The sequence below is a fragment of the Python bivittatus genome, unplaced genomic scaffold, assembly GCF_059951505.1.
Source record: "Python bivittatus isolate LINGU-HERP-01145 unplaced genomic scaffold, Pbiv_v1 ctg000610_np1212, whole genome shotgun sequence".
In the NCBI taxonomy this organism is placed as follows: domain Eukaryota; kingdom Metazoa; phylum Chordata; class Lepidosauria; order Squamata; family Pythonidae; genus Python; species Python bivittatus.
Genome location: NW_028277088.1, coordinates 41,176,845 through 41,321,023, shown reverse-complemented (window position 1 = coordinate 41,321,023; position 144,179 = coordinate 41,176,845). Strand labels below are relative to the sequence as shown.

Below are 144,179 nucleotides of genomic sequence, written 5' to 3'. Positions count from 1 at the left end.
AACTTAGATCTTTCTGCTCATTATGTTCTGATTCCCAGGTTTAATAAAAACAAAAAACATAAATGTCCAGCCTTTATGAATTTTGAATTGACCAAATGAAAAGAGCCTAAATTTGATTGTAAATTGATAAAACCTGTAATTGTCCATTTTCCTGGTTTTCTGGTTCACCATTCCTTTGCTGTTTTAATTTTTGGAGTGGAGATTTAAATTATTCAGTTTATAGTTCTCAGGGGAGCATATGTGTATATATTTGTATATGGACATTTATACAGTTTTGGTGGGACAGAGATATTCAGCCTTAAGGGCATTATTTTAAGTGCAAGTCAAGTATTCATACATGCATGAGAGATTAGATTCTCCCTGCTAGAAAGTGCTAATAGAAATATAATAGCAGGTAAGTTTTAGAACAGTATCAATATAAAATGCGGTATTATAAAGGAAAGCATGTGGTAAAAGGATGGTGGTAATTATGGAACAGGTCTGCCAAATTATTTTTTTTAATAGTCTTTACAGGGCTGTGTTGTAAGGAGTCTAGTTATGGATAGGTGAATTTGGGAAGTGGGACAGTTACCACAACAAATATAAGGAGAACGCATTGCATAAAACCTGCATATAGTACTATCAAAAGAATAGAGCAGAAGATGAATAAAAGAAATGCACTCCTTCCAGCATCCTTGCCGCCCTGCACTCCACCATCCCCAGATGACCTTCGCTATCTTCTTTCTCCCACTGCTGGTGAGGCACGCCCGGCCTGGCCCTTTGTGAGGCAGCTGCTGCCTGTGCGTGGCCTTCCTGAGGCCTCAAGCGGCCTTCATGCAGCCTTGTGATGGCACAGTCCTGGCCTAATGACCGCAACCAGGACTATTGAAACTGCTGTTGCTAAGCAGTGCAGTTATGTAATTTTTCGCCTAACAACCGCATCGCTTAGCGACAGAAATTCTGGTCCCAATTAGGGTTGTCAAGCAAGGACTACCTATAAGGTAGCTTAGGCTAAAAGATGATGAATGGCTTTTCATGACAGATCAAACATTTGAAGCTGAGCATTGTTGATCCTGCTTAGTTCTTGGGTAGATGAGTATCTGGGAAGGGCTGTTGGCTAAACTAAGAACATCCCAGAAGAAGACCCTGAAAAACCACTTCTGTTGTCAATAGAACTGGGTGGATGGATTTGTCAAAAATTGAACCTGACTCACGGTGCCTTCACTGTTCCTAGTTCTGCTGTGATCCTTTAACTAATGTGTTACTCTGGCTTTCAGCAGTGATGGTTAATATCAGTTTTACCCATCATCCCTTGTCAGCATGATGTGCATAGGATTTTATCCATGCAGATGGTTATAGGAAATGTCATGCATTGCCTTCAGAAAAATGGTAATACAATAATGTAAATTTCTCAAGTTTGTCTTAAAAATCCACTGTATGACAATATCATTACATACTTTGGGCAAATATTTCTCTTTATCTTCAATTATGGTTAAATGAATAAAGCTGTAGCACTTTACTGTGAGAATGGTATGATGGCCCGTAATATTTTGATTTTAGTTTTAGTATTTAAATTCCACACATTTCTGAAAGCTTCAACCTCCAGGGATGGCTGTATAATTTGATCTCCAAAATTGGTCTTGTGGATCAGATATTTTTAAGAAACAGAAGCAGGGAATGTTTGATCTGAAAGGAGGACACTTCTTTCTATATCTGTAATTAGGTGAAAATAATCTATGTGAAATTTGGATGATGAATGTCCTTATAATCATGGAGTTAGTTTGGAAAAATTATTCTTGGCACAGACCACTATTCAGAGAATTAATTGCCCATGAATTATTTATATAAGACCTTCAAAAGTCTCTTACATTTTGAAATATTGCAGCAGCCTCAGATAAATAGCCCTGTAGAGGTATATAAATATAACATCCACAAAGAAGAATGAATTAGTTTTCACTCTGTCTAGTAAAGATTTAAGTTCTGTACAGACTTTAGGATAACATATCTATTCACACACATAATGTTGTGATGCTTTAGACAGTTTATTGAAAAAGGGCAGTAGATTTGTATATGTTTAGGTTTGTTCAACATAGCAGACTATGCTTCCTCAAATTAACTCTGATGATGCATCAATGACACAACTTATAGTACTTCGATAAAAGCATACTAATTGATTTATCACCATGATTCTGTTCTGTAATCAGTACACAACCCCAGCCACCCATCATTCACTGTTTTTGAACTTTAAACGGAGTTCCAGTTGGACATCAAAGCAGTAGGAAGAAGTACTGACTAAAGAAACCCAGCGTGTGATGGAGTAAGGGATGAGCAAATTGAGATGGAAGCCTTTATTCATAACATATGGAGGACATCTAGGGAGAAACCCTTTTCACATATACATTAAATTTTGCTTTATAATGGGTTCTTAAAGTGAAGATATTTCTATTGTAATTTGTGTGTAATTTAAACAGCTTAAATACTATGTGCTGTAATTCACTGAGTAGCCACAATCAGCTTAAAGCTGAGACGATAGGAAATGGTCTTGTCATCTTTTTTAAAAGTGACTATGATGAAGAGTGTGTGAGGAAGAGAAATGGGGAGTAAGGATGTTTGTGAAGAGCATGAGAGAATTTAGCATAGAATTATTTATTATGTTTATCATTAAAATAAAAAGTTAGAGAATTCCTTACTGATCCTAACTGAACCAGACAGTTCCGATTGCAGATTGTTTATTTCCAACACACCATTGTTTCTGGCAGTGATTTTGCTGGACATCTGTCTATTGTCTCCTATTTTTATTTCCGTAATTACTTTTTGTAATTAATTTGAGTCAAGCAAAGCACTCATTCCAGTGCAAAACTCCATCTACCTATAATGACTTTTATAAAGAAGCAGCCAGTGGTCAAGCTGTATGTCTATGCATTGGAATTGTCCCTTAATGTAAATATGCTCAGACAACCCACAGTGGAAGTTATAAATTCTCAGACAAGGCAACAGATGTACTCATGAAGAAGCCCACTTCATAGAAATAGGCATATTGGCACTCCTGGATTACAAAAGGGTGTTGGGAGCAAGAAGTGGGCATAAATGTTTCCACTTCCTTGAATTCCCTCTCATGCTACTTGCTTTGCATTCACTTCAAAACAAAGGTAAATAATATGTCAAGGGCTGTGTTAGTTCCCCAGTTGTGATGTTCACTAATTCTGATTTATTCAGCTTTATTGGGACAGTCAACTATGTAATAAATGACAGTGTTGAAACTTCCTGGTACTGTTCTAAAGTTTAAACCGTTTTCATTTGTTGAAAGTTTTTGTTATTTCCAGTTGGGTTCACAGCAGCACAAAGTCATCATGTGGTTTGCTTGGCTTTGGATTAGGGTACTGTATTAACCCAGCTATTATGGTTTGTAAACCATGATTTATGGCTTATCATGATAGGAACCTAACCAGTTATGACATAGTAAGCCATGTCTAAGGACATCATGGCTTAGGTATGAATCCAATCTTGGTTAGATTGCAAATTGAAGCTACACAAAGCAAAATCTTTCATATGTACTTGGGTGAATAGAACCTCAGTCTCAATAAAAAAGGTATCATAACCTTGGGTGTATTTCGAGAGCAGTACCAGATTCCTTTGCAACAGATAAGGAAGCATGAAGGATGCTGCTTTTGATAGCTTTGTGCTTTTGGCTTTGCCCTCAGACAGCATCTACAAATTTCCACAGAGGCATTCCAAAAGAAATTACCGCTAGACTTTGGAGTGAAATGGTAGTAGGGCCAAATCCTGCATTAAAAATAACAGGGGGGCGGCGGGGGGTAGGATAAAAACTTAAGCGTACAAATAAATAACAATCTATGTCTAATCAAGTCTACTGGAGCTATTGTATGTATGCCATTATTTAATTTTCACTGTTAATTTATATTTTGTTACATTACCACTTTTTGTGCTTTTTAACTTATATTGAATGCTGCCTTGGGAGGGTTTATCCAAGAAGGTGATCATCATATGGAGGGAGGGAGGACAGACTGTTAAAAGTCTTTAAGACCAAGTCATGGAGAAGTAATACTCTAAGGCTGGCTACCCATCCTAATGCCTGTCATGAGGAAGAGATATTGAAATCAGTAATGGAAGTAAGGTGGCACATTTCAGCCTTCCTCATTTTGCCACCTTCCAGATATTTATTTATTTATTTATTTATTCCATCATACTTATATAGCCACCCACTCACAAAATGTGACTCTGGGAGGCATACAATAAAAACAAACTACAATAAATAATATTTAAAAGAATTCTACAATTAAAAACATTGGTCGGTGTTACTGTTAACAAACTAAAAGAAGATTTGATGTTATAGACAATGCAGCCACCCCACTAATTTACAGGGCCCATTATCTCTACTTATCAAGGCAGTTGGCATTGCTGGCTATGAGTGATAGTTGAAGTCCAGTGTGTCTGAAGGACAACAGGTTGGGAAAGGCTTAAATAGTAAGTGGAGGCTTACAGGAGGGTGAGGCTAGAGAAAAAGAATTACTCTTATTTTCGTCACTGAAATGAAGAAGAATACAGGGACTAAACAGTTTGGAGCCAGGCTGCCTTCTCCCTTATGATGTATCCTTTTTGGATGTTGAGATCTTCAAGAAGGGCCATTCTGTCTTTCTCATATCTGGTAGATGATTAGGACCTTGTTAGTGGCTGTGCCCAGATTTCAAGAGTCTCTGTTGTGAGCTAGCTAGCTTATTTATTTATTTATTTTATTTATTTATTTATTTATTTAGCTCTTTTGTTTTGGGACTTCTGTCAACGAGCAAAAACCTTATTTAGACAGGTATTTGGCTTACTGAACAGATACGTTCTTGATTACTGCTCAGTGTATGGATATTTTATTTTTATTTTCTATAAACTATCATTTATGTTTAAGTATACGTTCTTAAGTATATACTCTTGCTTGATTTGTATACCTTTGTTATGCTATTGCATATTAAATTATCTCACTCTTTTGTGTTACAGATTTTATTACCATAAAGTCATTTTAGTTGTTTATTATAGAAGGGAGTTATAGGAACATAACAAGTTAATGACTGTATATCCTTCATAAGTTGGCTCTGTTTTCATACTACCTTTTCTTGGTGTTATGTGTGGTCTCTGGATGTATCATTTGGAAATTAAACTGATCATTGTCTTTTATGGAGGGTACTGTTTTGGAAAATTATCATTCCCTTTTCAGAGCACAGACAACATCTCTTAAATTGCAAACCGAATGGCGCCAAGTGTTTTCTTTCTAAGTAAGGACAGCTGGTAACATAGTTTGTAAGCAGTTGGTGTCCAAAAGGCAGCCATTTGTGCTGTCTTTTTTTCTTCTTGGACAATTTGCCCAAATATACTGATTATGTGAAATATAGTATAGCCATTAACCAATAGAAGAAAATTCTTCCGTTGCCTAGTAACCTAACTCAATTGAAAAAAAGAAAATAGAAATAGAAAAACATGCATGCCTATTCTAACTTGCAGCAGTTTAGAGGCTGGAATTGGAAAGTTATTTTTAATAATATAGCTTGTAGAATGGAACAGGGAGGCAAACAGCAGTGCTCGCTTCCTTTATTTGGTTTAAATATACATTCAGAGCATGTAGCCTTAGTTCTGTCCTGCTGGGCACATAGATATTCATACCACCACACAGTAAGTTAGTGTGTGTATAACTAGCAAGCAAATAAATGGCTTAATGGAGAGCTAATTATTTTCAGAATTAATTTGGTTTTGGGTTGCCAGAGGGGCCTGTATAACTTTAACCACATTACTGTCAGTGAGAGTAATGCAAGCATCTGCTTAACTCACATTATACACACACACACACCCCACAAACACTTGAGTTTTTTTTAAAGCTTTGCACAAATTATTTATAAAGTGTAATTTCTATACTTTACCCATTTCTTTTCTACTGTATGGGCAAAGAAACATTTGAGTTCAGTCTCAAGAATTATTTATTTATTTACTTACTTACTTACTTGATATGACTAAACTACAGACCTGCCTCTTGTTACCTCACCCTTGGCTGCCTGGCTGCCTTCCATCTTGAACTCTGTGACTGAGCCCATGGTTTGTTTAACTATAATTTATTGAATAAGCAACAGTTGACTGGACTCACACACCACCATTAAACTATAAGGTATGATTTGTAAACCACAAAGACATGGTTCACGTATATTCTAAACCAAAACCAAGCAAGCCAAGTTATAATTTGTGAGTCCAGCTGTTGAGCTCTAGAACAGCAGTGGGCCAACTTTTGTATCTTAAATCCTACTAATCACTGTCAAAAAACCACCATGGTAGAAAGCAAAAGCCCACTTTCTCCAAGAAGGTTTATCTTTACACATTCTGTAATGATATTTTTCATTTAGAGTAAGTTTTTGAACTTTACTAACATTTCTGAGACTTATCTTGTGTCTCACCTAGATTAGTTATAAGTCCCACATAAAAAGTACAGTTCTTAGAAGTATCAGTGCTCATATATGAGAGAGTTCCTTCATATTCTTGGAGAGGACACCTCCATAGGCTAATGCTTTTATATCAGAAGTGGAGGACCTGCAACCCACACACACACACACACACACACACCCAACATACCATAGTCATGTTGAGTGGAGCTGTTGGAAGTTGGAGTCCAATAGGGAGAACTTCATTTTCTCCACCGTTCCGTAGGAGAACTGATCTTCCCCAAGAAGCAGAAATTCTGAGGAGGCCACTCATCAGCTTTGTGGGCTATCAAAAAGCTGGGATAGCCTTACAAAGCTTTCCCTTGGATTATACTTCTGTGGAGGTTTTCTATAGTGCCTAATGTGTGCTTTGCATTACTTGCTATTTCTCTAGATAAACTCACTGATATGCACCTATTTCCTGAGGGGCTTTAGATTTTTTCCCCCTTACATGCAAAAGAAGAAAAAAAAATGAGGGGAGGGAGTCCGCATAAACATAAATATCTTAAGTACTGTTTTGTTCTTGTAGGAGAGGAAGGGGGGCAGATGTGCAAGGAGAACAGTTTTATAGGGATTAGAAAATATACTTACATTTCTAGCTCATTTTTCCCACTGCATTCAAGGTGGCTAACTCTGTAACAAAAAGTTACAGTTCAGCAGTGTTTGGAGAGCCACTGGTTCCCTGCAACTGCTATAATTGGAAATCTGTTAGGAAGCACCATAATGTTTAAGGTGTATGCCTGTATTTATAGTGATCCATGTTCTACAGAACACCAAGTAACATTCAGTTCAAATGAGTTCCAATAGTAAGAAGGAAATGCAATAAAGTTCAGCAAGTAGTGATAGACATTTAAAATTTTGACATTAGAGATGAGGCCTGTCAAAGGTTCCAGCAGCTAAAGATCCATCTCATCATTCAAAAAAAAGAAAGGGACCAATTCCTTTTGCTCTCATTTGTAATAAAAGTATGACTAACAAAAGGAAAACAATAAAACTGTTTCAGAATTTCCTCCCTTAAAAATAATGAGGAATGAAGTTTCCTGCAATACACTTTCCATCCTCACATACAACTTAAAAAGCTGATGCATTTCTGATGGCATTCTTAATGCCACTTGTACTGAATTTGGGAGGATTCAATAATTGAGTTTCAGATAAGCACCATAAAGAGAGAGTGTTTAGCAGGGATTTCAAGTTTGAATTAAATGCTGCAAAAATACTGCAAACCTAAAATGATTTTCTGTTCTGGAAAAAGTGCTAAGGGCAAAACAGATTGCAATCATTATCTGGTTGATCTCCACTGGAGCCTTACCATATACAAAACCAACTATAGGGAGAGATGGGGTCTCCATAGGTGAAATGGTTAAAAAAAGTGAAAGTGGCAGCTGCAGTCAAGCGATTGAAGCCCCGCCCCTTTTATATGAGCATTCCTTCTCCACCCCCATGTGGACATCCCTGATCAGAGAAGTACTGTTCCATCTTGCATCCTAGACCATCAGCCAGAATATTTGGCCAGCACTACATTCAGGAAGGCTGATACAGCATTATGGACTCTGCCTCCACCATATTAATCAGTTTCTAAATTCAACTTCAATTCTTAAGTTACATGCACTCTTTGGAACTGTTGAATCAATTATTGTTTTGTGGTCTTTTCAGCACTACTGTTACAAATAAAGTTGTTCCATTGTCCAGGAAGGTATATACTTGCACGTGAAGCTAAAGGAAAAAAGGATACCTTCTAACACAAATGACACAATCTAATTGGCTTGTGCAACTATAAAAAAAGATAAAAACAGTCATATATCTCTTCAGAATATAGCTGTTTTGAAAGCACGTGATGCAGTCATAGCTCTCAATAGAGCAAATGTACCGTGATGAAGAATGAATTCATACTTATAGTTGATTTTGTATATAATTGATTTAAATTCACACTATACAATTTTGGCATTGTATTTTCTATTTAGTCTTGAATGCTATTTATATGATGCAAGCATGCCAGACATTCAGATCTGCTTTTGTAGGATGCCTTGGAGCCCAGTCTTTTAAAGTACCTGCATTGTTTTAGCATTTGTTTTTGCAGACTAATTCACATTTGCAGCCAAATGTGATACAGTACTGTCAGGACCAGCTTGTGGAACACAGAATTCCGTTAGAGATGATTGTGGTAGCTCACTGTAATTTGAGCAGTCTTAGTAACCAGCACCATCTCTCTTTCTACCCCTTGTAGGTCAGCATTCAGGAGAGCTTATTGCTTCTTGATTTCTTTCTGTATTCACTGAAAGCCTTGCACCATTCTTTTAATGCTACAGGAACCTGATGCTGCAATTTATGCACTCTTTCTAGGGAGCATGTGACTCTGAGATGAATAGGACTCATTTCCAAATAAAGGTCTAGGTTTATGCTGCAAATCTCTCCTATTCCAGTTTATTTGATTAGACTTGCTAATAAGATGAGCAAAGACATTTGATTTTACCAGTCTGTCTGATACAGTTTTCTCCACATTGGTTTCCCTTCGCTATGTATTCCCCCCAAAACCCTAAAAGCATAGTTACGCTCATTTTAGTTCACTATTTGGAGATCTTTCATTTCAAGCAAAAGGACCCATCTTTCTCATCTCCCTGTGCATAGAGGAAGGCATAAACAATGGCCTTTAATGAGCCTATAGTACTATGAAGAAGTAAAGCACCACTCAGTACCATCTGATCATGCATCTGTTCTTCAACTGGGAAAGAAATGTCAGTGCAGAAAAATATATTGTCACAGCCACAGATGACAATGACAGCATGAAGTAAAGATTGTAGGGATAGGAGGATGTTGCAGCAATTAACCTACACAAAAAGAATTTATACACAGAGTCCTCTATTCCAAAGCCCATTGGATGCAACATTCTCATTCATTCCCTCCCTCCCTCTTTCTCTCTCTCACACACAAACACTCTCAAACACACAGAGATGCACACACACATGCACAGATGCTTTGGTGATTTCTTACAGGAACTCTAATGCATTATATATACAGTTCTGCCCGTGACCCTGTTCACAGAGCCTACATCTTGGTATATGTGGCTCTGTGTCTTCCTTTAAATGAATGCAAGACCTCTGGACATGCAGACTGAAGGGCAAACACAGTCACGTACATCCAGATGGAAATTCAACTACCTGATTATAGTCACTTCTTCATTGCCTTCTTTTAATCTATTTGAGGGTGGTAGGTATAATGTTGGTATTCATGAGCTGTCAGACCGTAGATGTGAAGCCTGACAGTACAGCCAGATTCCCAGAATCTCTTCAAAGCTGCCATTCCCAAACATCTTTTTTTTTTTTCTTCAGGAAAAGCTTTCTAAACAGGGGTGTCCTAAATTAAATATGGCAACCATGTCTGTGTGATTGAAGCCTATCCCTCCCTTTTTTTACATGCCTTGCATGTATAACACAAATAAGAAATGGGACTTTGATCTCACAACAATGACAGCATCTTGACTCCCCATCCCTGTCAACATCCCTGTTTCTGTAATAGTGTTCATAAAATTGACATTTTAAAATTACAATAAATAACAAGAGGCAATCTTGGTATCAAAAATGTGGGGAAGTAATCAAGCTCCACTTCAGAACTAGATGTTTGAGGTTGCATCAAACATTTCTTCCTCCAGTCCCCAGTTCTTTTAGGACATGAAATTCAGAGAAGCAGCCTAGGCCAAGAGAGTGATTTGGACCATTCCCAGTCGCCCAAGATGGAACCAGCAAGAAAAGGTTAACCCCAGCTTTTCTAGCTAGAAGGCAGGGTTCAGGGTTTCTTCCTGACCTGTGGAAGAAGCCCTCCCTTTCAGTCTTGGGGAAAAACTGTTTCCCTTCTAGGAAGAAGCAATAGCTTCCCTCAGTTCTTGACTCAAGAACCCCCAAGAAAAAGAAAAGAAGGAATTAGAGCTGCAGCCAAGGACTAAGAGGCAACATGAGCCACAGGCATTTGACCACCAACTCTACCATTGAAGGCAACTCCAGCATAGCAGATAGACATGCTGAAGATGATCAGGAGCCAAGAGGGCACCAGGAAGCTGAGATCAGAGCCTGGGTGTATCAGAACCAGAACGGTCACCCAGCCTTACAGACCAGACCAAAAGAGGCAGAGAAAAGAGAATCAGACACACGAGTGGATTATGTGTTAGGTTGTACCAACTGTGGTGGCCATCCCGTAGCCTTTGTTCCTTCCAATAGACTGGATACTGGGCAACACCTGCTGCAGATACTCTTTGGCAGCTTAAATAAAAGCTGGATGGTGCCAGTTACAGCAACATGCTGGCACCTGGGCAAGGACTAGGCAGTATATGGTGTGGCAAACCACTGACTGCCAAGATCCTTGCTGAACCTCACCCATGCATCCGCCTTTTCCTGGCTCTGAGGCAGCCCAAGTACTAATTGTTGAGGAAATACCTCACACAATACCTCTATCACAGTGCTACTACTCAGGCAGGCTGAAGCAGGAGCAGGAAAGTGATGTTTTCTATGGGAAGAGAGCAGAAAACCTATGCAGACATTTCAGATATCATGGGGGAAGAGATTTCAGAGGATCAGTGACTGCTTGGGTGAATTGGCATGCTGCAGAGCTATCCCCTCCCATCCAACTCTTGGGCTCTAGGCCTCCAGAACTAATTCTGTTGCAGCTGCCTGAGAGATAAGATACCTCTCTTGCACAGTGCTCTGTTTCTCTCTGTTCTCCCTCCCTCCCTCTCTCTCTCATGTTCTTTGATCAGGGGAATATTGAGAACAGTCTTCTTCTCTGTGGGGAAAATAACTTGCTTGCCCAGGCCAGGTTGGTAGAGGAGTTAGGATCTGCCCTATACCACTCCTGATGGTTCCTCCTGAGCAGCTCACTCCTAGTTAACCAGCTGGACATTTTGCCAGGCAAGCTCCTTTGGAGTGGCACAAGGCAGTGATATTGGTGTTCAAGGGCACCCAAGGCTGGAGCAGCAGGTAGCTAAATAGAAGAGCGGACAGGTCTCACTGCAAATCAGCAACCAGACCACACAGTGACAGCCCAGTGGAGAAAGGAAGCTGACGGGAGCCGCTTAACTAGTCACTGCCCCAAAAGGAATCCATGCTACTACCTGTGCTGAAGGCAATATTACCAGCCTCATTCCAGAGCTGTAAAAAAAGGACTAGTATGGGGGCAGTGGTTGTCAAACTGGCATGCGTTCATCTCAGGGAAAAAAGTAAATTGATGAGGTGGTGTGTATAAAGACAGACAGCACCCAAACTTTAGGGGCCACAGTGAGGACACGTGTTAGATCTCGCTTCTTCTCATTACAGTGGTGACAGATGAACTGTGGAACAGCAGATTGAGAAGTATGGCAGAAGGGTGATTGAGGCCTGATAAAATGGGGAGATGTGAAACAACCTGGATGGTGACCCAGAATCCTTGTTGAGCCTACTCATGGGAGCCCCAACCCTGCCACTTCCACACGTGAGACAATTTCCAGAATTGAGTCATATGCAAGAGTAAAACAGCTCATGGAGAACAGAAGTTGTCCCAGATTATGTGTGAAAGTCAGTTTTCAGAGGATGACTTCACACAAGCCACACCTTCACTTCAGAGACTCTTTCATGCTGTCTTATTTCCAGTGATACTTCCTGGGTCAGCTAAGATGCAGACCCCAGCAATCTACAATCAGGTATTCCAAGGGATTGTGAAGCAATGATGAAGGGGTTTTTTAGGTCTCTAACATGGACCTTAAGAATACCATTTCCATGGCAATAGTAGCTCCAGAAATTAGTACCATATCCTTCCCATTTAATGCCCATTACTGGACTATGCTGTTTTCCTGAGATTGCTATCATAACCTCTCTCTGTCTCTCTCTGTCTCTCTCTCCCCCTCTCCCTCTCCCTCTCCCTTTTGTTTATGGAAAAGTTTCAAGGACCATATCTAGGGATTGTTGCAATGGATATGGTATCATTAGAAATACACCAGACATTTTGGAGGGATTGAGCAAAAACCTAATAGTTTTGTACATTAGCTTTCAGAGTGGTAAATAAGATATGTGCATCATTTGTTCTAGCAATACCAAAATTGTCTTTTGTACTGAAAAGATGAAAGTATTAAAAATAAAAGCATGATTAGATTTATATTTGTGGCAGCAAGAATATTTGTAGCCTGGCAATGGGCTTTAGACCTTTAGTACTAATTATTAGCTGTGCACCGTTGCTAAGAATAGATCTCAAATGTACCTGAGAGGGTAGAGGGTGAATCATCTATGTTTCCTACATCACAGGAGATCTAAGGGGATGAGTTACTTGATCCACCAGCAGCAGGTGGTTCAGGGAATGCATTGCTTTGGTGTACTTTGGTGTACTTAGTGAGGAAGAAACAGCTCAGCTCACTTCATTAGCCTCAACAGCTTTAACAGCAGAGTCCCGCTCCTAGACATTTGTGGGCTGTTGACTTTGGCAGACCATCTATGTTCATTAAGCATTATAAATTGGGCAAATTTGCATCCACAGATGCAGCCTTCAGATGCAAGCTGGTAAGAGGGTGCTTTAAGTTTTATTCACCCACCTTGGAAACACTGCTGTACTTTATCCCTTTCCTGTAGCTTTAACAGCAGAATCCAATTTATAATTGTAGCATTGATTATTGGTGTCATGTTGCTTGGTATATGTAGGGTGAGGTTTTTTCCCCCCTTTCTTTTTTTGAATTAGGATAGAGAGAAAATTACTACTGAACACAAATTCACACATTTCCTAGTTAGTCATGGGGCTAGTTTGATGAGTTGCTGTAAATTTGCCAGGAGTCAAAAGTCCAAAATATGCATGAGATTCAACAGGCATTACTGTACAATTAATACAATTTTGAGGGTCTGCCTCTATAATCTTGGTTATTCCTTTAAAATTAACATGATATTTTGGTAGCAGGTTGTGCTGGAAATAAACTAAATGGAATTCTTGGGAATAAAAATAACATTCCTTTGTCAAATCATTTGAAAATATGTTACCTACAACTAGCCTACTTGACCAAAATAATTTAAGCAAATCAGTTGAATAGCAAATACTTACGCCTTTGTACATCTGCCTTCTAAACCACCCAAAAGACACAAATTAAGTTGTCATCTTTTAAAATCCCTGCTAACTACTGTTTGTATCTAGAATTTGGATTTGCTGGTTTCATGTAAACAATCGGACATTTTGTTTGTGTGAGTGTATATAAATCAAAGATTGTAAATCACTCAGTTTGACACCTTCCAGATGTATGCATGGGGACTGGAATTCCAAGGATCTCAGCCAAAACTGGAAATCCTGGAAGTGGCAGTTCCAACATTTTGGAAGGGTACCAGGTTGGGGAAGGGAGCTTGCTGTAAAACAATGTGTACAAAAAAATCACTGTGCAATGCATGCAGTGTTAAATTGTTCTGGAGAATACTGGATTTAGAGATTCTTGAGTCATAATAGCTCCCTCAAACAAATCACTGCCTCTCAGTGTGGTTAACATCACTTATAAACATAAAATGGAATAACAAGTAACCTGTGATTAATTCATCTTTGTTCACATTTGTGTGTGTGTGTAATCACTCACCACAGAGCCCGTAAGTAAGGACCATGGTCTAGGACCATCTTGAGAAAATGATGTATATCTAAATCATAGTTTCTTCCAGGTATATTCAGCAATGTGGTTCTGAATTGGAAAGTGGGCAAGCAAAGGGATCACAGGAAAACCGGAACAGGGACTTAGCTTGACACTCAGTGTTTTTTCCCCCACTGTGCCTCTGGTTGTGATCCTGTTTGGCCATTTGAACTAGGCATTTTGCCAGGCAACCTGTTTCCTGTTTTCATCTGCCATAAAGTGAAAGTAGACTTTCTGAACTGGTGACATTGTGCATTTTCTGTTTGTGTATGCATTCCATCTTGTTGCACCAGTGCTGTTGGCACAGCTGTTTCACTTCTGAGTTGCTCAGCACGTATTCAGGATTTAAGGCTACCCTTTGCAGTAGCATCATTTTTACCCTCTTTATCCATTCATTTTTATTGCTGTTAAATAGTGCTAAAATATATTCCTTATTGAAAACCATTTTGGCATTGATAACACTTAATTTGAATGCAGGCCATACCCTTATTAAAACAGTAATGAATGGCTTAAACATTGCCAGTTTTTTATCCTTCTCTCTATCTCTTTTTTTTATCCTCTAAGTTTTCCTTTTCTCTTATCTCTTCCCTTTAATTTGCTCACTACCTCTTAGTCCCTTTCTAGGTTACATGATGTTACTTATCCCAAAAGGGAATAGTGTGGTAAGTATGCATGTACATATGCATAATTCAGACTTCTGGAGAATTTAAAAGATTATTTTGTGACACCAAGCCAGTCACATAAAGTTTTGGCTGTAATATAGATTTTTTTCCCCCTATAATCACCATGGCTGCCTTTGATTTTTTATTACTTAACATGAGTTCATTATAGTAGCATCCCTATATAATGCTGTAATGCAATCTTTCTGAATCTATTTGGATGGATGGAAGACAAATATGTGTGTGTGTGAGAGAGAGAGATAGAAAAGCTTTTCCCTATAACTGGCATTTTAGCAAGTTTGTTAATGGAAGAGATATTTTTTAGCAAGTTTGTTAATGGAGGAGATATTTTTAATGCTTTCTGGGGAATTAATATTAAGGTATAACATTAACATTATACTTTCTTTTCAAAAGTGTTACCATATTATAAGAATGTAATGTTTAAACTTGGATGATACTATTTAAAAAAAATACTTTGACGATAGTTTGTGACCACAAACCACCTTCCTAAAACTGTGGTAACTGTAAATATTTTTTAAAAATCATTTTTTAAAAAACCCTAGATATTGCATTACTTTATAATGGTATGATCCTTTATAAATGTTATATAACATTATTCAACATTTATTTTGCTATTCTTTTTTAAATTATCACTGGAAAAGTACTTTAGAACTACAGGTGATTTTAAAAAATAGCCATTGAAAAGCTAAGATTGGATGTATATTGAGCATTGATAGGTTTACTTGCCTGATAGATCAATGACACATCAAAACCACTTTAAAAAAGATTGAAAAATGACAGTACAGGGTGTTCTTAGCAATGGGACTATTCTGTTACTCTTTCATCTCCTCCAAAAAAGGTTGACTTTTCTCAAATAAATTAATGTATGTGTATATGTATGTATTGATTGATTAGATTTCTATCCCTCATTTTCTCCAGGAGCTCAAGGTTGTTTACAGTGGAATCTCCTTTAATTTTAATTCATCAGCAGCAACGCAGGCAGGTTGACTGACCCACAGTCATCCAGTGAATTTCCATGGCTGAGGGTGGACTAGAACTTGGGTCTTCCGATTTCCAATCCAACTTCATAACTGCTACACCACAGAAATGAAATATGGAAAATGATACTGGCTGGATATGGAAAGATTACAAATGGTAAGGATATTGGACCCTCTGTAAAATATGAGCAAATAAGCTATGGTTGTCTCAACAATTCTTGCCTAGCAGCGCAGTCAGCATTAAAAAAAAAAAAAAAGATTTATTTGCCACCTTCAAAAGAACACTTTTTGTAGGACAGCTTACAGAGCAGGTTAAAATCAATGTCTAAATAATTTGAACTAAAAAAATAACACCTTAAAGGGCAAAGATGTAAACAATAAAAATAAAACAGCAGAAATATAATTAATTAATTAATTATTACAAAAGGTCCACAGAGTTGATAAAATCTCAACATATTACAAGATGTGGGAGAATCCAAGAATTTTTGCCTGGAAGTTCTAGTCCCCTTTAGTAAGTGCCAGCATGTCTCATAGCAGAGCTCCTGTGCCATCAAAAAGCTGGAGAACAAGAAGTGATTGCTGACATTACAGCATTGTTGTTTCTTCTGTGTGCAGTCAAGCCTCACCTGTTTAAGTTTCCATTTGCCACTCAATTCTTAAATAAACAGGCTTTTTGCATCTAAATCCCATTGGTTATATACTGTAGTTATTTTAATATGTTCCCTCTCTTGATTTTGATATGCATTGAACAAGATTCCTGATTATGTCATTGGTTGTATGGTGATTTAAGCTCATATTTCTCTGCATTCCCAAGATTTAGATTTCTGAATACATGAGAGACATTGATTGATTGATTGATTATGTGCCATCAAGTCATTGTTGAGTCTTAGCAATCACATAGATTTTATCCATGATGATCTGTCCCTAACCTGATCCGTCAGCTCTTCCAATGGCACTCTCATTGCCACTGTAGCTGAGTCCATCCACCTTGCTGCTGGTCATCCTCATGTATTTTCTTGCACCTTTCCCAATGTTAGAATGTTCTCCAGAGAGCTAGGTCTTTGCATAATATGTCTGAAGTAGGATATTTTGTGCCTGGTCATTTGTGCCTCAAGTGAGAACTCTGGATTGATTTGTTCAATGATCCATTTGTTTGGGGTTTTTTGGCTGTCCACAGTATTCTCAGGAGTCTTCTCCCACACCGAAGTTCAAAAGCATCAGTACTCTTCCTATGTTGTTTCTTCAGAGTTCCACTTTCACTTCCATAGAGGGTCACAGGGAATACCGTGGCTTGCACAGTTCTGATCTTTGTAGGTATAGACACATCACAGCATTTGAATACCTTTTCCAAGGCCTTCATGGCTGCTTTACCAAGTGATGGTCTGCAGCAAGTTTCTTGACCACTTATTCCTTTACTGTTGATGGTTGATCTTAAAAGGCAGAAGCTATCCACCACTTTGATATCTTCATTGTCAGTTCTAAGGCTGGTTGTTCTACTTGTTGTCGTTAATTTGGTCTTCTTTATATTTAATTTTAGTTCCACTTTTTTTCACCATGCTCATTGACTTTTATTACTAGGACTTGCAGTTCCTTTGCTTTTTCAGCTATCAGAGTAATGTCATCAGCATAGCGCAGGTTATCGATGTTTCCTCCTCCACATGAGAGAGATAGATGCCAGTATTTCTTTAGGATTGTCTCTCATCATGTTTTAACATTAAATTCATTTCCAAGGCTGGGTCTTGTGAAAGTGTGGCTCAATCAAGTTTAGTAAGTGTGACCTGTTTGGATCAAAGCTAAATATAGTGCCTAGCTTAGTTAACCTAGTTTCTTGGTAGCTATGGTCAAATTTCCTAGCCTTGCTTTTGAAAGCCAATATAATATATTTATGCTGAGCTTCTCAGAGCACCAGAGAGCGCTGCAACAAGTTGGTTTCCTAATGTACAGTCACATATTGCAGGGCTCCAGATTAGGGAACCCTAATATAAATACCAATACATTTGCATTACTTGAATCCAGTCCCCCACATAGGCTTCACTTCCAGTTGTGTCCTGAATATTTTCCCTCCCCCTTTGCTGCAGATATTTTTTACACTGATAAGCATGTCACAAGTTGAATAAACAAGCCAAAATCTGTCTTAGGGCAATGCATTTCTTAGGCCTATCAAACTGCTACATAATCTTCTGCAAAATGTTAAGTTATCCAGAACTTTCTCATGGGAAACAAAAGCAGGGCAAGGGGAATTAACTGAAGTTCAGTTTACACTTGGAACTGTTGAGTTAAAGAAACTTCATTTCTGGAAATATATAATTCAGGTGTTACCTAGATTTTTCTCCATCCTGTGGTCCCTTAAAGAGTAAAAGATTATCGCAGGCATCTGATAAAACTCTCTGTGATTCACAAAAGCCTTTGTCATTTTGTCTTCTTACTACAGAAGAGTAACACCGTCCCATTCTAAAAACTGTTAAAATTTTCTCAGCAGTGGAAAAACAAAAAGAGAGAAATTAACTTGCTTTTATATTAATACAAATGTAAAAAGCAATTACTTTGGCTTGTATAATAGATTGGAAAAACATCAGTACAAATCAAATTTAGTAGCTTTAGTTAGCAGGGGATTGTTAAAGAAGATAGTTCCACATTTGGGGTTATAAAATCTCTTCCAGTGTAGAAACTCTTTGTTGAATAACTTAATATTCCTCAGATTACATACAAAAGCAAATGAAAGATGGGTGAATGGTGGCTTAATACAAAGGAAAGGACTATAATCGTTTCTGATATAAAACGGAAAGAAAATTAGCCATTTAGCCTTAGAACACCATGTGGGCCTTTGAAATACGTTCCAGTCTCTTTAGAGAAATCCTCACCGGTCGGTTTCTCCCAGCATCTTTCCTGCTCTGTGCAAAAATAAATGGGCATTTAACATGCCAGTCTCTGTTTCATTGCCCTAATATCTTTCTATAACTTCCTCCCCTCTCCTCCCTCCACAGGCCATAAAAGGTTTTCCCCTTGTTCTCTTTAGCACCCATACAGTTCATTCTCTTTCTCTCTCTCTCTTTTTCTGCTGGTAGTTGGAACAAAAAGAAAATATCCCTGCTTGCTCTTATGCAAGAGACTTCTCTGAAAAAATGAAACAAAGATGCCTGCTTGAGATCTTGAAATAGTGGGAAGCTCTTTTCTTTTCTTTTCTTTTCTTTTCTTTTCTTTTCTTTTCTTTTCTTTTCTTTTTGTTTTTAATTAGAGTTGATATTGTGAAGGATTCCAAGAAATGTAACATGGGGGTTGAACACATTACCATCCAGATGCCATTTAAAACTGGCTGTCAAAATTCCTCATCAAGGGATATAGTACCTGGTAATTATGTGCATTTATTATGCGCACCCATTTGCCTTTGAGAATGCTTTTGCAACTCCCATTTTTCGAAGGAAGCATATGTCTTATCTTAGTGATTGCTAGAGGACTGTAAACACACTTCCTCAAAGCAGATTCCCTTGGACAACTTTTATTTAAAAAGGCAGTGAGTACTTGTAAACCTTTATTTTCTTTTTATTATCACCAGGATTATATCATTGTCTATATTATATTATGCCAGTGACTTCGTTTTTAATTTGTATAGAGCAATTGCTGCTGAAATCCACTGAAACTCTATGTGTAAGAAGATTGATTTATAAAAAGCTTCCAAAACTATGTAGCTGAAAAGGGTAGTTGCCTTACAGTTTAAAAGGTACATTGTTTTTTAGCATCTGGAGTAATTTTCAGTCATTGGAGAGGACTTCGCTTCAAAGTCACCTCCATCTGAACTTATGGTTCTCTACTATGCAGACCAGAGTATTGCTGGACTTCTGTCACTGTTAATTCAAAATTGCTTATATAAATACACAGCTATAGAATCTGGAGTCTTGAGTACTCATATTTGCCTAAACTGCCTTAATGAGGTGGGAGGTGTGACATATTGTGAAGTTATTTACTTACTATTTATTTGTTAGATTTATATCCTGCCTTTTATCCAGGACCTCAGGGTGGTATATATAGTGATCTCTCCTCCTATTTTTCTATACAACATTCCTTTGAGGTAGTTTGGGCTGAGAGTGACTGGCTTCAAAGCTCACTGAATGAGCTTCTGATAGTGGACTAGAACTTAGGTCTCCCTAATGACAGTCCAACATTTTAACCAGTAGACCACAGGGCAGAAACTCCTCTAATTGCTCTCTTGCTCTCTGTATTTGAAGACCATTGATATGATTTAGGCCACTCAGTTTTGTCCTAAGCTGGCACTAACTCAGTTTTACCCTGTAACTTTAGATTAACATATTTATCATTTGTGGAATAGAGCAAGACATTAAACTTTATAAAAGTCTTATTATTTGTGTTCATATGGATTTTAGTATAGCCATACTTACAACCCTGATTGTTCTGCTGTATTCATGGAAAAGACTCAAGATGTCTCATACTTTGCATTATTCCACTAGTGTCGGCAAGGGGGAGCAGAATGGCAAAAATGGCATCGCAGTATTGTAATGCAAGCCTGTCTCTTTTGTACATGGTCCATGATGATACATACATTTGAAAGGGGTAGAGCTTGTGGCACAACAATGTGACACTGCTTTTGGCATTCTGACAAAAGTAGCAAACTTCTGCAGATGTTCATGCATTGTCCCTGGATTGTATGGCTCATCCCTAATCTTAAAATAATGCATCACAGAATGTAGATATTTCCCAGTCTCCAGATCTTTAGATATATTGGTCTTCAGCTACCATCCATTCCAGCCAGTGCGGACAAATTGAGACGTGATCTGATAGACAACCTTAATTATCTTACCTTTATTTGATGCAAATATTAAATATACAATGTAGTCCTCTATATTTATATGTTCAAAAATAAGTTCCACTCATTTTGGTGTTTTTTATTCCCAAATATGTAAGAAACAGGACTGCAGGTGCCTTTCCCAAGCTGGTGCCTTTCAGGTGTGTTGGGACTATAGCTCGCAGAATTCCCCGCCAGGGAATTGGAGCCAAGTAGAAAATGGCTGAATTATAGGCTTTTGTTGATCACCATATAGGTCACATATTGTAACCTGTTTAAAATCAAGAGAAATGATTCTACAGAAACACTGATTTATTCAGGATTATATTTAATTATTTCATCAGTAACCAAACAATGCTTATCTAAATTAAGGAGGAAAAATACTATGAATTGTAGCTATTATACATGGTTGATAGATCCAGTTTCCTAGTAAGTGCAGGCTTGTGTTTGGAGAGAACACATGTAACAGCCAGCAGATAAATTTTCATAGGAAGGTAAAGAGAAAACTCTGAAATGTGTGCACTCAGTTTCTTAAAGGACAACCCACACACCCCATTTGAATTATCTAAGTTCTGTGCATGATGGTATTTATTAGCTCAAAATGACCATCTCACTATGTTGTTAAACAGGGGAGAGTGCAGTCCATCTCTCACTCCAATTTATCTGCCTACATGAGAGAGAGCATCACTTTTTTCTGATTGGGAACCCACTTGAACAAAAAAAAAAATGGTGAATAGATGCAGAAATGTTCAGTCCAGTGATTTGACACTAGATACACCAATAAATTTCTCTAGGCAATGAAGAGGCAAACTTGCAAGTATTTTTTCCTAACCAGTCCTGGATTTTGATGATTTCAAATCCATTGTACTAGAATAACATCTTACTCTACACATATTCTGAAGAACAAAAAGCACTGCTTAAAAGGAAACTAATGTGTACTTCTGTAGAGCATTGATAATACAAAATGAATGTGTATGTTTTTGTGGAAGTCATTGCTGAAAAATCTTTTGTTGTTCCGTTTTAAAAAAAACGAACAAAAATGGAATAAGGGGGGAAATGACATGTACATTTATGTTCTGAATATTTCTATTTTATATCCTTTTCCAAATGTACAATAGCTGAGTGATTTGTTAGCATTGTTGAATGAAAAATCTTTTTTAATAAAAATAGTAAACCTAATTTATTTGTTGAAATCTTTGAATATAGGCATGCTTTAAAATAAGCAACCTATATTTATATACACAACTTAACATACTCAGACCGAAAGCTGTTTCAATTTTGCTGTTGTCAAAATACTGGTTACATAACCAAAAGAAAACCAATGCATTTGTGGCCCATACATTAGAGCTCTGAAATGGATAAAAGTACAGAAATCCAATTATTTGTGTCTGAATACTGCTAATTTGCTAGGTTAAATTGATTATATGAAAAACATTTGGTGAAATAGTCTTTTCAGGATGCAACACATAACTAATTCCGATAACATCCGATAGTCCAATAGTCCAATCAAGGCTCAGCTTTGCACCTTATTCCCCTGAAAATTAAATTGTGATGGCTGTTGGATTATAGGAACTGAAGTCCCACACAGTAGCGTCTGTAGGAGTTGTTCAAAAGTGGCAAGTTGGTAGATAGGGCTTGCCACTTTTGAACACCCTCTATGGACACCACTGGTCCCACATGCTTTGGGGAAGACTAACCTATAGGGTAATGTATTACAATTTTTAATGCTTTCTTGTAGCTTCTTCTGGTGAAGGACTGAATTTATTTAAACAGCAGAAGGATTTTTTTTTCCCCTCCCCAAAATCTGTTGTGGTCAAAAAAACACTGTTAAGTTGTTCATCACTCCACAAGTTTCAAAATATTCTGTTGATATTTCATGAAGGTTTTTGCCCATTGTTTAACTTTTAAACCATCACCAAGTATCAGCAGGATACAAGCTGGTGCCTCCCTAATGCACTGGGCTACAGTGCCCGTTATCCACAACCAGAAGGGCCAAAGGTTAGGGATGGCTGCCTTAAAAAAAATTAAAGCAAGCAGCTCAGATCTGCAGTGTTTACATGCTCTTTAGCTTGCTTTGTCTCATTTTATGCATTTCTTCCCCCAGATGGCAAATCTCATGAACAAAAAGCAAAAGTTTATCAAAAAGCTGTCATATTAGTGAAGGTTTATCAATCAGTTGAGATTACTGTATTTGGTTAGAAGATCGGTAAGAACAAATCAAGATCTTTCCTGATGAAATCACAAGCACGCATACTTTTGTAGAATAGAACAAGCTAAGGTTAATCTTTCTCTCTCAGCTGAAGAATGTACCTCTCTTGAGAAGATTCTGTAACAATCTCAACTTCCCACTCAAGTCATTTAAAAAATGAAATGACACCAAAAGAAATAGTATCTTGTTGTTTCGTACATACGGAGATTTTCTGTATTTATACATGCCGAGATTTTCTACATGTTCATTATTGTACAAGCTAAAATGATTTTATAAATTATTCTACATATTTTTTCCCTCTCTTGACTCTCTTTTTCTCCCAAACCCAGCTGACAGATATTGATCAAGAAATGTTCTGCCGTTAAGAGATTAATTACAACACAGGGATACTGTGTCTAACCCACATATATAATTGATCTTGTAGGAGAAAATGCAGTTGGAAACTAATGCTTCATTTTATCCAGTAAACAAAGTTCAAAGATGTTTACATTCTGCCAGGTAAGCACAGTTGTCTAAAGTCGTGAAGATGAATGACTGTCCTGTTAGCACAAATCGACACCACAGTAGCATGGCAAGCTCTCTCCATGGACCTCTATCCAGATGCAAGACTAAACGGCAAGAATTGCTAATTTAGCCAGAGTTTAATTGTCCCACACGTTATAATTAGTATGGAATCCATGCAAAGCCAATAGGTTGGCCTGCAAAGAAATGTATTTTCTTCCGTTATGGCCATGTAAACCCAGGGAAGAGGAGAAGATACGACAATTGAAGGCAGCCCTATTGGTCTCTACAGCACCTCTTTAGAATAGGCTTAATCAATGAACGATACGTTGATCTGTTGCCTAAAACTAGTAAATGTGATTGAGAAGAAGCAGTTGAAGTCCACACCTCCTTTTCTCTTCTGTATCAGATAAAGATGCCAGTTCTTAGCGTGCTTGCATTTGGTTTGGCCAGTTCATGCCAATCTCTTTCAATATTTTTTCTCAGATTGCTTGAGAAACTCTTTCACGTTTTCTTGACTTTTTTTTAGCTAACTGTATTGCTGGAAATAGTGAAGTCAGCCCATGTGGCTCTTGTTTTCTCCCAGACATCTTTCCAATCCTTTGACACCTCTCTGATTGTCTACTTTCCAGTCTGAAAAATCCTCCAAACAGGAGTGCTTTCGTGACGTTTTCCCTTAGGATTTAATTGAATAGGAAGCTGAAAAGGTCGAAACCACCGGAAAGATGATTGTTTCTGATTTTGGGGCCAGTGCATGTTCATCACTATATACTGCAGCAGAAAAGTTGCTAAATAAATTCTGCCATTTGTCCTCACAATTAGCGTTCCTCAGATAACAATATGATTTTTTTAAAAAGGGTCAGGAGAGCAAATCAGCATTCTAAAAGCTTAAACTCAATAAGTATCCCTCTTCTGTTAATATTAAAGCAGTGTTAAACCATAATATATAACTCAAACAATGTACAGGTAGTCCCCAGTTTAAGAACAAGTTCTGTTCCCAAGGTCTGTCCTTAAGTTGAATTTGTATGTAGGCCGGAACAGTATTATTGTATAACACTGTATAAGTAGTATTGTGTAATGAATTCAAACCCTTGTGTATTTAACTTGAATCATTGTGTATTTAACTCAAATTTTGCTATAGTAGGCTCCGTTCTTAACTATGGGTCATCTGTAACCTGAGTGTTCTTAACTCAGGGACTACCTGAATATTAGGGTAGAGCATAAAATATCTGCTGTTAATCATACTATCTTAGTTGCATCAAATTAAATTATTGACTGAAACCAAACAAATCAAACGTAAGGGTGTTTAAAGGAAAATATATTTTTCACCAAAGAAAATATACATATTGAATATCTTGAAATATTCATTTTGAAAAGGCAGTGCTGAGCTGTCCTAAAAGAGAGAGATTTAACTACTACACGTTTCTGTGCATGAAGAAGCTGGCAGCTATTTTTTCTTAATAAAATAATTGTTAATACATTATACCAAATCTTTCTAGGGAAGAGAAAAAGAAATAGATCTTGATTAAATCAGCGCTTCTTATCCAAAAACAGGGTGCTGCTACTCTGACCAGGGCCTTGCTATTTCTCCATTTTTATTTTATTTTATTTTATTTTTATTTTATTTTATTTTATTTTATTTTATTTTATTTTATTTTTACTCTTTGTTTTTAAAGAGCATGAGAATTTGCTTGTTTAGGGAACTAGAAAAAATATGGCACAAGAGTGGAATATTTTGGATGTTTGTTCCATTTCTTTAAACGTTTTAAATCCTGCCTGGAAAACATTAACAATCCCAGTGGCTGTCAGCATTCCTATTTATCAGCCTTGGCAAAGCACTGATGTGCTCCTTGTCTAATAATTAATGTTAATGAGTGCACTAAATGGTAAGCAAGACAACAAAAGAATTGTTAATGAGATCCATCCGTATGTGTTTGTTTAATCCTTTTCTAAAATAATGGGCAATGAATGTGCTGTGACTTGACCAACCTCAAGTTCTTATTATGTGGAGAATGCTCCATGAGAGATTTGAACTGTTGTTTTTTTTTTAAACTCTCACTTAGTACGTTTAAGATGATTGGTTAGGATGGGACATTTGAAAAAGTTTGGAGGTTTGTTTAATTAAGTATCTTGACGTCCTGTGCCTGAAGAGCATTGGCAAATGTCCAATCGTAATGTTTAGCTGCTAAGCCACTTAATTGGAAGTATGTAAGTAAAGAAGAGATCTTGGCAAAAACCTTCTGTGTGATTTTTAACAACTATTAGATTGACCAGACGGAGCAACGAAGCTCATAAAATGGGATTAGCACAATTGCATTGTTGGATAATATTCGCTGTGTGACATGTACTTTAGCAAAGAAATTTGGCAGGATTAGCTCAGAGAGGATAAAGATATCAAAGACAAGAGGTTGAATTATTAGATGGCTGTAGCAAAGAAAGTCTATTTTCATGTTTATTAATAGTTGTAGTAAAATGTTCTGATAAATGGCTACTCTATTTTGATTGATAATTGCAGAAATAAACTAGTTTTCTTACAAGCAACTGATCAAATAGTAAGAATAAAGCTATTCCTGCATTAGTACCCATGACTGCACTTCATAACATTTTAGTTTAGTTAGATCCAGGAGGCTGCAATCCTCACATATTTAATTGAGCGTAGTAATCTTAAAATTTGTATTTTCTATTTTCAGTTTTTTGAATAGCATATATTAAGGACTTTGTCAGGATTAGCTATCTATTTAGCATAACAAATCAAATAGATAAGCCCCACTAAATTCAGTGGGCTTAATTCTGTTGTACCATATATGTATAAGATTGCAGTGTGAGTATCTTTCAGAAGACTGCCCTAGTTCTTTAGAGAAGAGCAGTATTCCAATATATATATATTGGGATTATAACTCCTGGAATTCCCAGCTAGCATAAACTGGGCATTGTAAATTCTCCCTCAAATGAGTTCAGATTCCAGCTGCTTCATGAATATATGCCTGTAGTTTTCTTGGGAACAGTAAAAAAAAAATTCAAAAATATTTTTACTACTGTATCCAGTCTAGTGAACAGCTCTGAGATTTTCTGGTGACCTGTTCAAGTAGTATTTAGATCAGCCCTGCATGGCTCTTTCAAGAACAAGCAGTATCAGGTAGGTGCTGCCATCTGCTGTGACATTTGAGAATTCTAAGAGTTGACATCCCAACATGGCTCTGGGATGGAATCAGATAAATACAGTTAATTGAGTTTAGAATTAATCATACTTAAAAATGAGTAGGACTTAATTTTTATTTATTTATGAGAGTTATAAACAGCTTAAATCTCAAAGGACTTAAACAAGCCATGACAAATTTAAGTGTCATTGTTTTCATTGGGTCTACTATAGTTACAGTAAGTTGAAAACCAGCCCAATATTTTCCTAAGTGTTAATTGTGTTATACAGTTTCATGGAATCAAGATAGTTATGTCTAGGTCATACCTATGGCAGATTTACTGAAATCAGTAGTTTTGTTACAGAAAGACTGAACTCTATGGTGGAAAGTGAAGGTTTCATATCTCCTCTCCTAGAAGCCCTCAGGGTCTTCACAATATGTGTCCACCTCTTGCTTTGTGGCAGGAGCTTGACAGTTCTCAGTGTCACTACCTCTGTTCCAGGGGGTACCTCACCTAGCATTCTCCCTTAACCCCAGGCTTAAAAGAGGAAGGACGCACAAACTAGGCTGCTTTTCAGGTGATTAAAAGATTAAGAAATGCAAGAATTGAAATCATTTCTGTATTGCAACCTCCTGACCATGTAGATTGGACACGTGACTAGAGGTTTCAGCCTTTCTTTCCTCTCTCAGGAGATAAGCAATCTCACAGAGATAAACAAAATCAAACTTTATTTTTTTTGTATTTACACACACACACACATACACACACGCCCTTTTTTAAATATTCAAAATGCCAATATTCAATAATGAAGAGGTTCAGTTACAAAGTTGTTCAGATTAAGGGAAGAAGCAGCTTGATTTAAAAAGATAAGATGTGGTGCTCCCCGAAGACCACAAAATGCCATTAGTCTGTTTCAAATGAATGTTCTGCCTGAATCTTTAGGAAGGTGATGGAGAAAGCTTCAAAGCATCATTATAGATCAGAAAAGACTCTAAAGAGAAATTATTTCTTCACGTACAATCTGAAGTACATACAATTACTGAACTTAGGCAGATAAATTTTTAAAAGAGAGACTTTAGCAAGCACAGTAAAACAGATAAGAAATTTAACACATCATTCCTAGCTAAATATTTTTTTCCTGTCTTTTCAGAGGTAGTCATTTCCCAAAGCACGTATTCTTATGTTTTGATTATTTCTGGACTTCCTGCTTCCTGGGGATTTTAGTAAATTAATTCTGAGGCTATTAAGGAGACAATCTTCACCCCAGTCCTTTTCCCAGCCTCAGTCCACAGCTTCTTCCTCAGTTTCCTTCTCCAGTCCTGCTCTTGTGTTTTATAATGACTCTTAGAATAGGGAGAGGGACTATCGTATCTCTCGATGTCAGTATGACAAAAAGCTATCATCTTGTGGATACTAAATCTGCAATCTGCACAAAGGGATATTTACTGGGAACATGTGAATTTTTTTGGCTGGCAAGGGAATGACATTCACAAGGACATAGCACTCTAAGTATTATTAGTTAATCAGATCAATTTTGACAAAGTCTGGATCTAGCCCAACATTCTCAGAGCATTCCAGGAGACGAGCGGCCAAAGTTATATATGCCTGGGTAACACCATCATTCATTGATTGATTGATTGCTATCAAGTTGGTGTTGACTTAGCGACCACATAGATAGTTTTCTCCATGATGATCTGTCCCTAACCTGGACTTTCAGATCTTCCAATGGTGCACTCATCACAGCTGTAACTGAGTCCATCCACCTTGATGCCGGTCGTCCTCTTCTCTTTCCTTCCACCTTTCCCAGCATTAGAGCCTTCTCTAGAGAGCTAGGTCTGTGCATAATGAGTCTGAAGTAGAATAATTTGAGCCTGGTCATGTGTGCCTCAAGTGAGAACTTGGGTTGATTTGTGCAATGATCCATTTGTTTGTTTTCTTGGTTGTCCACTGTATTCTAGGGAACACCATCATGCCTTACATTCATCCTTAGGGTCATTTTATATATAGCAGTAAACCTGGGTTTGTCATGAGTACAGGAAGTCAGTGCAATATCAGGTCTCTAAAAATAGATCTATATAATTCAAATATTTGGACATTTGTGCTTGTTGTGTTCATATTATATGTATACTTCCCCAAAATCAGTGTCTCCCCTAAGCATGGAAAGAGATGAAGACCTCAAAGTTAGCGTATGCTTACTTAAATAATATATTTAATGGGTCTAACCATTCAGGTTCAAGTGAAGTAATTCCCAGTCCAAATAATTATAACATCTCCTGGTTTGAAGTGTGAAGTATGTATTAGCTGAAGCTTACCCAAGCTCTTTTTGCCCACAGAAATCCTTTGAGAGAGATAGACCCAAATGATTTATAAATTTCCCATGCTCCAACCATCCAACAATTAGATCCTACAACACAACCAACACAAACTATGAAAAGGATCACACTGCCATACATCAGAAATGTCTCAGAAACCACCAACAGACTATTACAACCACACGGCATCACTGTAGCACACAAGCCAACTAAAGCCCTCCAAAACATCTTAAGTAAACCGAAAGACCCAGTAGCCCAAGAAGAAAAAACAGGAGTCATCTACAACATACACTGTAAGGACTGTAACAACCACTATGTAGAACAGACAGACAGGCGGAAGGCTAGCAGAGCGCATCCATGAACACCAAGTAGCAGTCAGAAGACACGATGAAAACTCCTTAATCTCACAACACATGGATAGACTCAACCATAGTTTCAACTGGGAAACTGTCAGCATCTTAGACCAAGCTAAATCCAAAAATGAGGGGGAATTCCTGGAAGCTTGGCATTCAGACAAGTCAGCCATCAACAGGCACATAGAGATAAACAACATCTACACACTATTCAGAAGAGACAATAAAAAGGAAACAAAAAGACCAGAACATCTCCTGGCCAGCGATCATCACCCCAGATAAGCAGAAATTAACACCAAGATTAACACCAGACAAACAATAAAGCAGTAAACAATATCCTAATCAAGGAACTACCAGGAAAAAACACACGCACAAACAAAAACCCACACTCCCACCAATACTGGCAGGGAAGCCACTGTATATAAACAGAGAGCAAACCCCACTCCATTCTAGCACTGAAGATGTTACCTGGCTGGGTAGTGAAACATTTGCAAGAAAACAACCAAGCTCAGAGAACCCCAAGGACTCTACATCCAACAATTTCATTGTAATTTTTACTAGTACAAGTTACTGTGCCCCTCTTCTGCAATTTTCATTTTCTGAGATGAAGATGGCTACAAATGTCATCCATATGCCATGAAATTCATCTGCCAGACTTTTATTAGTGCTATTAATAATTCATGCAAATAGATTTTCCTTCTTTGGCAATTGCCTATTAATTCAGTTCTTTCTCCCGTCCACAGATTAGTCCTGCCTTCCTCCTTTGTGCAGTTTGTAGAAGAGGTTCTGCAGTATAAAACAGCCAACAGTTAAATCCACTTAGAGGAACCTTTTCAGTAATCAGCAAATAACATGGAAATAGGAATAAATTTTCCAAAGCATTTCTTTGCCTTGATAAAAAACAAAATAACTGGGATTTACTAATATACATACAGTTGTTGGCTTTTTGTTATGTTTCTTTTCTTTCCAGCAAAATGTCTTGATTTTCCAGGAAACATTTATTCAAATGTGACTTCTGCTTAGAGCAAAACAAAAGATACAGTTTCTTTCCTTCACAGGTATAGCAATTTATATTTCTAAACTGGCATAATAATAGACACAAATATGGTAGTCCTTCGGGTTCAGAGAAGACATGCTGTGGTGCAGTTCATCTGTGGACATGGAGGTGGCTCTGCAGTCCCAGTCTGGAAGCACAGAGTCCAGCACAATGGGGGCACTGGAAGTCCATTGTTGTAGTAACTGTGGGTGTTATTCTGTGATGCCACTCACAGTTTTCTATCAGTTTTTGGCAGCGCCTGTCTTCAAACCCGGTGGAGGCTTTACAGCACAGGGCTTGCCAGCGGATTCTGTCAGCAGCCACAGCTTCTAGTTTTCTTGGCTAGATGTCACAGTGGCATAGGGTTTCTTTCACAGCATCTTTGTGGCACTTGCGTGGTCAACCTCGAAGTCTTTTCCCAGACTAGAGCAACTGGTGAGGCATACGGTGGGCATCCATTCTGATGACGTGTCCCACCCACCGCATCTGGGCTCTGATAATCAGGGATTCAATGCTGGTGGACTCTGCATGATTCAAGACCTGCAGGTTGGAGACACAGTCTTGCCAACAAATGCTGAGGATGGAGCAGAGAGCGTGCATGTGAAATTTCTCCAGTTTGATGTGCCTTTGGTACAGAGTCCAGAACTCACATCCATATAGGAGAGAAGGGATAACCACAGCTCTGTAGACTTTCACCTTTATGAGATAAAGATGCTGTGTTGATTAAGCACTCCAGTACACAGCTGCCCCAGTGCTTGGCTGCCCTTGCTGATCCTGGAGTCAATTTCTTTGTCCAAAGACCCATCACTTAAGATGATGCTTCCCAAGTATTTGCAGCTGTTTACATTTGTCAGCTGGGTGTCATCAACAGTGATTTTTGGTTCTATAAGGTTGCTATTTGGCACGGGCTGGTAAATTACTTCAGTGTTCAAGCTGATAGTCTGAAGAGCATAGCAGTTTCTGAGAATTTGTTTAGCATCAACTGTAAATCACTGTCTTTGTATGCCAGGAGCATACAGTCATCAGAAAAGGGGTTTCTTGGATGACTGTATGGAGGCACTTCGTCCATGCATTCAAGCAACGAAGGTCAAAGAGAGAGCCATCCAATTGGTACACTCCCTTCTTCAGACCCTGGACAACATGTGACAACATGCAAGTGAAGAATAGATTGAACAGGACTGGGGCTAGCACAGAACCCTGTTTTATCCCATTAGAAATGGCAAATGCAGCTGATGTATCACCATTGTAAAGAACCTGTCCTGTCATTTCGTCGTTGAGTAGCTGAATCAACTTCACAGATTTCCTTGGGCTTCCATAACGTCTCAGGATGATCCAAAGAGCCTCCCTGTTTACAGTGTCAAATGCCTGCATCAGGTCAATGAAGACAGAGTAAAGAGACTTGTTCTGTTCAATGTACTTCTCCTGGACGTGCCTCACAGCAGATACCATATCTGCTATACTGTACTCTGTTCTGGCCAAAAGCCACACTCTGCCTCTGGGAGGTTCCTTTCTGAGATGGTGACAGATCTTTCAGGAGAATGCAGACAAAGATCTTGCCTGCGATGGGCAGCAGTGAGATATCCCTGTAGTTTCTGCAGCTTGATTTGCTTCCTTATTCTTGTAGAGAGCCACAATGAGGGCATCATGGAAGACGTCAGGCATCTCCGTGGACCAAATATTTTCCAAAATGTCTTGGAACGCCTGTAAGGCGTTTAGGTCTAGCACTTTGTAGATCTCAGCAGGAATGCCATCCTGTCCGTTGCTTTATTTGAGTTCATCTGTGAGATTCTTTCTTGATCTCATCAGTAGAGGGAAGCAGGTCTACGGCATCCAAGATTGGCAGCTGAGGAATCTGCTGTAAGATATGATCAACTGTAGACAGCCTATTGAGTAGGTTGGAAAAGTGTTCAGCCCAGTGGTTTTTGAGTCCTTCCTGGTCTTTGATCAGGCTCGACCAATCAGATGACAGCAGGGGGGAGCATCCTGATTTAGAAGGGCCATAAACTGACTTTATGGCACCGAAGAACTCTTTGGTGGCATGCATGTTTGCAGAGCGTTCCACCTGTTCCACCTTTCTCTGCCACCACTCGTCCTGATTTCTCGCAGTTCCATCTGTACTTTGGACTGCAGGTGCTTAAACTTGTCTTTCTTTGAGACAGATGATGGATTGTTCTGCCAGCCTGCACAGGTCTTGTTCTTGGCCTGCTGAAATGGTCTTGTGGTTTTCATCAAACCAGTCTTGATGCACCTAGGTTTTCAGTTCAAGTACAGTTGTTGCAGTCTGCATGATGACTTCTTTAAACTGCGTCCACTTTTCAGAACAGGTTCCTACAAATAGGAAATTGCCAGAGAGTTTTTCATTAAGTACATCTTGAAAATATTGGACTTGGCCTGGATCTTGCAGTCTGCTGATGGTGAATGACTTTCTGACAGTCCTTGGTTGCTTACAATGTAAAGGAGCTATGTGCAGGTTGAGGACCAACTGGACCAGCCTGTGATCTGTCCAGCACTCAGCACCTTGCATGGCTCGGGTGATGGTGATGTCTTTAAGGTCACACTGACATACTGTGACATAGTCAAGTAGGCGCCAGTGTTTGGACATGGGATGCATCCAGGTAGTTTTGTACTTGTTTGGAAGTCTGAACATCGTGTTAGTGATGCCAAGGTTGTGCTCAGCACATTTGCTCAGAAGCAGCAGGCCATTCCTATTTAGTTTTCCCACCCCATGTCTCCCGAGGACTCCATCACTGTCTGTCCCCACCCTAGCACTGAAGTCGCCCAGAATGATGAGTTTGTCTTTGTCAGGGGTTGTTTGAATAATCTGGTACAGGTTCTCGTAGAAACCTTCCTTGTCTTTGTCTGGACTCATGAGAGTTGGTGCTTAGGCGCTAACAGCGGCAATATACCGGGATTTGCTAGAGGAAAGCAATTTCAAACACATTCATTTATTCCAGTCAGTAGAGTATGTTTTGATGTTCTTCAGCAGAGCAGTTTTGATTGCAAAAACCTATTTTGTAAGTCCTGTTGTCAGTCTGTGGTTTCCCTATCCAAAAGAACATATATTCATTCACTGCTTCCTGTAATGAACTCTTGTCTGCCAGCCTGATCTCACTGAGTGCAGCAGTGTCAGTGCTATAACTCCAAAGTTTGGCTGCTATGAGTGCTGTTCATCTTTCAGGCCTTGACACCTTGTCTTTATCCAGCAAGGTGTGGACATTCCAGGCTCCAAAAATGAGTTTTGATTAGTTTTTCTTGATGCTCAACCACTAAGGAGATGATCTGCCAGCCACGGTTAGCTAGCCAGATGTTGTGGGGCAGGCGGTGTTTAGAGTACCTTTTCTAACCCCCTCCCATATGCAAGAGTGGGTAGTGCTATCCTAGAAAGACTGCCCAGTCACCCTGAATGCTGCCAGACATCTCTGCTGCTCCGGGTACTGAAATGAACAACCACTGGTCCAAGGGCCACCCATGTGCAGGTTTGTGACTACAACTGCCAGTGGTCATCTCCACATGTTGCTTCGCCACCCCCCATTGCTGCAGGGTTCAACAAATTAGATTTGGACTGAGATGATTTGCAGATGAGTTGTAGATGAAGATGAATTGCACAATAGAAACCTGTGCGTGATGGAGTTTTAAGTGGAACAGCCATTGCACAGAAGCAATCCCACTCTCTCACCATAAGAGACCTTAATCCAGTGGCACAGAGAACTGTTACAGCTGGAGACATCTCCTGCTGCAGTGGATGACCAGGATGTCTAAGTGTCTTGTGCTCTTAGCACCCCACAGTGTCTCTTGTGCCTGCCTTCTTGACCATTGGACCATAGATCAGTCTCTTCCACTCAATCTGCCAAGACCAGACTTCACACGCTGGCATAGACAAATCCCGTCTCACTGAGAGACAGCCCATCAGCTACCCTCACCTGGTTTGGCTCATCTGCCAAGACAGTTTACCTGGGTGTGGCCACTGCACATGTTACAGCTATTTGGAGCCACGGGTGAGAGCTGACACAAGGTAGGGACCAAAGGTGAATGAGCAGCCCTTGAAAGAGCCTGGCAGGCCCCTCCACCAGAGGTGCTACCCTCCCTGGACACCCCATACACCCCAACAGTAGACAAAATAAATTGCCTTTTCACAATTCAAATTGCACTTTCTGTTGTTTTATTTAAGTAAAGAAAGTAGTGTGATTATGTTCATGTGTGTACTATGACTTCAACTATAATGCAAAAGAGGAAGGAGAAACTTATAACCTCAAGCACACTTTTGTGCTCCTCAAATCATCTCTGATCATGTACTGAAAACAGTATTACAAATATCATGGGATAGTATTCTACTCTTTTGAGGGAGAAAACCCCCTGAAACAATTGTATTTGTCTTGTAACAGGCTTGGATAAAGATGTTGTTGTTTAGTCGTTAAGTCGTGTCCGACTCTTCGTGACCCCATGAACCATATTGCGCCAGGCCTTCCTGTCCTTCACTGCCTCCCTGAGTTTGCTCAGTTTCATGCTCATTGCTTCAGTGATGCTATCTAACCATCTCATCCTCTGCCGTCCTCTTCTCCTTTTGCCTTCAATCTTTCCCAGCATCAGGGTCTTCTCCAAAGAGATCTCTCTTCACATTAGGTGACCAAAATATCTGAGCTTGAGCTTCATTATCGATCCTTCCAATGAGCAATCAGGGTTGATTTCCTTTAAGATTGACTGGTTTGACCTCCTAGCAGTCCAGGGGACTCTCAAGAGTCTTCTCCAGCACCACAGTTCAAAGGCATCAATTCTTCTGGATAAAGATAAAAGATGTCTTTGAGTCAAACTCAGTTCTTAAGGAGAGGACCATACAGTTTTCTTAACAACAAAATAGAAATGGTTTGTCATTGCCATTTGCCATTGTCATTTCAACTTTCTAGTTAGTTTTATACTCTTTGGAATTTCTGGCGGTCTCCTATATAAGTATAACCAAACCAGATCTTGCTTACCTTTGATGTCCAGATAAGGTTAGCCATGTGTCCCACGTGCTGAAATTATCGTACAGTTTAACAAACAACCCACCCAATCTCTTACTCCCAAATAGAATGAAAAATCATTCCCCTGCTGACATGCAGGATCTGGCCATGTCTGTCTGTCTATTATTGGATTTATATCCTGCCTTTATTTGCATCATTGTCCTCATGCCCATGGTTCTTGGCCCTCCCACGAAAGTCAAATGTTGTAAGAGGTCTAAATATTGGAAATCTTGTCTTGCTGTTTTGTAAAAATGAGCTGAAAGCTCACTTAATTTTAACTAATTCATTGTAGCCTAGTATGTTCATACAATAGACAGCCACATTTTTCAGATTAACTCCTGAGGTAAATATATATTTAAAAGCTAATCATTGCCTTTATAAGGCTGTTAGATAACTCTCATCTGCCCCAGTTGGCATCGCCAGTGTTCCAGCAGCATTTGCAAAGCTGCATATTTCCACATACTGTTCTAGATGGCCTGGAGACATGTTATCTAAGGACTTAATATGTTCATATGAACCTTTGTCAGCCTTTTCTGCTGAGGTTCCGTCCTTATAGCTCTTTCCCTGACTGGTTTCAAGCATTTCTTAAAGTGGGAAGACTTAGCCTATTTTTAATGGATGTAAAATGTGGAATGTTTACATTTTGTGGTTTAATTTTAGGCTAGGGAAGAGAATTTATTTTTAATTCTTCAGAATCACAAATTTGATGCCATAAAAATGTCTGGTTTTGGTCCACGGCACTTTGGAAATGTCCATTTTCATTCTCAGAGCCAGAGAATTTAATGACATCATCAACTGCAGTTGCAAACTGCAACAGAGCTTTGTTGGTGTAAACCTTGGGTTCCTTTTTATGCCTTAGCATGTTGTGTGAACTCATCTTGGTTAGTTCATAATTCAGTGCTAACCTAAAAAATAGTAGTTCTCGTGTGAATACGATCAGAATGCAGTCACACTTTTCATTAATGCTGGTTAGAAAGCATGTATCTTAGAAATATATACAGCTAATGGGAACAATAGGTAAAAAATAACAGAAAGGACTTCTATTTGTCTTTAACAAGAGACGTGCCTTGAAAACAAAAAGAAACTCACTTTAAGTCTTCCATTCAGGGTAGTGATTAGAGAAGAGGATGAGAAGCAGCAGACTCAAAGCAAATCATAGGATTCCTGATTGGTTGTGCTGCTCCCGCCCAGCATGAGTCAGAAACCTCAAAAAAAGATATAATGCAAACAATCATTCTAGTGTAGTTAGAGACTCAGAATGCAGCCAATACTTATAACACTAGTATTTGCATCAGATCAGAGCCATTTCAAGACAGTGAGCTTTGAGAACATAGGACAGCATAGAATAGATGATCCTGGGCTTCAGTGTTCTCTCATATCAAAAGCTGCAGTCCCTGCAAATGGCTGCAGGCAACAGATGCTTTAACAGCATTCTCCAAGGTTCTGACCTGCAATAGCATTGCCCCTCTTGATGCACAATATAAAGGCCCATGACCATCAGTGGACAACTCTTTCACATAAGGGTCAGAGTTAGTAGGATGAAACCACTGTTGAAATGAAAGAATCTCCCTTCTTAAGAAAGGAGGGAAGCAATGACGCTTCCCCCTCCTCTTGCGGACATGCGTATATGAATGCATGTAAGGAAGCTGAAGTGGGAGTGTTTGAAATTTCAGCTCAATTAATTCCAGAGGGCACCACCACCAGGAATAATTGCCAGTGGAAGCAATTACTGAAATTTTCAATAAGGAATCCTTTGCCTTAATACATGCGATAAAAACAAATCTATGAAGCATTTACTACTTCACGGACTTTAACATTTTCTGTCTCTAAGATAACACTCTGACTAGATTCACTCAATATTTTATATTTGTGGCTTAGTGTGTTGTGTGAAGGTTTTTAAGATGCCATCGTTCAACAAACTATAGCTTAGCAACCACTTTATCCAAAAGAAGGCAGAGTAAAAAGTCAAAGGATCAGCATGAGATAGTTAAAGTAGATTGCATCAACACATTTCATTTAATTTGTTTACTGTAAAACGTCACTGAAATTCCAAGTACATTTCTTACGTCAAAAAATCTTATTTTAGGTATAGGATGACCAATAATTGCTGTTGTGAATGAGTCACTCTGTTCTTATGTACTGCATATATTTGAGTTTTGCCTAGAAATGTTTGACTTAATTATTGTCTTTTCCATTTAATGGCCTGCTTAAGTCATTATTCAGTACATGTGCAGTGTTACATAATCTGTCTCTGCTACTTCACCAGCTAAGTGTAATATATCAGGCTCTCATGGTGGACTTCACTCCATAAAGAGTAATGCAATTTTCAGCGTGCCTTAATATTCTTTGCTTTTGCTACAAAAGACTGGCACAAATATCCCTTTGAAAAATGAGGGAGGCTGTTTCTGATTTTCAGGGTAGCGGGAAATTAGATAGGCAATGAGAAGTTCAGTTCCAAGGATTAGTTTAACCTCACTATGTTTATTTAGACTTGACGAAATGTTAGCACGGCATCAGCTGTTTTTATTTGAGAAGTGTTCTTACTTTACTTTATAATGCCTGAAAGCGCAATATCACAAAAAACGAATCCATTCTTAACTATTTAAGTGTTGTTGTTGATTTTGTAGGTATGGATGCAGCACGTGATAGTTCAAGAGCACTCAGTACGTTCTCCAAAACATCTGGCTCAGTGTAGCAGCTGGTGTTGTGAATCAGGCCGTCACCTATTAGAGAACGGCTACTTCACAACACCAGGGTTACCCTGTACCACAGACTACTGCCCATGGAATTCCTCAGAAAAGAAAATGTTACGTGCAAAGCAAAACAGTAAAGCTGCATGGACCCCATTTAATGAGGAAATCTTCTTCACCTATGATTAACTTACGGCTAACTGCAACAGGTCTTTGTGACGCATGCTTTATCCTCTGTAGCAGCATTTCAGATTCAAAGGCAGAGAGAGTTGGTAACTCCTTAAACCAAAGACATATTTTCCTAAGGTTGCCCAGCAGCTGTGGATCCCGAAAAAGGCTGGGGCTGTTTTAAGGTATCGCAAAGAGATGCGATGTTCATGGGCTTGCATGAACCTTTGAATCCAAATTACCACATAATCTGCACAGATCTTTTTTGTTGCAGGTGGTTCATCATATTGCCATGCAATGTAACAGTCATGGTCATGAATGTAAGCTTTTTCTGATATGATTCATTCTCCACCAACATGCGTGCTATTGTTCCAGTGGCTGATATGCCAGTTTACTGGAAGGATTCCACTGCCTAGTGTCAGTGCAATGGGGCAGAGAGGACCTTATGTTTGTAGCAAGAGAAGGTTGAGTGATAGTAGTGGAGGCATGGAGAATAGCTGTCTCAGCTAGTGCTGGATATTCCTCGCCACTCAGCAGCCTTTTATTGTACTTTTATTGAGGTAGCAATTCTCATGCTTTTGCCTCCATCTTGCAGGTTCCTTGGGTAAGCCTGCTGATCCTCAAGTATTCCATAAAATAGCATGCACTGGCAGTCCTTTAATGTAATAATGAGGTAGATAAGAGCAAGACTCTTCCCCACGGTCTGCCTTACCTTCCTGCATGCCATTGCTGTAGGCCCTTCTCCTTACATCTGGTATTGGATATGAACTGGGGGAAAGAACATGAAATGATAGCTTATGTTAAAGTCACTCTGCAGTGAGATGGGCGGTGACAAATTTCAAATATAAATAAAAATTATGTGGGGAAGGGGAAAGTGGAGCACAAATATGTTAAAATATTAGACTCCCTCATACACGCATATACATTCACTCAATCTTGGCTGCCCCTATCACATCTAACCTAGTACTTCAAAATAGAAAGTTTGAAATGGATTTTGGTCATTTCTTCCATATACATATTGCCTTTTTAGGACAAGGGTGAAATTTTTGCTAAACATTAAGTCTTCTCTTGTAACATCTGAACATCATCAACATCTGAAATTAGAGCCAATTATGATATTTAAGAAACAGTTTTATTGTATTCTTTATTTGTCTATTGTCTATTTCACTTGTGACTTGTTTTAGGCATGTTATCCTATATGCTATACATATATTTTTATAGTCATGTAATTCTCAATTATGTTGTGCCAAATGAAGAACCTAAGAAATAAAATAATTAGAAATTCATTGTGCAAGCTTGGCTAATTTTGCCCTATACCGTTCAGGATTTAGAAATTCATATTGGCCTTTTCCAGCCTGATGCTTTCTGTTTGTATTGGATGACACCTCTCATTTCCATCCGCCACTTGATGCCAAATTCAGTTCCTGGCCCCTCCAGTTAAAAGACGTCAGGAGATAGATCTAGGAAGACATCACTCAAAAAGCCCTACTGGAAAGATGAGACAAAGCAAGATGGCAGACAAGTGGTTTGGCTGATATGCAGCAGCTTTTAGGGTCTAAAATAAAAGGAAATTCTTTTTGCAGGCAAAACCAAATATTAAATTGTAAGCAATTTTGGTCTGAGGGGACCTTCTGTAATCCATATTTGAAAGTAGGCATGGCCTTCGTGCTTGAAATCCTTTTACCTAACCTGCTCCAGCCTGCTGGCCACCAGCTGTGTTAGGACAGCAGCCTCTAGAATTCCCAACCAGCATGGCCCAAGACTGGAATCGGATTCCATTCAAGAACATCTGACATGCGCTCCATTGAGTTAGACTGCTTTTCTCCTGGTACTCTGCTCCCTTGGGCAGAAAGCTGAAGAACCATACATGAATGTAAAAAACCAAAGTCTATTCATGCTCCCGGTGACTTCAATAACTAGCTGCAAATCCTGTGAGTTGTTTGGATCCGATAGCTGAAAACAAAGGAAGCCAAACAAAACCCCGAATCCATTCCTCCTCCTCTGATATCAGAAGACAGGTGTGTTACATGATAGCAAGTGCGCTGTATCTGGCGGGCAAGGAAGAAGAGGAATGCGTAATTGAGGTCACCCCAAGACAGAGGCAGCACATTATTGCCGTTTCTCTATACGGGCCTTCAGCTGGCAGAGATAATGTCATCCAAATGCACAATGGTGCTTTCAGCGGCATGGCAGCGATAAAACCCGGAGATGCCATTGAAAATATCATAAATAAATGGGGCAGACTCTTTATTTCCCAGGAGAAGAAGCGTGATTAAGGTGTCTGCCTTTTGCTTTAACAATAAAAACATGCACATTTTTTCCCTTTTTCTCAAGTTGTTGACGGCTTTGCCTATTTGACACGTCTGTGCTAGCAGCTGTAATACCTGCCTTTTTTATTTGTTTGCTGCAATAGAAGAATCATGGAGATGATTTTAGAGGTGAAGGCTTCCTTGAAGATTCAGTTCAATAGCAAGGCAGGTAACAAATCTCATAATTAACTAGCTACCTATGAAGAGAACTGAACTATTAAAAGCTCTCACAATACAGGCCTGACTCCCTATATTCAGTGGAGCTAACACACAGCTAAATGTGTTCAGGACTACAGCCTCAATCTAGCTTTTTACTCTAATATTCCTTTCCATGCCTATTCATGTTGATGGCTGCATAATAAAAGTTGCACAATTAGCCAAGAAAATCATTTCTCAGTATTAAAAAAAAAAAAATTGAGGGAAGGCATATATCACATTTTTGTTAGCTGCTTTTTAAATAAATATATCCATCTTCCCTCCAGGAATTATCCCAGCAGTTCAAAATATATTCTTTGGGCCTGGTTAATTAGGGGCAAAGAGAGTTGGGTAGGGGCAACCACTGAGAGAGGGTCAAAAAAAAAAAGTCAAGATGGTAGCTTATAATAATACAGGCTTTGGCTGAATGGTTGAGGCTGCCATCTTGACTTTTTTGACATGCATCCCCCTGACAGGCATCCCTGGGGTTGGATAGCAGAAGCAATTTGTTCTTATTCCAGCCCAAGGAATCCATGTTGATGTGAACATTGCACCATTATAATACTAGTTTCCTGATGCAAAGCATGCCAATATTTGGTTAAGACATTTTTAAAGTTGGGATATCATTAGATCTGATGAATTTACTATCTCTTCTTAACCCCCTACATCTGTAGTCTAGGAAAGAGATTTGTGTGATCATTTCAGGGTATGATCTACAGTATTATCCCCTAAAACATGTAAAGATGAAAATCAGCCTTTGAATTTGGTTATACTATAGCTGTACAGCCTACACCTGTTATCTTTTCCCCATTAACTAGGAAGTTATGGTAGAGTGAAAGAGAGCAGCAGATGTATAATCGTTTTGAAAGTGGCTTCTACAATTCTTGGTTCAAATCTTAGTACAAATATGAACTTGCTGGGTAAACGGGAGTAAAAGAATGCTTAGCTTCTGTTTACAAATATACACACAAATATACACACAAAGGGAACAATTGTATTTGTGCTGTGGAAGCAAAAATTTATCAGAATCAGGTTCAAGGTGCCCTTAGTGAAGTGACTCCTATGCAGGGCACATTGTGACAGGACTGTAGGCAGTGCAAAACAGCTGCCATTTTAATTTCCCACAATGCCTTAATTTCCCACAGGAGGATTGTGGGAAATATAAGTAGCAACTGCTTGATGCTCACTCAGCAGGGGGTCAGTTTTCGAACAGGATCCAGGCAAGCATCAATAGTGAATCCAGCGATGCCCCCCTACCAGCTGCCTTCAGATGCTACATGTTCTTGAGAGATTGAATCAATGTTGTAAGTTGTTTTTAAAATGTTGCATATGCAAAGTGATAAAATGATAGTGTTTGAGCATGTGGATGTCATAAAAATTCAGTGTATTGTCACAGCTTACTAGTGGACTCACAATACCTGAGAGTCCTAACAGGCTCCCAAGAATGTTTGTGTAGTATACATAATATGCTTGACTAGGCTCCAAGGCACTTAAAGTGTGTGGTAAGAAAACCATTAATGTGTGAACTAAAACATCATGATACGTTGCACAGTGAAACTTAGATTTTTATGGACTAATTGGTGCAAAAGGGTTCTGGTATTCCCCAAAGCCTCCATAAATCAGTGAATATGTCTTTGCTGATATGCTAATGACACAAATGGCATCATTTGCATAATGACATCACTATGCAAATAATGTAAGTCACAGCAAAGCATAGTACAATAGATCAAAGTTTTCCAGCAATATGGCTTATTTGGGTATCTTATGTAGATACAACAATTGTGATTTGTTTTGTTTTTTTCACAGATTTAAGGTTAAGTATATTGTTTGAACCCAGCTAATCAAGTTCAGGTTCAGGGAGGTTAATGGAGAGGTTAATTGCCAGATGTTTGCAGCTTGGCTTATATATAATGTGTACAAATGACAAGAGACACACTTGCTGCATTGTGGTGTCCCTCTTTGTTATGCTAACCTTCAGATGAGGAGGAAGTGGCACTATTGCCAGATCAAGGTCAGAAGAAAGACAGATTCACCATTGTCAGGGGTGACATTGAGCCAAACAATAGTCCCCAAAATATGGTGCCGTATGATGAATTGTAAATGTGAACTTTGTTGCTTTTTCTGAATCTCTAGGTCCTAGAAAAGATCAGCAAATACATCTGCAAAAAGGAAGACAGAGCAAGTGCCTAAGGCATTTGCAGGATGAGGAACTCCCCCACTGTCTAACAAGATTGGGCCTGCAAGGAGATGGCCTTATGGCAGGTTTCACACCTGCACATTATGACTTCTCTTACTAACATCTGCATTCTCTTGCTCAGTTCCACGTAACCGTGACCAATTCTGTCTCATATGTGACAGATGTGCTTGTGATCCTGGACTATGTATTGGAACTTCTGCGTTCAACCCCATGGTATGACAAATTGGCTTTCTTGTTTCATTGGGCTCCAACCTAGTTTTTGCTTGACTAACATTTTGATTCTTCACAGTGTTCCCAGCCTTCAAGAGAATTACTGCAATTCCACCATAAAATGGGATACTTTGCAGGTTGTTATTGCTTCCTTGTATCACTTATTGCTTCCGAAAATAAAGAAAACATTACATTGCTTTTTGTATGGGGGGGAATTTTTGTCATCCATGATTTTCATTGTTTAACTCAATACTTCGCATCCTTCCATTCTGAAGTATAACCACCCCTCCATAATTTTATGTACTTGATCACTTGTACAGTCCATCAACAAATTGTTGGGACATTTGTGGATACAATGGAGTTGTGGTGTCAATTCTCTCCCTGTTTCTTTCTGCCAGTTCAAGGTCATCTGATAGTCTAGAGGTGGGAGAAGGTGTTAAAGCCGCGGAATATATCTCTGGTACCAGTATGTATCACTTAAACATCATATTTTGGTTTTGAAAAACCAAGAAGATTCACAATTAGAAAGCAAGATGCTGCTGTCCACAGCCCAGAGCCCTTGGGAGCTATTCTGGCATAGAATTCTTGGAATTACAATCCAAAAGTCATGATGGCTAATAATTCTGGGAGTTGAAATCTCAACACATCTGGGATTATGGATGGTTGCCATATGGAGGGAAAGGGGAGTGGCTTAATGGCTAACCCAAGGACCAGCTAAGTACCATTATGCATAGCCATCTGGGGTGGAATGTGGCTTTACGATTAATTCAGTGACCAAATCAGTACCATTTCATGCTTTCAGCTCTGTATAACATCAGCCTCAGAAGCCTTTGTTTCAAACTGAAATGCAAGATATTAATATTCTGATTAAAATTAACAATTAGCATAGCTGGCTTCTTCAGCATCCAGAAAGAGCCAGCTGCTATTGCATTCTGCTCTGCAAAATAAAGTCTAGAATCTCAATTTTAAAAAATAGATCCTTGCAAAGTCTGCTCAAATTGTATGTATTTATATCAATTCGATGTCTCCTGTTTGGGCCAGGGGACAGATCTGGAATTTTGAGAACACGGCATGGGCGCTCTCATTAAGTGGCTGCCATGGAGGATGTGGTAAGTCAAACAGCAGTCATTTCTTAGGAGCCCAACTGCTAAATTTGCTCAGCTGGTAAGTTGTTCCTCCAAAACTCTTTGTCATCACAACTTCTTTCTATCTTTGTTGACTGGACAGATAGATAAAGTTCTGAACAAATCACTGGGCTGCAGCCAACCAGCCACTATTTTATACTCTTAAGAAAACCTCTGGTGTCTACACTGGACCAGAAGCATTCTTAGAAATAAAAGTGCTCTTTGGAGCTGGAGCTTTACCTTACATCATGCTAACTTGCATTTTGTTTTGTTTTTTAAATAACAGAATTAATAATAAATAAAATCCAAAGGCACGCGAGCCAGTAGGACCTTGATTGCCTTTCAATGGTACATGAAACATGGTGGGCACTAATGGGCAACTCACTGGGCACTTCTTCACAGTAGGGACTCAAGGAATAAATACGAAGAAATATCTTCTGGCACTTCTGAGGAGGAAAGTTCAACCTGTAAAACATCAATACTGCACCACAAAGAAAAGCTCTTGCTGCAAAGTGTCTGGTCATAAATCATGTCCCCAGATTGCATCCCCACCTACCAACATATGCCATAAAGCACTGGCAAGAATACCAAAACCACAGAGATGGGTCAACATAATTGCTCTGCTATATCTACCCCTCCTGCCCCTGCCTAATTATGATAAACCTTAATGACAGTTAAAAACACATCACATGCATGAAAAGAGTTTTGCATACTCTTGTTTTAAATTGCATGGTAATCAGTACTTTCTTTGCCTCATCTCTTAATCTAGGATGTTCTACTGTTCTCACATTCAATATCCATTTCCTTCATTTTCCTTTTTGGGAATGTAATAATTACCAAACCTTGTTTTGTCATACAAAGCCAGCAACTGACATAAAACATGACGGTTGTCTCAGATGAGACAAAGCTGTTAAACTCATCTGGAGGACTACCTGGAGTCAAGCCCAAAGCTTGGAATAACTTAAAAAGGAAACTTTTCATAAATCTGGCAAAATTGCCAAAAACCTCATTATCCAATTGTGATGTGCATGGCTGAAAAATCAAAACTGAAAGAATGGATTCTGGAAACTGAAGAAGGCAAGACCATTTGTAGAGCATTTAAAAAGAGAGAGGGAGAGGAGCAGCAGAAAATTATGGTATTAAAAGAGCCACCCATAAAGATGCTAAGTATTTAAACGGCATGGGATCTCAATAACACTCTACATGTAGTTTTATAAATTAAAAAAAAGTATCGTGGCATCTTTAAAACTTATTACATAAAAGACTGTAATAAATCTATAGTCAATCAAATATACAAGTTATTTTCCACTGCAATTTCAAATGGCAGTTTACATATTGGTATTTTAATTTCAAGATAGACCTAGTTAGGCTCAAAACCACAAAACACTTTTGGGGGATAGGCTATCTATCGCTTTTGTCAGCAAGTGTCTCCCACTGAGAAATGCAAGGATGGTCTATTTAATCCTACTGTTTTCCTTTATACTGTTCCTTCCACACTACTTCAGACAGCTTAAATTGTCCCTTTGCAAAGGTCTGCCTCCTGCTCTCATCCCCTTTTTTGGAAAAAAAAAAAAATTATCTTCAGCCCATCAGGAATGTTTATTTCTCTGCATTAGGCTGAATTGGCATCCAATCCAATAAATGTGACCTAGAACTTTGCATGATCTTGCAGGCACCAGTCAGCATTCGAGAGACAAGCAATCAGGGATGTCTGCAGGTGGATGTCAAGAACATCAGAATAATAGCCATGACTGCATGATCAAGCCTTGCCTTTTTTGATACCCCCTGTCCTCAATCTTAAGTATTGTAGCAATCACCTTGCTAAGGCAGTTGTTGAATATCAGAATGGAAACATGGACATTTGATTCCACATTGTTGGGCTGTGATGGCAGGAGAACATTGTGAGTGATGTGATCAGTGTGGGGCCCTGACGCAATAAAGTTTCTAGCATTGCAACACCACTGTTCCTCCTGCTTCTCTGTTCCACTATCCACTATGAAAGGTCCCCTTACTGGAAATGTAGAATGTTGACTGGTAGGTCAGGAATGAGTGGGGTTGAAATTTTTGTGGGGGAGGGTTGCAAGGGCAGAATGGGGTCCTCACATCCTGCAGGAGCTCCACAATAGCCTTCACACTATTTCCCATCTCTAGGTGACTTTCTGAAGTGGCATAATTGCTTCCACAGTTTTTACAAGCTACCCTTTGTCCAGTTTGTCCTCTGCATTCTGCCACCACATACTCACAGAATGCAAACATAACTGTCTTTTTGGCTCTCTGTTGTAATCAGTATCACAGAATCTGCATAATGGCCTCTCATCCCAGGAATATTAAGACAGAGTACTTAATATTATTGGAAGAGAGGCAAAATAGATGTTTCACTGGTGTCAAGCATGAACAATTTCTTATTAAAAGATTGGTCAGGCACCATTTCAAGCAGGAAAATCCACCATTCAGGGTCTGTGATGGTCTGGGGGAAAAAGAATCCCACCAACCCCTTTCCCAAAATGAATTGGATTGAATTAGGACAGCAACTTCTTAAGTTGGCTTCATGTCCACGTAGTTTTAGCATGGGAGACAAGCAGTTAAGGCTGCTTTGTGGAACAACCTAAAGAAATGGAGAGCATAAGTGCTATTGTGCAAATGTGAAATAGAGGATACAACAGAGTGAAATTATATGGAGTTGTCTGCTTTTTAGATTTTCGGTTGTTTGGCCATTCAGCCAGCCAGCCAGTCAGTCAGTCAGGGTCAATGATGAGTTGGATGGCCTTAAAGGTCTAATTAATTAAATAATCCTATCTGAAGTCCAGGATCACAGAGCAAATCAGACAAAGGAAGGAAGGAAGTTAGTTGTGCAGGTAATAAATAACCTGCACATAAGAAATCTGAGCCACTGCATTAGCCAAAGCAAGAGCAATAGCTCCTGGAAGCTCTGCCTACGTCACAGATTCCTCATCCATAATTGTGGTTGCCTTTCATATCATCCTTCATCTCATGGACTATTGATTGACTATTCTAATGGTCTTTCAGTAGAGGTTATGGATGATAGGATGATTTATTGAGCAATGCCATCAGCAACGTTTCATATATTTGCAACATAGTGAGTGGCAAAGAAATTCCTTCATGCTGTCTGCTGCCATATTTGCACTCACTTCCATGGCTAACCTGGTGGCAGGTTTACCTAGCATGCACTTCTAGACAACATGAATTTGTGCTACGGGGGTCAGATGAACCATGAGTGGCATACCATTAAATGACCAAGGCAAGTTTATTCAAGATGGCTAGTCTCCTGCATTCAGCTCAGCCTAATGCATTATATTCACTGGTCATGATGGCTGGCCACCCTTGCAATGTAAGATGAAGTTGTTCATTGATTTAGCATAGGGAGTCCATGGCAGGAGACATCATTGTGGAAGTATACATGATAACTGAACTTCTCTTTCTGAAGAGCATATTTTGTGCTCAGACTACAGGACAACACATAGAGTATATTTTTTAGGAACACAGTAAAGCTTTTCTGGGATCCTCTGCACAGTACTTCAAAACAACTAAGATCCAAAACACAGGCTTACAAGAATGGATATACAGCCAGCACCTCATAACACTGCAAGCATGCCTGGTTTTTATGTTCTTTTGATCAGCACCACATTCATAATATACAATCCATCAGAACACAGTTTAGATAGATAAGAGGATGTTAAGCATTCTTGATTTCTCCAGCTCAGTTTTTGTTCTATGAGTTAGATTTTATTCCATCCTCTTCGGCAGCTCAGTCTACATTATCAGGAGCCGATTTTCGTCCATTAACCTCCCGCTCACAAGGAGGTGATTTTACTTCCAGATGGAATCTGCTTCAGAGTCATCTAATCTAGGAATCCCTTTCAAGGAACTTCCAGTTCTATATTCAAGGGATATAAATATACTGGGCTTGAAATCTACTGAACTGCCTTAGCCTAATGGACAAAGTGTAGTGGTTTCTCAGTATCCTGTTTCAATAACAGTATCCAATTTCAACACTCAGTATCCGATTTCAGTACCAGTATCCAGTATTCCCCTGATTACGATAGTAGTTTTTAAACCATTCTACAGATCACTGATCCTTATGACTAATTCTTGGTCTTCAGGAATCCATAATTCTTTAACCTGTATTCAAAGGAAGGAATGGTACAGATATTATGGACGCTGATGGGGGTGGGGTGGAGTGGGGTGCATATATTACAGGAAGATTAGAATTTTGATAAACATATTGGTATTGTCATTTCCCTAAATCGTTTATCTAGGCTGAGAGACTGGCAAGGTATCATATCGCTGGCTGTGTTTTTTTGTACCTGAATCTTTTCTGTGTCTTTTAAGGAAACTTCTAAAATTCTTGCAGAATTACAGCTCCCACTATTTGTTTTCTACTTACAGGACTGAAATGAGATAGAAGTGTCAAAGAAAGAAAGAAAAAAACATTTTAAATGGGGAAAATGACAGGAAAATAAGTAGCCTTTCTTGTAGCTATAACATCAGCTAGCTTGGATTCAGCTGGCAATTTTATGTCAGGGTGAAATTCTGTATGACCTTCCCAGATCACATGTTCATACCTAGGGTTGGTGGGGTTTAGTTGGGAGTCTCTGGGCTTAGGAAGATCAGTACCAAAGGAGAGATTTTTTTTCCCCAGGTATTTCACCTCACATTCCAGCAAGGCTTCTTCAGCACAACTGTTCAGAAGTCAAGATCATCTTGCAGCATTTGTACTCTGTGTGGAATCTGAATTCTGTTGGTGATTGGAGGTTTCTGGGAAGCATCAGCTGACTGAAGGTTGGGAATGGTGCCAGCTTTATTTTGATTTGTCCACTTCATCAGTCCATTGGGGATGGTTTGAATCAAGCACTTGACTGGGTGATAGATCAAATCCAGTTCCATATTGGTTCATTTATTTGAGTGCCAGGCTTGCAGGAACTCTGGCTCTTCTGCTGCTCATGTGGTCTGTTTTCCCAGTCAAATGTATAGTTTGTTCTGAGGGTATGGGTGCCAGTTAGGTACTTCTGGTTTTGGGTCTTCCTTCTATGTGTTCTTTGATTCTTTGGTGTAGTTGACATCCTCTATGTCCTGTGTAGTGCTGGCTGTAACCCAGGCAGTTGATATGTTGGTTCTTTCTTGGTGGGCGTGTAGTCTTTTGGTTTACACAGAATTTTGTTGTGTTTTTGTGGGTCTGTACACCACAGTGATGAATAGTGGCTGGAGTAACCTACTAGTAAGTACTGATATAATTCTTATGTATGGGAATGTTATTGTGGTATCTTTCACTTCTTTGTTTTCCTGGTGCATTTTTTGAGGAAAGTCGGGTGGGGGAGATAGTTGTTCTTACTGAATGTGTGTGGAGGTAATTGAGTTTTGCTTTTTTGAGTGCTGGAGCTACGCTGTGTTTTTGCTCAGTTGATGAGGGTTCTTATGCAACTCATCTTATGTGTTGTTGGGTGGTCAATGTGGAAGTTTAAGATTTGGTCCATGCAGGTGGGTTTCAGTGTGTAGCCTGCCACTGTTCAGTTTAATGATGAGGATGTCTAGGAATAGAACTTTGTTCTCTTTTTCCATCTGTATGGTGAATTTGATCGCTAGGCATTTAAAGAGCACTTTCAATTTAGCCTTCTTTTAGGATGACAAATGTGTCATTGACATATCTGATCCATTTTTGGGTTTGATCTTAGAAAAGGTGATGCTTTCTAGCTGTTGCATAACTGTTTCTACTATTGTCAATCCTTTGAGGTACACCAGGTCAGAAAATACTAGAACATTACTCTGTTGACATAGGCTCTAATAACAGAATCTTGAGAAGGAGAGTATTTCTCCTTCCGTCCCTTTTATACCAAAGAAAGTCAAGGTGGAGGAGCTTCTTTCTCATGCCTTCCTGTTTTCCTAGTCTGAGTTCATGTTTTCCTAATGGTTGCTGCATATTTTCTTCAAGGCCATCTTGGTATTTTTTGACAGCTATGTATCCTGAAATCAGGGGCCCCATGAATGTTCCTGTGATTTGTCTATAAATGCAGTTGTTGAACTAAAAGTAGGTGGCGAGACTAAGATCAAATCATTCCATGATGTTGGGAGTCGAGATTTGATATGTTGTTTCCATGTTTTGTTTTTGTGTAGCAGTTTGTGGATGGTTTTCTTTACCAAGTCAGGCTCTATTGATGTGAATAGCACAGTAACATCAAAGGATAACATGGTTTCATCTTTCTCCACACTAATACCTTTGATCTTGTTCAAAGAACTGGATGGGTGTTATGAATTGTTCTGATCTCTGTATTGTGTGCTGAAGTATCTTGTGGAATTCTTCAGCAATTCCTTAAGTTGGGGTGTTGGGCAGTGCAACAATAAGATGCAGGGGATTGCCTCTCTTATGGATTTTAGAACTTAGCTATATTGGGGTTTATGGATCTCATTCTTTGTAGTTCCTGGGAAGTAATTAATTGTTCTCTGAGGTGGCTACAGAAGCAGTCATTAATTTTTTTGGTGTAGTTTGAAGATGGTGTTGCTCTGGATTTCTTGGTATGTGTTAGGGTATTAAGTACAGTTTCTGCTCTGTGAATGGAGTCAGTTTGTTCATGATGACTGTAGTTCATCCTTTGTCTCCTGGAAGGATGACAATATTATGATCTGATTTTAGTTTCTTTGTGACTTTCTTTTTTTGCTGTCCGGCTTGGGGGTGGATGAATTGTGTTGTTTTACCTACCTGTGCCCACCTTCCTTTTGCCAATACCAGCCACCCCACTCAAGAGGTAGTGATACAAGATGGATGTCTGGACGCCATCAAACTTTACCTAAAATAAACCAAATTCTGCCATTAGTCATGCTCACTGTTTTGTCTCATTTTAGCAACTTCTTTTGACAATCTCCAGATGGATCAATGTCTGTACAGGCCATAACTATGAAGCTCAGTGGAGATAGGAACCCTTATGGGGATATTATTCAGAGCACACGTCAGCAGCCTTCTCCCTTAAGCAACAGGCTTAATTCACAGGTCTCTGCTGAGGCTTCCTTCACTGGGCAAGTTCTCCAATAAACAGTGCTATGGCCATAAATTCGGTCACTGAGTAGTTCCAATCCTATCGCTCTAGCAAATCTCAGTTAACATTCCCTCTAGCCACCATATGAAAATGGTACAATGGAACCCTGCCTTAGTGAGACAAGTTATTTTCACTGAGTGTGGTGGTGGTGAAGTGTCATTAAATTAGTATTGTTCTTTCAATTTACCTTTCCTCTACCTACATTATGGAGCTTTTAGTAACATTGCTTCTCAGTCAATTAACTGGCCAGGAGGTTGCTCTCTACTGTCACCTGGGGTGGCTACAAAACAAAATTCTTTAGTTCTGCCTATTCAAGCAGTGTAAAAAATATACAACTAAGCATACTCTTCATCCACAGTGGAAAAGGAATTTTAATGTAAGGCCAATGTTCAGTTTTAAACTTGTATATATTGTCAGTTTATTACTATCATTAAAGTAATATTCCTTGGTTGAGTTCTGAGATGGATGGGGAATTTGGTGTTACATATACCTTGTTTAAATTAGATATTTCCCAGCAGGCCATGAACACCTAGGATCATGATATATGTACTATGTAGCATGCATCCTGGTATACTGGGGATATTTAATTACAAGTAGCCCTTGCTTACTGACTGACTCGTTTAGCAACCATTTAAAGTTATAATGGTGTAAAAAAAAGAACTTTGTGACCATTCCTTGCATTTACGACCATCGTAGCATCCCACAATCACATGATCGCCATTCAGGCGCTCCACAACTGGCTTGCAACAAGCAGTAATGGAGATTGCGGAAGTAAAATCATAAGTCATGTCCTGTGGTTTCACTTAATCACCATGGTGACTCCCTTAATAACTGGGAAGTGGCATCGTAAGTCCATCATGGTCACATGCTTTTCTGCTTAGTGGTCGTGGCACTTAGTGATGGAGTTGCTGGTCCCAATTGTGGTCGTTAAGGTCCTGTATTTTAATTTCAGGAAACTGGCAACTATATAATCTCACAATATTGTTACCTAAACTATGAGTTGATTTAAGGAAAATGAATCTATCTATCTATCTATCTATCTATCTATCTATCTATCTATCTGTAAAACGTCTGGCAGATTACTTGAATCTAGAACACAGGTTAAGACATATGCCTTTATTCTGCATCAGAATATCAAACTTCTATTTAGATGAAATCAAAATTGCATTAATGAACATCAGAACCCTAAGTATATTTAAAATCTTAACCATCAAAATGTTAGCATGGCATATTTTATTGAAATTTATGTTATTTAAAAAATCTATCCAAGTCCCTCAGTTCCTTGATACTAATTATTCCAAACATAATTGTCTACATAAGAAAAGGATATGACTCCAGAGTTATTCCTTTCTTAGCTCGATGATATGTGTTTTATTTTAGCAGTGCAAACAATACTTCAGACACCAGGAAGATCTTTTCCATTGACTGGAATGTAGCCAGTTAGTGAATTGTCAGTCAAATGCAGGAAGCTTGTGGGAGACAGAAAGATGGATTACATATGCCGAGAATTCTGAGTAACTCTATGGGGAGCATTTCTCACCATACAGCGAATATAAATGCCTTTTATGCCTATTTTCACTAATGCCTTCTGGAAGATTCTATGTTCCACAAAAGAGTACTCTAACACTTAAGCAGAGACTGAATTGTCAGGGGAAAAATAGATTAAAAACCAAGCCCTGAATTCTGAGACTTGAGGGCTCTTTATTATGGCTGAATTAATATACTACTCACTGGTCTTTCAGCAGGCACAAAACTACACTAGCATTAACATTTGCTATTCCAAATGGTGATGCCTATGACTGAGGCACTATGCAGCACACAGTACTGTCCTCATTTATGGTATACAAGGTACATTAAAGTCAAGGATTGGTGGACTCCTCTAGCTTTCTTTCTCTCTTCTCCCACCAAACATCACCAGTTACTTGGAAAATATCTAACAACTGGTCTCATTAATTTGGGACTGGGATACAGCTGAGGGAGAGGCAAGTTTTGACAGATGGCTAGACTAGCAGGTTTAGCCATCTAAGAAACTTATTCTGGTTTTGCATGCAATGGGAACCCAACTCTCAAGCAATATCAGATGACAATGGCTCCTTCTGGAGACAGATGTAGCATTATAGCAGAATAATGCTAAATCCGCATTCAAAAGCCACTTGAGCAACAGCTGATAAGTGCAGAATTGCACCATGAACCAGCACAGCATGTTCTTTCTCTCCTGTTTCATGATATAATCCTCCATCATGACAGCCAGATAAAAAATAATTGGATTTACCCTCTGCCCAAATAATAGACATGGAACATATTGTCCTAAGACTGGAGTGGGTGGTGGGGGGGGGACATTTCCACATCAACCTAAAATGGCTAATAGGTGCAGAGCTGATCCCATTCAGGAGGAAGTCATCTGACTTTGCACCAACAGAATGATCAGTTAAGCATGTCAAATTATATCCATGGCAAAGTATAATTTTAATATCAATATGTCTAATGCCAAGTAAGGATTAGGAAAGGGTGTGAAACACATCAGTTTCACAAGGCATTTCTCATATGACATTGGGGAGAAACCATTATACTCACCCTAGGAGCTTTCCTTAAGCAATTGTCCTATTTCATTTATAGAATTTCAGAAAGAAATCCCTCACGATATCATCTTCTGTTTTGAAATCTCTCTTGCCTTCCCATCATTTTTTCATTTTTTTTTTCAGAGTAAATCCATTGAGAGAGTGCAAAATAACTACAGTATGTCTTCTGATTGATTGCGATAGGAGCTCTTTGTTTCGGACCTATACATAACACATCTTCAAATAGATGTGATTTGGGTGACAACTAAAGGCTGTATAAATGATTTATATTCAAAATAAGTTTTGTCTTATTGCAATAAATAGATAAAAAAGGAAAGCAAACTAAAGTAAATGTGACATCAGAAAAAGACTGAAAAATTCTAGTTCAGAATCTTAAAACAAATGAAATGTATTGTGTTAAGTGATGACAAAATAGGTTTAAAAAGATTGTGCCAAACATTATGCGGTATTTTGTTTAAGACAAAGCAACATCCTGGAGGATGTTTCTAACCTTATACCATCCCATTAAACTCCACATGAATGGCCATACAAAAAAAGGGAAGTTTTAGTAGCAGGTGAGAGCAAAATGGTTTTTTGTTCAAGAATTCACCATGTTCCTACAGCTCAGACAAGAAGTTTTAAAGTCATATAGTTTTTTAAACTTCTTGCTGTTTAATATATTTATTCAGTAATCTGTAACAACATTTTGATGCTTTCTGGTGTATGAATGGATTTTAAAGGAAAATGAATTACAATTATAATAAAATCTACATTTATCTCCTATTAACTTCAGTGGGGCCCTCTCCCATATAAATAGCCAAGTTTCATGTTTATTTTAGTCAAAATATATTGATTTGAATTGCCCCAAGAATTTTTTAAAGGATGATATATATGTTATCAATAAATAATTCACAAGATGTTAACATATAAATGCCTAAGGATTATTTGTTTAACAGCGGTAAAACAGGTTGAAATTATGCTATTTTTTACTATGTTTTAAATCCATCAAATTAGAAGACCAGACTCTTAGCTTATTATGATAAACTGTTATTTATAAGGAGAAAGAGGGTCCCATCATTTCTGTAAGAGATGCCTCCTACAGAAATAACGCAGAGAGATAACTTGTATTAAATAAACCTCATTTTCCAAGTTTATAACCTAGAGGGTAATAGTCTGTCACTTCTGGTGCCATCTGCATTAGAACTTGGTTGGATAGCATTATGTTGGATCTTACAGAGTATGTCCAAGGGTTTGCATTCTTGCACAAATGAAATGCATTAATGGCAGCCTTCCGGCAGAGCAAATGCTTATTCTGTGCCCTTCAAAGGGTTTGTGAGTGATCCTTACCCTGCTGCCTTCAACCTTAATTGGCCTCCACTGTGGGGAGCAATTAAAAATAAATGGAAGCTTGCTGAGTTGCTGGGAGGGATGTTCCGCAGCTCTGAGCATGAACATCCCAGGCCTGTGCCAGTCTCCGTGCCAGAGATGAGCAGGGTGGAAATAAAACCAGACTGAAGTACTGCAAATACACTTTGTAGAGAAAGCTACCCACAAATCAGGACAGCAATTTAAAATGGAAGTGAGATGAACTTTAAAAGTGAAATATGGAATCATTGTCTAATTATCTGCAACTAGGGCTGTAACTAAATATGTCACTGAAATAATCGGTTCCTGTCTCTCCTCTTTTTCCTCCATTTCAAATTTTTGACTTTAAATTGCTAAAAGCAGGAACCCATCCTCTTATTTCAGAGAGAGCACCAATACAAACAGATGGTACTATTGTTTTTTAAAAAGTACTAGAGAGCAATTTAAATAAGAAGAAATAGGGTGTGTGTATCGTCTTGCTCGGGTTTTGCAGTGGTACTGTAATATGATCATTAAAAAAATGATATGAAACATAGAAAGACTCCCTCCCTTTCCAAATGATAGCCACTATATACTCTCCCTCACCACTTGCCATATGTGTCATATGGGGATAATTTTAGCTTATTTCACAAGGCTTTAAATAGGGCTATTTAGAAATTTGGATTGGTTAACGTTACTATGCCCAGCTATGTGGTAACATCTAGCCAAATCTGGCTCATTTTCAAAACCTAAGCAAGCTCAGAACTGGTTAGTACTTGGAAGGAACCCCAAGCGGTAACTAGAGTGGGACGTCAAACTAGATCCCACAAGAAGAGCACAGCTAACCATTTCTGCTATTGCCAAGAAAACTGAAGGGACATGCCGTAAAGTCCTCAAGAGTCAAGCTTGATTTGAAGGAGACTCGCCTTTTACTATTCTGTATTTTTAACCTTCCATTTGTTCTGCTTCTTTTAAAGTTAAATAAAGTGACATAAATGAAAATAGATTGATTGTATAATATGATATGAATATAGCTCTGTGGCTAATTGAACAGACTATGATGATGAATATTCATATACATTCTTTTTCTCTCTTCTTTTTGCAAACAATAAAATTACAAAAATTATAAATGAAGTCTCTGAACATTTAGCATTCATACCTTTTTAAAATATTCTTTTTTCAAAAGTTAGATATGTTTAAATAAGTAATTTGATATGGAAATGAATTTTTTTTAGAAGTTAGAGGGACATAAGAATGGGAGCACATGAAGCTTCTTTCCGTTATTACTGGGTTTGATATTTATGAAATGGTTGTTCATAAATAGTGATTTTTAAAAGACCCACTGGCCCATATTAATTTCACATTTCTAAGCACAACTATAGATTCAAGCAACAGTTGTGAGGAATTATCTAGCCATTATGCCATAAAACCTTTGTTCAAATGAAAATTATTTCAGACTACTAAGATTGCTAGGTGACATCTCAGAGTGCTCCCCACACCCATTCCAAAGAGTTTCCATATTATGTAAGGCTACCATATGAAGACTGCAAAAATCTGGACGACCACTAATAGCAGCAAAGGATTACGTTTTCTGGTTCTTTTTTTTTTTTTTTGCCATCTAGTGGTAGTCCAAACTGCTGCAACCTTACAAGATGCACCACAAGGTTGGCCATTACAGTATGATAGTTCCATTTCTTCCCCTCAGGGACTACCACCCAACCCTGAACTGGCATAAAACTATACCAGTATGAAATTTTTGCCCCACTGGCAATCTACCGTGCCTCTATTGCCTCTGCTCTGACTCACTGCTGCATGATTTCCAGATTATTGGTTCTCTCTCCCATCCAGCTGTATGCAGCACAAAAACGCCTTGCTAACTACTTATAGAGGATATATCCTCACAATGTTGCCTTTACCCCTAATCCACCATGAAGGCAGCCTATGTTAGTTTTCAGCTATTCCAGCTTTAAAGTACTGTAATGTTCTTTCCTTTTCTTAAGAGAAATCATGCTGTACAAATAATCTTCAACACTTCACTTACGAAGTAGGAGCTGATGCAAGCAGGGACTCAGATCTGCCCAGCTCCTATTTGCCACTTCAGGCTGCTGCAGACATGCATTCTCTCCGCTGGTACCTCGGCACTGCCCACCGTGGCCATTTTGACTTGGATTGCCTAGGGTACCAGGTTTCTGCAAAGGCATCGGCCTGCATAACGCCTGACCTCGTACTCTGGGTAACCCAAGTCACAAAGCACTATTTAAGCATTACCAAGATTTTGTGAATACACAGATATGTGCTCTTATAGGATAGCAGTAGATCTGTTCTTAAAAGTGTGTTTTGTGGTCTGTCTATAAAAATTTAAAAAAAAAAAAGCTGGTCAATTTAACCCAGGAAAGAGCCCAATTTGGCCACTATGAGTCACTAGTTGTGCCCCAAATATACACATTACATTATAAATCCTGACATGGAGTTTGTTGTCAGAAAGGCACCATCATTTTGGCTATTCCAGCACCATTCCCTTGCAACACTTACTATTTTCCAGAAGACCACTTAACATGTTTTAATTTTATTTATTTGTCAAATTAATATGGCTACCCATCTTACCCAAAGTGACTCTGGGAGGCGTACAGTAAAACCAAGAATTAAAACATTGTTATTTAACTTCTGGACATGTGTCCAAAAAAAAAAAGGGGGGGGAAAGCTCATCCTTCATGCAGGTAGAGCAGAGAAAAAACGTGGGGAAAAGCAGGTAGGAATCAAATCAAATCTTTGTTACGGTCATAGACCAGCATAATAGGTGGGAACACCCCTGATGCACCCTCCCAATATATCCTGCACCTTTCCTATGCTCCACTGATCTATTGGGTAGAGTATTCTTGGACATGTGGTAATAGTCTGTCATAGTACCATTAGTCACTTGTTTCAAGCAATCAGTATAACAGGCCATCTCTGTGGAGCAGCACCCTGCTCGACCCATGTCATCCAGGGTACTTAAAAACTGGATAAAATCACATCAAAGGCATCTGCCACACCTCATCACAGCACATCTTAAGGAGCACAAGGGTGGTGGCATTTCCCACTGGCTGCTGATGCTGTGAGAAGGGAAACACAGCCGTGGGAGTCCACCAGTCATTGCCTTTACATAAGCCTGCATTAAAGCTGTAAGGAAAACATCACTTACAAACCTTGTTACTGAGGCAGACTGGAGCTCAGCTGTGGGACAATAAAATTATGCCAGCATACTTTTCTGTTGGCTTAAGCACTGGAGAAATGCACATTAATGCAGCTGTAAGGAATAGTCCTTAGTGTGTGGAGCACGTGATAGGCAAAGTAATTGGCTGATTCCTCTGGCTTTGTTGTCGCCCTCCTGTTTCAGCACATTACCAGCCTGAGGGAAAATATGTCCACCAATCCCAACGCTGTAGCAGGAATGGGGTGGGTCTGACTGCAGAAATGTGTCCATCATCTCTAAATTCCTTCTGTGCTACTTTTCCAACAATTCCATTATGTTGTAATCTAAGTTGAATACAGTTAGGTCTCAGTTAGTGCCGATAATGAATCCCATGAATGGCCGCATTATTTGAATTTGCACTATTCAAAGGGATTATTTCTATGGAAAATAGGGTAATTGGTTCAAGCTCAATAGAAATAGGCAATAAAACCTTTAAACATAAATTTTTATATGTTTATTAATGAAATATAACAGTAAAAGATTAAAATATATTTGCAACTTACATTTATCTTTAACAAAGAGTAGTTATAGAAAGCAAAATAAAAACAAAAACAAAAATCTAAATATCATTCCTAAAGGTAAGCTTACACTGACAAAAACATCCTGCACAGGTCTACCCTTGAAGACTGCTCAGAAGCTATAGGTAATGCAGTAAGTGGTAGCAAGATTGTTAACTAGACCACCCTTCAGTTGTTATGTGGTTTTAGTGCTTTTTATTGTTTTCTAATGGACCTGCCATGAGCTCTTCTAGATAGATTTTGTAAATATTTAAAATAAATAAAGCTGGAGGATAAACCCATATCCAAAGCATGCCTGCTGACTTCTGTATTCTGCTGTACAGGTAGTCCTCAGGTTATGACAGCAATTGGGACCAGGAATTCTGTCACTAAGTGACATGGTTGTAAAACGCTATGTCATATGACCACATTGCTTAGTGACAACAATTCTGTCAGTCCTGGTTGCCATCATTAAATGAGGACTGTGTGGGTCATTAAGCAAGGATCTCACATGATTGCGACTTCTGACTTCCTGCCAGCTTCCCCCTTGACTTTAGTTGTGGGAAGCTCGCAGGGAATATCAGAAATCACAATCATGTGACCACGGCTTGCTGCGACGTTGTAATTGTGAGCCAGGTGCCGAGCATGGACCTCAGGGACAATGCGATGACTGGAACTCCAAGGACCCGGCGTAAGTCCCTCTCGTTCAGCACCGTCATAACTTTGAACAGTTGCTGAATGAATGTTTGTAACCCAAGGACTATCTGTAGTTCTTCAAAATGAGCCTCTTCTTTTTTGAGCTTTCCTCAAATGGAACCTTTCTTTTTTCCACTTTGTACACGATTAGCATCTAAAACCCCATGGCAACTGTTCATGTGCTAACCTCAACTGCATGCATGCTAGCCTCACATTAACTGAATTTTGGCTTGCATTAAATGCAACCTGATATCAATGTATAATTCACACTAATTTGAATATTGCACTCTTTGAACTCACATTAACCATGACCTATCTGTACAGCATTTTTTAAAATACAGGTGACAAAGAGAAAAACACAATTTTACACAAGTGCAGCTAAGGGTGACGTAAGGCTGTCTCATTCATAGGCTGGGGATGAAATGAAGACAGTATTACCAGGCAGGGCAGAGAAAAAATGTTGCAGAGCACATTTGTGCCATGGTTAGAGAGTCTTACTTTCAACCATTCTATACTTGTTTCCCTGATGGATGGAATGAGGTGTTGGACTATTGCATACTTACTGGAGTTGCATGTTTTGAAAAGAGATGAGGTCTACCTTGCTCATAGAGAGCTAGATTGTTTGAGTCAGTAAGGAGCTGGCAGGTGCCTTTTAATAAGAGGATACTATTTCATCATGTCTAAAGTAAACATCAATGAAATGAATGTTTTATCACATTGGATAATTTCCAGTCAGTCTTCAATATTTTATTCTTGGACAAGGTGGTGAAATTGCACCTTCAAATCAGCAAGATCTGGTTTCAGTTTTGCTTATGGGATAGTTTAATAGAGACAAGACAAATGTGAAGTCAAAATGAAGATTATGGAACATAAGTTACTCTTCTCTTGAAGACTCAGTTTTGCTATATTTTTGGTTTCAGTCCAGGACCTGAAAATTTAGGTTTTGTTGCTGATTAGGAATTACTATCTCCAGCTAAAGCTAGTGTACTATTTGCACCCATTTTTACAGATATCTAGGGGGATCTAGCTGCAAAGACATGTGTTAGTTATGTTCTGTTTGAACTACTTAATTTGCTCTGCATGGGCTGGTTTGAAGTGTGTGGAATCTTCAAGTAATTGAGAACACAAGAGCCAAACCACATGGAGCACTGTTACAACAGCTCCACTGGTTATCCTCCATTTCAGGGAATAATTGGAATTATTTTATTAGGTTATCTGAAATTCCCCCATAAGCCTGCATGCTTGTTTGTCCAACATCATGAGAGGCACGTTTGTCAGGAATGTGGGGCGGGGGGGAAACCTTCTAAGGTGGGCTCAGGTTCTAGAAACCATTCACCTAGTAAAACCAAGCTAATTTAAATTTTATTGTCTTTACTTCGGCAGGCAAAGACATATTTATTTAATCAAATTTATAGCTTACAACGAAAGATACTCTCTGAAGTACACTTTATACTTTGGGTATTATTAATTTTTAAGTGATTTGTTATTAGGATTAGGGTTTGTAGTGATGTGTGTTGTTAGCCACTTTGAACATTATCATTTTAATGGAAAGATAGGATATAAATTTAATAAAAATACAAATAATAGAGAAGACTTTATATATATTTTCAATAGTCATATCAATAACAAATATAAATAAGCAAAAGCTATATATGAATACGTAACCATCAGATTGCCTTCAGGACTGCCTCGGCATTTTATTAAGGTTCATTAGTTTCCACAGCTCATTCTTATTTCCTTCAAATTTTGTAGTAATTACAATGAAGTTCGTTAACTTTATTTCTAAATGACACACCTATGCAGCACCATCTAGTGGCAGACCCAGGGAAATAATGAAATCCCTCAAAGAAAGCTAACTTAACGCAGACAAGATCCTTGAAGGATTACAGGATCACTGAGTACTTTGCATTTATGTATAGTTCCTTCTGCTATTCCTGTCCCTGGAATAAAAACAAAATATATTTAGGAAAGTATCAGGAAACAAATATCTGCCTCATAAATTGGAAATACAATGTATGTTGGTTACAGCTATATTGTGCTTATCTTAATGTCCATTGACACTACAAATCCTTGCCTAAGTTTTTACTTATTTAAAAGCAGTTACATCCTTACTGTACACTAACCACTCAACTCTGAAGGCATTAAAAAAGGTTTATTGATGGATGGATGGATGGGTAGATATACTGTATACATACACATACATACATAACACGCACATGCACACAGAGACAAAGACACATCTGCTGCTTTATCTGCTCAGATAACCATGCTTTGTTACGGAAATACAGGATATAATTTTAACAGATGTTGTGCCATTTGTCTTTTTTTTTTTTTTTAATAAAGTAGGAGGCTGCTTTACAGCTCAGGGATGGGGGTAAACAGTTAATTATGCATAACATGGACAAAAGGGATAGTTCTCCTCTCCCTTCCTCATAAATACCAGGAGTACTCAAGAGCCTTCAGTGATACATACAGATATTTGATTCATCATAGACAAAGGCCATCATCCAGGACAATGAACTGAATATAGTTCAGTTAACCTTATTTATTAGAATTATATTCCACCTTTCATCCAGGAGCTCAATGTAGCATTTGTTATGAAAAATGTATATGGCCATCTATCTCATAGCAATGAGTCTGGGTGGCATATAGAGCATGCCATTCTACATATTTTTCCCAGAACAACCCTGTGAGGTCCACTGGGGTGAAAATGGCCCAAAATCACTCCGAGAACTCCTACGGCAATAAAATTGTATGCTGAATGCATTATTAACGTCCAAGCTGGGAAGTAGTGATGCATTTACATTAATCCAGAACTTCAGGCTCCGTGAGGGGCTCTAGCATTGAAAACTAGCCACATGGGTGGCTACCTGGGTGATTTGTACTGTACCCTCCAGCTCTGAACTTCAGCTCCCATGATCCCTTGCAATGAGCAATTATCTTGGGGGATGATGGGAGTCGAAATTGTCAGTACTCTAGCATGGACTACGGTAGGTGAGTTGAGTTCTGTTCTTAAGGTCTGTCCTTAAGTTGAATTTGTACGCCTGTAGGCCTAAACGGTATTATTGTATAATACTGTATAAGTAGAATTATGCAATGAACTCGAACCATTATGTCTTTAAGTCAAATCATTGTGTATTTAATTCGAGTTTTGCCATAATAGGCTCCATTCTTAACTATGGGACATATAACCGGGCATTCTTAACCCCGGGACTACACTGTACTGCTGAACCTGAGCTCAGGCCTTGTTCCCTCACTCGCGAGGTCTAAAAACACGCACAGGCTTCTCGCCCCACTGAATAAACCCCGCCCCCTAAGAGACCAGGGCCGCCCTAGTCCTTCAAAAAGAAACGGGCAGCAAAACAAAGAAGGGGCTTATTGACAGACACCCCCCTCCTTTTTTCTTTGTAGGCACAGCTCGACGCCAGGACCAGAGCGGCGCGGAGACGAGGAAGGAAGCTGAACGCGCCGAAATCCCCGCGCGCCATTTTACGTGCGAGGCCGCTCCTCACGCAAATCCCGCGTCCCTCTGTTCGTGGCTGCTGTCAGAGAACCAAAGTCCCATCTTTGCTAAAAGAGCGGGAGAAGGCGGCGAAACGTTTTCTGTTCGCTCTCTTGAATGTCACAGTAGGCAAAGCAAAGTTTTCAACATTCAACAAACCCTCCAAGGAAGGGTAGCCTAACTAACGCCCCCCCCCTCGCGCTCTCTTTCCCTGGCACCCAAACCCCCGTGTGACTGAAACAACTACTCATTCTCCTCCCCGCTTTACTCCTTCCCTCCTGAAGCGCCTGCGTGCAACCTCCTCCCGCCGCGTCTCGCCGCTTATTTACTCCCTGCGAGAAGCCGGGTCCGCCCCTTTCCGAGAGAGAGCGTGCGAAGGCAGGCGTGGAGGTGGCGGCTGCGGCGTCCTTGGGTGGGCCTGGAGCGGGAGGGAGGTATAGTTAGGGCTGCCTGGCCGGGTTTGTACGAGGTAACGGAGTTTTAGGGAGGAAGAAGGCTGCCTGTGGTTGGGGGTCTTCCCAGTACAGCTTTTGCATTTTCGTTGTTCGGTTTAATTCGAATAATGCTCCTCGGATTTATTGCCGGTGCGGTGCAGCAAAAGTTGCGAAATGAAGAATCTGCGTAGGTGGTAGAGAGGTGGCGTCTCCGCTTTCTTTTGAAGAAGAATCTGTGCAAACGCGGGCTAGTTTTCAACATCTGGACGGTCTTCCTCCCAGTTGCATTAAAGCCTTCAGTATTTCAAAACTTAGAGGATAGAAGCAGGCAGCCTCTTAAGGACAAGCTTTATTTATCTCTTCCTACCCTCATTTTCCCATTTCAGTTATAGCATCCGTGGAGAAGAAAAATCTGGAATTAATGTACAGTAGCTTTACTTGAATGGCTTGCTAACACTAAGTCTTTCAGTGGTTCTTCCCTTTTTTTACAAAAATGATTTAAAACAATTAAGGTTGAGCTTGTTTGGAAACAAGACCGGTAGGAATTTTTATATTGTAATTATGTTGAGCAAGGAGGAGTTTATGTCTGTAGATCTGGTGAGCCATAGTTGAATGTGAGTTTCTAGGAAGCTCACAGTTGGCTTCCTGACCCACACCTGCAGGAAAAGCTCATTTGTTTGGGAGGTTTTACCAACACACATTTTGCCCGTTCTCTTGCCTAAAACTAATTTAGAAAGGTTAGAAAATTAAGCAACCACACGTTTAATTTTGTTTGTTACTAGAAGTAGAATGGAAACCCAAATTGGACAGACAGTATCTGTTGTAGATGACTCTAAAAAAGATGAGATTAGGGACAGCGAGCAATCATTTTCTTTACTGCTTCCAGTAAAACCTGGTACCTTAAGTAAGCAATACACTCCTACTTCTGAAACAGTCATAAAAGATAAGGACCAGAGGAGCAAAAATTTTGTCTCTGACCGAAGGGAGAAGAGAAGTTGCAGGGAAACAGACATAATGCCAGTGGGCTATAACTACATTGTAGACATTAAATTGGAAGAGGAGGTTTTGATAAAAGGAGGATCAAAGAAAGAGGTACAGAGTATGAGGAAAAGGGAGCATGATGTTGCTTTGCAAAATACATTGCAACCAGAGCGTAGGAAGAGAAGGCGTGAGAGTTCTTCATTAGAAGTGGGATCTCAAAGAGACATTGTCACAGAAAAAAAATGTGCTAGTTCCTTATTAGAATCTGAACAAAAAATCCAAAGTTTCACGAAGAACACAAAAAAATTGAAGAAAAACTGCCAGCATTCCTTGATAATGAGAGGATTGCACAAGGAAATGAAAACTTTAACTGAGAAGGATGGGGCTTCAGTAATAAGAGGTTTAGGCTCTGACAAAGTATCAGGGAACCTGCAGAAAAGTCATAGCTGTTCAGCATCAGAATCAAGACCACAGCAGAAAATGTGGAATTTTAGGGAGAGGATTAAACCAGTTTGGCCAGAACAAAATCAGGACAAAAGTCAAAGAGTAAAGAGAAGCATACCTAAGTTAGAATCTACCATACAGAACTTAAGCCTATTAAAACATAGAGAAAGAAAAAGAGTAATTACTTCCCCTAAAACACAGGTAGATGTAAAGTACCCAGTCAGAGTGAGGTCAGCTGCTGTGGCACATCTTTCAAGTAAATGTACAGAAGGAACAGAAAATCTAATGAAAAATGCCAGGGTGAGTTTGGTAAAACCTCAGGAACAAAAAAGAAAAAAAGAAAACTCTTTTATGAAACTGACTGTCTCAAAATCGCAGAAGGGTGTAAAAACTTCAAATCAAAATAGCAAACATTTATTGGAGTCTGTAGTAAACTTTGAGGAAAATAAAAAATGCAGAAGTACTGTAATAGGAATAAATAGGATGGTTACACGAGCGTTTTCAAAATCAAAAATGTGTACAAGTGATGGTGAAAAGCAAAGCTGGAAGTCAGAAAAGAGTGTTACAGAGATTCTGGGATGTAGACAGTGGATCTTGGAGAAGAAAATGACTAGAGAACAAATGGATTGTGTACCTACAGAGGAGCTGTTGGTTACCAAAACAGAGGGAACTAGTAAGGAAGAGACAGATGGAAAGGATGAAATTGTGACTTCAACTGTTCTTAAAAAAGAAATCAAAACATCTAGTAAGGATGCTTATTCCCGTTTCATCTGAATATTTGTTCTATGATTTTAGAGTTGAATTTCTGTTTTTCCCCGTACTACTATCTACTTGAATCTAATTTTAAAAACTGTTTAAAATGCCTTTTTAAAATTGGGATAGTAGAAACTAGAAAAAAAAATAAAGTTAGGTATCTTTGCAGTTGTGGCTAAAACGTTTTACAGTTTTGAAATTTCTCCAAGAGATGCTGGCCAAAGCTCCATGTTTGAAAGCAAGCATTTGAAACTAAGTTTCCTTCAAGTTGAGCTGATCCCTTGTAATTTAATAGACATGTCCATGCTGTTTCTTCACAAGTTGGGAATAATTTGCTATTTTGGAAGGATTTTTTTTTTTTTTTTAATTCTCAGTTTAGCCAGCAGCTCTGGTATTTCATGATGGTCTCCCCTCCAACTACTACTGTAATTAGGTCTGATGTTGTTTAGCTATTCAAGATCAGGTAGGGGCTTCTGTCTAGCTGGACACTAATCCTTTATACAGAATGAAAAATCAAGTATGAGCACGCTGTTGTGCTTGCAGTTTGCATGGAGCCATTAAGCTGTTTCTTTTATATTTTGGCTGGGAAAATATAAACACTTTTCTGAAAATTAAAGTAGTGAAATGGCTTAATATGCATTGTTTCCAGATTTTTAAATATTTACAACGGGATTTTTAGGAGTTGCAACAGTACCACTTTATTTAAGAAAGCTATTTGATTGAAAAAGTTACCCCTGAAAGGAGTGTGGTTAGAACTGAAACTCAGTATTTATTTTTATTATCACAAGTGCTCTTAAATGTATCAATTTTTTTTTTGCATTCTGCTTTATTTTACAGGTAGTCTTCAACTTACAACCATTCATTTAGTGACTGTTCAAAGTTACAATGGCGCTGAAAAATGACTTATGACTGGTCCTCATGCTTAAACTGTTGCAGAGTCCCCATGCTTGTGTGATCGCAATTCAGTTGCTTGGCAACCCTTGCGCATTTACAATGGTTGCCCCATCCTGCGGTCACTTGATCACTATTTGTGACCTTCCCAGCCAGCTTCCAACAAGCAAAGTCAATGGGGAAGCTGGCAGGGAAGGTTGCAAATCTCACTTAAAGACGGCACTGCTTAACGACAAATTTTTCCAGTCCCTGTTGTGGTTGTAAGTCAAGGACTACCTGTATGTGAAATTAATGCTACATTAGAATTGAAATTTCTTCATGTAGCATTCCATTATCAAGACGCCTTGCCATTTTGTGCATGCTTGCAAAATTGTTTGTTTATTTTAGTTTTTAAATTATTTTATTAGATAAACATATATGATAATAACCATAATGGTATACTAATTAGAATGGGTCCTAGAATAAACTTAGACGATGCAAGATAAGTTCCTGTTTCTAATGGTGTTTTCTAGAATACATATTTGTAAATGTATCTTTTTTATGGTAAAGTATTACTTTGTACTCTAGAATACACTAAATATATTAATGATTATTTGTTTTTTTTAATCAGGAGAGGATACCCTTGACATTTTAAGTATACGGTATGGAAAGCTGACAGATACTATTGTGAATACTTTAAAGGACTGTAATATAGAGACACCATTAAAACAGTCTGCATGTCTTCCAATAACCGAGTCAGATGAGATCAAAAGCAACAATTCTATTAGCCCTTATTTTTGGAGGGAGACAAAAATATATTGTGATGCTAATTTTTCTGTCACAAATAATAAGTGTCCAGAACATTTTGACATAAAAGTAGCTGAAAAGAAAATTGAAAAAAACACATTGGTGGAGTATCAAGGTGAAAGATTTGGATGGCTTCCTATGCATAATGTTCTGCCCTGCAACATAAAAAAGATTCCAGTAGTAAAATTGTTTGATTGCTATTACGTTAAGGCATTGTTAGAATCTACAGGTATCAAGTCTACTCAAAGCTATAAGGTTCATTGTGGATCTCTGCATGTTACACTTGATCAAGGAAAGTCCCTGTCTTCTAGGGGTATGGGACCGAATGATGTGAATAGTAGCCCTAATGTTATACATGCTGTAAAGTTACTCCCACAAAAAGACATTTTGGTTTCAAAAAAAATGTGCCAATATAGTAAAAAATGTCAAAATGGGAAGCAATTCAGGGAAAATAAATTGTCCACAGATTTTAAAAAGCCAAGCAAAAGACTAAAAATGCCAGAGGACCTAGAAGAATCAGCAGTCATGAAAGTTCTCATAAATGTGGATATTTCTAGTGAACATGGAATACCAATAGAGGATAATACTGTTGCCATAGATTCTTCAGTTATTTCGGAAAAACTAAACTATAGTGAAACAAGTGACTTATCTTTACTTGATTACACACCTGAATTAAGTCTGCAGCAGCCTTCTCAAAATCAGGTTGCCAACTTGTCTAGCAATGAAACAGCAAACCAAGAGCACTTCATTACATACAGTTCCAGTATTTTTGAGAAATCGGCAGGTCTCAAAAAAGAGAAGAATGAATTAAAGCAAATAGAGACATTTACTGACCTCAGTAAAATGGACGAAAATAAATCCATAGTGGAGGCATTGGATGGTGAAAAAAATATGTTCTGTAATAGTAATACTGCTGCCTGCAAGAAAAGAAAAAGGACATGTGAAATAAAAGTAAATAAAGCTGGTAGCAAACAGCAACTATATAGCTGTCAAAGGGCAGTCCCAATTAATGGTAAAAATATTTGGCCCCGTGAATCATGTGCAAGAACATCTTTGTGGGTCCATAAAAATCATGCATTAGATTCAGAAAGAGAATCTTTAAGAGGTACTGATTCAGTAACTAAATGCAGGGAATTGGAGGTCCACAAACTATTGGCAGATAGTAGTAAAATATCTGCAGATAAGATAGTGCATCATAAAATAGAATGTACTGTTGAAAGCCCACTTTCAGACTGCATGTTGCATGTAGGCAAGACACTCTCAGCTATTACTGGTACTGAGAATAGATTTTCTGATCATATGGAAAAATCTAAACAGAGCACATATGCTACTACTAAACTTGTAAAATCAAAAGTGATTTTGAATTCATTAGGGAGAGAAGTCAAAGGAAAGAAAAATATAAATATTCAGAATGGCATATTTGCAGACACTAGGAAAAAGAAGACAGATAATCCAAAAATATCAGATACGAAACAAGAACCAGTGTTGAAAACCTTAATGACAGGAACTCTGTCAAACTTCAAAATTCCTTTACTTAAGGATAAAAGTGATTTTAGAAAACCAGAAATTGCAAGATCATCAGAAAAAGATACTTGCAATCTTTCAAGTATTTTAGAAAATTCTGTAAAAAAAGCTAGAATTAAAGAGACTTCATCTGAAGAAAATCCTAGCCCTCATGTCCAAACTGAACAGATGAATTCTGTTCCTGTACAGAAAAAATATACAAATCAATTCAGTGATATTCCTGAAAACTTTAAAAAGAGAAGTATTCGAAATACATTTGAGAGAACTTCCCATGAGAGTAAACTAGAATTACCAGCTTTGAAAGCTACTCCTTTCTCTTTGAGTACTGGAAATATAGAGAAGCAAATGCTAAAGTCTACTTTGGCCTCAGAAACTATTGATAAAGTTAATTTCAACAATAAGTTGGCACAGGACAAAGGTAACATTTGTGCAGATATTCTTAAGGCTTATGAAGATGATGTTCTTGTGATTGATGTTATTCAGGATGATCCTGATCTGTTCGGAGACACTGACGAGCAAGAAGGTGTCTGTACAAAGATTCATAATGCTAAAAATATTTCTACCAGTGGTTTTTCAGGAAATCTGGAATTGAAATCAGAATCTTCTCAGCTTCCAAAAAGCAGGCATTTGAAATGTGTTAGGTAGGCTTGTTACTTTGAATTTTTGTATAGAGTGTGTGTGTGTGTGTGTGTGTGTATATATATATATATATATATATATATATATATATATATATATATATATATATATATATATGCACTATATATACAGGCAGTCCCCAGGTTAAGAATGCCCGGGTTACAGACCCATAGTTAAAAATGGAGCCTATTGTAGCAAAATTCGAGTTAAATACACAATAGTTCAAGTTCATTACACAATACTACTTATACAGTATTATACAATAATACTGTTCTGGCTTACATACAGATTCGACTTAAAGACAGACCTTGGGAACAGAACTCATTCTTAAACTGGGGACTACCTGTATTTATGGTGTGATTTTCCTTAAAGCACAGTTAATTTCAAAGACCTTTAAGAAGACAAAATCTTAGAAATGGAGAATTTGAAGTGATCTGGTATAGTGGTGTGTCCAGTGAAAATGTGTGTGTTGGAGCCGGGGTGGTGGTGGTAATCAAGGATAATCCTTAGTCTAACACTATTAGTAAAATTGTTCACAGAGAAATTTGAAGCATGTCAAAGTTGACTCTGTGAAGCAAAAATGTCTTTTAAAATTAGGATTTTTTATGATTGTTTTGTTTTAAATATGCTATAGCATTTAAATGTAAAGCATCCAGCTGTTTATGTCCAGACTTGTTCAGGTTCAGATTCTTTTCAGTATACATTACAGATAGGTATAGAAGATAGACAATGTTCTCAAATGTTAAGGATTGTATTTACATTATTTTGTATTTTTTTTCACTTAAACATGTAGATAAATCTACATGCTTAAAGGGGTATGGCGGATGGTGCAGTAACATCCATTTTAAATGGTGGAAACAATAAACAGTGAACTATCAGTATGGTTTAAATCAAGGTTTGACCCTTGTGAGATAAGGTCAATACAATAAAAGAGCTTAATTTTAGAAAGCAATATTTAATGTTTGTGATTGGAACAATTCTCCAGAACTATCTTGTATATTTTCATATATATATATATATAATTTTTCTTGAAATATTAAAATGTTTAATGAAAAGCAAGCATAAGAAAAGAGCCACAAAATTTAGAAAACGTTAATTTTGTCTTGAAAGTATTATTGTGATAGCATGAATCACATCAATAGTTCAGATTCAGATATTGCTGCTTTAGCTGTATGAACTATGGTAGAACAGTCTCTTTCTTGCCCACAGCAAGATCATTTTTCATTTCCAATCTCTTCCCTTCAGGCTCTTAAAAGGCTTCTCTCATTTATTTATTCTCGATGATATATCATCTAGATGATAATTCTTTACCTAATTTGCTTTTTCTGAACAAATTAGTTGAAAAGTCAATGGCAGTTTATCCCTCAGTCCTATAAATACCAATGCTTGCATCTGATTCAGATCTCTCTTTCATGTTAACGCTGAACCAAGTTATAGGCATTTGTTATAATAGTTGAAGTTGGTGAAACTGCCATATGGTATAGCTACTACATATTAGCCAGTTTGGTGTAGCAGTTAAGGCACCAGGCTAGAAACTGGGAGCCATGAATTCTAGTCCCACTTTAGCCACAAAGCTAGCTGGATGACCTTGTGCCACGTTCTCTCTCAGCTCTAAGGAGAAGGCAATGGCAAACCACTTCTGAAAATCTTGCCAAGAAAAACTAGTCCAGGTAGTCACCAGGAGTCAGCACTGACTTAAAGGCACAGAAAATAAATTTTAAAAAGCTACTACAGCCTAAAGAGGATGAAATACAAGAAGAAACAAACTATGAGTCAAGCTGTGTTAGTTGTACTGTTTTAGTAGGATGATGGGGGTTTGACATAAAATTTCTTTTAAATTTTATGAAATCTGTTTGTTTACAGAGATAGCCTTATTCAAGATTATGGAACACTGAAATCAGATGTAAATGCTGATGGTTTGCTGATAAAAGGTAAAGAGTCTTTAAAATGCAGAAATGGAGAAAAAACAAAATACAAAAGAAAACCTAGTGAAATTTGACAATTCAGGAGAGAGAGAGTCAATGATATCTAATCATTTGTTAAATCCGAGTTCTTACCATTTGTATAATTTGTGTCAACATACATCATTTGCATAATTGTATAATAATATAAATTGATGCAGATGATATAGATTATATGTGCAAAATGCACAGACCTAGCAATTGTCCAGACAGATTTTGGAAACAATGGATTACCCATTATTTCATAGGTAAAGTCCAAAGAGAAATTTGGTCATTACATCCAGTCTGTTAATTCAGTGTTTCTCTGTATTCTAAATTGATGTTCGCACATTGTTTGGCCAACAGTATATATTTTATGGCCCTCTGTCTAGTTTTCTCTTAAGTTCTGCTTTAATTTCCACTATCAAATGATGACAATATTTCACCTTACCCCAGAAATAGCAAAGAACAATTGTGAAATTTTGTGGGTTTTTTGTAAAATTCACTTCCGGGGATAGAGCATTTCAGTGTTTTTTAGAATTTTGTTTTTCTTTTGGAATGTGTTACTTTGGAATTTTCTGAAATTAAATATAGAATAGCTCTGACCTTGCAATTGTGAGTTCTTCATATACCTTAAATTCAGTACTCTCATGCTTTTCTGTTAACAAAAATATTTTAATCCCTAGTTATGGGTAATGTTTCTTTTCCCATAACATTCTGGAATTTATAATAGCTTTAAAGCACATCAGAAGATTTGAAGAGATTCAGGGGTAATAGAATAATGGGATACCTTAGACACTGCCTACCAGAACTGTTTTTACTCTGCCTGTTCAGCCTCCTTATAGAATCCCTGCCTAAGCTACTTTACTCATCTTTAATATCAGCTTCTTTTAGTATGCTTTTCCAGCACCTCATTCACTTTTGTCTTCTAATGCATCTTACTCAGGTAGTCTTTAATTTAAATAAGAACTATTAGGAATCTCGTATCTTGTCTTGAAGCCAATGTCAGTTGAGAACTAATAATATTCAGCAATCTGGGAGGCAGTTAACCCTATTCAGAGGTATACTGTTCTTCTGTATGTTCCAAATTTGAGTTCTGTTTCTAAAACAGGTGATAACAAAGTTGCTATCAAAGTCAACTGGTAATCAATTGCAGCCAGTGTTTATTGCTTTTAAGTCCAATAATTAATTAATAATGAGTAATTAGCAGAAAAAATATATTGTAAGAAGTAGAGTTTTTGACATCTGAATGCTGGAAATTGAGGCTCTAGGGTTTGAATTAAAATGGAATTAGAAGTAAAATAGGAAGAAAAGCAAAAACATAGAATTCATTTCTAAAGAATGTTCAGAAAATTTATTCAAAATTGAAACATGTTAGTACAACCATAACTATAAATTGTCCTCTAGATGTTCTGGTTATATTTAAAAATATAGATTGACTATGTTCCTAGTAAAAACATTTTAAATCTCTTAATTCAAGGCTCTTAAACCCTTTAAGCTTGATTTAGGTACAGTATATGTGCCCCAATCCAAAATATATACTTACCAGTTACCCAGCTCTGCAAAGAAAAGTAATTATATTTATTTATTTTTATATTAGGATTCCACAGGAATTTGATGGGGTTCCAGGAGAGACTAAGGGCAAAAAAAAAAAAAAATCACTTGAATGTAGCCAATTATCTATCACTAGAGCTTTGCCTTCTGGGATTTTTTTTTTTAAACTAAGGTTCCACAGCCTGAAAAAGTTAGGAAACCCCTGTTTTAGAGAAATGTTAACTCTGCTTTTGTTTTGAAAATTATGGTCCACCTAACAACCAAACCAAAGATAAATTTTATGTATAATGTTCCCCTTCCCCATGATTTGCCTTCTATTTGTATGAAGTACTGTATTGTGTCCTAATATAAAAGGAAAAGAAACATGTAGATTAGCATCATTCTTCTCCTATTGATTTGTTGCTAGATACTCTGCCTAGAGTTAGGTTTGTCATGCTGTGAACCAGGATACGTAAGTCTTAAGATCAGAGGATGGAAGCAGATATAATTAATGATTCTGTGGAGCTTAATTGAAACAGGAGACTGTTGTATACTTTGTTTTTCTTAGAGAACTAAGAATCCTTTCGTTTATTTGTAGTTTTTGAGAATTCAGCGTATCTTAATTATGTGTATGAATCCTTTTAAAATATCAAATCATAGCAATTCCTAAGAACATTAGATTGCATTCCAGTTAATTTTATTCTTTAGCCAAATATTTCCCCTTCTTTAGTGTGTGTGTATGTACATGTGTGAAATTTAAAAGTTAGCCTGGATTTTTAAAACATATAAATCTCTTTTTTAAAAAGAGCTTGGACATATTATTAATCTTCATTTGTACTTTTTAGGGCTCAGTATCAAATTTCTACAGTGGCATATTCTTATGATAATTACAGTTTCATGTCTTGGAACATATAAAGTGGCCACCATTGATAAAATTATTAATAATGTAGCATTATCTGGAACCACCAGTATCTGTTCAACATAAGAACATCATTTTAAATGTAGAGTTACTACTTTAGGAATATTGGAAAATGCACTATTTTTCAGTTAAGCATTCCATTTTTAATTTTGATATGTTTTAGTAGTACCCATGACATTCTTTTTCCCAGTTGATGAAATTAAGTCAGAGTCTCTAAGTGGAAACAGTTCTATAGGAATAATAACAGAATCATCTCTTGAAGATGGACAACTGACAGAATTGGATGAACTTACTGAGGTTTTCGATACAAATGAAAAGGTACAGAAGTATGTTGATTTTGTCGCATAATAAAAATATTACAGTATGTAATCTATATACTACTAAAACTCTCATGTCTGCAACCTTCAACTGGGCGAAACAGTGCATCATAGGGCAATAATTTTTGAACCAAGGTACCTCAAATGGGCTAACGTAGAGAATACGTCCAAAATCCAGGACCCGTTACTCCTATGGGATTGAAATTTGGGGAATTAGTGGCTGTTTCTGCGCTGTTGTGCCACCATGGTCAGCCCAGGTCATGTAATTGTCACGCGATGGTCATGGGCATATCCCTGATGCGCCTAGTCGGCTGTCAGGAAGGCCTGATGGGCAAGTGGCAATTAGCTGCTTTGGAAATGAGGTAGAAATTTGAAATCTCTTAACAGCAGTGGGCGTTGAGAGAAGGATAAGGAAGCAACTTGAATACCTGCTGGCGAGGTAGGGCTGGCTGGGGCTACTGGTGAGTCGATGGGTGAGCCCTCTTTCCTCACAGTCCACAGCTCCCTTTGTTTCACCTCCCCCCAGCAAAGTGGTAGGCAGTTCTGTGGGTCAGCCAAGGAGGAGGGGGAGAAGCTTCACTAGGGCTCTGCTGAGGGTTGTGAAGGGAGGCAAATGATGGAAGCCTATATTATATGTGGAAATGAATGAATGGAGGGAGGGAGGGAAGGAGGAAGGAAGGAAGGAAGGAAGATTTCTGATGCTCCCTGCTAGCTTCCCACAAGCAAAGTCAATGGGGAAGCTGGCAGTAAGTCATAAATTGCTCCTACTCCCACTGCTTTTTTGCCCTTGATCATTCCGTTTAGGTAAGGAAATATCTCTGAAATGATGACCCAACAGTCACGAGTTGTCTAGTGAATACTATAGTGGAGGAATTTTACCTTTTACAAGTAGTATGTTGCGCTTTTTTACATATGCACGTATGTGTATATTTTTTTCAAATATAAATCTCACTGGGATCAGTAGTTTTAACTCCCAGGTAAATGCACATAGATTTGTAAGGTAAGGTTGCTATCCTAGCATACTAACTTGGGAGAAAGTTATCTTAAAAGTAATGGGGTTTACTTGGAGTTAACTTGTATAGTTTCACCGTTAGATACTGAGATTCATTAGGTAGCCAAATATAAATCTTTTTCAAAACATTGTTCAGTGTCTTATTTGTGGAATCTGCTGGTGTTATTATGACAGATTTTGTCATATATTAAGTATAGCAAGGAAATGAGGAAAACAAATCTAATTTTTACTGTAACATGACTTCAGTAATAAGATGAGCTGCATAAGGGAGTTTTTGATGATGATGATGATGATTATCATTATCATTACAATTTTATGCTGCCCATCTCCCCCAGAGGGTGATGTTGAATTACCTTCCAGGGAACTCCAAGGGATGTGTTGTACTGCTTTATAAAAAAAAAAAAAAGTTCATTAGGGAATTATTGTAGAAGAATATAATCGATAGGAATTATTCCTCTTGTTCTTTTTAATTTTTTTTAATATGAATTGCTTTTAAACAGAGAAGGGAATTCTAAATTTATTTTACATAACTTCATTTTAATCTTCATTTTACAGCATAAATTTTCAGAGAAATTGCTTGCTATGCAAGAACAGAAAACAAGTGTTCAAGATTTTGTAAAAATGTATGTATTCAGATAGTAATATTCGAAGAGTCCTAATTATGTGAAGGAAGAAAGAACAAATTTTAAAAATCTTTCTCAGTTTTATTTTCCTCTGATTTTAAGATGAACATTAGATGTAGGTTCCAAATATTAAATAACTGCTCAGAAACTCTAAATGTTGAAAAGCACATTCCTAGATTGAGAGCCACCAATAAATTCTTATGTGCTTTGGTGGGGTGGATTGAGGGGACAGTCAGAAAAAGACTTCTGAAACTTTACCATAAAAACTACTCATCTTCACATCTGAAAAACTTTCATTTAGAAACATGGATCTAGAATTTTTTTTATTTTGTTAAATTTGTCATTGTATCTAATATTTCTTAAAAATGGATCATAAATTATATTGATATGTTCCAGTTGATCATTTCCAGTATGTAATCTATATAGCTGTAATTTGAACCATTTGAAATGGAATTAATTTTTAAAGGCAATCTCCATGTTCAAAGCATTGCAATTATTAAATATGGATAAAACCAGACAATGGATAACCGTGCAACTACCACTTTACTTTGATTGCACTTAGCATATCAATCTCAGCTGCTTAATGATAGTTCATATCATAGATGCTACTTGAGGAATTAAGATACAGAACTAGCCAGTAAAACCACCTTGGAAACATAAGAATAAATAAAGCTGTAAGATTGATTGATTGATTGATTGATGCAATTTATAGGTTGCCAGGCTCCCTTCGACTCTGCGTAGTTGACAGTGAAAAGGTTTTTTAAAAAATACAAAACACAAAAATAACAAGAGATAATAAGGAACCCAAAGACAACATAAGGAGAAAAAAATGCTTTGTAGCATGCTGGAGTGAGAATATAGCAGCTTTCTGAAATTCTTTAAAACAGCTGTGTCTTTTCTTAGCATCACAAAACTGCCTTCTGTAACTACTATGTGATCCTGGAAAAGACAAGGCTGCTTTAAAAATATCACTGCTGTGTTTGTTCCATAATGCATTGTAAAGCATATTTTTGGATTCAGATCCAAAGTATTCCACTGACTACAGCCTTATTTACTACCATCAATCTTTCAGTTACGTATAAAAATGTGAGTACAAGTAGGAACATCCAGTGAATAGTAGACAATTACAGTGTATCAATTTACTCAAGAACTAAAATCTTCTTAGATATGTAAGTAGGCAAAGAAGTGTAATTTTATATTCCTTAATATATGTATATTTCTGTCCCCAAGTCTAAACCATTAAAGGGTTCATTGGAACATTGGTCATAGCCAGTCAGTGTCCATGTGTCAAAGGTTCATTTAATATCCAAGGGTGGATTACCCAGACTCCCCTAGATATTCCCAATGAGACACTACACACACAGACTTTTCTCTCCCCTTTTTATATTAGGGTTCCTTTACTTGTAAAACCAATATTCACAGTACAGAAGTATTCTTTTTTTCTACCCAGGTGTCCCACTGATACAGTTGTCACCCAATCTATATTTCTATCACTCAACTTACTATTATACTACTCTAACTATTAAGCACTACTGCTATGCCTAGAATATCTATTACTATTCCCAGGTACCAATGCTCCTGGCCTTTCCACAAACCTTGACTACTGCTCTCTCTCGCTTCCTTCTGCCTCTCCTCTACACACCCAGCAGACTACCACACCCAGCTGTTTGAAACGGGTTTTTAAACAGTCTCTCCCCCATCTGGACGCTGAGGTGCTTTAGAAATAAAGGGGAAGGTATGCAATTTCCAGTTGCCTGCACTCTTTTTACAACCCATCCTTCCACATACCTCCCTCCTTTATTTATTTATTTATATTTATTTATTTACATATATATATATATATTTAAAAAAACAAATATATGGGCTGTTTTTTTCCCCTTCTTTTGTCTTTGCTCTCTTTTTTTCCTTCACTTCTTAGGAGGTGAGGGCAAGTTCAGTATCTTCCCCGAATCTTAAGAGGAAGTCCGCAGTTTTGTTCTGCTGTCCTGCTTTATGGGTAATGCTGAATTTATAAGGCTGTAATGAAAGATACCACCATGTCAGTCTTGGATTTATATCCTTCATCTGTTGGAGCCACTTCAGAGGCTGGTGGTCTGTGATTACTGTAAACTCTCTACCCCATAAGTAGATTTGAAAGGTTTCAATAGCCAATTTGATGGCATACGCTTCCTTCTTGATGGTACTATATTTTTTCTCTCAAGGGAGTAACTTTTTCAAGATATAACTGATAGGATGGGCCACTCCATCATAATTTTGTACGAGTACCCCACCCAATCCTACATTAGAAGCATCCACTTGTAATTCAAATGGCTGATTAAAGTCTGGACTGTGTAATATTGGTTTATCACATAAGGCTTGTTTTATTTTTTTGAAGGCCTCCTGACATTTTTCTGTCCACCTTATTTTGGCAGATTCTGTCTTTTTTGTAAGGTCTGTTAGAGGTTGTGCTATTGTGGAAAAATGTGGTATGAATCGTTGGTAATATCCAGCTAATCCCAGGAGTGATCTAACCTCCTTCTTAGTTTTTGGAGGTTCTACTTTCTATAAAGTTTCCACTTTTCCTTGTTCCAGTTTAACTTCTTTTTTTCCAACAATAAATCCCAAATCACAGAGTTCCCAAAAACCCAAATGACACTTTTCGGGATTTTTATGTAGACCAGCCTTTTTTAGACTATCCAACACTAATCCTATATGCTCAAGATGTTCTTTCCAGGATTTACTGTATATGAGGATGTTGTCTAAGTAAGCTGCACACCACTTGTCCCTTCCTGGTAATATTTGATCCATTAGCCTCTGAAAGGTTGCAGATGTTCCATGCAAACCAAATGGCATATGGTTGAGTTGGAACAGTCCATGCGGTGTGGCAAATGCTGTTTCCTCCTTGGATTGGCCGTCCAGTGGAATCTGCCAATATCCCTTTGTTAGATCCAACGAGGATAAATATTCGGCACCATCTAGTCCATCCAGGAGATCATCTACTCAAGGCATTGGATAGCCATCAAATCTGGCTTCCCTATTTAGTTGTCTCTAGTCTACACAGAATCTTATCTCCCCATTTGGCTTTGGCACTAAGACCACCGGCGAAGACCAGTTACTTTCAGAAGGTTCAGTGATATCCAACTGAAGCATCTTGTCTACTTCCATTTTCAACATCTCTTTCAACCTTTCTGGTACTCTATAGGGCTGTTGCCGAATAGGCCAAGTGTTACCAGTGTCTATTTGGTGTTTCACTTTGTCAATCTCAGTTTTGTGGTGAACATTTCCTCATAGTCCAACAGTAATTTGTTCAACTCTTCCTTTTGGCCTTTGGTTAGGTCCACGTTTAGGTCAACCTTTCCACAGAATGGATATAAGATAACATCCCATGCTTGGTCCACAAATTCAGGAGTCCGTTCCTTCAAAGCTAGTAACGCTAAGTCAGTGTCTGTCCTTTCATACCATTTGCGCAACAGGTTAGCATGATATATCTTTTTCTTCCTATTTTCCATGATGATTTCATAGTTGATTGGTCCAGTGCACCTTGTCATGGTATAGGGACCCTGCCATTTCGCCAGCAACTTGTTCTCCTTGCTTGGTAGTAATAGTAGTACCTGCTCTCCTACCCTAAACTCTTTTCCTTTCAAACCCTTATCATAGAGGGTTTTTTTGTTTTTATTTGGCCCTTACCATATGTTCCTGAACTAGCTTTCCTAACATTTTCAACTTTTTCCGTTGCACTAGGAGATACTCTGTGACATTCTTAGACCCTTCAGTCTTTTCACACCATCCCTCCCTGATCACATCCAAAATTCCTCTAGGCTGCCTTCCATACAATAATTCAAATGGACTAAAACCTGTGGATGCTTGTGGTACTTCTCTGTACGCAAACAAAAGAAACGGTAACTGAACATCCCAGTGCCTGGGGTCTTGGCCTGCGTATTTTTTTTAACATATCTTTCAGCGTTCGATTCATCCATCCTGTCAGCCCATCAGCTTGTGAATGATAAGGACTAGTATGAATTCCCTCAGCATATAGATAAAAAGTAATGCTGATTGGAAGTTGGTTCCTTGATCTGTAAGAATCTCTCTAGGTATACCCACTCTACTGAAAATCTTTATCAGTTCCTCAGCTATTCATTTGGCAGTTATACTTTTTAATAGGATTGCCTCTGGGTATCTGGTGGCATAATCACATATGACTAGAATATACTCATTTCCTTTACTTGATCTAGGCAACAGTCCTACAATATCCATAGCAATTTTGGTAAATGATATTGGGATGAGAGGAACTGTCTCTAATGGTACTTTATCCTGCTCCCTTTTTGGTTTTTCCAGTTGACAGGCAGAGCAAGATTTACAGAACTGTTCTACATCCTTGCTGACCCCTGGGCAATAAAATCAATCCAGGATTCTGAATGTAGTCCTATCCCTTCCCATGTATCCTGACCACTGGTTCTCATGAGCTAACGCCATGATTGGCTTACGGTACTCTTGGGGAACTACAACCCGTTCAATTATGTCTTTTGTCACTGGATGAAGTCTGATTCTAAATAGTAACCCTTCCTTTTCCTGAAACTTAGGTGTACTTTCTTTGTCCCCTTCCTCTTTTGCCATCTGCCAACAGTGATTCAAAGTAGGATCTTTTTTCTGTAACCACCCTAAATTAATATCCCATTTAGGGGCCTTTAACCCTATAGGTTCCCCTCCGGCTTTATCTGCCTTTTTTAATGCTTTATCTCTTCTTGCATAGCCTACTTTCCCCAATAAATCCGAATGGCTAGGAAGAAGTACAGGTTCACTCTTTTGAACCTCTGCCTGTTTCTCTGCCTCCTTTGCCTGAGCCCTAGTAGTTATCCCCACCGCTTGAGCCTTTTCCCTACACCTTTTTGAGTTGAACCATCCCTCCAAGATAGGAAAATCCATTCCAAGGACCAATTCACAGGGCAACTTAGGGACAACCCCGACTACCATTTTCTTCTCTCTTCCTTTTGGCTGCAACCCTAGCCTTCACTAACTCCACCATCTCAGTTTGTCCAAAAACACTTGTGAGCAGCTCTTTACCAATACAAACCATCTTTCTTACTAAATGAGGCTGTACTAGGGTTCTTCTGCTTCCAGTGTCCACCAAACCCTTAACAGTCACTCTATTAACCTTAGCTGGAACCCTTAACCTGGTTCCCAGTGGTATATGAACAACTGCAGACACTCCTTTCTTTTTCTGAATCCAAGACTCCCTAACCAAATGACCTTCCTTTCCACAATTATAACAAGCGCTGATCTTACTACCCTTTTCCTTCAAGTTAGTAGGAGTCAAGCTTGTTTAACATGTTCCTGTCTGATCCCTTTGTGCACCATTACATTCCTACTCTCCAGTACAGGCTTCCTTTCTTTTTCCTTACTCCTTTCAATTCCTCCTCTGCCTTGCTAGCTGTCAAAAAGTCCTCTGCTAATTCAACTGCCTTGATATCTGTTTTAGGATGATGTTCTTTTACCCACAACCTTACTTGGGAAGGGAGTACATGAAGAAATTGCTCAAGAATGACTTCCTCCACCACTTCCTCTTTACTCTTTTCATCTGGTTTTAACCATTTCCTTCCTAAGTCTTCCAGATGAGCCATAACTCCCAAACAGCCTCCTGGGAGTTGAATACATAACCTCTAAATATTTTTTTATACATATATGGAGTCACACCATATCTATACAAAATTGTTTCCTTCACATATTGATAATCCAATATATCTTTAGCTGGGAGACTACTGTATGCTCTCAAAGCTTTCCCTGACAGACTAGGAGACAGCCTGGCTACCCACTCATCTTTTAGCCATTTATAGGACATAGCCACCCTCTCAAACATAGTAAAGTAAGCCTCAATGTCTTCCTCATCAGTCAATTTGCAAATTTTCATATCCTTGGATCCTCCACTCCCCCTCTCCACATGTGTAGAGGTATGTGCCCCACCTGGGGACTGTATCTCTTTAAAGAGATCTAGGAGCCCTTCAAATTCCTCCCCCCATGCCTCTGGTTCACCTTTTTCCTACTCCAGCTGATCCCTTCATTCTGCCTCCCTGAAGAGCCTGTCTTCCTGTTGCTGTTCCAACATTTCAGCCACCAGATTTGCCCAGGCTTCTGTTCCTAGCCCTTTTTCTGGCTTTTCCATTTTATCCTCTGGTTTAACTCCTAGCTTACCCTGTATCTGTGGTGATAGCCTCCTCTGTGGGTGTAGGAGTTCCAGCCCCTTCTGCCTTCTCTATTCTGATTTGTTTTTTAAAGGCTCTAGTAAGGGGTCTGGTTTCAGCAGCTAGTATACTGGCTAAGGTTTGTACAGGCTGTGATTTGCAAGGCCCAAACTCTCTTCCTTTGATAACCAAAACTTTCCTTTTCATCTACAGTGTCCAAGGAATCCTGTGAGTCTGAACAAACTCTTTTAAACCTGGATTGGAAATCCTAGTTAGTTGGATATCCCAGTTAATTTGGATATCCCACCACTTTTGCACAGGTTCATTTAATATCCAAGGGTGGATTACCCAGACTCCCCAAGATATTCCCAATGAGACACTACACACACAGACTTTTCTCTCCCCTTTTTATATTAGGGTTCCTTTACTTGTAAAACCAATATTCACAGTACAGAAGTATTCTTTTTTTCTACCCAGGTGTCCCACTGATACAGTTGTCACCCAATCTATATTTCTATCACTCAACTTACTATTATACTACTCTAACTATTAAGCACTACTGCTATGCCTAGAATATCTATTACTATTCCCAGGTACCAATGCTCCTGGCCTTTCCACAAACCTTGACTACTGCTCTCTCTCGCTTCCTTCTGCCTCTCCTCTACACACCCAGCAGACTACCACACCCAGCTGTTTGAAACGGGTTTTTAAACAGTCTCTCCCCCATCTGGACGCTGAAGTGCTTTAGAAATAAAGGGGAAGGTATGCAATTTCCAGTTGCCTGCACTCTTTTTACAACCCATCCTTCCATACCATGATTTGCAACATCTTGGATATCTCAAGGGTAAATCTAGGAAAAACTCTCACTTCAAGCATGTGTAGTACTAGATTTAGTAGATGGTGTTCATAAGGAGGAACAAAGAGCCCTTTGTATCAGCTTCTTCCTTGACTGAGGTATTAGTTTATTTGCTACATTACCATTGTTTCTTGCTAATCAAGGAATGTATGGTCTCAAAGAGGAGCTTTTTTGCTTCTTTGGAAGGGGGGGATACAGTTTTATAGAAAATAATAGTGCTAATTTAATAATGTATAACTTAATAATGTAGCATTTTATTTTCTACATTAATGGTCATATGAGTATCTATTTCCCCATTTGGAATTTAGTGAGAATACAGTAACTATTGAACCTCTGAGCTGTGATCAACTGGAGTTGCCATTTCCTACTGTGAAAGCCATTGTTCCCGAACGGCAAGACACAGCATTGAAATCATGGATGAATGGTATAAATTCAAAATGCCTAAGCATTGTATTATTTCTCTGTTGCATTACTTTTCCATCTACACATAAAGGCCCTATTCCAATTCAGACAAAGTATGATTTGAAGGTTTCTGAATTGTTCCATAAATAATTTAAAATCTGTATCACTTGGTTGTGGATACAGACATCAGTAGATTCTAAGCCATACTTTCTATGATTCCTCAATGACAGCCCTTTCTAAGCTAATATTCTCCAGGTGTGTTAGACTTTAACTTTTACAGTCACAAGCAAGAACAGACATGAATGAAATAAGGATGAAGAAGGCTTCTCAATTTTATAGCTCTACGTAGAAATTCAGAATCCTAAGTTTACAAGCCTTGAAGTTAGAGTACAGTATAGATAATATTACTAAATCTGTTACTGATATCAATAATCTAAAGACTGAAAAAATTAAAAGTGAAAGCTAATATGGTATAATGGTTAAGATGCTGGATTATAACTGGGGAGACCCAGGATACAAGTACACCATCAATCATGGGTGACTTTGAGTCAGTTGCTCTCTCTCAGCCCAGTGCATCTCACTGAGTTGTGGGGAAAAAAACAGGATAGGGTAATACTAGATAGGCTGCTGTTTTGCTCGTGGGGGAGGAAAAGGAATAGGATTCATGTGGAATGTTCATTCAGCTTGCTGATACAGAGTTATTATGTAAACATGTTGAAGTTGATGTTAAAATGCATAGTCAAACAGCAAATAGATTGTGCTTTGTTTATACAGATTATCATTGCTGTAGTCAAGGTTTTGTTGAAATCAAAGTTTAAGGAACTAGTAAGGTGATGTAATTATTTGATCTGTTTATGAATTATGCTTTAGAATTTTGTAGAGCTATTTAGAGAAGACAGAAAAACAGTTCTATCCCATTATAACATATACTTTGTGTATACTATAATGCCTTCCAAAATGTCTGTATAATGAAAAGTGTGTGTGAATAATTGCACACTCATCTGCATAATAATTATAAAAATGGTGTCCTTTATTCTCTACAGTTAGTCATTCTTAAAATAGCAGAATTTGTTTTCCATACAGTAGTAACAATGGATTGATAATGTACATTTTTTATTATTAACATTTGTTTCTGTCATAGTGCTTGAAAAAAGTTAAAATGTGATCACAATAGAAATGAGAACTTCAGATAAATGAATTTAAATAAAGTAATTTAAGTATTATTTAAGTATAGTTAGACATAAGCAATATTCTTATCTTCAACATTAGATTTCAGATTCCCAAGGAAATGTCCTCCTTGTCCCTCATCAACTACTAATAGTTACGAAACTTGGAAATTAGAAAAAAATTCAGCGGTAAGTTTTAGAACTATATATGCTGTTATAACTAAGCTTAAACTAAGTCATGGTTATCAGTTTAAATATTCAGTTTGTTGATACCTTTAAAACAAATATAAATAATTTATGTTTATACAACAATTTATTACCACAACTTCTGAAAATTTTGCCTACAAAGTTCTCATACTAATTGCCATTCCAAATATAAAATATGTGATTTCTTTAATGGCCAAGAAGGATTTTCTTGTCTTAAGATACTTGGGAAGACAGGAGAGTAGGATCACAAGGGATCCTGTTTTGTATGGTTTAAGATCTTTGTAGTGTCTCTGAACTTGCTGCAAAAAAAAAAAAAATAGCATATAACAGATTATCTAGATATGGGTAGAAGTTGTTACTGTTGTTACTATTGTTGTTATTGTAATGTGCTATCATGTTGGATTTCGACTGTTAGCAACCACGTAAATAGATTTTCTCCATGATGATCTGTCCAGTTCAGACAGAGTGTGATTTGAATGTTTCTGAATTATTCCATAAAGAATTTAAAATCTTAATCATTTGGTTGTGGATACAGACATTAGTAGACGTTAAACCAGTGATAGTGAACCTATGACACACATGTCAAAGGTGACACGCCATGAAGTTTTCGGTGACACGCCAGCGTTCACCAACACCCAACAACTATTCTCCCTGTTATGTTATGAAAGAAACTGAATTTGTTTTACTCATATTTCATTTTTGTAATTATTTGATGTTTCTTTATATAATACATAGCACCACATATGATTGGACTGTATTTTTTTTTAATAAATTAATATATAAAGAATTGTTTCTGTTGTTTGGGGAGGGGTGACACGCCAGCATAGTCAAGTTAGGCATTTTCCGAATTTTTTACACACCAAGCCCAAAAGGTTTGCCATCACTGTTCTAAACCATATTTTCTATGATTCCTTGATAACAGCCCTTTCTAAGCTAATATTCTCTAGGTGTGTTAGACTTTAACTTTCACAGTGACAAGCAAGAACAGATATGAATAATATAAGGTTGAAGAAGGCTTCTCAATTTTATAGCTCTATATAGAAATTCAGACCTGTCTCTTTCAGGTTTTTGTGCATGGAAGTTTATCTTTTGAAATCTCAATGGTCGTGTTGGTTCAGGAAGTTTTGATTTAGTGAAAATATCAGCTTGAATGTATAGAACCTGAGAACTTAATTATGCTGGGGATTCTTAAGAAAAGAGTAAAAAATTTAAAATGCCAACATTGTAATATTTCTATATAAATCTATAGTGTGTTCACAGTAAGAATTCTGTGTAAGTCCTAGTTGTCATATTTCAAGAAAGATGTAGAAGAGAGCAACCAGTATTATTGGGTGAGAGCCTCTCCCCTATCTAATAAGAGTATGATATTTTGGCCTCTGGGACTTCTATCATTCAAAAAAAATGTTGATTTGAAGGATATGGCAGGAACTGGTAAATTTATGAATACTGAGAATAAATTGGATGGAGAAAGGTTTTCTCCCTCTTGTTCTAGATTGATTGATTGCATGCCATCAAATTAGCAACCGCATAGATGGATATTCCCCAGGATGATTTGTCTCCAATCTGGTGGTGCACCCGTCCCCACTGTAATTGAGTCCATCCACTTTCCTGCCGGTTATTCTCTTCTTCTCTTTCCTTCTACCTTTCTCAGCATTATAGACTTCTCTAGAGAGCTAGGTGTTCACATAATGTGTCCAAAGTATGATAATTTGAGCTTGGTCATTTATGTCTCAAGTGAGAACTCTGGGTTGACTTGTTCAATATTCTGTTTGTTGGTTTCCTTAATTATGCAAGGTATTCTTCAGGATCTTCTCCAACACTAGAGTTCAATTCTTTCTATCTTCTTCAATGTCCAACTTTTGTTTCCGTGGGGTATCACAGGAAGACCATTTATCTGTATGATTCTGATCTTTGTAGGTATAAACACATCACATCTGAATATCTTTTCCAAGGCCTTTATGGCTGCCTTACCAAGTACTAGTCTGCAGTGTATTTTTTTTATTTCTGATTCCTTTATTTGTTTATTGTTGATACAGTAGTTGATCCTAAAATGCAGAAGCTATCCACTACTTCAGTATCAATTCTAAAGCTAATTGCTGTATGTATTGTCATTAGTTTGGCCTTCTTTATATTCGATCTTTTTTTTTTTTTTTTTTTATCTGCGCTCGATCTTAGTCCCATTTTTTTCACTCAACTTTTATTACTAGAGCTTATAGATCATTTGCATTTTCAGCTACCAAAATAGTATCATCAGCCTAGCATAGGTTATTGGTGTATCTTACTCAAATTTTAACACCACACTTCTTTTGATCCGCCTCCCTCAATACATATTCCACCTATAGGTTGAATCAATGAGAGAGTAGGCAACCTCTTTCATCAAGCTGGAGGTAGTGTGTTTCCATGTTCCATTCAGACTGTGGCTTCCTGATCTATGTGTAGTTTTCGCATGAGAACAATGAGAGGTTTTGAGATTGCCATTTTTCTAAGGACATTCCACAGCCTGACATGATCTACACAATCAAAGGTCTTTTTATAATCAATGAAATACATAGTGACTTTCTGGGTATTCTTTGGCTATCTCAGTTACCCAGCATACATCAGCAATAATATCTTTTGTTCTTTGGCCTATTCTGAAGCCAGCCTGAACATCTGGCATCTCCCTTTCCATGTAGACCAACACTAGTCTGTGTTGGATGATCCTAAGTATTATTTTGATACCATGTCAAATTAAGGATATTGTACAATAGTTTGCACTCTGTTAAGTCTCCTTTCTTTGGTATTGCTATGTAGGCTGACCTCTTCCAATCTGTTGGCCACTGTGTTGTTCTCCAGATTTGCTGGCATAGTTTGGTTAGAGCCTTTACAGATTCTTCTGTTATTGGCATATTTCTGTTGGTATTCCATCAATTCCTCTAGCCTTCTGACCAGGTAAGGACCAGAATGCTGATCTAACTTCATCTTCTAGTAATAGAGGCTCTTATAAGTAGGGAATATCTTCTAAAGCAGCAGTTCAAAAATGTGGTCCATGGACCCCTGAGGGTGCCCGAGACCCTTTCAGGGAGTCCACAAGGTCAAAACTATTTTCATAATAATTTGCTTTTCTCACTCTCATTCTCAAATGTTGACAATAATTGTTGCCAATGATAAAATTTGAGCTTTCAAGCAAAAATTAGAATTTTGAAAAACTTGAGGCACTGTGAGCTTGACGGTTTCCCAATACTTAAATACTTTTTTGATGAGATTGGTGGTAATATTAACAAATGTGATTTTTTGATATTGTATAACATGGGTCAACATTTAGAAAAGCTACATGACTGAGTGAACCAATATTTTCCAAATGATCAATGCATGATGTTACAAAATTATGCATATGTAAATTATCTATTCAAAGTGCAAGACAGACCTATGAATTTTATACAACACGGTGCAAAACGTTCATTGATATGGTTTCAAATTCCACATTGCATTTAACTTTTCAGAAACTACCATTTGTCGAGTTTTGGTGTTGTATTGAAGAATATCCATGATTATCTGAAAAGGCTGTGAAATACTCCTCCCTTTTCCAACTACATATCTGTGGGTGACCAGATTTTCTTCATATACTTCAACCAAAACAACACATTGCAACAGATTGAATGCAGAAGCAGATAAGAGAATTCAGCTGTCTTCTATTAAGCCAGACACTGAAGAAATATGCAAACATAGAACAATACCAGTCTTCAAACTAATTTTTTTTGTTCTTTTGAAAAATCGTTTTTTTAACTAAAAATGTTATTTATGTTAACATGCAGTGGTTTGTTATTGTTATTCTTAAATGAATTAATAAATAGCTTAAAATTTTCTCAGTTTTAATTTCTAATACAGCAAATATTAATATATATATAACTCATATAAACAAAAGCTCTTTGGAGTTCTCAGTAGTTTTTAAGAATGTAAAAGGGTCCTGAGCCAAAAAGGTTTGAGAATCTCTGTTCTAAAGTATCTTGGATGTTAACATCTCTACTGTACAGACTTTTAGTATACTACTGTCATCTGTCCTTTATGTCCTTTAGCATACCAGTTCATGGTTGGAACCTCCTCCTAACCTTGAAGATCTTTAGAAGACTTTCCTTTTTTTCCCCCATGTTTATTTCCATCTACAGTGTCTTTACAGATGTTGTTGTAATATTACTTCTTGTCTCTTCTAAGACCTCTCTGAAATTCTTTGTCAAGTTCCTCCTTGAGGTTTTTGTCTTTCTTGGCTTTGGCTTCTTGTGTCAATTTCCACTTTTTGTTCTGACCCCCAGTTTGCTTTCTGCTGTTTCTTTGTCTTTGGCAAATCATTTTAGAACCAAGGATTTTTTTACACAATTAAAGTATGAAGATTGTCTAAAATTTAAATGGGCTTAAAAAGAAATTACATAAATTCAGAGGATAAAGCTACTAGTTATGATTGATGTATAAGGCCTTTACGATCAAAAATAGATTGCTTCTGAGGAACTGCTGTTCAATGTTAGGAAAGGATTATCATCTTCATATTTAACTTTTTGGATTCTATAAACATTTTATTTATTTATTTATTTATTTTTGGCCAATGTTATAAATTAAGACATTTAACAGGTCTTTGCTGTATCAAGTAGGATTCTAACATGTTCTTAAAAAATTGACATCACTTCAAAAAGGATACTGGAACTGGGAGACCTTCCAGTGAGGAAAATGCTCCACAGGTAGTCCTTGACTTACGACGACAATTGGGACTGGAATTTCCATCACTAAGCAATGCAGTCATAAAGCATGACTGCAACTCTTAACAACAACAATCCCTGCACTCTCAATTGATGTTGTAAACTTAATCCCATGGTTCCACAGGTGAGGCAACTTCCAGCTGGCTTCCCACAGCCAAAGTCAGAGGGGAAGCTGGCAGGAAGTTGTAAGTTCCAGGCCAGGAGGCAGGTAAGTGGCTGCTGCTGGGTGGGGGAGGGGGTGTGGGGGTGTGGCGTGGGTCGGGAAGGGTGCGCAAGAGATGCCGTGCGGGTTGGAGAGGGTGTATGGCGGTGTGGGAGAGGTAGCACAGGTCGGGGAGGGTGCACGGGTGCGCGAGAGATGCCAAATGGGTTGGAGTGGGTGTGGCATGGGTCAGGGAGGATGTGTGAGAGGCACCACACAGGTTGGGGAGGGTGTGCAGGAGTGCATGAGAGGTGCTGCGCAGATTGGGGAGGCTCTGCAGGGGTGCAGCACAGGTAGGGGTGGGTGCATGGGAACACACAAGTGGCCAGCGCAGCATGAATGCAGAGGGGCTGGGGGAGAGTGTGCATGTGGGGGAGACTTAACCCTAGCGACTTACGATGTTCCGTTGGCTTCCCCTTTGGCTTTCTGGAGAAGCTGACATAGAAGGTTTGTAAATGGCGATCATGTGATTGCGGGGCATTTGGCAGCTGGCCATAAGTGTGAATAGGTGGCCAAGCACCCAGATCACAATCATGTGACTGTGTGGGTGTTGGGATGGCTGCAAGTTCAAGGACCGGTCTTAAGTCTCTTTTTTCAGCACTGTTATAACTTCGAACAGTTGCTGACTGGTCATAAGTCGAGGACTACCTGTATGTCATTCAGAAGGGAATTTTATTTCAAAAAGAACAAGAGTTTTCCCTGTCTTTGTTTTCCCATGCTGCTGTCATCCAAAGTAGAAAACAGCATAAGCTAAACATACGAACAGCTGTCGAGGGTTATCTTTAAAAAAAAGAGTATTAGTCAGCAATATTTTATCTTTTATTGGTTTTATTGTAATTCTTTTTGTTTTGGTTGTAGTGAGCCACCCAGAGTCATTGGGAGGCATACAAGTTTAATAAATTATTGTTACTATTACTATTTTATTATTTTATTTATTTTATTATTTTATTACTACTACTATCCCATCATCATCATGATATTTTCCTATTTGTGTGTCTTCTTCCATCTTGGGAAAGTGTGACCAACTTCACATTCTCCAGATATATCAGACCATGCATTCTTTTTGTGCCACGTGATATTTGTGCCTGCTGTATCTGAGAGCATAATGGCACATGAGAAGCACTGCTGCATGTGCTGTGTTTAGAAACACTATATCCCTAGTTGAGATTTATAAGGCAGCTACGTAATTCTTGGAGTGATTGTGCATCATTGCAATCTGAATGTCTTTGCCTTTGTTAAAAATTCCTTGAGAAGATAAGCAGCATAGGTTTTGTGCCACCAGTACAAAATTACTGACAAACAAGAATACCTCCATTATTAGGAAGAAGAAAAATTAATATAATTCCTTCTGCTACTTTGGCTGTCCTACCCTCTCTGGCTTGATGATATTCGTCAGAATTTAGAAATCTTATTTCCTTTTTTTTAATTGCCCACTTTTATTACATTACTTCCATTATAGAAAAGCAGATTACTACAGTAAATTTAGCATTCATTTTTTTAATCTACTGACTTTGATTCCAAAATGTATATACCAGAGAAGTTTTATCTCTCTCTTCCCCCTACCCCCCTTTGGTTTTAAATGTATCTGAAGGCAAAAATGATTAATCTTTCTTGAATTATATTGCAGACTAATTTAGGATTGGCTTTTCTACCTCGTGGATATTGCAGATACCATTTCAATTCATTGAATGGTTGTGAGAGGCCAAACTGCCGGTACTGGCATGTTGTTCTATCAGGAAATGAAAAGGTAAAAACATGTGTTCCATTTCAGTATAAAATACTTTGCTAACTTTAGAGCATAAATACAGCCATTGAAAGCACCATACTGTAGGTTTTTGCTCTTTAACAGATAATTGATGTGACTGTTGAATGTGTTCATTACAAATTTGTTGATTTAGAGAAAGCATATGATAAAAGTGAATAGATTTGAATTAAGAAATGTTTTGCATGAATACGAAGTTGGATGTTTGCTGAATGCAGTAAGAATGGTATACAGTAGAAGTAAAACATTTTAGAATAAAAATAACTGAATATAATTCAGCATTGGTTTAATGTATTTATGGTTAGCTGTATAAGAAATGTCTGCAAGAATGTTAGAGGTTAGTTGGTCAGGAATGTGAACACGTCAAATGTGTGTGTACCTTTTTTAGGCAGGTGATGGTAAGAACCTGGATGTAGGTTGTTTGATTTAATAGGAAGTATGCATCTGAAAATTAATGTATCAAAGACCAAGATAATTGTGTTTAAAAAGGAAAATGGAATAAATTATTGCAAATTGTACCCAAATGGCAAAAAATAAGAGCAAATAAATGTGTGTATCTTAATAATAGTTTATTAAATTTATATGCCAACCGATTCCTAGCAACTCTGGGCAGTTGAATTTTTATTAACATTCTTAGTTGAATGTTAATAAAAATGGGAAAATAAAAGAAGAAATTTTTAGAACATATACATGTTGGTAGAAAGATTGGACTGTTGCAAGAAATTAATGTCAAAAATATTTGAAAATGGGAGCATATAAGACTGTATGTTTCTGCCCACTTTGTTTTATGAAAGTGAGAGTTGGCTGTGTCAGAAAAGAGTTGAATGGAGTGGGAATGGATTACTTAAGAACTGCGTACGGTAAAATGAGATAGGGCCATAAATGAATGTAAATTCAACACAGAAGTGCACTTAAGTAGCTTTAGTCATACAGAATGAATAGGGATTGAATCACAAAGCAGTAGAGATATGAAGAAATAGTGAATAGAGTGAAAGGAAGGGAAGTTAAAGTAATCTTAAAGTAAGTGTGAGGGTCTGGATGGGGAATAACAGGCTCCAGCTGAACCCTGGTAAGACGGAGTGGCTGTGGGTTAATGGCTCCTCTGTATCTGGGACGTTGTCATCGTTGGTGCTGGATGGGGTAGCACTGCCCCAGGCAGACCCAGTGTGTAATTTGGGGGTCCTCCTGGACTCACAGCTCCTGCTCGAAGAGCAGGTGGCAGCCGTGGCCAGGAGGGCTTTTGCGCAGCTTCGGGTTGTGCACCAGTTACGCCCCTTCCTGGATCGGGATGCCCTTTGAACGGTCACTCATGCCCTTGTTATCTCCCAGATAGACTACTGCAATGCACTCTACATGGGGCTACCCTTGAAGAATATCCGGAAGCTTCAGCTGGTCCAGAATGCAGCCGCACAAGCTATTTTTGGGGTCCGAAGAAGGACCTATATAACACCTTTGCTCCATGAGCTGCATTGGGTACCAGTTTGCTTCCGGGTCCAATTCAAGATGTTGGTTATAACCTTTAAAGCCCTACATGGCATGGGGCCAGGCTACCTGAGGGACCACCTCACCCCCACGATTTCAACCCGCCCCACCCAATCTCACAGAGGGGGCATGCTCCGGACCCCCTTGGCAAAAGAACTCCGACTAGCAGGGTCCAGAAGGCGGGCCTTCTCTGCTGTAGCCCCCGCCCTTTGGAACATCTTGCCCCTCACTCCCGGCCTTTCGGAGGGATTTGAAGACCTGGCTCTGCCATCTGGCCTGGGGTGGGGAGGGAGGTTGTCAGAAATGGGATTGGCTAGCCCCCTAGAAGCCTAGTGTGGCTTCCATCGGCCTCTTGGATTTTTTTCTCTTCTTTCCATTTGTGTAGATCTGTTTGTCTTTTTATAAATTTTAATTATGTATTTATTTGTTTTAATTTGATGTAAACCGCCCAGAGTCCCCCATTGCGGGGAGATGGGCGGGGATAAGTCTATGTATGAATGAATGAATGAATGAATGAATGAATGAATGAATGAATGAATGAATGTGTTTGATGGAGTTGATTCTCAGAAAGAGAGACGTATACATTAAAAGTATGTAAGGGAATATATGAAACAGTGTGCAAAAATGGTAGAAGCAAAGATGATCTGAAAATTATGGAGAGGTATACTAATTGGTGTTGGTGTAATTAGATTTAGTTTGATTTCTTTTTTTATGTCTTGCCTTTACATTTTTGCTTACTACTGCTTAACTCTTTCTGCACTTTGTATAACATTGCTAAGGGGAAAGAGGTCTTTCCAAACCTAGAGTGATTTGTTTTGCATGTTAACCGTTTTACTTATAAAATTTTGCCATCCCTTTTTCCCTGATTTTTGGCAGTGGAAAAAACCTTCTTTCCTGAATTTTGCTGGGGGGATTTACAGTATGGGCCTTCACTTCCTTAGGCAAATAACTATAATAGGACTTTGGCATGGTCAATACAGTTTTGTGTTTGAATATAGAGGAGTCAAATTCTGGAATTTTCTCAACTGTGAAGTTAGCATTGGGAAGATAAGTAATGTTTCTTTTTCTTACTCTTGGAAGAAAATAATTATTCTGCATACCATTTTGGGATTTTGTCAGAGATGACAGCAGCAATTATTATTCATGGCACTTTTTGCCAAAGCCAGTTCAAAAGGGAAAACATACTTTCTCCTTTCTTCTCAAATACCAAAGAAAGTTAATTGTTTCACTGACATACTTCTTGCATATGTCAGCTGTGTCTTGCTTCTTCTGTGTGAGAAAATCCGTTTGGAAAAAAAGAAAATAATTTATTTCCCAACCCTTCCATGAAAAATGCCTAGTCTGTCTTATTTTTTTCCTCTTGACTTGTGCAAGATATATCTTGTTGAAGATAAATCACCTCTCCCTGGAATATTGAAGAGAAAAGGAGAGGATTCTTTCTTCTGGAGAAAGCCTGATGGAAAAAGGAAGATGACAACCTCTCCTCTTCTCATTGAGGTTTTGCAGTAGGCATCAGCAGCAATGTGTTGCTTTCAAAAGCAATGCCCATCTGTTTCTTGAGTTCTCTATACATGCTGCAAAACTCTAGACAAGGAGGGAAGGAGGAAATAAGAATGATATAAAATACATAGAAGTTTAAGTTTTGGAACAGAATTTCTGCATACTTAACCACAGATATTTACATATTATCAGTACATAATAGCAGTTTTCCAAATTTGCTTTTATTTTCATACTGGAGCTATTCTGCTTTCTCGAGAATTTTCCATTTGTTTGCCACTTCAATTGTAAATGTATTTATGTGGAATAATGTCCTACAAATATCACTGGAACATATTCCATATAAGGCTGCTTTAGATTGTAGCCTATAAAAATAATTACTTCATAATAGATGTATGATAATTTAAGAAAACAGAGGTTACATTTCTATGTATTTTCTTTTGATTAACTGAAAATTAATTTTGGTACTATTTGGACTTTAAATAAATTTGCACTGTTTCTTTTACCTTTTCATGTTTTAGCAAAGAGTAATAACTTTGTGGTTCTATTTTATTTACTAGCTTTGCAATGAAATAATTAAGAAATATATAAATATTGGTGAAGTAGTTTTGCTGCAACGTGCAGGTAAGATAAATTCAACATTACTATATACTCGATATGTTGACTTTGAGATTGACATCTGCTGATTTTTAGAATATATATAATATATATTAATTGCTCAAGAATTATCCTGATATTGCACCATAATTCACCACACTGAGTAGAAATTTGTGAACATTATAGTAGATTGGAATTAATCTAGTTGTGATTATAAAAGAACCACTTAAATCAGTGGGATTTGACCTACTGTAGTTTAAGAGCCCTATTGATTATTATTGATTTGACCTATTATAGAGCCCTATAAAGCTAAAGCCAGTGTATAGTTTTTAAATCAGATCTATAACATAAACATTTATACAGTTACATAATTTGTAAAGTGTAAAAAATGATTTATTGTTAACTAGTATTTCATGGAATAATATTGCTGTATAAGAAATAAGGTTGTTTTTCAAAAATTGTAGGGAAAAATGGTACCCCAAGAAAATCCTTTTGTGCAGTAAAATTGAATTTCCATTGCATCCTTTTTATGCATTTTACCTTTTCAAAATGACTGTATCATTTCAGTAATAAATTACTTAAATACTGCTTAAGTTCACACCTAAATTTCCTGTTTTCTCTAGTACATATATTCACAGATTACTACAAAGAAGGTACCACTGGAGTTCACTTGGATTCACAAACGTTCCATGATCTACTAACATCTTTGCTTCAGTCCTCTTTGCTGAAAGAACTTTTTCATGTAGTGCATATTGGCATTATGATTAAAATATTAGTAAGTGACCCTTTGATGTGTTTAATAGCATTTTGTAAATCCCAACGAATTTAATAGAACCTACTCTCAGATAAGTAGGGTAAGATAGTAATCTAAAGATTTTCTGACTAAATAATGATTAATCACATTTTAATTTACTGTAATCTCTTTATTTACAAACTATTTGGCTTTTGGATTGCTATTTAGCTGTTGGCCTGGTTTCAAATTCCCCTGGCAGTCAAATGATTTTCTTATGATGCCATGCCAAGATGGTATTGGCTGAATCTGAAAACAGTTTAAAGATAGGTGTATATGGTTGCTTTCCACAGGATCATGTTGTCTAATCTTTGAAACTCTCTCAGTGATAATTGCAAAGGACTTGAGTTTAAGCCATTTCATAAGTGGCAATATTATATCAGGGTGTGTCTAAAACCTGCTTGAAGTCTTGGAAGTGGGAATCTTTAAATGAATTGTAATTTACATTTGTTTATCCATTTATAAATTAAATTTTAATACTAAAGCATTTATTTTTGCTTAGCCAACTGTAGATATTCTACTCAAAATATTTGAAGAAGTGGCTTCCATGAAAGTAAGAGAGGCAGTACCTGAGTTATCTGACATCTTTTGTAAGGTATGATTTGGATTATTTAATTCCTTCCTGGAAACTTTGTTTCTAGAGATTCTACTTTCAGTATTACTATAGACTTTGTAAGAAAATTGTGTATTGGAGATAATCTCACAAATTACATTTTTTATTTTTTTATTTTTATGGTGTCTCATATTAAAGAATATGAACAGAATCATGTTTTTAGGTTAAAATCTATTTTAAAAATGATTTACTGGCATTTTCAACTGAAAATGCAGCCCATATAAAATTCCAAAAGATGAACAAGGTTCAATGAAAATAATCTTGTTTGAAAAGTGCTATGTTAATTATAGCTCAAAAATATGAAGGAGGAAGGAATTTTTGGAAATACAGTAGAGTCCATTGGAGTTGAACAGCTAATAAATTTGAATAAATAATAAATAAATCAGTGCTCTTGCTAAAATGGTAAATGCATGGAAGATTTGGCAGCAATTATTTGAGTTATAGTTGTCCACCTAAAAAACTTGGCATTTGCCACCATCTACAGATTTCTGTAGAGATTGTGACTTGCAGTTACTATTACTTTTCAATATTTTTATATATGTAATGAAAAATTAAAAGTGCACTTCATTAAATTACACTATGGCTTGTTGGATATAAAAATCCACTTAGAATCTATTGGCTGATGTGACTGCTTCACATTAAGCTAAGCTCTGACCATACTATCAATATAGTATTATCTTTATTACCACTGAGCAGCGCATTGTGAATTTAGCAGTATCTTAGCAGTATTAGGAACTGCAAGGATATTGCCATCAGCTATTCCCTTGATATGTCTAATCATGAACACATTGTGAATGAAGAGGACTTTTACATATGTTATCTATTTTTTCCATATCATTGTAAAGAACATTGTAAGCACTTAATTGTGAAAGACTTGAAAAAGTTCATTATCAGGATCAGTGGATTTTTGTTTTCATTACTGTAGCTTATTGATGCTGGAATGGTCCTTGAATGTGAACATATTGGGTATATCACCAAGTTACTAAACCAGTTACATGTTTCTAATCAGGAAATAACTATACTTATGTCCAGGTATGTACTTTTTAAATACTAGTTGACAGCTTAAGATGGATAAAATTTTGAACTATCAATGCCCATAAATATGGAAAATATCAACCTATACAGGTTATAAGATTTTAGTTTGTAAGTAACTAATTATTATCTTACTGGTTTTTTTTACTTTATTGACACCTGTGTTAAAAGCTTCTGTCAATTTAAATATTACATTACTGAAAAACAAAATGCAATCACTTTCAAATTAGGGAATGCAATGACAAAATAAATGCTTGCAAATGAAAGATCTTTAACTACCAAATTGCTGTATCCAGTTTTGTATTAATGATCTTTGTAATATGATACTAGGATTTGAATCTATTTAATCATGCATTAGATCTTTACCTACAAATTTTCTATGCTGCTGGACTCCAAAATGGCCCCCAATGTTTCCCAATTAAAATAAAAATACAGCAAACAATAAATAAGCAGTTTAAATTTTAAAAATCCCACTGGCACTAATCCTACTAGTGATGATATAGATAAAAAATTCTGCAAAACAGCACCATTTAATGACATTCCTAAAAGACTTCAAAGAAGGAACCACAAAGCAAAGAGAATCTGTTCCAAAGTGAAGAGGATGCAACAGATAAACATTGCCTCCAGGCCCTTTCCCACAAACCTCTTGAACAGAGGGGTTATTAAATATCCTTTTACAGAATAAGTATACAAAATGAACTAGTTCTACTTTAAGAAGACAGTTCTGAAGATAATCCTCACAAGTGATCCAGAAGGATAGCATGATTGGTGGTACTGAATGCCATTGAGAGGTGTAAGAGATCAAGAGGGCTATATTCCTTCATCCAGGTCCTGACGGAAGTCATCCAGCAGAGCAATCAATGTGGTTTCTGTCCCATCCCCAAGCCTGAACCCTGACTGAAAGGGCTCCAGATAATCTACTTCTTCCAGGTTGCTCTGTGGCTAACATGCCACTAACTTCCCTAAAAAGAGAAAGTTGGAGACATGGCAGAAGTTGTTCAACCACTGTCTCCTTTAGGGTACCAGGTAGAACTACTTTTCCCAAAGAAGTGTTGACAGCCTTCCAGCCAGTCACTTCCCCAGCAACCCACAAAAGTTGGTGCAATGTAGATCCATCCCACTTGACCCTGTGGAAGTAGAGAGTATTATATCTTCTTTCTCAGGATCAGCAAGCTGAAATAAATCCCAGGTAGCAATAATGTTGCCCCAGTCATCTCATGAGATCTCACCCATGCAGAATCCAGTTTTCAGCAAATATGACCATTTTTATCAGTGAACTATTGTGGAAGTGTTTGATTAGATGTCCTTCAGTCTTCTACACTGGCACTTTAGGTGTCACATACATTGCTTCATCTCCCTGAGCTCCTCAATAAATTAAGGAGTTCCCAGGGATTGGCCAACAGAGAGGTCACACAGAGGCAATTTTAATTACCTCTATGCTCTAGAGCTCACCTGGTTGCTCGCTGGTATTGCCTATCAGATTGCTGGGCAAATCCTAAAGTGCTTGCTAGAATCCATCCAGATCTATAAGGTACTTGGGGTAGACCTTTCTCATTAGTTCCTCCATATACAGAGGTCACAGAATGTAATGAGTTTTCTCTGGACCAAAAAGTGATATCTGATCATGGCAGAGAACTAATAGTAACATCCTCCATCTTCATATCACAAGCTAACTACTCTGAGGTAAAAACAAGATCTAGTGTATGACCATCTATATGAGTCAGGCCAGAGATTACCTGGTATGGGACCATGGAGAGTCATGGTTGCTGTGGAAGACATGATGACCACCACCACCCTCAGCACAGAGGTTGAAATCCCTCAATATCAACTGTCAAAAGAGATTCCAAAACCAGCTGATGATGAAGTCCAGGATCTCAGGAAGGGATCCTCCCAGGGAACTGGGCAGGCAGTACATATACAGAATCTTGAACTTCTCCTTACAACCTAGCTTCAAATATAAGTGCTTGCACCCCATCATCTATGCAGCAAGGCCTCTGATTTGAGCCAAGATGTCCTAGAAGATCATTGCTACCTCCTCTCTGGCCTTGGATCGTAGTTGCTGAAACCTGGGAGTACAAATCTTGGAGTGGCCAGTATTGCTGTCCTCACTCAACCATATTTGGGGAATATATGCCAGGTACGCTCACTCATCCATGATCAAGTTGTGAACGAATGTGACCTAATTACAAATGGGCCAGGTGTTTACCAATAGCAGGCTCCAAAATGGTGCCATCTTCTCAATCTCTAACACTAATATCCTTTCAGTATTCATTTCTAGCTCAATTTTCTTACTCCAGTATCCTTCTACACTTCTCAACTTCCTCTTCTTGATTTCTTTCACCATTCTATCTCACAAATCCCTCTGTTCACTCTACTCATTTATTATTTATATATACCCCACCTTTATTTTGTATAACTCAATGTATACAATGTTCATTCCTCCTATTTTCCTCACAACAGTTGCTTTGTAAAGTAGATTAGATTGAGAGGCTGGCTAAATCATCCAACTGGCTTTCGTGTCTAAGGGATGACTAGAACTCATGGTCTCTTGGTGTCTAATCCCACACTTTAACCACTACACTTGACTGACTAAATCCTTCACAAAAACTTCAATCCACAGCTCTTTTCCCACATGTTCTCTTAAGTCCCCTTCTTTGTTTTCTTCTCCTCTTTTTAATTTCAACTCATCTCCAGGGAGTCACTGCAGCTCCATATGTCTTCTTCTGCTGGCCTGTCTTCTGGCCTCAGAGTCTAAAAATTCAACCTCAACTCAGAGCCTATCTCATCATCTCCTGTACACATCATCTGCACTGTTTACAATTCACAACAGCCACTGTCCCCATCCTCCAGATTCTTGGGAACCACCCTAGCACCTTCCTCCAGAATTCTGCCTGAAGGCCACACAGCAGCACCATCCATGGGTTACATGTATGACAAAAATAAATAAGGTTGCTCACTTTTTGTAACCAAAAACTAAAAATTTTCCAATGATAGCTTAGGATAGTTGCCAATAATGGACAGATACTGGTACAGAAACAAAGTTAAAGGTAACAGCTAATAAGGAAAAAGTGGGAAGGAGATGCTTTTGAAATAATATCATGATCATAGTCATCTGCCCATTTTTAAAATACTCTGGAAAAAAGATGAATCTTCAAATCTGCAGTATTACAAGATGCATATTTTTGTTGGTATGCTTTTCTATGCTCACATGTGTTAGAGGTAACCATGTTAGGAGTATATATTGCAAAGGATGTGTTCTTGAATCCTAATAAAATTGAGGAATAGCTAATGGTTTATGGCAGAGATTAATAGTCTGAGTTCCCCGAACTGCATATGGCTGCTTGGATGCAGGCAGTTCCATAGTTCCTCTAAAAGTTGCCAGGAAATTGTATGTTAATGGGATAGAAGGGGAAAACTGTTAAAAATGTAATTTAAAATAGAATCATGCAATTATAATCTGAATTAATTTTAACAATTGAGTTTTGTTTTTATTGAATTCTGCCTGCATTTTGGAATGTGGCCCCTTAGAATACTACCCTAAGACAAAATATGACCTTTGGCATGAAAAAGCTGCACCCCAATGATTTAGTGTTTGACCTCTTGCCTTTTATGCTAAACTCAGATTAAAGATTTCTCAATTGCAGCATACTATATAAAAGCTTGTTCTTAAAGATTTCAGAGAAGACATTTTCACAAGGCCAGCTTTTGTGATTTTGATTCAGCAGTAGCAGAATTTCAGGTACCATATATACATTTGTTTTTAAGAAAGAGTTTTTAGCATCTTGATACTGGTCATTAGTTATTATTTGTATATAAAACATTAGGACTCAAATGCTAAGTAATTGCCATCTCAGTTTTTATTAGTTTGCTACTTATTTGTAAAAATATGAAGGAAATAATTTCTTTCAAAAATTGTGAAAATAGTAAATATGAAAATTAAACTTCAATTTAAAAAAAAGGAGTAATTAGTAACATAACCATTAATCTTCATTCTCATGAGCTATTCTTATAATCCATACCTGTCCTTTATGTTAGTAGTGTAGATTGTTAGTCAGCATTCATGAGCAAGGTGCAACATGGAACTGAATAGACTCATATCATGGGCAGATAAAGATACAAATATTCAACTTAATTATGGGGCACCCTGAATTTCTTTGTGTGCTATTAATAGGAAGTTCTTATAGATTCATTGTCCTGTAGTTTACATTATATTTTTGTTTTGGTAGCTATAGCTGCTTCTTGGTCAGCTTAACTTAATGTTTGTGTATTTTATGTTTATGATAGATTTTTCTCATGCCTTTGGTTTCCATGCTGCTATATCTTGTTCATTCTCTATGTTGTGCCAGTGAGAAAGTCAACTAGAGGGTTTTTTTTAATCCTTAACAAAAATACTGTGCTCTGAAGAAGCCAATCCAGATGGTATACAAATCATAACCTTACACTCTCTGTGTGGTGAAAACATGCAGGTTTTTTAAGTGATTATGTGCCACCATGACATTGTCAGCAGCCGCATAGATAGACCTTCCCCGGGATGATCTGTCGCCAACCTGGCCCTTCAGATCTCCCAAAGGTTCCTCCAACTACTTTGCTGCTAGTCATCATCCTTCCACTTTTCCAAGCATTATTGGCTTCTCAAGAAGAGAATTTTCCTATATAATGTGTCCAGAATATAATAGGTATAAACACATCCCAGCATCTGAATATCTTTTCCAAGGCTTTCATTGCTGTCCTACCCCAAATGCTAGTCTGTGGCATATTTCTTGACTACTGTTTCCTTTACTGTTAATGGTCAATTTTAAAAGGCAGAAGCTGTTCACCACTTCAGCGTCTTCATTGCCACTTCTAAGACTGGTTGCTGTTGTCATTAGTTTGGTCTACTTATATTTAATTGTCTGAGTTTTTTTCACTGTGCTTCTTAACTTTCATTACTAGAGCTTGCAGATCATTTGCTTTTCAGCTATCGGGGCACTATCATCAGGTTAGTGCATGTTGTTGATGTATCTTCCTCTGCTTTTAAAACCATGCTCATTTTCTTCCAATCCAGCTTCCCTCAATGTGTATTCAGAGTATATATTGAATAAATAAGGAGACAGAATACAGCCTTGTTTCACTGCTTTCCCAACCAATTTATTTTGCCTTGTTCAGTCCAGACTCTGGCTTCCTGACCTGTGTATAGGTTTTGCATGAGGACATTGAGATGTTCTGGGATTCCCATTTTCCTAAGTACACTTGACTGACACAATTCAGGACCATTCTATAATTCATGAAGCACATATTGACTTCTTTTTGGTATTCTTTAGCTTTCTCAATTTTCCATCACATATCAGTTATAATGTCTGTTGTTCTTTCCAACTTTGTTCTTTCTGAAATTACTATCTATCCTTTGGCATCCTTTGTTTTTCTCTGTTTGTTTCCATGTTAAATGTCTTCACTGATGTTATTGTAGTCCTGCGTCTTGTTTCTTCTAACAGTTCTCTGCAATTCTTCATTAAGTTTCTTCCTGAGAACTTTGTCGTCTTGGCAATTTCCACCATCTGCTCTGACATCCAGTTTGGTTTCTTCAGTTTTTAGGTCTTTGAGAATCTCTTTTCACATTCCTTTTTAGCAACTACTTTGATTTCATTCCGCAGTTCCTCTGGTTTCCTGTCAGTGAGGTTCAGGACTTCAAAGCAATTCCTGAGGTTCTTGAAAATAGTGGGTATATTCTCAAAATCATAATTTAGAAACTGGTTAGATTTGTTCTTCCACTTTAGCTTGACTTGAAAATTGCACATGAGCAGTTTGTGACCAGTTTCATAGTCAGCCTCTGGCCACCTCTTTTCTATAACAACTGAGCTCTTCTTCCTTGTATTGCTAATATAGTAAATTTGATTTCTTTGTGCTCCATCTGGTGATATTCATGTATATAGATGTCATTTGAAGAATATGTTAGCAATGAACAATTGGATTGTCAGAAATGGATAAGTTGTTCTCCTTCATTTGTATTTCCTAGGCCGTAAAGTTCAACTACATTTTTCTCCTTACTGTTTCCAACTTTGGCATTCTAGTCTCTAATGACAAGCAGCATATTTTGCCTGCATGATCTGTCAATTTCTGATTGAACCTGACCATAAAACTCCTCAACCTTTTGCACAGTGGTTGTATAAACTTGAATAATTGCCATATTAATGGGGTTGTCCACAAAGTCTAATTGATATTATTTGGTCAGTGACTGCTTTGTACCTAAGTAGTATCCTTGCTATATCCTTTCTGACTGTTACTTCCTTGTTTTTCTTGTCCTGAATACTAAACAGTAAGATATTCTGCCGAAAGTGTCCAATCCTAGTCCATTTCAATTTGCTGATGCCTAAGATGTCAATGTATAGCCAATTCATTTAATCTTTCACTATGTGAAGCTTTCCCATATTCATGCTGCTTACTTTCCATGTTCCCAGCATAGTTCTGTCTTTTGCAAATTCATATTTTCCTGCATGGCAACATCAGCAACTAGATGTTTGGAAAGTTTTAATCTAGCCACATCATAACACCACTAGTACTCTGAAAAATCTTCAACTCTTCTTCCTCAGATTTTCTTCAGTAGCATTGAATGCCATCCAACCTGAGACACCCATCGTCCAGCACTGTACTGTTAATCACTTTAGCTTGTCTATCCATGTGGCTTCCATGATAAAATGCAGGAGTGGCTTTCCATTGTCTTCTCCTGTGCAGCATGAAATGATACTTTTGTCATTGTCATTAAAGTGGTAATCTGCCTCAAGCATCTTCCTTTATCAGTGCTACTAAGTATAGGTGCCTGCTTGCTTTAGCTGATCAGTTGGGAAGACCTTCACACACTTCAATGTTTTTCACTCATCCCTGACAGGAGCACATATATATCACCATCATAATAGCATAGCAGGATTTGTGGGGGATAGAGTTTTTTAATGGGGAAAAAACTCTTCAAGCTTCTTTTCAGATAGATTTCTCTCTCCTTTCAGCAGTGTAGTACAACCTTAAAAAAAGGTTATTGTTAAGTAAAGTAAGTAAAGTAAAGGTTATTGTTAAGTAAAGACAAATCATCTGTATACTTTGTCAAGGTGATGGAATGAATTTTAAGTAATTTTTTATATTTTTCCAATATTTCCAAAGTCAGATTGTATTTCACAAGAAAAACTTTGAATTGTTTCTGATAAAAAGTATTGTATAGTTGTATAACTGTTTTGGATGTTTGAATTGAATAAAATTGTAGAACTTACCAAATACAGTTATTGACAAGCAGTCAGGTATGAGGCAAAGCCTACTTAAAGAATTTGGTTGTACTTCAAAACAAAAGAAAATACTGCTATGTATTAAGTTTATAATATGTGTATTTGAATCATTGTTAGTAATTCTATTCATCTTTTCTCACTTTTGAACAGCATTGTAAAGAAAAAAGTGACTGGGCTAAATTGGGAACTTTGTACGTTAATGTGAAGAGAGCATGTAAAAATGTTGATAACCTTGAAAAATACTCATTGTATGTTGCTAGCATACTAATCAGTTCAGTGAAGGAAGAGAAGCCAGGCATTCCATTTTGTGAATTTGCAGCTGCAGGTAAAATGTGCAAATATTGTCAAATATTACAGGGTTACATGCAAAAAAAAAAAAGTCCTCTTTAAATGAAAGTTGAATGTGGTTCACCAAAAATATCAGTTCTACTTAACCTCCTCTGCTATGGAAATGATGAATTTATCTTCTACTTCATTGCTCATCATCCCATTGACTTTGAAAAGCAGGAATATTTTTTGTTGAATGTATATGAAGGAGGCCTCTCTCCTTTAGTTCTGCTCCTACCTAATCTCTGATAGCAGATCATAGTTAAGAGCTCCACTATCTGTTGGTAGCTCTTATGAAGGAAGAATACCCAACAGTTTGATTCCTATCACTAGATAAATGGATTTATCAGATATTGAGATTACTCAGTTTGTTTTCACTCAGTAGGCACTAATCCAGGTTCTCTCTCATTTTTCTCTCATGAGCTATGTGCAGAGGCAACAGCAGCTGCAGCTATGGAAACTGCCCCAAGTATCACACGGTCCCTCTAAGCAGCCTCTACTAAGGGCTTACCTCAGTTCCTGCTGGGAATGGAGGAATCCAGACATTAGTGGCAGCTGATCCTATTTCTGCCTATGATTAGTGGAGCTGCTCCTCATCCAGAATTTTGCCAGTAGATCAGACTGATAATTCTGTTGAGGTCCCTCACTCTGACACCTATAGTTTTAATTCCCCAGAGGAAAGTGAGCAACACCTTTCAAGTCCCCATTGACCACAGCTAATGAAATGCCCGCAGCACTGGTGTTAAATAGTTATGGCAACCTCCAGTAATCAACCAGGTAATCTCATATAACAGTTTAGTCTGTCCTAAGGGTAATGATGTTATGAGCTACTGTTGCCTTAATCCAGGAAGCTGGCAAAGGTTCCCCTAGCCATGTCTCTCCTGTGCCTATCTAGTGGTAGCTATGAGTATAGGAGAACCCCTAAGTTGTGGACATATTTCTTCTGGGGAAATATCCTGCCCAGAATCACTTCCAGTGCAGTCTAGATGTTTCTGGACAAACAAGAACTTGGGCTTCCTTGAGTTCCGTTGTTTCTCCTTATTCAATCTCACAGCCTCCAGTACATCTCCAGCTCAGCTGAGATGATATATACAGTCAGGTCCAGAAATATTGGGACATTGACACAGTTCTAACATCTTTGGCTCTATACACCACCACAATGGATTTGGAATGAAACAAACACAATGTGCGTTAACTGCAGACTGTCAGCTTTAATTTGAAGGTATGTACATCCAACTCAGGTGAACGGTATAGGAATTAAAACAGTTTGCATATGTGCCTCCCACTTGTTAAGGGACCAAAAGTAATGGGACAGAATAATAATCATACATCAAACTTTCCCTTTTTAATACTTGGTTGCAAATCCGTTGCAGTCAATCACAGCCTGAAGTCTGGAACGCATAGACATCACCAGACGCTGGGTTTCATCCCTGGTGATGCTCTGCCAGGCCTCTACTGCAACTGTCTTCAGTTCCTGCTTGTTCTTGGGGCATTTTCCCTTCAGTTTTGTCTTCAGCAAGTGAAATGCATGCTCAATGGGATTCAGGTCAGGTGATTGACTTGGCCATTGCATAACATTCCACTTCTGTCCCTTCAAACACTCTGGTTGCTTTTGCAGTATGCTTTGGGTCATTGTCCATCTGTACTGTGAAGCGCTGTCCAATGAGTTCTGCAGCATTTGGCTGAATGTCAGCAGATAATATTGCCCGAAACACTGCAGAATTCATCCTGCTGCTTTTGTCAGCAGTCACATCATCAATAAATACAAGAGAACCAGTTCCATTGGCAGCCATACATGCCCACGCCATGACACTTCCACCACCATGCTTCACTGATGAGGTGGTATGCTTAGGATCATGAGCAGTTCCTTTCCTTCTCCATACTCTTCTCTTCCCATCACTCTGGTACAAGTTGATCTTGGTCTCATCTGCCCATAGATGTTGTTCCAGAACTGTGAAGGCTTTTTTAGATGTCGTTTGGCAAACTCTAATCTGGCCTTCCTGTTTTTGAGGTTCACCAATGGTTTACATCTTGTGGTGAACCCTCTGTATTCACTCTGGTGACGTCTTCTTTTGATTGTTGACTTTGACACACATACACCTACCTCCTGGAGAGTGTTCTTGATCTGGCCAACTGTTGTGAAGGGTGTTTTCTTCACCAGGGAACGGATTCTTCGGTCATCCACCACAGTTGTTTTCCGTTGTCTCCCGGGTCTTTTGGTGTTGCTGAGCTCACCGGTGCGTTCCTTCTTTTTGAGAATGTTCCAAACAGTTGTTTTGGCCACGCCTAATGTTCTTGCTATCTCTCTGATGGGTTTGTTTTGTTTCTTCAGCCTAATGATGGCTTGCTTCACTGATAGTGACAGCTCTTTGGATCTCATCTTGAGAGTAGACAGCAACAGATTCCAAATGCAAATAGCACACTTGAAATGAACTCTGGACCTTTTATCTGCACATTGTAATTGGGGTACTGAAGGAATATCACACACCTGGCCATGGAACAGCTGAGAAGCCAATTGTCCCATTACTTTTGGTCCCTTCACAAGTGGGAGGCACATATGCAAACTGTTGTAATTCCTATACCGTTCACCTGAGTTGGATGTACATACCCTCAAATTAAAGCTGATAGTCTGCAGTTAACGCACATTGTGTTTGTTTCATTCCAAATCCATTGTGGTGGTGTATAGAGCCAAAGATGTTAGAATTGTGTCGATGTCCCAATATTTCTGGACCTGACTGTATGTGGGTATAATCAGCATACTGATTGATAACTCTCCCAACAGCTTCATAATGATATTAAAAAGCAGGGCAGACAGACAAGCAAACCCTGACATACCATGCAGGGGAACAACCATCAAGTTGACCTTTCTTCCTCCATTACCACCAACTGGAACCACTCACTCAGGAGAGTGCAGAACCATTGTGGTATAATGCCTCCCCCCTCCTAACCCTTGCAAGTAACCCAAAAGAATAACACAATAGACGGTAATGTGGGCCACCAAGAAGTCCAAACGGATTGGAGGGTTGAAGTCCAAGCAAATGTCCTCAGTCTAAGTGATCAGTGTAGTTTTTATTCCACATCCAGGGCTGAACCATGACTGGAAAGAATTGAGATAGTCTGCTTTTTCTATGGTGCTCTGCAGCTGCATCCCAATTTTACTTGATAACCTGCCCCAGAAAGGGGCGGTTAGGGACTGTCCAGTAATTCTCCAGCATGGCTGGTTCCAGGGAGGGTCTTTTCAGATTGGAGGTGCACCGCCACCTATGTCAAGGCATTTGACAACATTGCTGCTTCTAAAGAGGCATTGACCATCTCCCAGAAATATCCAGTCATGCTACCACCAGCTGCCTGAATGAGTCAGGTGACACATGGATCCAGCCCATACAGTAACTCATAGGGAGTTACTCTTAGTCACTGTTCCCCTAGAGAGAGCAGATAACTCTAAACAAGGCAGGTGAGTCACAATCTACCAACACAAGTACAAACACTAAGCCACCCCTTATTGCCACATTGTGGGCTCAAGCAATCAATTTTAAATTCAAAGCTATGCTAATTACTTGCATCCTCAAAGAGGGGAAACCATTCAGAAATGTCCTTGAAATCAAGAATGAGAAAGTCCTAACAGCACCCACCAAGGAAGAGGAAAGCAAGGGATATGGGGGTTCACTATCCTTTTACCCCTACTTGCTCTGTGAGAGGAAGAGAGAAATACAAGGCTACAGGCCAGACAAGGGCTCCTGCTTCACAATCTTCCACAAGGGAGTCAGGAGTCAGTAGGCAGTTGCCTGCAGGTTTTTCCTCACTCTTAAGAGGCAAATAACAGATGTGTAAATCCTAAGCACAATTTTGATATATGGGAATCTATGTGTTTATGCCTCCTAGTCATTATGTTTTGTCTCCCAGGTCTATATCTAGAAAAGTATAATTTGATGCTCAAAGACACAGGATCTCCATAGCATTTGAGCAATCTGTAAATAGGTTTTTTGGCTCCTGCTCAATATATGTTATAGTTCCAAAGAAGAATAATGGGATCAGCACTGGAACTGAAGAGGGTTAATTTCTTTGTGCACTACCACAGATTTCACATGGAGATACTGAAATGAATCCTGGAATACCTTCAGAAGGGATGTAATGGCATCCTAAGACCTGAGAGAAATGGATGATTTCTCTAAGATCCAGTTCACCTAATCGTAGGAAGTACCTCCAAAATACATGCTGTATAGGCAGGCCTCCTATTTGGTTTGTCATTGTGTCTTGCCAAGATTACAATGGCATTGGTACCTGAACTGAGAAAACATTGCCTAACATATATCCTTATTTAGACATATGATTTGTTCAGGGTTCAAACAGTATTTAGGAAACTCCAGTGTTTATCAGTGTCCAGATTGCTGGTCAACCTGGGACAAGCACACACTTTGTTATCTCCAATACCTTTCTCTTCCCAGAAAAATATGATTTTCACGCAGACACCAGGAAGAACCACTACAGAATTTTGTCAATGATGGAACTAGCTAAGCTATAAGGACTAATGAGTATCATTATCAATTTGGTCCTTCCATGTTCTCTGCAGCAACAATAAGCATTGGTTCTGTAACAACTAGAATGCTTAAAAACACCACAATTTAGTGTCAGTTCCCTTGTGGTATTACGTCTGTATACTGATAATTGTCATCAGCATTGAAGAAGGGAAACCCTATGTGAAACTCTCTTCATGTGGTGTGATAACAAATGCAAATTGAAAAGTTTGGATGTGATTTACTGCATGGATAAGGTGGCTCAGGGTTTATGGAGTATATCTGGATCAAATACAAATCAGCTGCTTGAAATTGTAGCAATGAAGCTAGCAATTTTCAGGTTTCAAGCTCTGATCTGGAATTACCACAAACTTATTGTTATAGTCAACCAAACAACTTAAGCACATCATCTGTGCCAGAAGGGTGTGAAGCTCTGTTTCCTCATGAGGGAGACCACCAGACTTTTTTCAAGTGTAGTAGCACCTCCTTTCATTTTTATGGTACATTTTGAAGCTACACAGTTCAAAGGTGGACTGGCTAAACCTGATGGTTTTTGATCTGAAGGAGTGGACCATACATGTGATAACTTTCAAATATGTGGAGCATTTCAGCAGATTAAAAATTGATCTGCCCTCTTTTCCCATCAGTTCCAAGGTCTAGTATTTCTTGATTTCCATTGTAGAGGGCAGAAGTACTGGTAGCTTTGATTATTATTTGGCCTCAAATTCTTTGTAGCAATTTGATTGCTAGAGTAATACACAAGGTTCTTTGGGAACTTGCAGAAGTAATCTTGGCTCTCTTTTGGCCCGGAAGAACCTGTATTTTCAACTCTGAAATAGTTACCTATCAGTCCTCCACTACATTTTCCATTTTTCACAAACCTACCCCAAGGAACTTTCCTTAATCTGGATCCAGGGTGTTTACAACCTTTTGCTTGAAGGCTGATTAGCTACAATGCCATGGAATGCAATGTGATGAGAATGTGTTCTCCTAGTGCATTGCAGATCCTTTACTACCCAGCTTTACAAGGTGATCTGGTGGGCTTTCTGTTGCTAATCCAAATGAAAGGTATTTTGGAGAAGATTCTGGGGTGTCAGGTAGATGAATTACGTAGATCATTTCCAGTCAAGGTTCAGACTTGGGCATAATATACAAACATTGGTCATTGATGAGTAACTTTTTTGGGAACTGGATGAAGAGAATGTGATCCTCCTGGTCTTTTAGACCTCCCAGTGTTGTTGATTTTTTTTATACCAACAACTATGGTATCCTTTTGGACCACCTACATTGAAGTAGGACACCTTTCTAAGGGAGTTCTGCTTCTTCCTAAGTATGCAGTTCCAGTTAATAGTTGTGGGGAGGGAGCAGTCATGCCCATTTTGTTCCAATGTGGGTTGCCACAGGTGTTTTCTCTTTAACATCTGCATGAAACTGCTGGGAGAAGTCATTTTGGAGTCCTCTATCAGTATGAATTATACATATACAGTACAAACGATACATTATACAGATATACTGTGGCAGTCTTAACCCAGTGCCCTTATGAGAAGTTGGATGGGTTGAAATAAACTCAGATTGAATCCTAACGAGAGTTACTGATTGTCCAGAAACATTGGCTTCTGTTCATTTTTGATGATTGGTTTGGATGGAGTCATACTTTCCCTATAGGAGTGGGTCTGTGACCTGGCGGTTCTAATGGACCTGTGGCTCCTGCTAGAATAGCAGGTGGAGACCCAACTTAGACTAGTGTACCAGTTGCTGCCCTTTGTGGATAAAAAAAAAAAGCCCTGGCAAAGGTAACATGTTCTTGTCATCAGCATTTATGCTACCATGCTGCATGATAAATACATTTAGGGCAACAGGGTAGGGCTATATTTGAAAATGACTTGGAAGCTATAGCTGCTGCTGCTGCAGAAAACAGCAGCCACAGAATGCAGCAGCCAATGCTAACAAGGGAGGGTTGCTATTGTAGCGCACCACTAACACGCCAGTCATTGCACTGATTGCCAGTAGCTTTCTGTGCCCAGTGGTTCCAGGATGGTTCAGGAGAGGAGTAAGAGTGGAGGGGAAAAAAGCAAAGTTGAAGGCTTTCCCTGACAGTGGTATGTGCAGATAGGCAGGGGAGGGAAGAGAAAGCACTAGGAAGATCAGGACCAGGAAAGCCAATGAGATATACCATTGGCAGTGGGGGCAGTTGAGGGCAAAGTGAGAAGGGAAAACGTTAGGAAATGAGCAAGCAGTGTGAATAAAAAGGCAAGAGTGGTGCAATGTACACCAGCCTTGCTATACTCACCCCATAAAGTAAATTCAGAATTCCTCTGGATGTGTTTTGGTTGAAACTTGGAGCAATCAAAATGTTCAGGGTTTTATTTCTCCAAAGCCATGGACAGTCCAAAATTGTTTGGCAGAACTTCCAGAATGTGCTGTTTGCTGTTTTGTTTTTGTTTTTTCTTCCTCATCAAAAGAAAGCATATTTTCTCTTCTGGGTACACCCAGCTGACTTCACAGGATCATGAGGATGAAATTAAGAGAGATCTCCATGTATTCCACTTTGAGTGCTCCAAGAAAAAAATGGAATAAATAATAATTTTCTACTTGAGGAAAACTCAATTAAGATTTCATACATTACATGTTCCCCATATCTTATTTATATGTAACTTGTTTCAAAAATGATATTTCCTTTGCTCCATTTAAAAACATAATGCTACTAAACATAAAATAACTCTTATTAATTTTTTAGTTAATGCTGATGCTCATCGCGATGAAGGAGACATGACTTCATTAGGAAGGATTGGTATTAGTGTCATGTTTTCATATTACAAAATACACCAGTGGTCAAAGGTAACTTACAAAGTCATAATGCTAATTATTACCTGGAATGTTAATTTGAGGGGTGGGCCATAGATATTATATGTCGCTACATGCCTTGTAAGCCCCACATATGTTTTCCTATTGAATAGCCATCAACTGAGGGATCATCAGTTGAGTGGGAAACAAATTACTTTTCAGATCTTCTTTCAAGTATATGGTAGAGGGAGTTAATAAGACAAGAATTCTTCTTTCTGCAGGTGAGAATGAGATATTTAGGCAAGACAGTTTAAAGTTAAGAGACTTAACATTTCTCTCAGTTCGTGCCAATGGGATGTGTGTGTGTGTGTGTGTGTGTGTGTGTGTTTGAAATCTTTGGATACTTTCTCATAGATATATATATTTTGAATGTGAGGATGAAGAAATGAATGCTGTTTTCCTAACTTTGCCCTGATATAAATACATAAATCAAAAAGTTACATTACATTAATAATTTCCACATTGCTAGATTCTAGTTACTAGAATTTTGGCCCAATTTTGAATAGTTACATTAAAAGATGGGAAAGTTTAACAATGTCTGTCCTTAATTGACAATTCAAACTTTAAATACATAGTATTTCAAAATTCTGTTTTTTTCTGCTTACTGAAATAACAGTGTCAGAAATATCAGATTTTTAGAATAATGTAAAAATACTTAAAGGACCAATATTGCCAACGTTAAAAATTCTAGTTTCATGAACCTGTTATGAGCAGAACCCATAGAAAAGAGAGTTCTAAATATATCCATAATTGCAGTGCACAATTTCTTTCAAGGATCCATTTCTTGGGAAGTAGATGGGGTGAGGAAAAAGACAGTGTGCTGTGCTCTCTTTTGTGTATGTCATGTGCACTGGAGATCAGTTGAAGGGCGTATTGATTATGCAGTAGGGCTAGGCCTACATTTTCCTAGATGTTTAAAAGGCATATTGATATGATGCATGTTCTACCCTTGAGACATGACTTTTTCTAACTTGGAAAAATCCCAGTCAAATTAATTGCTCAAGTCAAGATACAGGAGAGAGTCTTCTGAACCAAATTATTATTGAATAACTAGAATATCAATTTTTAAAAGTCCAATTCAGTGAAGCTGAAGCACTCATATAATATCTATCTTTTTGTGCCCTTACCCTGGAGGGCAGAGAACATGGTGCGATTCTGGCATATCAAGTCATAATCTTGAATAAATTTATAGCCCAAAGAGAATTTCCAGTGGTAGAGAGTTGAGTTGGGATTTGAATACACTGATAACTTCAAAACCATTATTTTCAAATGCCAGTACCATTACTGTTTCTGAAATGAAGGCACTAATCAAACTACATGTGAACCAATATTAGGAAGCATGAAATTGTTAGTAATATTCATTCCTAATTTCTCCTTTTTTTATGTTAGGCCAAGAAGGTTCTGGATGTGCTTCACGCTTTAAAGATACACTTCACATTTTTTAAAGGATTTCTTGGACAAGAGCAGTTGGCTTCAAGATGTCATATTGTTAATGTTGCTGTGGAAATCTTTCTCAAATGTGGGAGCCTTGATGGAGCATTATGGGTATTGAGAGGTAAATTTAAATTAACAAAATCAGGTTTCAAAAGATACGTTTAAGTTCTGATTTTGGAATATATTTTGAATAATGTCATAACAAAAGCATATGCTAACAGCCAAAACACTACATCTGAAACATTTTTATTCCACTGTCTTTGAAGACAGCCAAAAAGATGTCTTCAAAGAAGCTAAAATTATTATCAATAAAAAGATTCCTGTTAGCAGACTTAAAATCGAAAAGACACATTTCAGAAAGAACAGGAGAAAAAGATAAAAAGGTTATATTTAAATTACATGTTTTCAGTACTTAATGAGTCTCAAAGTAATGAAGAAATACAGGTGCATGCAAACATTAATCCCCCCCTCATCAATTGTATATTTCCAGGAATTCCTAAGAGAACAAAAGCTGAAAAAACCTTTACAGTGGTACCTCGGGTCACGAACTTAATTCGTTCCGCGACCCGAATCAGATTTTCCCATAAGGTTCAATGTAAATACGGTTAATCCGTTCTGACCCCTCCGAATTTGGTCGCCAACCGATTTTGGTTGCGACCCGAATCAAATTTTCCCATAAGGTTCAATGTAATTACAGTTAATCTGTTCTGAACCATATGTATTTTTTTTTTTTAAACCACAAAAATATGACACAAAGTACAGTACGAAGAGAGAGAACGCTAACCTTGCTCGACGTGACTTCTGGCCTGGAGGACAGGAAGGCGGGTGGGAAGGCGGTTATTGCTTGGAGGGAGAGTCCCCCTCCCTACAGGAAGCCATGACCACATGTCACGGCATGGAAAATGGCCGTGGATCCTGTTCGTCACCCGATCCGGCGTTCGTGAACGGAAGCAAAATTTTGCGAACGGTGCTGTTCGTGACCCGAATTGGTCGTGAACAGAAGCGTTCGTGACCCGAGGTATCCCTCTCCTGTGATTTGTTGCTTCTAGTGATGCTTAGGGAAATTTTTCAGCAACTGTTCCAAGAGTAGAATATAAGGACTTGTGGTTTTTATAAGAACACTACTATATTCCCTCAAGACTACATTGTGTAGCTCAAGTAATATTAGGAAACTATATTATTTCTAAAGGCCATTTAGAAAGCATACTATTTGGGATTAGTCCTGTGATTTTGTTTGTTGAAGTATATTCTCTTTAACAGTTTTAAAACATCAGCATTAATCTCTCCACAGAGTCAGAATGGATAATAAGTACAGCATCATGGCCTTGTGATAGAATGGATGTCCTCAATCGACATAATCTGCTATATACTATAGCATCTGACTTAATGACAAAGAACCGGTATGGAGAAACGTTTGAAGTCTTACGAAATCTCCCAGGCTTTCAGAATACTTGTGGTAAGTTGTTAGTACCTCTGTGTTACTTAGTACTAAGATTACAGAAATTTTAGTTTGAATCTGAGTCATGGCGATTTTCATTACCCAGAGGTGCTTGTGATTGGGAGTATATAAACAAATATCTCTATTTTTGGTCACTTAATAAATCACATTCGCCAATAAAGGTAGCTCTACTTATTCACAGGGATTCTGTGCCCTCTCAGCCACAGGGCCTAACCTTTGGAATAGCCTGAGATCCGATGGCCTATACCCTGTTGGCCTTCTGGAAGGTTGTGAAGACCATACTTTTTCTAAGGTATTAGGGACAGGATATTAGTGGAGACCCATATATCTATTGGTGTTGTGATTTGTTTTGAGGCACCTTGGTTATAGCATGATTATGATGATGATTAATTGTATTCTGTACTGTTTTGTTTTGGTTTTTTTATTAATACAGTTTTTATGTATTGTTCGTTGGCTGCCCAGATTTACTTGTTTAAGATGGGTGGCCATATAAATTTTTCAAACAAATAAATAAAACTATAGATAACAATACCCTGAATGAGTTCTTGAAAAAAAAAAAAAGTGTCCAGACGCATAAAAGCTCATGTACTATTTTGCATGTGCATAAGGTAACAGAAAACAAGATGAAAACCTTTACGGGTATCAAAAATTGGGTTGTCTAGAAACAGCAAATATTAGATCTGCAGAAAATGAGGACCACCTACACTAAAAATTGCACCTTTGTTTTGTTTCAAGTGTTTCCTCTGGATATTTCATTTTACTAACCTAAGCTTGGCAACTGTTTTTTCCTTCAGTAAGAGGAAACTGTTTAGTTTAAAGCAACTATTTCTTTTTGTTTGTATCCTATGTATATTTCCTGAGATCCTTAAAATTAAGAAATTTTAAGGGACTTTTGGAAAAAGTCCCTTAAAAATGTTTTGCTTGATAGTTTGCAGATCTTCATAAAATTTGTGTTCTCATAAAATGTATTTTCAGATAGTATCTATTATAGCCCTTTTATTTGTACTGTATGTTCTTTTGAATTTTTAATATAAGGTATACATAACAATTTTGCAGTGTGCCTGGTTCCTATTTAAGAAGCTACTGTATGGAATTGAAGGAGAAAAAAATAAGTTTCTCAATTGTTCTTGACATCTATATAAGAACTTAAAACAGGAAAAAGTCTTTTATATAGTTTGCATCATTTCATTGATGAAAGAAGTAGTCTGCTTCATAGCTGAAGAATATTCCTAAATTTTCTCTTACAGACACTCTGGATGTATCCCAGTACAGCCTTTTGTTTAATAAACTGCTAAGTGCTTGTTCAGAAAGTAGGAACACTGGACTATCATCTGTTGTAGTAGAGTTCATGCTTGCAAGAAATATCCCTGTTGAATTTAATTTACTTCGAGCATTAATCACAGCACTGGGAAGAAGTTGTTTGTGGCTCAAGGCCAGGACACATTATAAAAGTAAGCTTTCTTAAAGATATATCATTTTTTATGGTTGAAAAACTTCACATAAAAATGTTTGCACAAAAAAATTATTCACAGTTCCATTAGCATTGAAGAATACTGCCCAGAATTATTTTGGAGACATCTACTTGGATGTCATTTTAAATTTATGAAACTTCTGATGGCATAAAAATCTGTTGTAGTAGACTGATGGGCAAACATTGAAATGGTTTGAGATTATTAAAAGGATTGTGTAAGACATCTGTATATTAACCATTCTGTGCATGGAACAGATGTTTTTTGGTGCTCCATGCCTGAACTAAAACATGTTTTGATCTGTTTCTGGGATGGAATGGATCTCTTTTATTCTAGATACATACCAAAACATGTTTGTTCTGGGCAGGAATGGTTTGAACAGGGGTAAAGAGCAGGAAAAAGCAAGGCTGGGTGTTTTCTTGGAGACCATATGTATAGACAACAGAGTGGCAACAGAGCAGGGCACTGGGAAGGTCTGGGGATGAGCAGGCCAGCATGTTAGCCCTACACAGGAGGAGGCAACATGCACCAGTATTGGTCTACCTGCCTTGTAAAATCACTTAGGGGTTCTTCAAAAATTTATTTTGGCAAAAACTCAGAACCACAATTACATTTCAGATTGTATTTCTGCTGAACTGCAGCCAATCTGAACAGTTCATCAGAACTTCCAGAACATAATGGTGGCTTGGATTCATAATAAAACATACTTTCTACTGCATCCCTAATTATTATCATTGAGATGTTACCTGCTTGCTATAATTTAAGACTTGTGTGATACATATATTTTCAAGTAGACCCATGTTTTTTCTAAATTTCATACATTGGATTTTTTTAGAAGAGATTTATGGCAGGAAAAAAAGCATACTTCAGCAATATAACTTTGCTTCTTTTTTTAGAAAGGAAAAAAACCCTGGCCATTATTTAATAATCCATGGAAGAATTTTAAAGATGGTTTATAGTTTCCCATTTGTACTGGCATACATAAAATGTACTTGGGCATTCTAAATAAGCAACAAGGATTGCTAATTTTCTTCTCCTTTCCATTTATCAAGAATATCCAAAGGAGTTAACAGTATGAAAATGGAAAAAGTTCAGAGTTGTCTAGATGTAGAAGTAACCTTAAAAGTTGTAATAAGCTATAGAAACTAGAGATATATGTTTAGTCAGTGTTAACCCCTCTTCTCATTTTTTTTTCCTGTCACTTTTTAGGTGCTTTAGCATTGGGTTGCTATCCACCACCAGAGGGAAATCTTTATCGTAAACTTTTACTGATTCCTTCTTATATGACTGAAGTTGAAATGCTGTTAGCAATTGAAATATTTTTGGTTTCAAATGCTAGTAGTATTCAGAGTCCTGGAGCTTCCAGTCAGATACTTCAAATAGTATTAAAAAGGTTGGTGTCTATTCCAGATGTATGTGTAATCAGCTGAAAAAGTTGTTGCTCAAGTATTGATTTATCCCATGGAAAAGATGTTGTAATATTTTATTACTTCTTTATTTAGACATTTATATGGCTACCTATTAAGCAAATAACTCTGGTTAGCTAACAATACAGACCAATAAAACTAATATTTTATTAGTTGCTGACATAATTAAGTATAATAATGAATCAGGTATTCTTCCTTGCCTCCTTTCATTTCCAGTCATGGAAATGAAAGATTGCTATTGAAAGTCTTCCAGAACAACGGAATGTTAATCATAACTCTTGTGATTTTTAAAACTTTTCTAGATGTGAAGGTAACGATGTACGAAACAATGAAGACTATCAGAATGCTGTGGAGAGGCTGATTCAGGCTGCTCGCATATCTAATCCAAAGCTTTTCATAAAGCATTTGACAGTCAATGTTAATATGGAGCAAGTTTATAGTTTGGAGCATACTTGTGTACTTAAATGGTTGAAAGAAAATATGAAATGGGCAGGAAAAGTCTGGCTTTTTTAGTCAATTAAGACTTTGGTTACAGTAATCATTTAAAATCAATAAAGGTTGTTTCTGTTGTGTTCAGACTCTTATTTACATAATTCATTATTTCAGTTTCTATCATAAAGAAAATAATAGGGAATATGGCTTTCTAACGTGGCCAGTTCTTGATAAAAAATTTTCCTATGTCAGAATGTGCTCACAATTCAGGGTTTGAATTTGAGGTTACATAATCTTTACTGTCTCTGAAAAACAAGGCTGCTGTCATAGAAATAATGAGTTTACAGCTCTGAGGACAGTATATAATAAAAACCCCAATTCAAAGTAAACATAAGGGAAGTTTAAAAAAGAAACCAACCATAAACAGAAGCTTCAAAACACTGAAATCTTTAAACATGATGATAGAAATAAAAGATAAACTCTTCTTTGAGTTGAGCTCAGCTCCTGGGGATGTAATGGACATGTCCCTGTGTGGGGTGGGTTTTTTGGGGGGGGGGGTTGGTTGGTTGGTTGGTTGGTTTTTGCAACAGGAGAGGAGTGGTTTCCCTCTGCTTTGTTTCCCTGGACATTGTTTCTACTTCTCAGGCTAGCCTGAAATCCTGGTGTTGCCTGGTAGTATGCCATGTCTAGATCAAGCCTACTTACCTGATTAATATCCTCCAAGGTCCGTTAGGTAGTACCATTAAATCTGTTCAAATGACACAGCCAAAATGAAATAGGACTAGAAAGCTCAAAAGCATTAAAAGGTCTCGAGATTCAAATAGGTGTTCAGTGGATCTTTCCTGCAGAATGGTTCATAATGGGAGAAGGGTGTCTAATACTAAGTAAAATAGGGAGTGGTATGTTCATACTTAAGGCAAGATTATTTAAGAGATACTCCTTCAGATACTCAAGCCTTGAAATATCTTTTAAGTTAACACTAGCTGATTATACCATATTTGTAAAGCTTACTTTGAATCAGTACTAAGCGATGGCATTTTGTATTAAGCTTCTGAGCAAACTTGTCTTCCACATTCAAACTTGCATGGACAACTATTAGGTGTGCGTGTTAGCTTCTGTTCTGGTAATCATTCTTCAACACACAACTTATTTTCAGGACTCTAGGAATTCATGATTATAAGGTATAAAGCAAATCTAAATATCACAGAAACATTAAATTTATATTAAAGCAATTTAAGAATCTTTACCAGCAAAAGTAGTACAGACTTTTTCTTTTGTAATCTGTTCTCTGTTTTATATACAGTTTGTATGTCATGTGGTTTATTTTAGTGAACTCCATCACTGAGTTGATTGGCAGCCTTATAAAGTCATTCTCAATTCCTCTTATTTTCCTATGTACTTCCAAAGATCTTCCATCATTTGCCATCTGCATTAAGCTTTTTGAAAACTCATAAAGTGTTTCTAAGGTGTCCCATTTCTGAAAACATCTGGGTGACCAGTGGAATAAAAATATAATTATTCCTTAACTAATGGAACAATAAACTTATTGTTAGCATGTTTGGATATGGCTGCCATACCTGCCTGACCTCACCTGATCCAGGAAACTAGAGTCAGGCCTGGTTACTAGTTTGATGGAAGACCACCAAGAAATCTCAGGATTATAGACTAGATTGAGAAATCAAACATGGAGGAAGAGGGCAATAGAAAACCTACTTATGTCACGTGTGTGTCACTGCAGACTTTATAGCAGGAGAGCTGATTAGACTATGGTAGGAGTCTGGTGGTATCTTTTCAGACACAATTTTTATATTTACTCCATATTTGACAAAGCTGATGCCTTTTAATAAAATGCATTAAAAAAAAGTACTGGATTTCTGATGTGTCCCTTTAGTCACCACTGGTCATGGCCAACTCGAGAACATCTTAACTGCACTGAGTGATCTACACTTAGCATTTGTACAGTACCTCCAGCAGTTGGGCTTGGGAATGCCATTCTTTCCTCCGCTGAGATGAACGCGAGCTCATGTCTACTCTGAAATCTGGAATGAATGAACACTAAGCGCTCGCAGAGAAGGTTCTTGCCAACCGCTTAAAGGCTGGCCCCTGTACGTGCACGGCATAAAGACAAGGCTGAGGGGCTGAATTCCAGTTCCACTTAAAGGCCGAGGCCTTTCAACTGAAATTACAAAGGAACCTCGATACAGACGCTCTAATAAGTATCGCCTCAGCTAAACTCGCCTGCTAGGTGACGCGCGCTCCCGCAGCAGCTCTTGCTGCTGCGACAGCGGGTTAAAAGCGCAGAACTGGGCGGTGCCGTTCTGCCTGTCAGAACGCGGGGGGGGGGGCAGCGGCGGTGATGGTGACGACATCGAGAGGGCGGTTGACGTCGGCTTCGCGCGCGGACGGCCTCCTACACTTCAGATGTTCTTCATGCGCCAGGGGGTCGCTCGTGGACGGATTGAGTCGCGCCGCCTGCGCCTCGGGGGTTTTCCGCGTGAGGCGATGGGGGCTTGGTCCCCTCAAGAAGCAGCTGAGGCAGGGCGGCGGCAACGGGCGCAGCGATTGCTGTGACGGTGAGCTGTTGGTGTCGTGCCCCAAGCGCCTAACGACTGGCTCGTAAGAACGAGGGAGGGAGGGGAGGGCTGAGGTGTGTGGGAAGCCAGGATTGAAGGAAAGAGAATGGGGGCTCTTGTTTGGGTCTTAGTCTGACCGGATTGGAGGAGACGCTTTTGCTTTGACTACTTTAATACCTTTATAATTTCAGATTTGAAAACCTTTTAGGCATTTTAGAAGCATAAGTTTGTCTGTTTGTACGACTTTCTCCGCTAATGCCCTTCACATAGGCCTCTGAATGGCTATGGAATCCAAGTTGGCCTTGCGTGTGCTGGTAAATTCCAATGCAGGCACTCCCAGAGAGGCTAAGAAATAAAGGGCTCTTGAGGTGGCACGCTGCTTAACGCGTATATATAATATACCATTTTCTGCTATATATCAAAGTATATTTTTGTCTCTTAGACTCTTAGAGTACGTGAAACCAATTATCTTATTATATAAGCTTTTTAAAAAGTTTTACAATGTTAACAGTCAGGAATTTTTGGTGACTATGATAGCATATAAACATAATGTATAAATAAAATAGCAGCACCTAGCTAGCCTTTGCTGATCTTGAAAAATTAAACAAGGTCAGATCTGATTAGTCCTTGCATAGGAGCTTCCAGAAAATCCCAGTACTGTAGGTTAGACTGGAAAATCAAACATACTGGAAGAAGGCACTAGCAAAGACTCACTAGCACTGATGATGTTACCTAGTCGGGTAATGAAACATCTGCAAGCAAATTACCAAGTTCAGAGAACACCAAGGTGTCTACAGTTCAACCCTGAGCTACATATATTCTCTTCTATTGGAACAAGCAAAGGACTTGTGTATTGTTGACAGAAAATTACATGGACATGTTGATAAGTTCACAGCTCAATTTGAAATAGCCTTACATTTTTTTAAGTAAATGAAAATTTAAATAATGGAGAAGGCAACATATGATTCCATCAGCAATACTTCTGTGATTCAGTACAATTTCTTCTTTTTGTTCCTCCATAAAGTTTTTGTTCAGAATGAAATTGACTGCAAGAACTTACAGTAAATTTCAACTTAACCTTGTGTTGCATGCCAAGGGAAGCAGCTGTAATATCTTTGTATAAGCATGATTGGGATTTATTGTTTTGAGGACACATCTTCTTTTCATCAATTTGCAGTTATCAAGCTTTTGTTTCACAATAATATTAAGCAGAAAATAATAAGTAATACTATTTAAGTAATTCCCACTACTTAAAATAATAATTTCATGTAATACCAAATATTAATTTTTCAGTTAAGTTCTGTAACTTGAAATATAAGCAACATTAGAAAATATGCAATATGCATTAATGAATTTTTTTCTTTGCTTATAGAAATTTAGGCCCAGTTTGGAATCCAAATTAAGCACTGAGATGTTTTACCATTGGTTAACAGTAAAAAGGTGAGGTGGTTCTTTGTACAATTTTTAACATACCATTTTTAGATTGTTATATTCCTTTTGAGTAAAAAGTAAATTGAGTTCCTAGAGTTCTTAACTTGATTCTGTTCTGTTCAATAATTTAACGTATAAATCAGAAATGCTTTTTTAATCTTAGGCAGATAGATTTTCACAGGAAATATTTATTTTGCTTGCTTTTTCTGCTGTGCATGTTTATGTAAGTCACCAAGGAATATTGAAACTTGCATGTCAGTATTATTGTACCAAATGATTGCAACACCTACACACAAAGTACTTTTCTCATATAAAATAGAACTGTATTAAGTTGTTATAGAGTGGAAAAAGGACAGCTGCTCACCAACTTGCTATTGTTGATCTAATTTTTAAAGTCATATATATGGTGCAGTATAGCCTACTTAATTTAAAAAAAAATGCCTGATCCTGATGTCACATTAACAGAATAGCATCAATCTTGCTCTCTATTGTATTCTTGTCTAGATATACTAAACTTTTTAATTCTGAGAGCATTGATGAAGAATTGTTACTTGTCATTCTCTTTTCAAATCTTGTATGTTTCAGTTGCAAGGTCCTATTTTTCAACAATAATTCCTTTTTTATTATTATAAAAATGTGTGCTTAGGAGAATCTTAACAGCCCTTTCACTTGATGAATAACAATTATTCCTGCCACTTAATCCATTTGCTCTGTTTCATAAAATATTTCAGGCCTCCAGGATTGCAGTTCACTTACATTTATTTAGGAATAAGAGCTATAGAAGTCATTGTGACTTCCTTCCAAGTACACAGGCATAGGATGATGTTTTCATTTTAAGAAAACCTACCTGTGGGGAAGATAGCATCTTCTAAGTTAATGCTTTTATTTTTAAAATTAGAAATGAGATTTAGAAGTGCATTTGACATACTTTACATGATTTTCTTGATAGTTAAATTTTTAATTTTCAAACATAATTGGAACACTGCAGCCAGTCATAACAGAAAGATTATCCAGACAGGCATCTTAGTATTATTGAACAGGAATACTGTATTTAAGCGTTCTTGAACATAATTTCTATGTGATTTTGTTACATTTATTTAAAATAATTGAAATATTCTTTTGAGTTGGGAGCACCTCAAGCCCATAATCAGTTCAAGAATATTCACTTACAGCTACACAAGAGGTTTCTTATTTTTTTCAAGTCAGTAAGACTTTGGGGGGGGCATCCATTGTTCACAAATTGGACAGTGCCAGTCACAAAATACCAATACATCAAAAATACAAAACTGGCGAGATTGCTTCTCTTAACCCTCTCTAGTCCTTCCCACTATAAACACCTAGCTTATCTTTGTTTTGTTTCTGTTTTTTTCTGGGCTCACAAGAACATTTACAATCAAATGATTGGATTACAGACACTTAGGATTTTTATTCCTAAAAAAGCATACATTGTAGGAGACTTGCAGGCAATAAAAAGGAATTCATGGAAATAAAGAGGCTTTTGGAGGGTGGTGTTTTGCTTTGACAGGTGCCTCTTTCCTTTTAGAATTATGTTCCATTGAAAATTGTGTTTTTTAAAAAGTAGAGATGGTGCAATGTCAGAGTTATCACATTGGGGATCTAAAATCTATGCACTTACCTGTGTTCACTTACCTGCAACAAGGCCAAATTCAGAAGGTCTTATTTTCCTTGTGAACACACATACGTTCATATATAGTTAAATATTATGTACTTTCTTAAAATTAATTGGTCATCTTATTAGAATGGTTAGCTTAATCCAGTTTAGGCCTTTAATTCTTAGATTTTTTTTTAATTTACTGTAATGCCTTCTATTCCGTCTTTCAGAATAACATCCACTTGAAGTAATATAAAAAAAGTAAATAAAGTTTAAAATTACAAAAACCTGTGTTACAGTGCAGCAAATAGAACTGTAAGAATCAGTATAAATTGTCAGAGACATGACAGTAGAAGAAGGCAACATTTGGTGGATGAGAGCTGGGCCAGACAAAATTATGATGTAAAAGAGATGAATCCATGTCTCAAACACGGAGGTAGCTAGGATCATCCATTTCATCCTGGATTGGAGGAAGAAGTTTTGAGATATTTTGGGGGGTTATGTTTGTTTTAGGGCTTATACTGCAATTTCTGGCAGGAAACTCTACTGTTACTTTTCAATAATGGCAGTCATACAGAGTTCTGGAACCATGAAAAAGCAGGGTTGGAGATTTCAGGTGTCCTCAGGCTAGTAGGTTGCCTATTCCTGCCCTACGGGATAAAAATGCTTTTAATTCATATCTGAACGCAGAAAAAGAAGGAATCCTAAAAAGCTCCTTCCTGGATCTTCTACATACTTTCTCTTTTCTGTAAATGGAATCTGTGACATTATGTAAAATGTCTGGAAATTTTGAAGCTAGGCTACCCACCACCCCAACCCCCAGGGAGACTAATGGAATGCTGATGGTGGTGGGTGGAGGTATTTTTTTCTGCCTATAGCATCTCTAGATTACAGAAATGGGAGAGCTGTATGAGCTACAAATTTGTGGCTATGTAATTCTGTACTTAATAATACTGTTTACAATAATCATAGGAAATTTCTTTATAAGGATCTGTAATCCAGACCCAAACCTAATTTTACTGCCTTTCCCATCCTTATTGTATGATGTCATTTACCTGAGCAAAACTTTGTATTTTGTTTGGTTGCTTAATAATGCTTCTTTGTGTTTTTTAAGGTTGTTTTTCAAGAAACTACAATTGCAGGCAAGAGCATTATCTGGGGCTGACGCTGTAAATGCTCTGCGGCCATTCTATTTTGCAGTACATCCAGATTTTTTCGGTCAGCATCCCAAAGAAAGGGTAAAAAACCCTTTTCTTCTGTCTTTTGAGATACAATTCTATGTATTTTTTGAAATCTGAATTTTGAACATACCTAAGACTGCACTGTTTAATATTTAAAGGTTAACTGAGGTCTGTTTAGATTTAACTAATTGCTTTATACTGATGAATCTGACATGGGTATTGTAATGTAGGACTTTCCGCACACAAATTGTTTATCATTAAACTTAGCCTATCTGTCTAAAGACACATCCTTTGTAAGAGATAAAAGATGATTCTGTTATGACCGTGCCTTTGGGACATATAGATGTATTTACAGATCTGGATGATGGTGTAATGGTGAAAGCATCAGGCTAAAAAACCAGGAGAAACTGGGAGACCATGATTTCTAATCCTACCTTAGGCACGAAGCCAGCTGGGTGACTTTGAGCCAGTCACTCTCTCAGCCCTAGGAAGAAGGCAGTGGCACTGAAAACATTGCCAAGAAAACTGCAGGGATTTGTCCAAGCAGTCTCCAGGAGTCAAGAGTGACTCAGGCACACAGACAAAAAGAGCTTAGATATGAGAAAAATAATCTATCGGCTTACTTATAATAAAGAAATTAAAGCTTATACAGTTAGCTGGAGCGTTCTATAGAACAACGTTCACCCTGCAATTTGGCTGACCCTAACCTTCTTAGATTTAGAAAAGCCATTAAAACTTGGCTCTTTTGGCAGGCCTGGAGGATAGAAATTATGTCAATTGTTTTCTTTGGCAAATTGGATAACTTATTTATTTGATTGGTATTGTCCAGGCATATGATGTGGATATATTATTGGTTTTTGTTTGTTTTATATTGTTTGAATTCTGTTTACTTATTTAGATATGCAAACTGCTCACAGATTGGGGTAGCATATAATCCTAGTAAAATAAAAATTAAAAAAAAATACTTGAGCAACATTTCGTTAATTGAATGACTGGTGAGATTCTGTGGCAAAGAAAATAGCACACATGAATTTTCTTCATTTACCCTTGAAACAATTGTATGAAAAATGTGTCACTTTTTATCGTAATAGAAATTCTGCAATATTCTAATCAATGCACCATGTGTCTTCTCAGTGTAATTGAGAAAATCCAGTTAAAGTAAAATATTTGATCATCTGGAAATATATAGTGAAGCAAAATGGTAGTCTGTTTCTTGGAACATATCTGCTTTAATGTAACCAGCCTCCACATTTGAGTAGTTTTTGTTATTTTCAGGAAATCAATGAAAATTCTCTGAAAAGATTAAATGGTTATTTGGAGAATCTCCAGAAACCTGGTTTCAGATCATTTAAACCAACTCAGCTCACTTTTTATGTACGAGAGAGAGAACAAAGCCCTTCCAGTGTCCAAGAGCCATTTGGTGCTGCAGGTATTTAACATTTGGAATTCTACTAAACAATTGACAGGTTTTGGATAATTGACACTCGTCTTGTGTTTGCAAAATGTTAACGTTAGGTAATAGGACATGTTCAATATACCTCTTTAAAGGCATTCAAGTCAAAATAATCCCAAACTTCCTTGTATATCCTTAGTAATTTTACTATTCCTTTTTGTCACAATATAAATGCAGTACATAAAACTGCATAATATCTTGCTTAATATAGGCAGTAGGGGATTTGTTTGAAACTAAAAGTTGTATGTTTGAATATTCATGCAGCCTCTCACTTCCAAAAATGATAGATTGGGGCTTAGCTTTTTCCCTTTATTTATATTTTCCCTAAGAATATTATTGTGGAAATAGTTGCATAATTAAGAATCATCTAAGAAAAAAATTAAGATGTTCTTCCCCAATCTGGTGTCCTTCATGCTGTCTAAGAATTATAGGAGGTTCAGCTCAAGATATCTGGAATGCACCAGGTTGGAGAGATTGCTGTAAATGATTAATGTCTAGTTTGTTTGTATGTTTTTATTCCATGTGTATACTACTTAACTGACTGCAGAATCACAGCAGGTTGTAGAGCAGGTTGTAAAATGCAGTAATGGATAAATTATGCATAAAAGGGATAATTATGCTGAAATGTCTGTGCAAATATATTTAGATGCAGACATAGCAACTTTATTTATTTAGAAGGTTTATATGTTGCCCACATCTTCAGTGGTGCTGTACATAAAAATAATATCCATTTATATATTTTTATCAAGCTCTTGCAGATCAAAGATCTGACCAAACATAGTGAACATTAGAAATAGGGTTAGTAAAGCTCTTCACAGTAAAATCTATTTCTATCAATCTTGGTACAAGTTCTGCTGAATTCAGAAGCACTCTCAGTAGAAATCAAATCATTTATAGCAATAGCAGGCTTAGCATTATGATTGAATAACGTTGATAGAAGATTAAACTTCAGCTCTGATTTGCATTGTCTTTAAGGCAAGTGTAGAGACAATATAAATGCGTTCATTTAAATACAACCTTGTTTTGTGGGTTGCATTTCATAGGATTTCGAGCAGTCAGTTTTACTTTGCGCACCAGAGACTTGTTGAGCACGGTGTTAGATATCCTGAACTCCTGCAGTTTATCTACGGATCACGTCCAAAACTTGAATGGCAGCGCAGATGCTCAGTCTACTCAGGAAACAAAAAGAATGTTTCACAGGCCTATCAAATGGGACAAGACATACTACTCTTTTACTGGATTCAAGGATCCTGAGGAAGAACTGGAGCAGGCTCAGAGGATGGAAACCACTCTGAGGTAGTGATACAAAAACAGGCTCAGTTGATGCCATTACAAACTGTTCTAAGTTTGAGGCAGAGATCTTTCCCAGCCAATGAGCCCATTATCTTTCTTTTACCATGCACTTTTAGATTTTAAACTTGATATCTGCAAACTACAGGATTTCTACATAGAAAATATGTCCTTTACCCCAGTCAAATATTTGTATATCCTCTGATTTTCACTGTGAATAGTGAACATGTTTGTTTTTTACACTTTAATTTTTTAAAAATATATATTCATTAAACAGGAATGTGTTTTCATTTAACATCTTCTCATGAATAGAGTATGGTCTGTATGGGATAACTCTGCAACTGTAAAGAAATATAATCCCTTTGTATGTAATAAATGTAGATAGCATTAAAATCTAAAATGTATGTTTACAGCTAGAAGGGAATAGAGGATCTTGGGAAAAGGTGTGGCTGACTTGTCTGACCAAAAAACTATTCACAGTTCAGTATTATATAAAGGCAATTTTATGCTGGGTTTCAATTTTATACTAGCTAAATATTGTTAGTAGTCTGAATAAACCCATTAGATATTCTCCTGTTCCCTCATGATTTTTAACCTATATGAGAATAAAAGGCTTCCAACAATAATTTTAACTTCTTGCTCAGTTATTGTGCTGCAGGTGTTTAAATGCTGTGGTAATCTGTATTTGTTTCTTTCTCATTTCTTACCCCTGCAGTTCCTGGTTAGATAATAATGAAAAAAGTGCCATAAAGAAGCTGAAGGACAGCTTACCGCTAAGAAAAGAATTAGACCGTTTGAAAAGTGAACTATGTCATCAGTTGCAGCTCTCTGATATTAGGTAATACATTAACTTTATTGGAGAAAAGCAAACTTTTTGTATAAGTCTCAAGATGAACAGGATAATAGAACTAAAAATAAATAGGTCCTAACACATACATTTTAAATGATTCTAAAATATGTGCTCTATTGAAGCTGATTATATAAAATATGGGAAAAATCATTTCTACTTTCAAAAAATGCACTATTTGTATTGCAAGTGCTTTTGCAAGAAATAGTAGCTTGCTCAGTTTCTCTATAAAGTAGTGGGTGCAATCGTTTTATGTAATGTTTATAATGCTCCTCCAAGTATGTTAAGAATTATTTTTTTATTTCATTTTATGTGCATTATATAAAGATTAATTATATCACGTATAACATTTTAATAAAAATATTAAAAGACAAGACAGTTCTTGTCTACAAGCTACTAGTTCAGTGGTTTCTAAAGGAAGCTATTACAAAAATGTAGTATTTTTTTTTTTTTTTTAACTTGTAATCAGCCTGTGACCAGGTCTTCCTGTGGGTTCATAGGATTTGATGAAAGACACAATGCAAAAGTAGCTCTTTTGGATTTTTTGGGATTTATTAAGAAAATACATCAAGGTAAGCAGACTATTTTTGATTTCATCACATTTCTTAGCAAGGATTAGTTACTGCTAGATAGCACAAGGCCATCTCTGCTCCCCCTCCTTTTCCTGCCCATATAGTGACTTGAGGTTAAAAAGCATTGAAATGGAACATTTTTTGTACTCCACAGATTGCAGCCTAAATCTGGTCTAACTGTACATTTTCAAGCTGTAATGAACTATTTCTGATTACTGTGCTCACATTCTACTTTAAGGATAAAGGCTGAATATAGGCAGCATTTTCCTTTCTCAGACTTGCAGAGTCTTCTAGTGTTGGCTCTGACTGCCAGAACATTTATCTTCTACCATCCTCAATCCCTGAGGGATCCTCTGCATTCAGTAATAAAAATCCCATGGTGTATCCTCATCTTCAGATCTTCAGTGAGGCTTCTTCTGGATCTCACCAAACAACTCTCTTCAATCTTCTCTGGAATTCCCTGCGAAACAAACAGCATTCAGCTGCATAACACTGTCCAGACCAATTTAGGTTTAGCAGTCAGCGTTACTCTTCCTTAAAACAATATATCTTCAACAGCCACTGCTGTCTAGATCTATTCTTAGGTTCTGCCAGCCATTACACCTCCTCCATCAAAGTTCTTCCAATTCTTCCCAGAATCCTCTCTGTTACTTTTTAAGACTTTATATCTAATGTCAAACCTATAGCCCTTCCTTTTTCTACAGGTCATTTTCTGTAGAAAATCTGTTCTACATTCAGCTTCTACTTCCCTCCTCATTAAAAAAAGTGTTTATTTGACTGTCTGGGCAGATGCAGGAGTAGCAAGCAGAAGCCAAGACTGAAAAAAAAAGATATGCTTATATTGATTACAGATATTGGTTTCCAAATATGGTTTTTAAAAGCAGCCTATATTACTGTTTTTTAACAAATGAAACTATTGAACTGTGGAAATTTAGGCTCAAATCCCGCTCAGTCATTAAATTTACTTGGTAACTAAGGACAATCACTATGTCTCAAAATAATCGAGGATTTTTAGAAGATAAAATGGGATTTCCCATTTATTCCATTGAGGACAGCTTTAGCTTGGTTACGAGAGCAGGTTTGGGTGTTTCCCTTGTTATATATCTGACAAGATCTCCAATATTAGACAGGAATCAGATTGCCCCATTTCTTCCTATCACCATGACCATCTCTAAGTAAACATCCAGGTGTGATAAATTTTCTTGAATGGATGCACATAAGAAGGGCCTCCAGTCTTTAATAGCAAAATGTTTTTAGCCAAATCCTAACGTTTTTGTTCAGGTAGTGAGTACCATTGCAGTCTATTAGCTTATTTTTTCAAGTACAAATAAGTGTTCTAGATCAGTCCAAAGGCCTTTCTCGTTCAGTATTCTATTTTCAACAAGGCCAACAACTATTGTCTCTTGGAAGGTGACAAGATTTCACTCTATGAAAGATCTTCTATCTGTGATAGTATAAGTAGACAGTAACTATGCACAATGTTGTATCTATAGTCTAATCCAATGCTACCACTTAAATAGAAGAAAACTCCTCCTAAACAATTACTTAACTTGAATTATTTTTTCTCATATTTTATGTTTTCCTTTCGATATATAGATTTGATAAAGAACTTGCATGACATGTATGAAATTGCAGATTACTTTCCTTGCAGTCGCATTTTAAAGTGCTGTTTTTCAGTCAACTGTCAATTTTAGGCATGGCTGCACAATTTTTAAAATAAACCAAAAAAAAATTATTTTTATTTTTTTAGATGGCAGAGGAGCTGGGGTATTGCTCACCGGTGTAGTCAGTTACATAGCCTAAGTCGGTTAGCTCACCAGAGCCCAGAAGCACCTAAGAATGCTAAAGGTATATTTTCCTATTGCAGTTTTCTTTAGTTTTAATTTAACAAAAATAATTCAGAACACATTAAGCTAATACAAAGCATATTAACACAGACCTAGTAAAGCCTCCTGCTTTCCTTCAAGGCAGGAATTAGGGTGCTGTATTTGTCCTAAAGAAACTCAGCTCCTATATGCCTATAAGCAGCCTTCTCCCCAGCACCTTATCCTGATCTCCAATAACTAAGAGTATTTACCTTTCCTTAATCTGGTGTTAACCTATCTGTCTAACTTAAGACACTTTCACATGACACCATTTGTACGTATTTCCAATTCCTTAGCAGTGTGACTGTTTTCTGCTAACTTTCAAACTTTGAGAACAGGCAGAGAACATCATGAGCCAATCAGTTTTCTTCTAGCTAACCAATATAGTGCAAAAATCATTTAATTTGGTACCATAACCTTTGGAACAATGACAACTCCAGGAGTAACAAACATCTTTTTGCCCTTGCTCCCCACAGAAGGGGGGTTGAAATATTATTCTGTCTTCCTCTAGCCCCATGTTTTCGTACATGCTATGCATGTTTGACCCATTTGCCAAAAAAAAAAAAAAATTCTCTGTGTATTCAAGAAAGTTTAATTCTCTCGCAGACTAGTTCCCTTTACTGTGAAATGACCATTCCCATCCAAAACCCCCCACTCCATGAACTATGATAGTGATTACAAATTTCTCCTCCTTCCAACAGGACAAACGGTGATATTTACAGACCGTTCAGGAATGAGTGCAACAGGCTATGTTATGCTAGGAACAATGGATGTTCATCACCACTGGATCAAGGTAAGATCTGGTAACTAAGTTAACTTCTTCTTGTAGTACTCAGCATGTGGGTGGATCTATCTGTTTGTCTGTCAATCAATCAATCAATCACCTGAGTTTGTATGCCCCAATTCATTATACACGCTAGATAGCTTTCATTCACCACAATAACACACAAATTGAAAATAGTCACAGTAACCTAAAACATAATCTCAAACCTAAACAACCAGCTCCTGCTTCGTAGCTGTTTCATTACAGTGGCATTCCCTGCACAGAATGCTGTCTGGAAAATGTGTTTATTTATAGAAAGCAAAACAAATCAGACCACTTAGATAAGTGCAAAAAAATTGGTACTTAGGGATGACTGATATAACTTACACACAAGAGTAAAGTTGTTCCAGGACCCCACTGATTGCTTAAATGCAATTCAGTAATGGAATTTTGCTGGAATATCAACTTAATCCAGTGTCTGCATTACAATGGCTGCCTTCTACTTTAATATCTAAAAATACTTATTTCAAATCTTAAAATATAACATGTTAAAAGTATACTTCATTCTAGACACAGAAATCAAGAATATGGTGCTTTAAACATAGGGGTTCTAATATCTCTATAATATAGGCTAGTGAAGACACAATTAGTGTGTCCTTTCCTCCCCTGAGGGGTATGTCAATGCCACTTTAATAATAGTTTGATAAATCAGTGTTTGTATTTACCATTTAATATGTAAAATTCTTTGCTAAATGGAAACTGGTTGAATTTATTTTCAATGTGTCTCTTAATCCTGGTAAAGAGGGCAGTGTTGGGGTGCATTATTCTCTGATTGGCTTCTGAACTTTTCCCTTGCTTAAAAGGAGAGCTAACATCTGCACCAGCACTTTAGCTAATTGCAAGTATGACTTCTCATGTTTCTGCACATTATTATTTTGGGCACAAATACTATATTAGCACTAAAATAGCAAGTATGGTGTATAGTAAAACTAATGTTCCTATGTATATCTGTCTCTCTTGAAAAATTATACCAGCTTTCTCCATCCAATTGCCAATGGATGGAAGTGGAAATTGTACAGCACTTAGTTTGGGGCAAATTGAACATGGAACGTTCATTATAGTAACAAACAACTGGTGTGTTTATTTTAAAAATTAGCTTTGTTTAATGCTGATGTATTTTCTAAAACTTTGGTTAGTTTGGAGAATTGGAGGAGTGTTTAATCCTGTCATGAACTTTTAAGAAAATCTTTCATTTTGTGCAGATTTTTGAGAGGTTGCCAAGTTACTCTACACTTCAAAAAAAAGTGCTGTTTCTAGAGGAGCGCATAAGCCATCTTTTGGGAGGCATACAAATAACTTATGTTGAAGAGCTACAGCCAATGTTGACAATTGAAGAGTATTACTCTATTCTTGACAGCTTTTATGATCGAGTGCGTAATACGAGACTTCCATTTCACCCTAACAGTCTGCGCGGATTGCAAATGATTCTAGAAAGGTGTGTATCTAAAGAAGTAGATATTGTTTCCTAGGCTTATCTTTAATAGTAGTTGTGTTCTAGTTAATTGGTTTTTCTAAAATACTTTGGCCAAGATCAGAGCACATCTTGGGGAGGGAGGTGTTTGATCATAAGGACATTTCAGCTCCTGTTGTTGAATATAGTTGCTGGAAAGGAGGCCTGTGCAGGGACCACCCAATTCATTTCTAGGGCTGGATCTCATGCTTTGAGAATGGTCCAGTCTTCCTGAGCTGCTCCAGCAGTGGTGCATTCTAACTTATTTCCAGTCCTGAAGCATAATTCAGAAAAACTAAACTGTTTCATTCAAAAGGTTCTCCCTAAAATATTTTTTGAAAATCATGCTTGGTCATCTGTTTTTCTCTCCTCTAATTGATGTAGTTATACCCTGACTCTTGGTGACAAGTCCCTGCAGTTTTCTTGGCAACATTTTTGAAAATGACTTTGCTATACCTTCTTCCTAGGACTGAGAGCACCTGGCCCAAAGTCACCTGGCTGACTTACGTGTCTAACGTGGGATTAGAATGTACAGTCTCTCAGCTTCTAATATGGCCACTTTAACAGTACACCAAACTGTCTCTTGACTGCATACATTATAGTCCTGCTGCTCCAGTTCTGTAAAGTGGGAATGGACTGGTCATTTGCACAAGGAAAAAAAGAGGAGTTCGGTGCCATTTCTCTCCAAAGCACTTTTTTGAATTTCTTGCCATTCCTTCTGACAATAGCAACTCCAGTGTCTCCCTAGCTGATCAGAACCCTTTGTCTGAATCTGACCTCGCCTCATAGATACTTTGTACTACAGAGTTCAGGCACCACCATGATATAATTGCACTCAGTGTCCAAAATATATTTTTTATTTAAATTATCAGAATATCTCAAGTTTTTATGTAAGAACATAGCTTTGTTTTTTCAAGACAGACTATCTTACTTTTTTTTTATTGTTAGTAAGTGGGTATTCCCAACTTCTCATGCTATGTTTTTTGTTTTTGTATCCAAACTTTACTACTTGCTTCTGAAGTTTTGCTTTCCAAAACTTCCAATATCATTAATAGACCTGCCTTTGTCCTATTCTTCCTCAGTGTCTCCAGCTGGCAGAGCAGTCTCTTTCTCCGCCTCCCATGATCTTGTCACCCAATCCATCATGCTATGATTGGGATGACAGATTGTGGTCTGATTACAAGGGTCCCTCTGAATGGAGACAGGTCTTTCAATCACTGAACCAATTGTTCTTCTTCCTACCCTTCTCATCATATCATTTTACATAAGCAGCAAAAGTTTTTGTTTGGTGCAGCTATTTGCAGTAAAATGAAGTTTCAGAACATCAAATCAGGACTAGAACTTAATGGAGAGTTTTGAATCAGAACAAGGTAGGTTAGTATCATATCCTTCACCATCTTTAAATGACAGCCTAGCCAAATTTACCCTGATCCACCCCAGAATTCAAAGCATAGCCCCACTGGAAAGTATTCCTGTGCCATCTTCTGGAGTGTTGTCTTATGAAATGCTGTAGGCTATAATCAGAAGGAAATTTCTTTCCCAACTTATTTTCTTTCTTTCTGTCTGTCTCTCACATACACACACATAAACACAAACACATACATGCGTACATGCACATACTACAGTGCTATGCTAAGTACTTTGTTCAATACTTTACATTCATGTGTTGTTGTTCCCATTTTACCTAAAGCAGCTTTTGAATTCATGACTAAGGTCAGTCTTAATCTGGAACATTGTTTTTGTTACCCAGTTCACTACATCTGTTTCCATTGCTTCATTTCCTACAAATGCATATACATGATGTTATTTCAAGTCAATTTTTATGTTGGTTCCCTGCTTCAGGAGATTGTAATTGTGTATATCAAATATTTCAAAATGGATATCTATTGGGAAACACTTAAGCAGCAAGAATTTCTAAAAAGAATATTTACCATATGATCCACAGAAATTAATTTAAGCAAGCTTTCCCATTTTCAAAGAGAAATGGATATTTTGCAGAACAAATGAATTGTATGTTAGCAGGCAGTTTTGTAGTTGAGGACAAATAGAGAGGTTAATTAACTTTATAAACAGACTTGGAGACATATAATACTAAAGGCATAGCTGCATTACAAGATAAGTTTTGAAAGACATGGATGTGTTGAAAATTGGCAGAGATATAGTTATGTTAGGCTTCAGGAAGTTCTTGTTAATTTTCAAGGTATTGCAAAACTCTTGTTTTTGTTGGGATATCTGTGACCATTCTTCACTTGTTTTTAGGCACATTATCAGAATATTAGAAACTTGAAGCTTTTTAAATAATAAATACGTATGTTTCTGTCCTTTTCTGTGTCTTGATTGGATTACTTATCAGACTACAAGTAAATGTATTTAAGAAATGTCACTGCACAATAAATCTGCATTTGTGACTGAATTTAAATAAAGTCTCCAATAAATAAAGTAACACATTTCTTTATATGGATTGCTGTTGCAGAGCCTCTGAAAAAGGATCATTCCAAAACATGCTGGCATTTTATGTGTTGAACAGTTATTTGAATTAAAGTCTTTCCTGCTTAAAATCTTTCCTGAAAAGATAGAGCAACAAAAAAGCATTCACTTAAAATGAAGGAAGAACAGGCTACAAATAAAAAATAATATGAATTGTTCAGAAAAAAAAAGAATTTCTTACTTCCCTCTCATACAACACTGTTCAATCCACATGCCGTAGTCTGGAGTAACTAGCAGCACAAAAATCTTTCCCTGAATTCTCCATGAATTACAGAGAACATGTGGAAAGTTTCTTAGGGGGCGCTAAGCTTTAAATGAGTCACAAAATTCTCCTAGCTTTCAAATCAATAACATTATTTTCTCTTCTTCCAGAAATAAACAGAAGATAATTCTTTCTGTTAGGGTTACAGAACTATAGGAACATACAATTTTCTGCCTGTTCTCAAATACATATGATATGAGATGAACCTCCATCTTCCACTTTAGTATGCACAACAGACTTGGAAGTCAGGAAGGTTAAATGGCAAATACAAAAGATTACTAACTATGAAATCAAAGCTGCTAATGTAGTAGGTAATTAAGGAGTTTTAAAAACATTAAATGTAAAATCTTGGGGTCTAACTTGTTTAATCTTTTTGGTTAGGTGGAGATTATATTTGCAGTATTATGTTAAATCATTGCATATTTTCCAGAATTTCCAGAGCTTATTTTCTTTTTGAGTTAAGCTTCTTTGATATGAGCATTTCAGTACATGATTTTTGATACAAGTAGCAAGATCAGCTTGTTTGTTCTGTCCGTCATGCAGTGACAGATATGCACCAAGTCTGCATGAACTTGGCCACTTCATCATCCCAATAGTGTGTGATCCAGTAGCCCTCCAGTGGTTTATCATCGCCAAAACTCAACAAGCAAGAGAAAAACTGAAAAGAAAGGAAGAGTGAGTATTGCTCAAAACACACATTCCAGTCTCTGCTTGACAACTTGAGAGGTTCCAAGGTGACTATAGTGAAGAAGGCAAAACTCCATAGCATGTGTAAATAAAAATGAATATCAGGCCACAAGATTCCCTTGCACCCAGAAGTTTGTTATGCTCTTGGTTCTTAACCTATAGGGTAGTATGCATATATGCATAAACAAATGCATGTGCTTATTATGTAGATATGCACATCCAAATCAGATGTTAAGGAAATAATAAACTGGGGAGTAGTATGTTATCTAACATCAGTGTTAACCAAATCAGATTTTAAGGAAATAATAAACTAGAGAGAGAGTATGTTATCTAACATCAGTGCTAGCCAATTGTTAAGCAAACCTTCATCTCAAATTAATTAGAACATTGAGCTTGAATTGGCCAAAAAAATGTGAAACAGGAGACACTTGAGAGAATGAGAAGTACTTCAGCCACTATATATTTTCATATTCCTTTAAACCTACCCTCCATAGAATAATCCATCAAACAGATTATTTGCCGTTTGGGGGAGGGGGAACCTAATATGATTTTTTTTTAAATTCCAAAACTGCAAACTCCATTTTAAGCCCAAGAACTGATTTGGCATCTTCTTTTGTGTTTGTTATATTATGGTGTGCATGCGATGTTTACAATTTCAGGTTCATACTACTAGAAGAGAAACTGATCAAGGCTGCCACAGAGAAATTTTGTCTCCAACGGCTATATAAAGAACCCAGTGTTTCCAGCGCACAGATGATCCATTCATGCAGCAGGCTACTGGAAGAGTCGTTGCCGTATCTGCAAGGTATGCATCTCTGCATTTCCCACTTCTTTTCTGTTCTGCAAGATGGAGACCTCTGTATCCCTTGGAACTGGAAAAATTGAGGGTAACAGTACTGTATTTGGTGTAAAAGAGAACATTATTATTATTAAACATTATTTAATTAGTGTAAATTACTAAACTGAATATTTTCCAAAGTAAATTATGAAAATGAACATTTTTATGCCAGTATTAGGAAGCAAGGGAAAGCATTTCCCTGTGTTTTCACTGCTGTTCAGAAAATTACAAAGTATTGTGTGAATTATTTTTTTTTGCAAGACTATCTTTTAAACAGGCTGAATCTCTACATTAAGTTGCATATGACTGGGTTGCAAGACTGTAATGAATATATATAGTGGGGAATGAGGTACACAAAATGTGAATGTAATCCAAGGAGCACACAAATGTGAATCTTACATACTAAAATGCATATGCATATTCCCATGTTATACATGAAAATATGGATCTTAGTATGTACAAATTGTGTTTGGAGAAGCATTCTCAGAATGGAAGATGGTAACTGAAATTATTCTGTGGTGCAAATATTCTTCTTGGAGAGTGCTGGACTTTAAAAATATTTCTGCAGCCATGTATTCTAGTGGCAGTTATTATTGATATATTTATTTTGCAGAATTATTGTACAGCTTGCTTGAGAAGATTTTGTAAAGGTCTGTCGAAATGTTTTGTCCATTAGATCTTGCACTTTATATTTTTTCATGTAAATAAAAGTATTTCCATATATGATCAATTATTTCTGAACATGGCTTTTAAGCATTTCTCTTTTTAATTAAGATGTGCTTCTTTGTAGGCACATAAGTGGTACTCCTGGATGGGACTCTTATTTCAGTTTGCCCCATGCCTTTACAGAGTGCAGCCACTGGGCAGCCTATTAGCCTTGCTCCCATTCAGTCATATACTTTTCACATCTGACCCAGGTTTATTAGGCCTGATAAGGAGCCCTGGATGTACTTACATGTTATTTCATCAAAAATGCAGACTATGTCCTTGCAGAATCCATCTGCATATATGATTGGATACTGTGTAAAAGGAACTTGAAGAAAAAAGTATTTTTAGGGCCCACTATGTCAAGAGAAAGCCATTTGTGCTGATTGGGGTCTTTTCCTGTTAGCTGTGCAGGCTAGTGAGAGGGACCACCTTAGGAAGAAGTCTCCAGTGTTTATAACAAGGATTAGACCTGTGAAAAAAAGCATGCTGAGCACATGTTTTTATTATCTTTAGATAGATCACTCTTCCCCAACCTAGTACCTTCTAGACATGTTGAGCCACAATTAATATCCTGGCTGAGATTGATGGAAATTGTAGGCCAGTCAGTTTTGAACTAGGTTGGGAAAGGCTGAAATAGATGAATAATTCACAGGTGACCTAGCTATGGCCCTGCAGATTTTTGCATTCCAGCTGCCATCAACCTCTGCCATCATAGCTGATGTACAAAGGTAGTAGGAATTATCATCGGCATTACCTAGCAGTCCACAGATTGCTCATTCCTAGATAGTCATATGTATCAGATCCATAGCAACCTTACCAAGCGATTTTGCTAGCATGAGAAGAGAACCAAAAGCAATTGTTTGCTAAGGGACTGTGACATATTTGTTCTTATCTGGGTTTATGTGTATCTTACATAAAGAACAGAAGCTTTGGTAGAAGTCTACCTACAATTGGTATTTGAATAGGCCCCACTGCTTTGAATATTATTGAAGTAAAATGTTACGGTTGTTTTAATTTTAATCTTCTCAATAACTTTTATAAAAATTTGCTTTTACAAGTTGTTTCAAATGTATCACTATCTTGATGAAACCTTTGAATAAAGACATGTTAGTTCCTACGAATGATGGAGCACCTTTGGCCTAAGTGAAAGCTGATGATCTTACAGATTCTCAGAAAACCAATCCTAAGCTTTGGGGTAAATATTTTATTGCTGCTGAATGTTAATAGTCTGAGTCTTTATTGACCTGTGTCAGTATGTTTAAATGACTCATAATGAGATATCTGTGTTTTCTAAAAATAAAGAACCTTAAGATTATGAGTATGTTGCTTTCTTTATGGCTGAATAGTTTTAGTGAATGTAAATTATAAAAGTCCTTCAAGGTGCAGTCTGCCAACCATGCTGGTTTCCTAGCAGAGGCTGAGTAACTTTATTCTGTTTGCCATGTTCCAGGCTGGCAACAATAAAAATTACAGAGAGAGGGAAGGGGTTTTGTCAGGCACTGTAAAACCACAGTACATGGTTTCTGGGCTGCATTATGGGAGATGATAATTTCATGATGACAGTTCATCTATCAACACATCTCACAAAACATGCTGCTGTCTATTAGAACAGGAGGAGAATAGTGTGGACTTCACCTTCACAAGCTGAGAAAGTTGAAGACTGTTTTTTGAGTTTAAGGATTCCATTGTGTTATTCCTGGCCTTATCAGGAGAGGGCGAACGTTCCAAAAGAATCTGGAAAAAATCCCAGGTGGGGTAACACTGCGAAGTAGTGTCCTTGCAGGGAAGGTTTCACAGGTAGAGACAAGTCCTCTGTTCTGTACTGTCATGTCAAGTTTTTTTGCTGCCTCATCTTCTGAAGATAAAACTTAAGATATTGACATCAACATCTAATTTTCATAGAGAACAAAATTGCTGATAGTGCCATTTTCTGGGGGGAAAGTTTATAGTTAATTTTGTATTAACAATGTTTTTCTCATTGTTGCATTCTTCTTGTTCTGGCTGCTAAAACATTGCAAAAAAGATAAGTGCATACTATTCTAATGCTCGTCGGTATATAATATAATGATTTTAGCTTACAGCTGCAGATTGTTAGAATTAAAGAGTTCAAAACCTATATTTTAGGGTGTGTAGATTGCATTATATTGGAGCACTCCATTCATTATGTTTAAGTGAAAAACAATTGTCCCTTACAGTCTTTTAATGATGTCAAGACTAGACTGAAGAGTCCGTACGTGATCAAAAGCAAGGATGTGATGAACAGATGCATTGCTGGTTTGGTGATTCTCAGCAAAGAAAATGCAAACGGTTACTGGGTGATAGTTTCTGGATACATAGTTATTTAGCTTTCATTACAAAGCTGAGGATTGTAATGCTCTCAAGGGAAAACAAAACTAAGTCTGTCTCAATTATAAATAGAGAATATAGGCACTCTCAATTTATTGCTTATGTAGGTGTTGAGAACTTTCTTTAAAACAAAAAGAAATGAATCTACTGCATGGCTAATGTTCTAATAGGGGGGTGGAGGGAGAGGCACCATTTTAGGAGCTATAGCTATGGATCAATTTTAAATTGCCCAATGCAAAATCAGTCTTTTACAGCACACTAATTCATTTCTGTGGTGTTTGCAAAGTACTGCTATGCCATTTCTTAACATGAAATGTTGGACTGATCACACTGTAATACAATGCAATGTCCTTTGAGCTCATAATGCAATAAAATGCCATACACCCATATATGGTTATAACAAGTAAAAGGAAATTTAAAGATCACAAGTGCATTTATACAGTGGTACTTAAAAGTTTGTGAACCCTTTTGAATTTTCAATATTCCTGCATAAATATGACCTAAAACATGATTTGAAAAAGCACCACTGTATATCCACAGAAACGCATGCACCAAATACAGTGCTACAATTATAGGACAAATAAGAGGTCATATGGGCTTCTGAAGCTCCATTGTTTAATGTTCTGATAAATATATGTATGCAGCTATGAAAATAAAATAACCCATGCAGCTAGGAAAACAAAAAATTGTGCAGCTCTTTGAAAATGGACTGAAATAGAAATAACTAAAAAGCTGATGCAATGAAATCTGGAATCCTTTTGTTTTCTAGTCTAACAACTCCCACTGGAAGGAAAAACTGGACTAGTTCAAAAGCATATTATGGACAAAAAACCAATAATCCAATCAAAGCTTTACTGCAAAAATGTTATTGTCTGGTTGCCTGGTATAAGAAAAAAAATAGAAAACTAAAACATTACAAAAACAATGGGTTTTTTTCTCTCATATGTATAAAAACTGCAAATAGCTTTCATCCTGGTTACATCAATTAAAAAAAAAACAATTTTACCAAATTCTATACAGGTAGTCCTTGGGTTACAGCAGCAATTGCGACTGGGAACTCTTGCTAAACAATGCAGTTGTGAAGTGTGATGTCACATAACTGCATCGCTTAGCAGTGGCAATTCTGGCAACCCTAGTTGCTGTTCTTAAGCGAGGACCACACAGGTTGTTGAGGACTTAACGTGATTGTGACTTCCAACTTCCTGCTGGCTTCCCCATTGACTTTGTTTGTGGGAAGCTGGCAGGGAACATCAGAAATTGCAATCAGCAGCTTTCTCTGATGTAATTGCAAGCAAGGCGCTGAGCACCCAGATTGTGATCATGTGACACGGATACTGCAACAGCTGGAACTCTGCGGCCTGGTCCTAAGTACCATTTGTTCAGCGCCATAACTTTGAACAATCACTGAATTGTTCAGGTTGTAACCCGAGGACTACCTGTAGTAGAAATAATTCCAATTGGTAACAAAACATTAATTTTAATATATAATTTTAAAGCTGTCAAAATACGGTTTATTCAGCAGGCCTGGGGATCCCCTGGCAATAGGGAGCCTGCATGCTGATTATTCTGTATGTAAACATTTTCCCTCTCGTGGTCTTGTTTTATCTATGTTTATTGTTTTAAGGGGTTTACAAACTCTTTTAATTCTTGGTTTTATTTTACACCACCCAGAGTCACTTCAGGTAGATGGGCGGCCATATAAATTTGACAAATTATTAGATATAGATAGACGGAGAGAGAGAGACAGATTAATAGCCATTATAGACATATCCTACATGAAATAAAACCTTACAGTACTGGGTCATGTACTTGAGTATCTTGATATACCTAATCCACCTTTTTCCAACCAAGGCCCTTCTTGACTTCAACTCTCAAAATTCTCCAGCCAATATAGCCATAGTAGAAGTTAAATTTTACCTCTTTGGAAGGTTCAAGTAATGGATAAGGTTAGTCAGTAATTCAGACATATTTTATTTATTTATTTATTTATTTATTTTTCAAATTTAGATACCGCCCATCTGCATCATATGCTACCGTAAGTCCTTTCTGAGTAACATAATAGCAGCAGATGCACTACTGGTAGTTTATAGCAGTGTTGCCTCTGCACTTAAAAATGAATGAATGAGCATTTATGTTCAAATTGAAATATGTACAAGTCATAATAGACCTGCATCCCCACGTAAAAGACATTGACACAAGCAACTATCACATGACAATGGCAAGAACCATGATAGGAAATGCTTGGGTGGGGGAATCACCGTTCCACATCATAGGCTCAGAGAATGTTCTGAAGATGGAGTCTTATCCTGTTGTGATCTGAGAGACATATAGATCATTCCCAAGAGTAAGGTATAATAAATATAGCCACTACTTGAAGTGTAGTACGAGCCATCTGAATGGCTATTCCTACTTTTCATGAGAAAAGAACAAACTTCTATGATTCTGTCACAATCAAAACAAAACATTTTTAAAGGTTCAGAGCAATGCCTTGTTCATCTAGCTTCCATATCTATTGCTTGGGAAGTATACCCAAAAACAGCATTCAGGTTTTCACATGCCAGAGACCTCTTGATCTCTATTTCGTGAAGGTCCTGTCCTAATGTGGCCATTTGTCTTTCTTTTCTTATGTCTTTGCTTTCTATAGGAAGTTTAGGAGCCGATCCCCTAAGGTTGTTGGAAAGGGCAAGTTTAGGATCATAACACTGCAAGTACCAAATAAATGCCGACGAGACTTATTTATTCCTTTATTTTGAACCCCAAAAGGATATTAGAAAGTCGGGCTCCAAGGAGCTAACCTGTGCCACTAAACTTAGGCTACATTTTCTGCAGCAGCTGGAGCTTGTTTCAAGGAGCCCGGATCACAGTGCTCCGCGAACAATGGGGTTACAGTGGGCTAGAAAATTTGAGTGAGCCTAGCATACTGGGGTCAGCTGCCCTTGCTTCCTTGCTCCTCCCCCATCCATGTGCCTAAAAATAGAGATAATCAGGTTTCAAAGAGGGAAAGGAATGGAAAGGTCAAATGTCATGACCTCAACTCTATTCCAACACAGCTTTTCTCTCCAACCCCGTTTTCCTTAACTGGGCCTCTTCCAGCAGCAGCAATAGCCCTTTGTAGAAGCTGAATCCATCTCCACGGCCTATGCTTGGAGCTAATGATTATGATCATTGTCAATTCCTGGTTTGCTCCCCACCCATCTTCCCGCCTGGTGCTCTTGACTCCATTTTATTATTACAACTGAGGGATAGTTTTATTTAGCATTATTGAGTGCCTTTGATTAGGCTGCAATATCAATCAAAAGAGCCACAATTGCTGCTTTCAGAGCTGGATGTGGAATTCAGTGTTTGTGACAGGCACAGTATTGTAAGCCAGAAGTGATGCTCATACGGGTTACTTTAGATCCTTGATAGTTACCATTTTCACACATAAGTAGTTACAAAGGTGAGGGTTCAGTGAATCCATTCCATTTTAATCCCTCCACAAAATAAGATGCTATGG

At 37.7% G+C, this 144,179-nt stretch overlaps 2 protein-coding genes and 1 long non-coding RNA gene across 6 annotated transcripts; 2 read left to right on the top strand and 1 right to left on the bottom strand.

Annotated features, from left to right (window-relative positions):
• Nucleotides 1–63,089: 63,089 nt before the first annotated feature.
• On the top strand, nucleotides 63,090–118,396 carry TOPAZ1 (testis and ovary specific TOPAZ 1). Its single transcript, XM_025171378.2, has 20 exons — nucleotides 63,090–65,428; nucleotides 66,938–69,278; nucleotides 71,140–71,207; nucleotides 73,859–73,986; nucleotides 75,553–75,620; nucleotides 82,940–83,055; nucleotides 84,303–84,388; nucleotides 90,960–91,079; nucleotides 94,634–94,697; nucleotides 95,294–95,445; nucleotides 95,963–96,055; nucleotides 96,999–97,105; nucleotides 100,778–100,844; nucleotides 104,503–104,677; nucleotides 111,931–112,031; nucleotides 113,427–113,592; nucleotides 114,763–114,927; nucleotides 116,178–116,381; nucleotides 117,609–117,792; nucleotides 118,129–118,396. Exons 1-20 carry the CDS (start codon nucleotides 64,048–64,050, stop codon nucleotides 118,337–118,339), a joined length of 5,997 nt encoding a protein of 1,998 aa, XP_025027146.2. The 5' UTR covers nucleotides 63,090–64,047; the 3' UTR covers nucleotides 118,340–118,396.
• On the bottom strand, nucleotides 103,822–120,522 carry LOC148214605 (uncharacterized). Its single transcript, XR_015797939.1, has 3 exons — nucleotides 120,224–120,522; nucleotides 111,484–111,748; nucleotides 103,822–104,096 (listed from the first exon to the last, which is right to left on the bottom strand). It is a non-coding gene; the product is annotated as an uncharacterized LOC148214605 (long non-coding RNA).
• Nucleotides 120,523–120,631: 109 nt separating this feature from the next.
• On the top strand, nucleotides 120,632–139,655 carry TCAIM (T cell activation inhibitor, mitochondrial). 4 transcript variants are annotated; one of them, XM_025171417.2, is made up of 11 exons: nucleotides 120,632–120,831; nucleotides 122,204–122,271; nucleotides 124,989–125,092; nucleotides 126,331–126,484; nucleotides 127,552–127,804; nucleotides 128,514–128,636; nucleotides 130,968–131,065; nucleotides 131,784–131,875; nucleotides 133,108–133,340; nucleotides 136,648–136,779; nucleotides 137,451–139,655. In XM_025171417.2, the coding sequence occupies exons 3-11, from the start codon at nucleotides 125,048–125,050 to the stop codon at nucleotides 137,674–137,676; spliced, it is 1,356 nt and encodes a 451-aa protein (XP_025027185.1). In that variant the 5' UTR covers nucleotides 120,632–120,831; nucleotides 122,204–122,271; nucleotides 124,989–125,047; the 3' UTR covers nucleotides 137,677–139,655. The 4 variants fall into 4 exon arrangements, with proteins under 4 accessions (XP_025027185.1, XP_088006998.1, XP_007421428.1 ...); XM_088150872.1 differs by having other exon boundaries at nucleotides 120,632–120,874; XM_007421366.4 differs by having other exon boundaries at nucleotides 120,633–120,831; nucleotides 124,989–125,112.
• The last annotated feature ends 4,524 nt before the right edge of the window (nucleotides 139,656–144,179 follow it).

Bases quoted from the DNA above. Each gene is read 5' to 3' on its own strand.
- TOPAZ1 (XM_025171378.2), top strand. From the start codon at position 64,048: ATGGAAACCCAAATTGGACAGACAGTATCTGTTGTAGATGACTCTAAA. The intron at 84,389-90,959 runs GTAAGTTTTAGA...ATTATATTGCAG, and splicing joins AATTAGAAAAAAATTCAGCG to ACTAATTTAGGATTGGCTTT. The intron at 114,928-116,177 runs GTAAGTTGTTAG...TTTCTCTTACAG, and splicing joins AGGCTTTCAGAATACTTGTG to ACACTCTGGATGTATCCCAG.
- TCAIM (XM_007421366.4), top strand. From the start codon at position 122,243: ATGTTTTACCATTGGTTAACAGTAAAAAG. The intron at 131,066-131,783 runs GTATATTTTCCT...TCCTTCCAACAG, and splicing joins AGCACCTAAGAATGCTAAAG to GACAAACGGTGATATTTACA. The intron at 133,341-136,647 runs GTGTGTATCTAA...TCCGTCATGCAG, and splicing joins TTGCAAATGATTCTAGAAAG to TGACAGATATGCACCAAGTC.